General features: G+C 39.3%; 1 protein-coding gene, 1 non-coding gene and 1 pseudogene across 3 annotated transcripts; 1 reads left to right on the top strand and 2 right to left on the bottom strand.

Annotated features, from left to right (window-relative positions):
* The first annotated feature begins 3,339 nt into the window (after positions 1 to 3,339).
* On the top strand, positions 3,340 to 7,840 carry LOC101009354 (annotated as a pseudogene).
* Positions 7,841 to 13,519: 5,679 nt separating this feature from the next.
* FRRS1 (ferric chelate reductase 1) lies at positions 13,520 to 77,087 on the bottom strand. Of its 2 annotated transcripts, XM_017945064.3 has the most exons (17): positions 77,019 to 77,087; positions 57,846 to 57,950; positions 57,512 to 57,707; positions 56,275 to 56,411; positions 50,570 to 50,664; positions 49,178 to 49,325; positions 46,457 to 46,639; positions 38,320 to 38,418; positions 37,163 to 37,310; positions 26,318 to 26,431; positions 24,184 to 24,299; positions 22,289 to 22,375; positions 18,561 to 18,658; positions 18,247 to 18,305; positions 16,947 to 17,090; positions 15,346 to 15,407; positions 13,520 to 15,264 (listed from the first exon to the last, which is right to left on the bottom strand). In XM_017945064.3, exons 3-17 carry the CDS (start codon positions 57,705 to 57,707, stop codon positions 15,172 to 15,174), a joined length of 1,779 nt encoding a protein of 592 aa, XP_017800553.1. In that variant the 5' UTR covers positions 57,846 to 57,950; positions 77,019 to 77,087; the 3' UTR covers positions 13,520 to 15,171. The 2 variants fall into 2 exon arrangements, 1 of the variants encoding a protein (XP_017800553.1); XR_001892101.2 differs by lacking the exons at positions 13,520 to 15,264; positions 15,346 to 15,407 and adding an exon at positions 17,498 to 17,675 and having other exon boundaries at positions 16,977 to 17,090.
* An 18,711-nt stretch (positions 77,088 to 95,798) lies between these two features.
* LOC116271897 lies at positions 95,799 to 95,944 on the bottom strand. Its single transcript, XR_004180642.1, has one exon. It is a non-coding gene; the product is annotated as a U4 spliceosomal RNA (small nuclear RNA).
* Between the last annotated feature and the right edge of the window lie 42,231 nt (positions 95,945 to 138,175).

Here is a 138,175-nt window from a genome sequence, read left to right on the forward strand (position 1 = left end):
TGGGCCACACATAAAATACACTAATACTAACAATAGCTGATGATCTTAAAAAAAAAAAATGCACAATAACTCTTACACTGTTTTAATAAAGTTTATGAATATGTGTTGGGATGCATTCAAAGCCATCCTGGGCCACGTGCGGCCCACGGGCAGCAGGTTGGACAAGCTTGAGTTAGAATCTTAATATTAAAATTAGTAAGAATATTTATGGCATATTACTCCTAAGTATTCTTGCCAAGATATTCAATCCTAATTTGAAGCGGAGTACTCCCATAACAATAAATTCTTTCCTACCCTGCCTTATTATATGTCCCTCCTTCCAACCCCCTCAAGATCCACTCCTACACACCTTCCCCTGAATCATACCAGTATATATTACCCAGTTCTTCTTCCCATGAAAGTCTCTTTCCTCCCAGGACAGAAACTGAATTTCCCTGCCGGGACTATGTATGATCAGACTTCATCTTAATCATTGGTCTGAAGGTAATGAGACGTCAGAGAAGCAGATGATGCTGAGGAGGACAAGCATTAACCTACAGAGCCTCCCCTCCAGCTGAGTGGTTTTGCAAGGGGCAGCTCTTCTCTAGTGGGAGAGAGCTACTTCTGGTGGCCTGAAATGTTCTGGGAAACCTGGAGGTTCAAATTTTTGAAGTAAAGTACTTTCAACAAATACCCCTATTCCAGATCCACAGACTCCTTCCCTTTCACAGCTCTGAGTTTAGCATATGTGACCTCTCAAACCTGCACGTTCCTTTGTTGCCTTGCCAGCCTTAGGATTGAAGGAATAACCCTTAGGATTATTTTCACACAGTTTGCCTTCTGTCTACAACAGACATAGGTCTCTTTAAACATTGCCATGATGCCTGCCTGGCTTTCTGGAATGCCCCGAAATAGTTGGCTGGTCTGAGCCTAATTCTTTCTCTTCAGTTTCTAAGGCAATTATCAAAAAGCAGCCAACGTCACAGCACCTGTCAGTACATGACAATACTTTTGCCCCGTACTAGTCAAGTGCAGAGCTACTTTATAACCTACCTCTCCCCTTTTCACCTATACCTCATCTCAATCCAGTATAAGGGAGAGTCTAGTAACTATAATAGTACAGAGACAAGATACTGCCTTCTGTTCACCTTCTGCTATGTAACTACAGCCTTTCCCAGCAATCGAGACCTACTTAGCAGGTATTTTGTACCTGAGAACAAACTGTGGGTTATAACCCAACACAATTGCTGCTCAAATTGGTCCAGGTTTGACTATCAACAGCTCATTCAGTCGGCACCTGTGCCCCTTTGACGTATCCCTATAAGTGATTTTGCTTTGTTTTTTCCTTACTTTCTGGCATTACAAGATGACCCAGTCTCACCTTTTTAGTAACTATAATAATACAGACAGCCAAAGGTTGTTACCATTAACTTATCACACAGTCTTCATTGCCATCTGACCAGTGAGAGGACAGTCCAGTTCCAGAGTCCCATTCAGAGCATCTGCTGTGTAGAGCCACTCTTGGTTCCAACAAGAAGTACAGCCTGAAATTAGGACTTGGGTACAGTAGTTCGAGAAGTGATCCCAGGAGCAGGAAGAAAATCACAGAAAAGAATGGTAAAATATAATAGTATGTAATAAAAGTCAATGCTTTAGGCACCGGAGACTGAATTTTACCATAATGTCAAAGAGAGTGTACAGAAAGCAGTTAACATTGTCTGTCTGAAGGAAAAAACTAGGGCATTTATGCACCAGCTCAGGTCCCTCATTGAATGAGGGAGCATAAATTCCCCCCCACTTCTGGACCGCACTTTCATGAGAGTCACACAGGTTCCTGTAGTGCCCAGAGTGGAAGGAAGCACAGAACATGCCTCTCGAAGGATGGTAAGTCTGAACTTACTCGGAACTGTCCACTGCAGCTATGGTGCTGCAAAAATGGACCATGGGGAAATGACACAGGCACCAACAGTGTCTGCCACACTCGCTGTATAACCCTGGGCAACAAACAACTTACCTGAGCCTGTATCCTTATCTATAAAATGAGGTACATGTCACATGTCTAACACAGTCATCTGAGGACTCAATTTGTTCGTGAATTAAAAGACCCAGGTGTCCTGCCCATCATCAAGTCTGGCTGAGGGGTCACACATGAAGGTAGACACCATACACCTTCATCATTTCATATCTTGATGTTTTGTATATTTGGCGCTCATTTTAGGTCAGTGGGACATTTCAAGTTAAGTGGAATAGAAGTAACTGAAGGAAAAGTTTGGGGAAGGGTAAGTGAATAAAAGTTCAGGGTATTTTTTTTCCCAGAGACATTCAGTTGGTTCAGCTCTACTTGTTGAAACACTATTATTTTTCACACTGAATTACCTAGACACCTTTGCTAATGAGTTGGTCTTAGAAGTGAGAGTCTACATATGGATTCTCTGCTCTGTTCCATCCATCTGCATATCTCTCATGAAAATTGCACACTTTATTTATAGTGGCTAATATTGTAGTTTTATAATAAATATTGGAATCAAGTCGGGTTAGGTCCTCCAATCTTATCTTGTTTTTTTAATACACTTTAAAAATAGTTTTAGATTAACAGAAAAATTGAGAAGACAGCACAAATTTACCACATACTCTGTACTCAGATTTTCCTATTTTAATCTCTTACATTAGCATTGTACACCTGTTACAATTAATAAACCAGTAGTGATATACTATTATTAACTAAAGTCTCAAACTTTATTCAGATTCCCTTAGTCTTTAGCTAATGTCCTTTTTCTGTTCCAAAATCCCAAATAGAAAACTGTGGTATTTTAGTTGTCACGTCTCCTTTCACTCTGCTTGGCTGTGGCTCTTTTTCAGATTTTCCTTGTATTTGAATGACTTTGACAGTTCTGAAAATTACTGAGTAGGTATTTTGCACTGGGGTACAAACCATGGGTTATAATCCAACACAATTTGCTGCTCAAATTGGTCGAGCTTTGGCTGTTGAAAGCTCATTCAGTTGGCTCCTGTGCCCCTTTGACATATCCCTGTAAGTGATTTTGCTTTGTTTTTTCCTTACTTTCTGGCACTACAAGATGACCCAGTCTCATCCTATGTATTTCTTACCCCACTTCTAGAATCAGCAACTTATCCAAGAGTTTCTGTTGCTTTTATTGGAGAATGGTGTAGAAAACAAAATCTGGGCACTAGGCATGCTCATTGCTACTTTGTCTTTTTAAATATTGTCTTGACCATTTACGGTTCTTTGTCTTTCCATGTGAATTTTAGAATCAGTCTGTAAACCCCTTCAAATGAGGCTGCTAGGATTTTGATTGGAATTAAATTTATAGATCAATTTGGAGAGAATTTTCATTCTAATATTGTTTGCCAATCCATGACCCCAAGAAACCAAAGGGCAAGATATCTACTTATGCCTTCTTTGTGCAGATGTGCAGAGAAGAACCTAAGAAGAAAAACCCAGTGGTCCCTGTCAATTTTGCAGAATTTTCTAAGAAGTGCTCTGAGCAGTGGAAGACAATGTCTGGGAAAGAGAAGTCAAAATTTGATGAAATGGCAAAGGTGGATAAATTACACTATGATCGGGAAATGAAGGATTACATCCCAGCTAAAGGAGGCAAGAAGAAGGATCCTAATACCCACAAAAGGCCACCATCTGGATTCCTCCTGTTTGGTTCACAATTCTGCCCCAAGGTCAAATTCACAAAGCCTAGCATCTCTATTGGAGATGTGTCAAAAAAGTTGGATGAGATGTGGAATAACTTAAATGACAGTGTAAAACAGCTTTACCTCACTGTATTAGTCCAGTCTCATGCTGCTCTGAAGAAAAACCTGAGACTGGGTAATTTATAAAGGAAAGAGGTTTAATTGACTCACAGTTCCGCATTGCTGGGGAGGCCTCAGGAAGGCAGAAGGCAAGGAAAAACAAACACCTTCTTCACAGGGTGGCAGGATGGAGTGAGTGCCAACAGGGGAAATGTCGGACACCTATAAAACCATCAGATCTCGTGAGAACTCACTATCACAAGAACAGCGTGGGGAAAACCGCCCCCATGATTCAATTACCTCCACCTGGTCCCGCCCTTGACACGTGGGGATTATCGGGATTACAATTCCAGGTGAGATTTGGTTGGGGTCACAGAGCCAAACCATATCAATCAGGAAGGCAGCAAAGCTGAAGGAGAAGTGTGAGAAGGATGTTGCTGACTAGCAAAGTCTAGAAAGTTTGATGGTGCAAAGGGTCCTGCTAAAGTTACCGGAAAAAAGGTGGAAGAGGAAGATGAAGAAGACGAGGAGGAAGTAGAGGAGACGGATGAATTAAAAAAAAAAAAAACTATCTATTTTTAAAATGTGTTTCTATAATGACTTTGTATCCTACAACTCTGATAAGTTCAATTGATTTTAGCATTTTTTAAATATATTCCTTAGGATTTTCTACTTAATGATGAGGTTGTCGGCAAATAAAAACAACTTTATTTCTTCCCTAATCTTATGACTTTTATTTCATTTCATTGCTTTATTGCACTAAGGCTTTCAGTTCAATGTTACATATAAATGCAGAGAGCAGGCATTCTTTGCCTTGTTCTGATTTTTCAGAGGGGAAGTATTATCTTTCACCACTGAATACCATTTTGGCTGTAGGCTTTTCCTGGATGCTATTTATTACATTGAGGAAGTTTCCACTTCTAGTTTGCTAAGTTTTTACCATGAACGTGTTTTGAATTTTGTCATACGCTGTCTCTGCATTTGTTGAGATCATCAAATGGGTTTTCTCCTTTCATCTCTAATCTGGTGAATTTCATTGACAAATTTTTCAGATGTTATGCCAACAGTGCATTCTTTGCATAAATCTCATTTGGCCTTGATGTTTTACTCTTTGTGTAAGTTGCAGAATTTAATTTGCTAATATTTCATTAAGTGCTTTTTTTAATTACAGATTTTCAGTTTATGTTCACGGGGAATATAGTCTGTAGTTTCCTTTTCATGTGATGTTTTTGTCTGGTTTTGGTATCAGGGTAATACAAGCCTCATAAAATTAGTTGAGTAATGTTCCCTACTGCTCTATTTTCCAAAAAAGTTTGTGTACTCTCAATGTTAGTTCTTCCTCAAATGTTTGCTGGAATTCAGCAGTGAAGCCATTTGGACCTGGAGTTTTCTTTCTGGGAAGATTTTTTGTTTACAAATACAATTTTTTAATTTTTATTTTTAATTGTGGTAAAAATACATTGAGATAAAATTTGCCATCCTAACCATTTTTAAGTGTACAATTCAGTGGTGTTAAGAAAATTCACATTGTTATGCAACAGAGCCCTAGAACATTTTCCTCTTGCAGCAATGAAACTCTATACCCACTGAACATCATCTCCCCATTTCTCCTTTCCCAACCCTGGCAACCACCATTCTACTTTCTGTTTCTATGAGTTTGACTACTTTCAATACCTCATCTAAGTGGAACCATACAGTATTTTTCTTTTTGTGATGCCTTATTTCACTTAGTATCACGCTGTCCAGGTTCACTCTTGTCGTTGCATGTGACAGGATTTCGTTATTTTTTAAGGCTGAATAATATTCTATGGTATGTTTATACCACATTTTTTTCTTCCATACATGGGCATTTGAGTTGCTTCTGCCTCTTGGCTCTTGTGAATAATAATGATGTGCAAATATCTCATAGAGATCTCACTTTCAATACTTTTGGGTATATACCCAGAAGTGGAATTGCTGGATCATATGGTAATTCTATTTTTAATTTTTTTGAGGAACATCCATACTCTTTTCTGTAACCATCGTTCCCTTATATATTCCAACCAACAATGCACAAGGGTTGCAATGTCTCCACATCCTCACCCAACACTTGTTATTTTCTGGGTTTTTTTTATAATAGCCATTTTCATGGATATGAGGTGATATCTCATTGTGGTTTTGTTTGCATTTCTCAATTATTAACGGTATTAAACATCTTTTCATACACTTGTCGGCCATATGTATATCTTTGTTGGAGAAATATCTATTCAAGTCCTTTGCCCATTTTTAAATTTGGTTACTTGGTTTTTTTGTTGTTGAGTTGCAGGAATTCCTTATATATTCTGCATATTAACACCTTATCAGATATAAGATTTGCAATTATTTTCTCCTATTCTGTGGCAGAAATTTTCACTCTATTTCTTTTGATGTACAGGAGTTTCAAGATTTGATGTAGCCCCACTTGTCTATTTTTGCTTCGTTGCCTATGACTTTCATGGTCATATCCAAGAAATTTATGACTAAATCCAATGTCATGAGCTTTTTCCCCATGTTTTCTTCTAGGAGTACAGTTTTAGGTCTTCAGCTTAGGCCTGTCATCAATTTTGAATTAATTTTTGTATATAATGTAAGGTAAGGGGCTCACTTCATTGTTTTGTATATGGATATTCAGTTTTCCCAACAGCATTTGTTGAAGAGACTGTCCATTCCCCATTGAGTGATCCTGGCACCCTCATCAAAGATCATTTGACCATAGACAAGAGGGCTTATTTCAGGGCTGTCTGTTCCATTCACTGATCTATATGTCTGTTTTTATGCTAGTACCACACTATTTTGATTACTGTAGCTTTGTAATATGTATGTAATTCAAAAATCACAAAGGGTATAGTATAGAAAATTGTATTTTTTGATAAAAATGCAGATATTCCTCAGTAAAAATATATTCTCTTTCTGTGTTAATTCTTCCAGCATAGAAATCTTTAAATGACTATTATATAAGATAATTCATACCTTAGAGGTAAAGGTGGTATTTATTTATGCAAATTCCCTGCATCCTTCCCAACACTTTTTACCTTTTTTTATTACAGCCATTCTAGTGGGGATATAGTAGTATCTCAGTGTGGTTCTGATTTGCATATCTCTAATGAGATATGTTCAGCACCATTTCATGTGGAGCATCATTTCATGAATTTATTGTCCATTTGTAAATATTTAAGAAATGTCTGTTCAAATAATTTACCAATTTTTAGTTGGATTGTCTTCTGAGTTGTTAAAATTCTTTGTATATTTGATACTAGTCTCTTACATGATTTACAAATACGAATACATTCTCCCAGTCTGTGGGCCTGTCTTCACATTCTTCATGCTGTCATTTGAAGCACATAAGTATCTATTTATAGCACAGTCCAGTATATCAGTTTTTTTTCCTTTTATCCCTGTGCTTTTTGTACTATATCTAAGAAATCAATGCTTAACCCAAGGTCACAAAGGTTTAGTCCTGTGTTTTCCCCTAAGAGTTTTATAGTTTGGCCCTTACTTTGAGGCCAAAGATCAATTTTGCATGATTTTTTTTGTTTATAGTGTGAGGTGGGGGTGGAGGTCTAAATTTATCCTTTTGTATATGATATCCAGTGTCCAGGCACTATTTGTTGACAAAGCCAGTCTTTACCCCCTTTGAACTCCCTTGGCACCCTGCCAAAAATAAACTGATTACAAATCTAAAGTTTTGCTTCTGAGTTCATAACTCTATTTGATTAATTGATGTCTCTCCTTATGCCAATATCATGCTGTCTTGATTACTATAGCTTTGTAGGTTTTGACACTGGGAAGTGTTATGTTCTTCAACTTTGTCATGTTTCAAGATTGTTTTGCCTATTCTGGGTCTTTTGCATTTCCATAGGAAGTTTAGAGTCAGATCTCAATTTGTTGCAAAAAAGCCAGCTAGCATTTTGACAGTGATTGTGCTGAATCTGTAGAACAATGTGGGAAGTATTGCCATATTGATACTAGTATGTCTTCCTGATCCATGAACATGAGATATATTTCCATTTCATTCAATCTTTGGTTTCAACAATGTTTTGTAGTTTTCAGTGTACCACTTTTGTGTTTCTCTTTTTATTCATATTTTAATCTTTTATTTTACTGATTTGTATTTAATTGTATTTTCCTAATTTCACTTTCAGATTTTTCATTGCTAATGTTTGGAAATGCTGTTGATTTTCATATATTGATTTTGTATCCTGAAATCTTACTAAACTCATTTATCACTTCTAGTAGTTTAGTGAATTCCTTAGGATTTTCTATTTATGATTATGTTATCTGTAAAAAAAAAAAAAAAAAAAAAAAAAAAGGGACAGTTTTACTTCTTCCTTTCCAATCTGAATGCCTTTTGTTTCTGTTCCTTGCCTTATTACCCTTGCTAGAAACTCCAATACAACATTGATGCAAAGTGATGAGAACAGACATACACTTGTCCTGTTCCTGATCACAGGGGCAAAGTGTTCAGTCATTCACCATTAAGTGATATTCGTTGTAGGTTTTCCTTAGATGCTTTTTATCAGGATTCACATGTGTTCAAGGGTCAACCAGAGAGAGATGTGGGCAAACAGGATTGGGGATCCCCTCTCTAGAATTTTCCTTTTCAGGATCACCCACCGACTCCAGCAGCTTCAGTTGCCCCAGCCATCAGTCCTCTGATTTGCTATGCCAGAGAAACTGCAGTTTTTCCACTGGATCCTCTATCACCTAGCAGTCTACTGACTACAACTGCCCTGAAGCTAATATGTAGAAACAGAGCTCACGCCAAATAATTTTCCTCCTCTGCATGTGGACTCCTCGCCAGGAACCCTCCTAGAGTTGTTAAAATTCTTTCTATATTCGATACTAGTCTCTTATGTGATTTGCAAATACAAATATATTCTCCTAGTCTGTGGGCTGTCTTCATATTCTTGACACTGTCATTTGAAGCACATAAGTATTTATTTAAAGCATAGTCCAATATATCAGGTTTTTTTTCTTTAATCCCTGTGCGTTTTGTACTATATCTAAGAAATCAATGCTTAACCCAAGGTCACAGAGATTTAGTCCTGTGTTCACTCTCTGAGGCCCTCAGGCAGCTGCTTTCTGAAGTTTACACTGGTTTTCTGGAGAAGGGTTGATTTGGTAGGCTCTTACTCAGACATTACTTGCAGTGCAAGTCAGATATTTAGAATGTGTGATTTCAGGAAATTCTTATCCCAAGAGTTTGATTACTATACATCAATGTCTAATTGAAAAATCCAAAAGCGTGTTTAGGTCTTCAGAGAAAACCCAGAGCACAGTACAATTTCTTTTACATGTGAATAAGATATCATATGAAAAAGATATACTTCTTAGCATGTGCTCTAGGAACCTCCTCTCTCCTAAAACAGAGGTATATGACCAGGCATAATATACAATTACATTAACTTCTTTGACAACAAAATAATACATTAAACAGTTACCGAGTTTATGGCCAGCAAAACCCCCAGATTTTTTCTACCCAAAGGTATAATCCAAAAGCAGAAACAAGATAATCTTTTTACTGAGATGGAATTCACATAACATGAAACTATTTTAAAGTGGAGACTCAGTGGCATTTCTTATATTCCCAATGTTGTGCAACTACCACCTCTATCTAGTTCCAAGACATTTCATCCCCCCAAAAGAAAACTTTATACTCATTAAGCAGTTACTTTCTATTCCCTTCTTGCCCCACACCCAGCCCTTGGTAACCATCAATCTCTCTTCTCTCTATTGACTTACCTATTCTGGATATTTTATATAAATGTAATCATAAAATGTAAATTTTGTGTCTGACTTCTTTTACTTAGCATAACGTTTTGGAGGTTCACCCACATTATAGCATGTATCAGCACTCTGCTCCTTTTTATGGCTGAATAATGTTCCATTGTATTTGCACACCACAATTTATCTGTTCATCAATCAACGGACATGTGGGCTGTTTCCATCATTTAGTTACTGTGAATAGCACTGCTATGAACATTAGTTTTTTTCCACATTTTTTATTGTGGCAAAAAAATGCATAATAATGGTAAATTTTATTAAAGTACAGTTTAGTACATTATGTATATTCACAGTGTTGTCCAACCATCACTACTATCCATCTCTAAAACTTTTTATCCTCCCTAACAAACTTTGTGCCCATTAAACGCTAACCTCAGCCGGGCGCGGTGGTTCACACCTGTAATCCCAGTACTTTGGGAGGCCGAGGCAGGTGGATCACTCGAGGTCAGGAGTTCAAGACCAGCCTGGTCAACATGGTGAAACCCTGTCTCTACTAAAAATACAAAAATTAGCCGGGTGTGGTGGCGCATGCCTGTAATCCCAGCTACTCAGGAAGCAGAGGCAAGAGGATCGCTCAAACCCAGGAGGCAGAAGTTGCAGGGAGCAGAGCCCACAGTAAGTTTGTCAAACAGGTCAAAGTTGTCTGCAGCTCCACTTAGCCTAGAATCCAGTCATACCACTGCATTCCAGCCTGGGCGACAGAGTGAGACTCCGTCTCAAAAAAGAAAAAAAAGAAAACGCTAACCTCCCATTTCCTTTCTCCCACCAGCTCCTGGTACCCACCATTGTACTTTCTGTCTCTGTAAATCTGACTATTTTAGGTACCTCATATAAGTGGAATCATATTAATACAATAATCATCCTATGTCTGGTTTATTTCATTCAGCATAATGTTTTCAAGATGAGCAACAAGTATTTTTTATAAAAAGTACACATTTTAAATGCATGCAAAATTTATTAAGTTTAACACTGCAATCAAATGGCAAAGGCATCACCAAAAAAAATGTACGAAGCAAGCACCTTTTGCTAGCATCACTTCATTGGATCCTCACAGCTGTTCTGTGAGATGGGCTTTCCAGATGAAAGAATTGAGCCCGGAGAAGATAAGTGACTTACCCAAGGATATGCAGCTTGTAAACCAACAAGCAAACATGCATTTTCAGGTCTCCTAATTTCCAGTCCTTTTTAATTTACAGGATCAGCTGCCTCCCATCCCATGTATCAGGATGGTCAAAACAAAAAGATACCGATGTTGGACAGCAAGTAAGGGAAGGAGCTAGAACTTGATAAACTAGCTTTTATAAGTGATACGGGAGGGAAGTGCTGGGAAAGGCGTAGTCCCTTTAAATAATAGGAAAGGAGGGAAGGGAAGTCCCTGGCGAGGGCTCCACACCCAGGCCCACGTGCCCGTGGGCCTAGGTGAGTTCAGGCACCCCGCCTGCAGCGCCCAAATGTTGCATTTCCCAAGACTATTCTGGCTCACCATGCCCCCATCTTGTGCCTATAAAAACCCCCAAGATTCTAGCAGGCAGACACACAAGCAGCTGGACGTGGAGAGGAACACATCAACAGAAGAAGACACAAGCAGCTGGACAGCAAGAGGATGTGGATGGGAGCACGCCAGAGGAAGAACACATGACAGATGCTGGCATGCCAACAGGCCACGACTGGCGGAAGGAGGCACAGTTGTCGGAGTTAGGCCAGGGCAATCAGAGGAGAGCCCAGGCAGTCTAGCGGCCCAACTCCAGGGGAAAATCATCTCCCTTCTGGCTCCCCCATCTGCTGAGAGCTACTTCTACTCAGTAAAACCTTGCACTCATTCTCCAAGCCCAGGTGTGATCCGATTCTTCTGGTACACCAAGGCAAGAATCCAGGGATACAGAAAGCCCTCTGTCCTTGCAATATAAAGCAGGGGTCTAATTGAGCTAACACAAGCTGCCTATGGACAGTTAAACTAAAAGAGCACATGGTAACACATGCCCACTGGGGCTTCAGCTACAAACATTCACCCCTAGACATTGCTGTGGGGTCGGAGTCCCACAGCCTGCCCATCTGTATGCTCCCCTAGATTTGAGCAGTGGGGCACCGAAGAAGCGAGCCACGTCCCCATTCCACACCCTGCAAGAGGGACAAGGGAACATTTCTCATTTCACTGAGAAGGGCATTCCAGGCTGGTAACCCTCTGTGACCTGGGTGCAGAGATGAGCTTGGTGGCGGGTTGCACAAGGAACAGAAATGGCATTCCAGACTGGTGACCATCGATGACCTGGGTGCAGAGATGAGCTTGGTAGGGGCTGCACAAGTAAAAAAGAAGCAGGATGTGGATAGGAACTGTGAGTAGCCTAATCTGATTTTAAAAGGGCTTAGAAGAATCTTTCCTTTCATTCCAACCTATAATGGATTATCTTAAACCAGAACCTTTGTTCTTTTTTTCCTGCCTCATGCGAGTATACAGATAAATAGAATTTCAGCCAAACACTACATGTGCCCTGAGAACTTCCTAGTTGGCATCTGCTGCATTTGTCTTCTCCCGCTGCAGCCTGGACTGGGGCAGGATGTGGAAGGGATGAGGCATTGCTTAACACACATTAGAGACAAAATCCTTGACAAAAATAAAGTACTACTGTGAATTTGATTCATTTATTTGATAACCCATCCTATAGACTACCTATGCCCTTAAGATTGATTTCTGCAGACCAGAGAATTTTTTTATTGCCTCAGCTATTAATGCCAGCTCAACCATAATTTTCTAGAATTTCTTTCATTTCTTTCTGAAAAACATACATATCTTTATTTTATATTGCATCACTTCTTTTAGAAGAAAACATGATTTTGCTCATTGTTTTTGGCAACATTGCTAAAGATATAAAAGCATTTAATTGAACAATAATTCCTATCAAAAGAAATAATTTTTGAAAACCTGCCCAGAGTGTTTATTACAGAAACAAAAAGAAAAACTGAGAGGAGTGAAGATGAGGAATTTGCAATTTGTGGATACCAACCACCCATAAGCAGAAGAATCATAATTTGATTCTAATCAAAAGATTTGGTATATTTGGGGCCAGGTGCAATGGCTCATGCCTATAATCCCAACACTTTGGGAGTCTGAGGCAGGAGGATTGCTTGAGCCCAGGAGTTCGAGATCAGCCTGGGCAACAAAGGGAGATCCCTTCTCCAAAAAAAAGAAAAAAAAAGTGCAATTAGCTGGCTGTGGTGCACGGAGTTAGTGCCTGTGGTGCCAGCTACTCTGGAGGTGGTGGGAGGATCACTAAAGCCCAAGAGGTCAAGGCTGCAGTGGGCCAAGATCACACCACTGCACTCCAGCCTGGACAACAGAGTAAGACCCTGTCTCAAAAAAATAAAAAATAAAAATAAAAAAGATAAATGGCAAAGGCTTCTTTGGGCAACTCTGTATGTAAGTTGACAAAGATCAAAATAGTGCCAACATATGAAGCACTGAAAAAGAAAAAGTTAAAATATCTTAGCCTCAACACTGGAAATATAGCAAGCTCACATATTTGAAGACCAAACGCATCAAGGCTCATCTTTCCCTTAAAAGAATTTTCAGCTGGGCACAGTGGCTCGTGCCTATAATCCCAGCACTTTGGGAGGCTGAGGCAGGTGGATCACTTTAGACCAGGAGTTTGGGACCAGGCTGACCAACATGTGAAACCCCTGTCTCTACTAAAAATATAAAAATTAGCCGGGCATGGTGACACACACCTGTAGTCCCAGCCACTCAGGAGACTGAGACAATACTCGCTTGAACCCGGGAGGCAGAGGCTGAAGTGAGCCAAGATTGCACCACTGCACTCCAGCCTGAGCAACAGAGTGAGACTTTGTCTCAAAAAAAAAAAAAAAAAGAGAGAGAATTTTTCTTTGTCAGATGTAGAATATAACTTAAGGAAATTTATTAACATTTAAGCTCGTTAGTATAGAAAACTGGAGGAAAATAACTTTAGTACACATTTACTTTGCTATACTAAATTTTTTTAATAAAGACATTCAAAAGGAAAATTTAGGTTATAAATAGCATAGCACATATAGAATATGAACACAGAAAGTTCACATCTAAGCCCTAAGCCACTTATGATAAACACCTATACAAGGAACAAAAACTAAACTTCCACATTATTTTACCCAGTAAAAGATGTAGGCTATTAGCAGAAAGTTGGTTAAATTCAAAAAATAAAGATATAAAAAAATAAGAAATAATGAAAAAATTTTTGAAAAATAATAATAAAATAAAGATGTAGGCTACACAGCTGAGGCTATTATTCACACCATATAGAAATTAGGTTCTTGGGCCAAGCAGTAACTATAACATAATCAGAAAGAATACCTAAAGAAATAAAGTATGACTTCCTAAATTTTTTATTTTAAAAATGCCCAGTTTATTTATTTGCTTTGCCTAAGATAGCTGCATTCATCCATTACAGGGTCAGGGGACTATAAAAACAAGTATCAAACAATTGTTATAAATAATCACAGAAAACAAACTGGAAAATAAACAGTGGTTACTAATTTAACGTTTTAACCCATTACCCCAACCACCCAAAAAAAAAAGTAGACATTTTTAAAATAAAGATTAAGAAGAGTTGGTGGAATTTAAGGGAAATGCCATCCCATAATGTTACCTAAATACTGAAAAGGAATCAGAACAAGGAAACAGGAACAAAGCAGTACAGTACTTCGGTATTATAGCGCCACCCACTGGCTAGAAGTCCTCATAGCACATATGAGATGTAGCCATAAAACAGATGAATTCATGAAATAAGGAAGATAACACTGACCTATTCTGATTCAGTAGAGCATCAAAAATGTCTAACAAAACACACACACATTATATTATTTCTACAAGTAAACAGAATATCTATTAGATATGTTCACAAGGGTGAGTTTTATCCATTTTGAAATCCAAGTCTATAATCCCCAAATGCTACAAGGACTTAAATTCTATAGCCAAAACAATTAACACATAAAATGCTATTTCATCTCTGTACCTGAATACATAAATGGGGCCTTTAAGTAAAAGATGCATACTTGCATTTCTTTATTTAAATGCTGGTAAAACCTACAATGGCATCTGTCTCATTTCCACCTTTACTAGAGAAGTAAGGAAATACACTGAGCAAAGGATATGTCCAAAAAACTAAACTGAAAAAGTTTCTAAATAAAGTCCACAGACCATTCAGATAAACTAGCAAAAATAATTTTTCTTTAAAGTACCACAGCACCTTTGTAGTTCAAAATATATTTACCGTAATATATCTCTTTTTTACCCTAGTGACATCTGTTGTATTTTTCCAAATCACTATTTATTTCCTTAAATACCAACATTCTTAAAATCTTGGCAAGAAATATTTGAGAGTTACTTCTCCTGAAGTACAATCTTTCCTTTAAGACCCAGAATTACATATAGGGCATGACATTAATTTGTAGTCTATATGACCCTCTTGAATGTTGGTCTCTAAAGGCTGGACTTCAGAATTCCTCTACAGACATGACCTCAGTCTTCCAAGTGAGAATTCACAAATATGCTCCAGGCAGTCAGGACAGGCTTCAACTTTCTTTGGTTTGATGATAATTATCACTTGGCCTGCAAAAGCCAAGGTCTTTGCTTGCTCATAGATGGTTGATTGCAGATAAAAATACGATGAGAAAAGTAACATTCCCACAGACATAAATTGCCAACACTGCCTTTTTAAAAGCATGACCCTGAAAGAAAAATTGAGATATGAAAAAAAAAAAAAAGTATTACCGTTAAGGTTTGTGTCAATGAACAAGAAAAGGACTTACCTCTGTTTCCGCTGCAGTAAATGACTGAAGGATCTGAATTCTGTCATCGTCTAATATTTCAACTGTCAAGAATAATAACATAAGTTTATAAGGGCAGCGTTATGCAGGTAAATTAAATTTTTAAAAACACCTGATTTGTACTGTTCACCCCTATTTCCAGGGTAGAAATTCTCCCATTCCAAGCTACTAATTATTGCAAACTTCCTCAACAATTAAGCCTCTCACAAATGTGGACAATCTGGCAAGAGTACACATTTGTTAAGTAACTTAAAATATGCCTTAAAAGTCATAATGATCTAAGCTCTTTGGTTTTATTTTTGAATGACAAAATATTGTATATATTCATGGTGTATGACATGATGTTTTGATATATGCATACATTATAAAATAGCTAAATCCAACTAATTAACATATGATAACTATCCAAGTTTTAAGTATATATGTATTTTAAACAGTAAGCCATCGACCAGGCATGGTGGCTCACACCTGCAATCCCAGCACTTTGGAAGGAGGAGGCAGGTGGATCACTTGAGCCCAGGAGTTTGAGATCAGCCTGGGCAACAAAGTAAGACCCCGTCTCTAAAAAAATTTAAAAAGTTAGCCGGGCATGATGGCACATCCCTGTGATCCCAGCTAGATGGGAGTCTGAAACAGGCAGATGGCTTAAGCTCTGGAGTTCAAGGCTGCAGTGAGCTATGATCACACCACTGCACTCCAGCCTGAGTGACAGAGTGAGACTCTGTCTCAAAACAAACAAACAAACAAAAACAGTAAGCCATAATTCAGTGGTCATCAAAAGCCCCACATATATAAGCCTATCAAGGATCAAAAGTAGCAGGACTGATATGTACTACTCCACTCCTAAAGCCACCCCAGGCTCTCCCAAGTTTACAACATATATACTAGACGACAAATAATTTTTGCTTTTAGAAGGCCACCTTCACTTATTTTGGTGGATGAAAAGGATGAAAACCAAGCAGGACAGAAAGGATATTTAGTCTAGAATCCAGGGTAGTTTAAAATGACACCCATTCCCTACTAATTTCTCCACTCCTAATGGTGACTATAGGTACCCTGACCCTGCCTGGCACCAAAACAGACCTTGTCACTAAAGAGCAAAAGCAAAATCAGTCCTTCCTATCTAGCTGGCTTGCTCCTAGCTCTATAATTATGCACATGGCAACTTAAATGATAGCACCCAGTAAGTTTGTCAAATAGGTCAAAGTTGTCCGCCGCTCCATCCAGTGTTGACTTTGAGTCTCTTCTTCCTCCATCTCAGGGTTCCCTCAGCTCTAGGATTCAGAGTTCACAGTCCATACTGGCTCTAAGTCAGACCAGCAAAGTGAAAGTACTTACAAGGAAGACCGCCTCCCTAAAACCTAAAAACCTTTCCTTTATATCTTATTCACAACTTCTAATGGTAACAATTGTAAAAAAAACAAAGGCAGAAAATCTCCACCATTTCTACCACTGGCTGAGTGATCACAAATTTTTAGTGAGCTACCAATGTAATAGTTAGCCGTTACTATCAGGAAACTCATTCTTTTCCAATGGTTTATATAAAAGTGATTTGACATAACGTGGCTTTTTTAGCAGATTACCTTTGCGAGACAGCCGATAAGCGTGTACCTCCAGAACAATCTCAGTCCCTACATGCCAGGCTACAAATCCAATCATTGCATAGGTTTTCCGTGAATCAGGAAGATTCAGTCCTGGTAAATCCATTCCCAGGAACATCGCTGCCACTACATATAAAAGAAAAAAGTTATATTCAAATGTTGTCCCACCAAGAGAGACAATTGTGTGTTTGTGTATGTGCATTGTCAAGTAAAACATACTAAAAGAGTTTGAGATTAAAAAAAAGATTAATATTTAAGACAAAATAGTTAATTTAGGCTTTTAAAATTATAAGGCTAGATAGGGCAAGATGGGCAATTGATTATGAATTACCAGTTGTGGGGGGCAGTTTAGGGCATATTGCATAATAACACTGGAGTTTGGCCTTCTAGTGAACCCATCACCCAAGTGGTGAACATAGTACCCAAAGGGTTGTGTTTCAACTCTTTCCCCCACTCCTCCCTCTCCTCGTTTGGAGTCCCCAGAGTCTATTGTTTCTATCTTTACATCCGCGTGTACTCATTGTTCAGCTCACATTTATAAGTGAGAACGTGTGGTATGTGATTTTCGGTTTCTGCATTTATTCATGTAGGATAATCAATTCCAGCAGCATCCATGTTGCTACAAAAGACATGATTTCATTCTTTTTTATGGCTGCATAATGGACCAATTGTTAAAAGAGATGCACCCACATTTTCCAGATTGTTTTAAGTCTGCAATGAATGAAAGGAGAAAAGTATAGAAACCATGGTTGATTGGACTCCCCCTCCGACAAAGAATACCATAGATTATAGCAGTGTTAGGGTAGAAGGTACCTACTTAGGTGTTTATTATACAAGGTATCAAAATACACTGTATAATTATTCCTGACTTTTGAAAACCACCCTACCTGGAAGATACAAGCCCCGTGGAAAGGACCTGGAGATGGAAAGCTTGAACCCAGCAACCCACCTCAACCCAATTCACAAATGACCCTCAATTTGAGCTACTCAAATGTTTGGCCATCAGCATAGCTTATTCTGCTGGCAAAGGCAAATGCTAAAATAAGTCTTAAAATGAGAGTTTTAAAGTTATTTTAAAGACCTTAAACTTAAAACTGAAATAATGACTTAAATCATTACCTCTAGAAATTACTTTCTGGATTTCAACGTTTAAGGCTGATTTCTCCTCAACAACCAATTACTCCAATTACTAATGCATCTAAAAATCATTTAAGCCAAATTACAACTTGCAATATAAACAGCTACCAATTATATATTAATAAGTGGCATCACAATCTCTTACCTGCTATTATTCTAGCAGCTGTTCCCATACTCCAATGAGTCCAGTTAAACATTTGCCTTCTACCAAAATAAGAACCAGTCAGTGTTCTTAAAAGCAATGGAACTATAATTAATTCCCAATAGAATAAAAAGCATGTAATTTCCCTTTTTGTCTGGGAATTAGATATCTGAAATGCATTTTAAAGTATTTCAAAGTAACTATAATTTATCACTGAATTTTATAAAATGCAAAATGTTTCCATTTGAAAAGAGATTAGTTTGCCAACTAATGATATCTACATTAAGAGAGCATTTATATAGAAAGGCTCTAAGTACCTTGGGTCATGTAAAGGTGGCCTGAAGACTGCCAGAAGAGGCTGAAGAACTGCCAAAGTCATCACTATACAGCCGAGATATGGGTGGTAACCTGCACGCTAAACAAATTTACATCATTTCAATGGCCTCAATCTCTCTCATCAATTTAAATCCTCAAGTTAAAAATAATACACACAGATGCATTCTTAGTATTTTTCCATGGCTTTAAACATTCAATAATGATGATAATAATAACAGGCAACATTCACTGAGTATACACATTGTACCAGAAACATACTTTACACACACTAACTCTCACTACAATGTTTGACAACTGGTTATCAATATCCCAGTTTTACAAATGGGGAAACTGAGGCTCAGAGATATCAAGAACTATGTCCACGGTCACAGTATGTAAATGGTTGTGGTGGAATCCATGTAGAGAATGCTACCTCTCCCCATCAGGATGCTACAGGTTGGTACAAAAGTAGTTGCAGTTTTTTTCAAGTATTTTAATCCACAATTACTTTTGCACCAACCTAATAGATGGCCACCAACATCAGAACAGCCATCTGCAGCCCAGCTGGGACTAGTTAGTGTCCCCATGTCAAGCGCAATCACCCCAGCGTACGGTAATAATTGGTTTAGCCCTCTATGTTTCCCTGAACTGTGGGTTCTATATGACCCCCTGTAACCCTGGAGCTTAACAGAGTCTTAGTCACTCAATAAATGTTTGTTGATTCAGTGCATAACCTATATAGCCACTGTATTAAAAGCTTATCACCTCTGTCCAGAATGAAGATCTAACCCAAGAAAAAGTACTGACAGACTATCACAATAGTTTCTGCTGCATTCCTCCTTTAGTGATGTCACATGCCTGCTCAGAACAGCAGATAGTTGGATTCGACCACTTTGTGCAATGATTTTTCATTCAAACACTTAAGAGAAGGACTAAGAAGATATTCTAACCTGTGACACATTTGGATGGAGGGATACTACTGTCTGTTGTCAGTGATGCCCATGCTTGGTAGCACAGATTTGTATCGGTGACCTAGAAACGGGGACATAGTGGTTTCTAAGCCATCATAGGAAGTCCTTGTAAATAGGAACTAAAGGCTAACAAAAGAACAATATGAAAACATTCTCAAACCGTGGACTCAGTGATGAATGGGTAAAATTATAACCATGACTTTAGAGATACAAAGGGTCTCTAATAAAAAATAAAACAGCAGCAGTAACAAGATTCTTGCATGTGTTAGAATGTGCTAGGAATTATCCTAAGTACTTTGAGTTATTTTATCCTCAATCCTCACAGAAAGCCTATAAGATAGATACTATACCATCCCCCTTTTACAGATGAGTAAATTGAGGGTCATAGTTAAATAACTTGCCCAAGGTGTGCCCGCCAGGTAATAAGTCATGGTGGCAGGATTTGAATCCAAGGAATCCAGCTTTAGAATGGTGCTCTTAACCTTTGTTCTATCGTATTCATAAACTGCAAAGGCTATAAACTAGACAATTACAAAATAAGTGTTACCCTTGTCCCAAATGTCTGAATTAAAATAAAGTTCTCATGTCTCAACTCATATCACAAAATATTCATAACTTCCTTAAAAAGATAGGTTGACTGACACAAAAACTACCTAAAAAGCAGGAGGGAGATTTCCTAGTAATATCTGTGACCCAGGATTCGTCAATCTTATCCCCGTGGCACCAGCCCAAGCTCTGAAATATGAAATTTTGATATCAAATTCTCTTTGGCTATAAAAACTGGAAAAGCGTAATGAAAGCACAGGCTCTGAACTTAACGTATATCACTTATTCTCAATAAGACTTATTCATTCATTCACTAAATGTTTACTGAGTACCTGCTACATACTTAAATCTGTTCTGAACATACCAGTGGATATCCCAGCTCTGACAGAGCTGACATAGTAGTGTTGGAAGGGAGATCAGGAAAAAATATGACAAGTAAGTAAATTATATGAAATGGTATAACATAAAGAGTGCTATGGGAAAAAATAGAGCAAGGCAGGGCTCTCTGAGAGGCTTCCATTTGAGCAAAGACTTGAGGAAGGTGAGGGAGTAATGGGAGCATGTGCCAGGCTGAAAGAAGAATGATGGCAAAGACTATAAAGCAGGAGCATGCCTGGCATGTCTGCATACCAGCCAGGAGGCCGGTATGGAAGGAGATGGACTAGATGGAGAGGACGAGGAGGTCAGTTCAGAGAATAACTGGGAGCCAATCATGAAAGTCCCTGGAAGAACTTTGATTTTTACTCTGAATAAAATTGAGAGACATTAAAGAAATCAGTTTGGGGTACAAGAATGGCAAGGTCTGATTTACTTTTTTTTTTTTTTTTTTTGAGACAGAGTCTCACTCTGTCACCTAAGCTAGAGTGCAGTGGTGCGATCTCAGCTCACTGCAACCTCCGCCTCCCAGGTTCAAGTGGTTCTCCTGCCTCAGCCTTCTGAGTAGCTGGGATTACAGGTGTGCGCCACCACGCCTGGCTAATTTTTGTACTTTTAGTAGAGACGGGGTTTCACCATGTTGATCAGGCTGGTCTCAAACTCCTGACCTCAAGATCCGCCTGCCTCTGCCTCCCAAAGTGCTGGGATTACAGGCATGAGCCACCACACCTAGCCTGGTTTACATTTTTAAAAAAATAACTGTCTTCTTTGTAGAAAACAGATTGTGCATGGGCAAGGGTTGAAGTGGAGGGACCAGTTAAGTGGCTACTGCAATGGCCAAGCAAAAGATGATGGAGGCTCACACTCCTACAGTAGTATCTGATGACAGTGACAAGTGTTAGACTGTGGATATACTTTACATGTAGAGCCAATGGAACTTCCCAATGGATTTGACATGGGATGTGCAAGAGAGCACAGTTAATGATAATTCCAAGGCTTTGATCTAACAATGGAATTCCAGTAGCTACCATGGAGGTGGCAGTGGGTGGAGCAGCCCTGGGAGAAAAGATGGTCAGGAGTCCCATTTTGGACGTGTTAAGTCTGATGTCTTAGACATGCATGTCAAAGTCCTGCATGAAATGTGAGCTAGATGTGTGAGTCTCAAGCCACAGGAGAAGTCTGGACTGGAGATAAAGATTTGGGAATAAGCATCAGTTTCTTCATTTGTGACATGGGATTATTATTAATACCTACTAATCTGAAATTTAAAAGATTTTTAAATAAAAATATGTAGAGATGAGGCCTCACTATGTTGCCTAGGCTGGTCTCAAACTCCTGAGCTCAAGCAATCCTCCCACTTCAGCTCCCAAAGTGCTGGGATGACAGGTGTGAACCACCACACCCAGCCTGAGATTTAAATTAGATAACACATATAAAGCACTGAGAACCACTGGGTACAGAGTAGAAATCCAAATTATGTTAGCTTAGTGGTCATCATAGTACTAGTTAGAGAAAACCACCTCACATTGTTCATGTTCCTGAGACATCACACATTGAATTGTCATCCCTCTATAGTGAGAAAAATTAACTAAGGCTGTAGCATGTATATAACTCATGATGCAGCCTACAAATACATTTCATTACTGAAAAATCTGTACTGACATCCTCACCCTACCCCAACCTCTAACCATGTGAAAGAGCCATCCAATGATTCAAAAGGGAAAGAAAGAGGGATCGATGAAGAAATATCTTTTTACCCATCATTTGAGAATAAAACAGCAATCTGTTTTGACGTAAAATGGATTTATATAAAAACATCCTATTTAAGATATACTTACCCTACTCCAGCCTCCCCTGTATATAAATGGCAAAACAAAAGCAATGCAGGTGAGGGCAGTTGCGGTGAACATGAGCATTCGATGCACCTGCAAGGTAAAATGACAAATTGAGAAGACACTTATCCATGTAAGAGAAAGGTGGTGTTACAATGGGGAAAATAGGGAAAAGACCATGGGGTAAGATTCACTGAAGGCATGCATTCAACTGACATCTAATCACAGTTTGTAATCAGGTTAAAAAAAAATTAGTATACAATTAAACTTTAAAGAAAACCCTAAGTTGCCATTCTCATCATTCAAAAGTGTATGCCAAGACTTCACCTGCACAGAGCAGCAGGAATGGATATTTCACGCACAGAGCATATTTACTTGCCAAGTCCTTCATTTCCTTCCAAACATATTTATTAAGCTCCACCACTGAGCACAGTGCTATAACAGGTGCAATGAAATAGTAAGGAAACAAACAAACAAAAAATACTGTCTCCTGAGGAGCTTCAGTTATAATTGAGTCAATAAGAGAAAAATATGTGAACTATGTAATTCATGATACAAATTAGGAGAATAGTAAGTGTGAAAATAGCCACTGTTTATTGATTATGCCAGGATAACTGGTGCAGAACAAAACTATCTTGGGGAAAGTAGGAGGCACCCTGTGTATGAGTGTGTGTATGGATGGAGATGGATGGCTGGATGGATAGATGGATGGATGGATGGATGGATGGATGGATGGATGGATGGATGGAAGGAAGGAAGGATGGATGGATGGATGGAGATAGAGATAGAGATAAAACTATGACGTGTGTATATATACACATCATCAGCATCATAAATTTAAAGGCACTGGAGGATTCGAGTTGATAAAGAGAATACACAATCTTCGAGCTGGGAATATCCACATGAGCAGATAAGAGAGAGAGAGCACGAGAGCAAAGGCACTCAAGTGCAAGCAAGAAAGTAGTCACCTGGCAGCAAACCATAGGCAGAGAAGGAAAGTAGCAAGGTGAGCCATGTAGCAGTACTGAGAACAAATCAAACAGATTGGCCCTCCCAGGCAATAGTGAAAAATGAGGCTAGATAAGGTAAACCTTACAATCTACAAATGTATATGAATATGAAGTGTCAAGGATACCCTCTTACAAAGTCAAAACTGTTTCAACAAGTAGTACTTTTTTCTACAGGCATGTACATTCTTACCCAACATGAACTCATTGATTTTCCACTATATATGTAAATATCTATACTCCATGACCCATGAAACATAAGGTTTGGTTTGCTTTGTTTTGAAGGATATTCATTGGCTCTTACTATGTTCCTATTAGTAGACTGCCTCCCCATCTCACGGGAAGGAAGAGCATGAAAAAGAACGCGTTCAGTTTCTGTTCCCACCTATATAGGAGATAGATGATCCCAAGTGATGAGTTAGAGATAACCAACATTCAATGGCCCACAACCAGAGGAGTGACCCTTGCTTTGAAACACAGTAAGCTCCCACTATTTCTTTGTTCAGTTCCTCTGCATTCCTTGGCCTGACTTTACTCAGTGCAGTGTAGTGGGTGAATGCTCTTCCAACATATCCCTCTACAAACAGAGGTATAAGTAAAGGTCATTTGGGTCCCAAAGTCTATATTACAAAGGGACTCACATGGCCCTGACACATTCTCCAGTCCAGCCTGACTCTTCCTAAAACTGTCTGTATTCTTGTCTCTATCAAGCACCTTGTGTCCACTCTCAATTGATGAGGAAACCAAAGGGAAAAAGGAAGATCCCAGACCTACATCTGTAACCACAAAACACATACACATACACACATACACATACACACATACTTCATATGTTTTCGTGTTGCAGTGTTCAAATACTATGAAAATTGCGTTGAACTTTTTTCCCTCACCTACCTGAAACCAAGCTGCTTCACCAAGGAAGAAAGCTTTTGACCAAACTGGTTTGAAGAACCGGGCAACCAGTACACCTATGCTAACAGTAGTCATCCATGCCACAAACATTAAGGCACCTACAAGTGAGATAAATGTAATAGTAGACCATCACAAACTAATCAAGTTGTTGCTTAAATGATGAAGCCAAATGCTCAGAAAACATAAACAGCCAGCAAAATACATTCAGCTGACATAAGTACAACCTAAATGGTGCTATACATCATAGTTTTACTACCATTACTCTTTTGAACAGCAAACACTTCTATAGCTCCTATTATGTGCTAAGTATTCTAAATGCTTTACATATACTAATTTAGTTGATCTTTACAACAATCCTATGATGTAGTTATAACTATTAGTCCAGTTTTGCTGAATGGGGAAACAAAGCCATAGAGAATTAAGTAGCTCTTCCAAGGTTACAAAGTTGGGATGCAAACCCTATCTGATTTCAGCAACTGTGCTCTTAACCACTATACTAATAACTGCCTCTGCAGTTATTTCAAAAGCTTCTCACATCTCACTCCAAAAGGCAGTGAAAAACGAATAGGCATATTATTTCGGAATCCAATTACTACCAAACTGGAGCTACAACATGAGTAGAAGCAAATCAACAACAATAAAGTTACTTTCAAGCTTAACAGTGATGGCATTTATGGAAAACTTTACTGTAATGGATAACTCTGGAAAATATACAGGGAATAACCCAAATAAGGAAGGTTTCCCCCAAAACACTAAGAGTTTACAGTAGTTTAGTGTACACTACACTATTTCCATACTTTCAAATCCCATCTTTTTTAACAATAAGCCAGGCTAGTTTTCGAATGAAGTCAACTTTCATCTGTAGAACCAGAGTATATTAAAAGTCTTGGGTGTTTTGTTTTTTGTTTTTTGGGGGATGGAGTCTCACTCTGTTGCCCAGGCTGGAGTGCAGTGGTGCAAACTCAGCTCTCTGCAACCTCCACCTTCTAGGTTCAAGAAATTCTCCTACCTCAGCCTCCCAAGTAGCTGGGACTACAGGCGCGCACCACCATGCCTGGCTAATTTTTGCTGAGATTACAAAGTTTTTAGTAGAGACAGGGTTTTGCCATGTTGGCCAGGCTGGTCTCGAACTCCTGACCTCAAGTGATCCGCCCACCATACCCTCCCACAGTGCTGGGATTACAGGCATGAGCCACCGTGCATGGCCTAGAGCCTTGTTTTTAGGCTACTGTTCTTCCAACTTCATTCTATTCCTCATTTAGGTATTATATGTGATGCCTAAGTATAGCACTAAGTACTTTGCATGCTCTGAAATACTCGTACATTGATCAATGCAACAACAAACTTGTACCTCTGAAACCAAACTACTGTTATAATTAAACAATCAAAATCACAGGCCATTCTTTTATTAGCATTTATTTTAATAAATGGTAAAAATTTAGGTCTCATAAAAGTTAAATTAACCCAGTAACACTTGACCCTGGCTGCAGTTAGAAACAACTAGGATAGTTTTTCAAAATTATAGATGTCTTAAAAACTCCACTGGTAATTTTAGCGTGTAGCCAAGGTTAAATCCACTGAATTAGCCCTACTCTCCATTTTTAATGAAAATTAGCAAACATTAAGATAGATGATGCTCACCAACAGCTGTGTCAAAAAAAAAAAATAGACGCTGCTGCCTGCAAGTGTTACTGTTTAAACATAAAAGCTTTATAGGCCAGGCGTGGTGGGTCACGCCTGTAATCCCAGCATTTTGGGAGGCCGAGGTGGGCAGATCACGAGGTCAGGAGATCGAAACCATCCTGGCCAACATGGTGAAACCCCATCTCTACTAAAATTACACAAATTAGCTAGGCGTGGTGGAGCACGCCTGTAGTCCCAGCTACTCTGGAGGCTGAAGCAGGGCAATCTCTTGAACCTGAGAGGCAGAGGTTGCAGTGAGCCAAGATCACGCCACTGCACTCCAGCCTGGTGACAGAGGAAGACTCCATCTCAAAAAAAAAAAAAAAAAGCTTTATAAAAATTAGCTACATTATACCCACAACCATGCCTAATCCAGCCAGCACTGAGTCCGCAGGTAAGTTGATTCCACAAAGTAGTTACACATGTAACCTACCATGAACCTTCAGAAGGAGTACAGAATGGGATCCTCCTATGTTCTTTGGAGAGTCTGTCACATCATATTTTTCATAGGTAATCAAAGGCTGCTGAGAGTGCTTGTAAATTCGACCTGCAAATTAGAAACAAAATTAAACCTGACAAAGAATAATTACTGCCTCAGATAAAAAAAGGAATTGAGATATGGGCAGGGCATGGCAACAAAATTTCTTAAGGTAATAAAAAATAATTAAATATCAACAGAGATGTCATTCATATGCAAAAGCAACATAAAGATATATGCAAGGGCACACAGCCTTCTTGAAAAAAGTTAAAGAATATAGCCAACCTAGAGATGAATTAAAATGAGAACTAGGAACAGAGAATGTATAGTAAAAGAATTGGTGATATAAAGAGATAAGTTAAATAATAAATTAAAATAAACATTGTTAATATGGTCACAAACCATTGAAAAATGTTAAAAAAAATACTGAAAGAGAATACATATTTTTTAAAAATCTACAAGCCATTGACCACCACCTGCATATAAAATCCTAGAATAAACTAACTGAAATTGGGCTGGGGGAAAGAGGATGGTTGGAAGACAAAGAAAAGCATTTTATGATATATTATTTCACACATGGTCAATTCGAACTAACAAACCAAAATTCCAAATAGTAGTGACATAAGCAAATTGAGGATACATTATTTTAATATTACCATTTATTGTGTACAAAATTAAATCAGTGAATAGAATTTTTTTTTAATTTATTTATTATTATTATACTTTAAGTTGTAGGGTACATGTGCATAACGTGCAGGTTTGTTACATATGTATACTTGTGCCATGTTGGTGTGCTGCACCCATCAACTCGTCATTTACATCAGGTATAACTCCCAATGCAATCCCTCCCCCCCTCCCCCCTCCCCATGATAGGCCCCGGTGTGTGATGTTCCCCTTCCTGAGTCCAAGTGATCTCATTGTTCAGTTCCCACCTATGAGTGAGAACATGCGGTGTTTGGTTTTCTGTTCTTGTGATAGTTTGCTAAGAATGATGGTTTCCAGCTGCATCCATGTCCCTACAAAGGACACAAACTCATCCTTTTTGATGGCTGCATAGTATTCCATGGTGTATATGTGCCACATTTTCTTAATCCAGTCTGTCACTGATGGACATTTGGGTTGATTCCAAGTCTTTGCTATTGTGAATAGTGCTGCAATAAACATACGTGTGCATGTGTCTTTATAACAGCATAATTTATAATCCTTTGGGTATATACCCAGTAATGGGATGGCTGGGTCATATGGTACATCTAGTTCTAGATCCTTGAGGAATCGCCATACTGTTTTCCATAATGGTTGAACTAGTTTACAATCCCACCAACAGTGTAAAAGTGTTCCTATTTCTCCACATCCTCTCCAGCACCTGTTGTTTCCTGACTTTTTAATGATCGCCATTCTAACTGGTGTGAGATGGTATCTCATTGTGGTTTTGATTTGCATTTCTCTGATGGCCAGTGATGATGAGCATTTTTTCATATGTCTGTTGGCTGTATGAATGTCTTCTTTTGAGAAATGTCTGTTCATATCCCTTGCCCACTTTTTGATGGGGTTGTTTGTTTTTTTCTTGTAAATTTGTTTGAGTTCTTTGTAGGTTCTGGATATTAGCCCTTTGTCAGATGAGTAGATTGCAAAAATTTTCTCCCATTCTGTAGGTTGCCTGTTCACTCTGATGGTAGTTTCTTTTGCTGTGCAGAAGCTCTTTAGTTTAATGAGATCCCATTTGTCAATTTTGGCTTTTGCTGCCGTTGCTTTTCGTGTTTTAGACATGAAGTCTTTGCCCATGCCTATGTCCTGAATGGTACTACCTAGGTTTTCCTCTAGGATTTCTATGGTATTAGGTCTAACATTTAAGTCTCTAATCCATCTTGAATTAATTTTCGTATAAGGAGTAAGGAAAGGATCCAGTTTCAGCTTTCTACTTATGGCTAGCCAATTTTCCCAGCACCATTTATTAAATAGGGAATCCTTTCCCCATTTCTTGTTTCTCTCAGGTTTGTCAAAGATCAGATGGCTGTAGATGTGTGGTATTATTTCTGAGGACTCTGTTCTGTTCCATTGGTCTATATGTCTGTTTTGGTACCAGTACCATGCTGTTTTGGTTACTGTAGCCTTGTAGTATAGTTTGAAGTCAGGTAGCGTGATGCCTCCAGCTTTGTTCTTTTGACTTAGGATTGTCTTGGAGATGCGGGCTCTTTTTTGGTTCCATATGAACTTTAAAGCAGTTTTTTCCAATTCTGTGAAGAAACTCATTGGTAGCTTGATGGGGATGGCATTGAATCTATAAATTACCTTGGGCAGTATGGCCATTTTCACGATATTGATTCTTCCTATCCATGAGCATGGTATGTTCTTCCATTTGTTTGTGTCCTCTTTTATTTCACTGAGCAGTGGTTTGTAGTTCTCCTTGAAGAGGTCCTTTACATCCCTTGTAAGTTGGATTCCTAGGTATTTTATTCTCTTTGAAGCAATTGTGAATGGAAGTTCAAAATCAGTGAATAGAATTATTCCAAATGTGTGTGGATCTGTGTGTGTTCTTTCTAGGAATCTATCTTAGGAAAGATATACGTAAGGAAAGTTTACAGCAATGTTTTCCATGCTGGCAAAAAAAAAAAACAAAACACTAACTAAATAGCCATCATTAGGGGAATGAGTAAATAAATTTTGGAACATACATATTTTTAGAATACTGTGCTGCATCAAAAATAAGACATTTAATATAACAAATATAAATACATGAAACTTTGTCTAAAACAAATGATAAATATTAGACCACAAACTACATCTTAATAATTTCCAAAAGGAAATAAAAGGATACAGGTTATATTATCTGCCCAAAATGCAACAAAACTAAAAATTAACATTGAAAAGCTAGGGGGAAAATGGTCCACCTAGATATTTATAAAACTACTCTTTTTAATAACCTTTGGATTAAATAAGAAATTAAAACTAAAACCACATGTCTTCATCAAGATGTATAACAATAAAGACACTTCATAACAAAACATGTGTGATGCAATCAAGGTACTATTCAAAAAATGTTTTTATCATCTTAAAAGCATTTCCTAACACACACACACACAAATAATTTTATTCAAGGTGCATTTAAAGTAACAAAATATAACCTGGGAAACCAGAAAAAAAAGATCAATTAAAAACAAAGGTAGAACTTAAGCTAGTAACGCTAAAAATCAGAAAAGTCAATCCTCTAAAAGGGTAATTAAAATCCATTGAGTTTTTGGCAACTCTGATACACAATAAAAGGAAACATCATAATGTTAGAAATTTAAAGGATGGCTGGGTGTGGTGGCTCACACCTGTAATTCCAGCATTTTGGGAGGCCGAGGCGGGTGGATCATGAGGTCAGAAGTTCAAGACCAGCCTGGCCAAGATGGTGAAACTCCATCTCTGCTAAAACTGCAAAAATTATCCGGGTGCAGTGGCAGGCACCTCTAATCCCAGCTACTTAGGAGGCTGAGGCAGGAGAATCACTTGAACCTGGGAGGCAGAGGTTGCAGTGAGCGGAGATCCCACCACTGCACTCTAGCCTGGGAGACAGAGCAAGACTCCGTCTCAATTAAAAAAAAAAAAAAAAAAGGAAATTTAAAGGGTGACATAGCCGCCAATATGGAAAACAATTTTATATAAAAACACTGTATACAACTTTAAATCAGCCCCCAAAAATCTCAAAATCTAAACAAAATGGGTGAATTTGGGGGGAGAAATATAGAATTACAAAAACTGACCAAAGTAGTAGTAACCATGGAGAGTAATAACAATAAAAAAATTCTTTTTTTTTTTTTTGAGATGGAGTCTCACTCTGTTGCCCAGGCTGGAGTGCAGTGGCACGATCTTGGCTCACTGCAACCTCTGCTGCCCGGGTTCATGCCGTTCTCCTGCCTCAGCCTCCCGAGTAGCTGGGATTACAAGAGCCTGCCACTGCACACAGCTAATTTTTGTGATTTTAGTAGAGACGGGGTTTCACCATCTTGGCCAGATTGGTCTTGAGCTCCTGACCTCCTGATCCACCTGCCTCGGCCTCCCAAAGTGCTGGGATTACAGGTGTGAACCACCACACTCAGCCAAAAAATTCTTTTTAATTGGTCAAATATTTCCATCTAACATCCAGACTGTTATATGGGTGAGTTCTACCACACCAGTAAAATTTTTCCCTGATTTGTTTTTTTATTTTATTTATTTATTTATTTATTTATTTTTATTTTATTTTATTTTTGAGGCAGCGTCTCACTCTGTTGTCCAGGTTGGAGTGCGGTGGTGTAATCACAATTCATTGCAGCCTTGACCTCCCAGGCTCCAGAGATCTTCCCACCTCAACCTCCGAAGTAGCTGGGACCATAAACGCACACCACCACGCCCAGCTAATTTTTGTATTTTTTGTGGAGATGGGGTTTCATCACGTTGCCCAGGCTGGTCTCAAACTCCTGGGCTCAAGTGATCTGCCCAGCTCGGTCTCTCAAAGTGCTTGGATTACAGCATAAGCCACTGTGCCTCGCCTGTTAAAAATTATTTTTATTTAAACTCTTTTAGAGTTTACTCTGTAAGTCTAGTATAACCCTGAAATCAAAACTACGCATGTGTACATTCACACAAGCGCCCCACACATTCACGCAGTCACAACATAAACCAAAATCACTTACGAATATAGATGTAAAAAGCTTAAAGAAAACATTAGTAAATCAAATCAGTTATATACTAAGAGAATAATAAAACATGACCAAGTAAGGTTTATTCCAGGAATGTGAGGATCATTCACCATCCAGAAATCTATTAAAGTAACGATAAAATACCATCTCAATCACTGCCCAAAAGACATTTGATGAAATTCAGCACACAGTCATATGAATTCTTAGTAAAGTTAGAAACAAAAGAATATTTCCTCAACACTATAAAGGATATCCACAAGAAAAATACAACAAATAGACATTTAACACTGAATATCAGATGCATTTGCATCAAAATCAACAATAACCACAAAAATTCTTGCCACCTCATTGCTACCACTCTACATTATTCAGCAAGAACTAAACAATGCAATGAGACAAGAAAGAAAATGAGGGCTATTAATCTGTCATTATTTGCACAGAATATGACATTTATCCAGAAAAATCCAAAATAATCAACTGGAAAATTAGGAGGCTTAAATTTAAGATAAATATTCAATAATAAATAACTGTCCTATATGACAATATATTTACAAAACGTATGAAAAACAATCCCATTCATAATAATTTGCTTTAGAGAACTATAAAATACACAGGAACAAAGTAACCAAAAATATGTATATAAGCCCTATGAAGATACGTAGAAAACCATAAAATTTCATTGAAAGACACATATGCAGGTTCAGAATACATGGAATATCCCAGTGTGTTCCTGCATAGACAGGCTCACTATTACACAGAGTTATTCTCTAAATTGCTCTAAAATTGCATTACAATTTCAATCATAACCCCAACAGGGTTTTTAATAGAATTTGATAAATCAGCTTGAGCCAGAGAGTTGGGACAGCCTGGGCAACATAACGAGACCCCATCTCTATAAAAAATTAACTGAGAATGGTGGCACATGGCTGTAGTCCCAGCTACTAGGGAGGCAGAGGTGGGAGGATGGCTTGAGCCTGGGAGGTCAAGCTTCAGTGAGCCATGATTGCACCACTGCACTCCAGCCTGTGCAACAGAGTGAGATCCTGTCTCAAATAAAAGAAGAATTCGACAAATTAGTTCTATATCTAGAAGAACAGATACACATGAAGAAGCAAAAATTCTTGAAAAAGAAGGCCAGAAGGGGTATCATGTTCTATCAAAACTCACAAACCTATTATAAAGCAACAGCAATTCCAACTAATGCAGGAACAGACAAACGTATCAATAGAAGAACAGATACACTAGAAATAATTCAATTTATTGATAGACTTTTAATGTATGATAAAGAGGCTTTAAAGCAGTGAGAAAATGTGGACTATTCAAAAAATGGTGTTAGGACACCTGGTTACTCATCCAGTGAATACTATTTTACCATGGCTTGTTATAAGGCAGAAAATGAGAAAGAAGAGTTTTATATAATGAATGCCTAGAGAAGAGAATGTCAAGAAGAAAAAGACAATAACTGTCAGGAGCTACAAAAGTGTCAAAAAGAAAATGATCAAGAAAACTATCAAAAATGACAAGAAAGGCACTGGGGAAGCTAAAAATCCTGCATTCATTGAGTGGTAGTGATGAAAAAGAGACTCCAAGCCCAACAACCCTGAGAGACAAGTTGGAAGAAAATGTGTTTAAACTCTGAATCACTGTAGAGTCATGAACTAAGCATGAACTTAACCTTCATGAAAGCAGAAGTCCATTATGATTTCAGAATTCCATTGTGTGGCTCCATTATAATTTTGTAGTCTTGCTCAAAGGGAGTTCATGCTTAGTGCAAGAACCGGCAGTAATAGGTTACCTACAGTATTCCTAAATTCTTTAAATAACAGGTCATGTGATAGCTGTGTCTCTACTTCATTAATTATTAAAATTGGTAGATTTCCTCATTGTGAATTACTTAATTACCCAAGTGATTTCTATCTTTCAGTTTAAACACTCAGTATTTCACATGACTGCTTATCCCAAGACAGGATAATGTCAGCAACATGAAGAAAATAGCAGTTAGAAAAAGGTTTTAAATGGATAGACTGTTAGGAGACTTTATTGAAATTGGATACATTTTACATTTATATGGGTTACAGAGATTATATGATTGCTTTGAAAATTGGTTTAAACCTTACAAAGTCTTACTGCTTTTAAGCGGAATTCAATATATAAATGGTCCACATGCATAAAGCTAAGTAATAGAAGAGGCAATGATTTATGTGATAACTGTCATTTGTTCCCCGGTACAAAAAGATTGGAAAATTCATTTCCAGGGATAGCAATCTCCAGGTTTGTTTATTGGAGTGTTTTGTTTTGTGTGCTTTTCACTCTATCAGTAAAAAAAAAAAAAAAAAAATTAGCTTGTGCTCCTAATATATGTATATTTTTGTTAATAAACAGATTCATGTTTATTGCATTATATTGTATTAATATCTATTACACCTAATACATATTGTATCAATATCTATTATATCTAATACATATTGTATCAATATCTATTATATCTAATACATATTAAGATATTAATATGTATTAATATCTTATATACACCAGCAGTCCCCAACCTTTTTGCCACCAGGGACCAGTCCAAGAGAGACAATTTTTCCATGGAAGAGGGGGAGGGATGGTTTTGGGATGAAACTGTTCCACCTTAGATCAAAACGCACTAGATTCTTATAAGGAGCACACAACCTAGATCCCCAACATGCGCAGTTCACAATGGGGTTCGTGCTCCTATGAGAATCTACTGCCACTGCTGATCAGACAGGACAGTAATGCTCACTCGCTCACCGCTCACCTCCTGCTGTGCGGCCCAGTTCCTAACAGGTCACAGACCAGTACCAGTCCATGACCTGTCAGTTGGGGATCCCTGACGTACACTATAAAACATATTAAAATATTTAAAATTTTAATGACAAAAAGTAAATCTAAACAAAGTTCTAGTATTGTTCCCTGTATCCCCTGGCCTGCCTTGCAATGTGCATAGCTTACTTGGGAAAACCCCATCCTAGAGCAGTAAGTTATTAAACTACAGCATACATAAAACCACCTGGGATGCCTATTAAAATGCAGATTCCATGCACCAACAAAAGAGACTCAGTGGGTCTGAGATGGAGTTCAGGAATCTGCACTGCTAGCAGTCACTCCAGGCGGTTCTGAAGCACATTAAGCCCCACATTTGGAGAAACACCACAGAGAAGTCAAGGCAGAGATTCTCCCTCCCATGCCATCAGCACAGCAACATCAGTTGGCAAGGGAGGGGGAACAATTCTCTATTTTCACACGGATCATCCATTAACTAGGTGTTTCTGAGGGAGTGTTAGAACTATCATTTAAAAGAAAACATGTTCTGATTTCTATGTTGCTAACCTATGAAGAAACACGTGTGCTGTATACCTACACATATAAAATTTATTATACAACAGAATTCCTCCATTTAAATGAAATAGTTTTTCTCTAAAGTATATTTTAAGTATAAAACTTTAAAAAGTATAAACCACTAAATCGTCTAACAATTTAAGAAAACCATTTGCATCAATAATCATTTATGAAGCATCTATACATGTTGGGCGCTGATATGGTTTGGTTCTGCGCCCCCTCCCAAATCTCACTTTGAATTGTAATCTCCATGTGTTGGAGGAAGGGCCTGGTGGGAGGTGACTGAACCATGGGGGAACACTTTCCCCTTGCTGTTCTCGTGAAAGTGAACGAGTTCTCAGGAGATCTCATTGTTTAAAAGTGTGTGGCACTTCCACCTTCACACTCTCTCTCTCCTGTCACCATGTGAGATGTGGCTACTTCCCCCTTGCCTTCTGCCATGATTATAAGTTCCCTGAGGCCTCCCCAGCCATGCTTCCTGTACAGGCTGTGGAACTGTGAATCAATGAAATCTATTTTCTTCATAAGTTACCCAGTCTCAGGTAGTTCTTTACAGCAGTGTGAGAATGGACTAACACAGACACCAAAAGAAGCAGTCTGATATTAAAGAAAGGATACAACTTTTATAATTGGAAGCAACCTGGGTTTAATTTCTGACTCTGCTACTTGTTTGATTTTGAACAAGTTGCTTGGCCCTACTAGGTCCCAGTTTCCTTATCTCTAAAAAAAAAGCAACAAAATACCTACATACAAAGCCTCTGTGAGAAATAAAAGAGATACATGTAATATGCAACAAGTGATGGCTGCAATCATAACAATGCAATGACCTGCACTTTAGTAGTAGCTGTTTAAAACACAAATACTTGACCTTTTCCTTATTGAAAGTTAATTCCCTACATTTCCCATGTTCTTTTTATTTTTGAGACAGGGTCTCCCTCAGTTGCCCAGGCTGGAATACAGTGGTGCAATCATAGCTCACTGCAGCCTCTACCTCCTGGGCTCAGGCAATCCTTCCACTTCAACCTCCCAAGTAGCTGGGACCACAGGTGCACACTACCACACCCAGCTAATTTTTTTTTTTTTTTTTTTTTTGAATAAAGACCAGGTTTTGCCATGTTGCCCAGGCTGGTCTGGAACTCCTGGGCTCAAGCAATCCACCTGTCTTGATCTTTCAAAATGCTGGGATTATACGCATGCGCCACGGCACCCAGCCCATTTCCCATGTTCTAAAGTACTGAATACATAGGCTCTAAAGGCCAAATTCCAACTGCATCGTTTACTTGTCTGGGCAAATTACTTCACCTTTCTAAGTCCAAATTTCCTCCTCCAAATAATAATAGTACATTTCTAGCTTGTATTTTATGAAGATAAAAATGAAGAATCTATCTAAAATGCTTAGCCACTGACTCGCATTCAGTAAGCACTGAGTAATTTTTACTCATTATTATCAAGCCATATTAAGAAATTATTACTCACATTAAGAAATTTTTACTCATTATCAAGCCATATTAAGAAATTATTACTCATATTAAGAAATTTTTACTCATTATCAAGCCATATTAAGAAATTATTACTCATATTAAGAAATTTTTACTCATTATCAAGTCATATTAAGAAATTATTTTCAAGCCATATTTGGTGTTGCTGGTACAAACAAGAGTAAACAATTTGACTAAGGTAACTACATGTGTCGCCTATATCTAAATCTAAAAATGTTCCTTTAGCATTCTTCCTTCACCTAAAAAAATAAATAAAAACAAGCAACTTAATTAATTTAAATGTTCCTAAATTTTAACATTAAACAGATATTTTATCCTGCTTCAAAACTTTTTGAGAGTCTGCTTTACCAAGATTAAAAAGTCTTAAACACATGATAGAATTGTAGGCTTTTCACAATTTGCCTGTATCACATTTCCTGTTCTTCCTTTCCTTTACCCCATCCCTGTCTCTCTACTGTAGACATCTACCTTCTCACCATTTTCAAAGTGGGCTGTATTCTCAAAGTTCTGGCGCAGTGTTATCTCCTAAGAGATGAGTCATTAAATACGACATTGGCGTTTCCTGCAGTTCCTCAAAAACCATTAGCCAAGACCTCAAACAAAATCGAATTATTCCTATTAATGTGTGTTGCAATATCCACCAGGGTAGCCTTCTTGAGAATAAAGATTCAGACTCATAAAACTACATTAGGCTGTACTTGGCATCAGAGTCATGTAGAAAGATGTGAGACAGGAAACATACCACACCCAGGGCAGTGGGAGGCATTCTCCCCTCAATGGGAGGTCTCACAGCAGCTTACTCAGCTGTCCAGGAGCTATTCTCTCTTTCCCCTCCCCACCTCCCTAGAGAAAGCTCAGGTCTAAGGACATGAGATTCATATTGGGCAAGTTTCCCCACAGGAGCCAATATCTCTTGCAACAACCCCAAAGGTACCGTTTCTAGGTCCCCTGCAATGTTAATCTACTATCACTACATTCAGGGAAGCCCAAATAAATGGCTTCTTATTAGGTATTTATAGTTCTTCTGGTCACATGCATTTTACTAATCAGAAGCCATTTTGATCATGAGCAGTGTTGTCTTATAACACAGTGGCACTCTACCTCTAGTTTCCAGCAAAATTTTTCTTCCTTTATCCAGTTTCTGGCAAATTTTGACATTTATAGGAAAGTGTGTGCCTTAAAAATGGGCAATTACAATAGTTTTTCCAAAAATGGGGGAAAGAGAGGGAAGAAGAGAGAAAAAGAAAATACTTGAAAAGACAGCTTGACAATATACTTACCATCATTAGCTGCACCATCTGCTAGAAATATATAATAGCTTGTGTTTAGATCAAATCTATTCTTAACTCCAGGAAGGGTAATGTTTCTTCTGAAAGAACACTGCATAACACCATCCACCAACCTCCAAGCCATATCCTCAAGGGTATCCTATAAACACACACAATGGGTCTTCTCAGCACTTTCCAAAGATTTGCTAAAAATAAGATATGATCAAAATCCTGCCCTGTTCAGTTTCCTTTCTCTAGATCATATGTGCATGCTTTGTCTGCAGTGTCATTGTTTTTCCACTTCCGCTTTGAAGAGAACAAGAAACATTTTCTCCCAGTTTATTTGTCTTTATCCCATTTGGCAAAAAGAAAAAATATTATTTTTACTTTGAGCCAGAACCCCACAATTCCTCTACCTAGGTTAGAAATTTTAGCAGATGTACTAACTCCATCTGGCCACGAGTATACAATCAAAAACACTGAAAAAAACAGTTAACGAGTACTACCCTAGTGGCCAAAATGCAACATGTAACTGAGGAGAAGTTCAAACCAGCCATGGGAGTCAGCCCCATGGGAAAGCTGTGCACAGTTATGTCATTGAATGACAGCTACTGCTCAGTCAGAGCTCATTTGCTCTGTCATTAAGTGATAGCTACTGCTCTTTCAGAGCTCATTTGCTTGTCAACTGTCCTGCAAAAAGGACACTTTTGTACCAGAAATAGCCCACCTTCAATACACATGCCAACAAAGGGCACTTAAGACAACTGTCCAAGGCATCTCCAGCCTTCGCCAAATGTGCTCCTCTTTCTCACTAGTCAAGAAATTTTGTCACTAATGTCATCCTCTTCTTAGAAACCTGTCTGTAAGCTTTTGAAAGGAAGCTGATGCCCTGACCATCTTAATAAACCACAAAGTACTTTTTTGTGAGATAACAACCAAAAGGATGGAAGTGACACAAGCAAGAATTCATGTTTTCCTACAAGAGAAACTTCTGAAGTGTAGAAAAGTTTCTCAGAGATCATTACGAGAGGAGCCCTGCTGGCAGGCCCCCGCTCAGGCTAAGTGTAACTGTGGGGGTTGGAGGCGATCTAGTAGCACAGCCACACCAGTGATAGCCACACAGCCGGAAAGCGAGTCTCAGGTGGAGGTTCCAGAATTTTCACACCTACCCTGGAGTCCATTACAGGGTGACTTCGCCCCGTTAAATGGGAAGGCTGGATGTACACAGTCTGATCTTCATGAATACACAGATAAGCATCATCATCACCCTGAAAAACAATTGTGAATGAGAAAAAAAAAAAGTTCAAAGGAATTTCAGCATTTTATTTTCTTTTTTTAAAAAAGTACCTCAGGAAACCAAGTATTATTTGATGCTTTTAAAACATAATTTATTGAATCGTGAATGATGCTATGAATTCTAGAGAACTGGTTGTCTAATTTGCGAGTTGCAAATAATTTTGTTATAATACAAAAGGAATAGAATTTCAGTGTAAAATAATAGATTAAGATAGATATATAACATGTTTATATGTTCATAAACCCATCACTAATCGAACACCACTTTAATATTTTCATGTATATTCATCCAAACCTATTTGTATTATACCTATTTTTTCCTTCCCAAATGGGAAAATACAGAGTTTTGTTATCTTTTTTCAATTAACTTACCATAACCAATATTCCAGATATTTATTTATTTATAAACATCTATATCCTACACACTTTAATGACCAAATACACCGCATTGTACTGGATATTTTTTGGTAACTTCTAAGATGGAAGACACTGTAAAGAAATATTGCTACACAGTGTACATATTCAATAGATTTAATGCTATATAACTGAGGTAAAAATACCTGTACTCAAGGAGGAATTAGTCTACCTCTTACCTATCCTTTAGTCTCCAAGAATCCTTAACTCTGAAAGTTAGATCTTATTTTTTAAAGTGATAATCAAGCCAGGCATAGTGACTCACACCCATAATTCAAGCACTTTGGGAGGCCAAGGCAGGAGGATTTCTTGAAGCCAGGAGTTAGAGATCAGCCTGGGCAATATGGTGAGACTTCGTCCTAGAAAAAATTTTTTTAAAATCAGCCAAGCATGGTGATGCATGCCTGTGGTCCCAGCTACTCAGAAGGCTAAGGCAGGAGAATCACTTGAGCCCAGAAGGTCAAGTCTGCAGAGTGCCATGATCATGCCACTGCACACCAGCCTGGGCAACTGAGGGAGACCTTGTCTCCAAAAAATAGAAATAAAATAAAGTGATAATCAAAAAGCAGACTGTCAATTAATAGGGGAAAAAAGAATGAAAAAGAATACCAAAAAAAGAAGCAGACTGTAACTTCAAAGTACATTTAAACAATGGTACAAAGGAATAATCTTGATTTTAAGTTATTGTCCATGGTTTGGTCTTTCACTTGGTTTCTCCATAAACTATCTAACAAGGTTCTTTATGTGGGTTAGTCATCCAGCTCCTTATACAAGGTCCAAGACTACCCGGTTATAACAAATCTTGTTATAAATTCCAATATTAGATTCTAACATATTTCTATACTTTCAGATTCAACTTTATTTTTAAATGTTCCACTTTTGAAAACTCTCAAGGATATACTCTTAGCAAAGCAATTATGTACTGTTACACATATTACAGTAAAATCAGAATTAGCCCAATTCAAGATAAGAAATTTGGAGCAATCATGACTTAAACCAGGAGTCAACAAACTATGGCCTGCAAATCAAATTCAACCTAGAGCTTGTTTCTATACAGCTCATAGTTTAAGAATGACTTCTACATAATTAAGTGGTGAAAAGAAGAATATTTCATGACAAATGAAAATATATCAAACTGAAATTCAATGTCCATGTTTCATTGGAACACAGCCACATTTATTCATATACATATCATCTATGGCTGCTTTTATACTACAACAGAGTTTAGTAGCTACAACAGAGACCATATTGCCCACAAACTCTAAAATAGTTACTATCTGGTCCTTACAGAAAACGTTTTCTGAACCCTGATTTATTTTTTATTTTTTAAAAAAGTAGAGATGGATTCTTGCCCTGTTGCCCAGGCTGGTCTTGAAATCTTGGGCTTAAGCAATCCTCCTGCCTCAGCTGCCCAAAGTGATGAGATTACAGGTGTGAGCCACCATGCTAGGCCTGAACCCTGATTTAAACAATGCATGTTTTCTAGAATATCATGAATGAGACATAGAAATTCTTTTGTTACATAAAAAAAATTAATACAAATAATGATTGATTTGAGGCAAACTGAGGATAAGAAAGCAAATAAAATCAATACAAGTAGACCTCCCAAATAATGGAGAAGATGATGGGGATAGAGAGCAGGTAACTCACTATTCCAAATGAAGAGTAAGTGAAGGTGCTACTGCAATCTCAGGCTCCAGGCAGTTCTAGAAACCTCAAGTTTGAAAGCATAAAAGTACACCATATAAGAACTTCCACCAAATCCCTGGGTTTTACTGAAGCTCTCTCCCCAGTTTCCTCTCTCAAGTCAAGCATTTAGAGAGCATCCTATGAGAAAACATTATGCTGGACACTGTGGGAGAAACAAAGATGACTTTGTTATAAGAATATGGCTCTTACAACCTAAAGCTATGTTTTAATGAGGCAGACAGATAGAATAAGTGACACAAAAAGACAAATTATGTATGGCCAGAGAATTGAAAATGGCTTACCAGAAAAGAGAGTAATTAAGCAGACCTTAGAAGATAAAACATATTTATAGGAGGACAAGGTAAAGATGATATTAAAGGAAAGGTTTTCCCAGTTGAAGAACTTCTAGGACCAATGATATAGAAATACGAAAATTTTGGCTGGGCGCAGTGGCTCAAGCCTGTAATCCCAGCACTTTGGGAAGCCGAGGCGGGTGGATCACGAGGTCAGGAGATCGAGACTATCCTGGCTAACATGGTGAAACCCCGTCTCTACTAAAAATACAAAAAACTAGCCGGGCGTGGTGGCGGGCGCCTGTAGTCTCAGCTACTCAGGAGGCTGAGGCGGGAGAATGGCGTGAACCCGGGAGGCGGAGCTTGCAGTGAGCTGAGATCACGCCACTGCACTCCAGCCTGGGAGCACAGCGAGACTCCGTCTCAAAAAAAAAAAAAAAAAAAAAAAAAAAGAAATATGAAAATTTTAAAAACAGCTAGTTTTGCTAGCTAAAATACGTAAAGGATAAAAAGAAAGCTCTAAGGCTGAAAATTCCAGAAGTATTCCCAAAGTAGTGAGCACCATGCTTTAAGAAAAAGAATAGTTTTTCTATAATTACTGAAGTTTTGCCAAAGGTTTGGAGGGATATTTTTGAGACAATTTTTTTTCTTTTCCTTTTTTTCTTTTTTTTTTTTCTTTTTTGAGACAGGATCTTGCTCTGTCACCCAGGCTGGAATGCAGTGGTGCAAATACAGCTTACTGCAGCTTTGACCTCCTGGGATCAAGTGATCCTCCCACCTCAGCCTCCCAAGTATCTGGGACCACAGGTGCATGCCACCAAGCCCAGCTAATTTTTTATGAATTTTTTGTAGAGATGAGGGTCTCGCCATGTTGCCCAGGCTCATCTTGAATTCCTGGGCTCAAGCAATCCTTCCACCACAGTCTCCCAAAGTGCTGGGATTATAGGCATAAGCCATCACGCCCAGCCAAGACGATCTTAAATGTGGCTTGGGGAGAAAATTCCAATGGCTGTATGAAGGATGAAATGGAAGAAGAAATCATGGAAGCAAGGGGACTAATGACAGGTTACTGGAGCAGTCCAGGAAGCCGACAGTACAGCTATAAGCCAAATCAGAGATAGTGACAATGCAATAAAGAGAATGAAAGAGGTATGTCAAAGATAGAATCAGAAGTACCTGGGAGATCAGTAGCAATGAACATATTAGCACCCAAATCTTGATTTCTAGATACTATTCCTACTAAAAGGAAATAAAGTCCTTTTGAGAAATGATGAAATGCATGAAAGTATGAATGGAGAACATTTTGTTACACCAAAAACAAAGATACGCGCTCAAAAGTGGTAGAGACATCAAAAGGGCACAGAAGCCTGCTTGAAAGGGCTCCCATTGGCCACATTTGGGTCAATATGACCCTCTAAAAGAATGAATGGTGGTAACGAACTACAACACAATGGACAAAAGAAACCCATTAGTCCATAGTGTTACTATAAAAGGGAAGGGTAAGTGCAGAGAAAAAAAAACTCGTATTTTCATAAAAACGTCAGCTAAGAAGTAAGTTAGAAGATCAGCATTTTGCAACCACAAATGTAACAACTGATTCATACGAGAAACATCAATAAATGCAAAAACCTAGTTACAGGCTATTGGGGAACAGAATATTCATACAGACTCAAAGTATCATCCCACATATTACTTATTACAAAAAGAAAATAGACTTCATGGTACAGAAATCTGACAGACACCAGTGATCAAACATAGTATCATCAATAATAGAACAATTGGACATTACGAAACTTTCGAAATAATGCACTGATGTGGAAATAATATCCCTTATGTAGCATTTGTGCCAAAAAGTCTTAACACAAATCTATTATATAAATTGTAGAATATTCTACAAATAACTGGCCTGAATTTAATTTATAAAAAGGAAAAAGGATAAAATAACTGTTCTGAAGTAAAGGAGATCCAAGAGATATAACAACTAAATGCCCTGAGTAATAACTGATTGGATCCTGAATAAGAAATATTTTTTAAAAACAAAGGACTTTATTGGGACAACTGGGAAAACTGGAATACAGATTGTATGTTACATAAAAGTACTATATCATTATTAAATTTTCTTAATGTGATAAAAAATATTGCAGTAATTGTAGAATGCCCATGTTCTTAGGAGACACATGTTGAAAACCTTAGAGATGAAATGTCATGATTATCTATAATTTACTTTCAAATAATTCAAGACAAAAATATGTATTTATATACACCATATAAATCAACTGAGATAGACAGAAATAGAGAGACAAAGTGGCAAATCTAGGTGAAGGACTCATGGGTGTTCATTGTACTATCTTTTTAACTTTTATTGAGGTTTAAAACTTTTCAAAACAAAAAGTTGGAAATGGCAGGAGGAAGGATCTGAGAGATGGATGAAAGGAAGGAATCCAAGTCACAACCAACATTTCTCTGAATACCAGAGAAGATGCTGGCAGCAGTAAATGAGGTGTTGACAGCACCCAACAAGAAGCAAGCCATCGACAATGGTAGCTGCTTTCCTGACATTGCTGATCACCAAGAATGGGGAAGACAAGGAGACATCAGGAGGCATAATAAGAAGTTCAGTCTTTTAGATGCTGCTTTGTGCTGTCCAGGAACACACATCTGGATGAGACCAGCCTGCAGCTGGAAATCAAAGTCTGGAGTCCAAGGGAGTTCAGGATTGGGGACATCCTGGAATTGGGGCATGGAGAGATCATGTATGGAGTAAGATGATAAAGCACAGTGGAAGGAGAAGGAAGGAAGCTAATAATGTGCATACTTGATAGACTTTACATTATTTAACAAAATATCTCAAATAGGAAAGAGGCATGTACAGTACATCTTCAATTAAAGTCATAGGCAAGTTCTTGAAAACTGTGACTTTAAGCAAAACAACATACAACATGGCCAATATTTTTTTCCTCATCAATGTCATAACAAAACGATATTGAAGGAAATGATATTATTCAAGGGACTGCTGTATGTAGCCTCACTTAAAGTTAGAGGCTCCAAGAACCTATTGACGACATTAAGTAAGGACTTATTGTACTTGGAAATTCGGTTAAAATTCACACATTAGCAAGTCATTATTATCAGAAATAGGGTAAATTACACATTTTGATTTTAGTGATGAGGTCTATCATACCAAAATAATTGCTAACATTAATTTACAAGCCAAATTGAAAACGGGTATAATTTGGGTTATCGAATGAGTATTCGTGACATCAGATACCTTCAGTATTTAAATTTACATTATACACTCCAAAGGAATAGCAGGTCACAAAAATACCCGAAAGTTTCAAAAGTATAACCAAAAATAGAAATAACCACTTAAAAAATATATTTTGAGGATGATTCGTTTCCCCCAAGTTAGGCAAACAGGTGTACAGATTATTTTAATCATTAAACAGGATTGCTCTGTAAATCAACTGCACCTGCGTAATTAAGTCTTTTTTGTAAACATTTTTGATGAGTACTATACTGGAAACAGATAAGATTTCTAAGTAAGATAAATATATCTTGAATTAGAGATAAATGCTTTTGTGCCATCAATGCCTACAATTTAGAACAGAATAACTGACCTACCTGTGGGCTACTCATTACCATACTGAATGCAGTAATAGTCTTTCCCTCTTGCTTACAGGTTTTATGTAACCAGTAAAAGGAAATGTATCCACACACTATGGCATGTATTTTGGCTATAAAGTGACTGGAATAAGTTGGGTGTTTGTTTGGTTTTTTTTTTTTGTTTTTTTTTTTTAAGTGACTAGAGCATATATCTAAATGAGTGCTGTAACTCAGAGATGAACCTTAATTAAAATATACATTCATTCAACAGGTTAATCCTTTTTGGACTCATTTTCAGAATTTCCTTTCTAGCCAATTTTATCACATTCACATGACAGCAGCACTACCACCACCTATCATTATTGCTTTATAGTCACATTTTATTTTTAACTCAACCTCATTCACCTTATATACTAAATGTAGTTCATTTTTACCAACACTAAGAATATCCAAAAGAACATGCTACAGGTCTGATGGCAATCACAAAAGGAAGTGGGGAAAATGTTTTGAACAATCACCGCATCAGCTGAGCAAGTATAAAATTCCCTATACAAGCAACTTGGAAGGGGAAGGATTCATTATTTCTTATGTTATTTTTTTAAGTACATGATATCTTTTGTATCTCATAGACTTAAGGTATATCTTTTGTTGAATGAAAGAGGATGGCAAGTGCATTCCAGAGGTGTCTAGCGAAATACGTAGGTCATGCATACATACTGAAATGGTATCCTATTAAAGAAAGTTAGTTACATCCAGCGTCCTACAATACTTGCAAACGCTGCTCCAGGACCAATGTGATCAAGAGTATTTTCAGGATAAGCATTAGTTCTTCTATTACAGCCATGTCAGAGTTCCTTTTCCTTTTCTGAAATATGATTCCCTAAAGAGGTGGTGTTAAGTTTAAATCCTGGTAAGAAGAAAACCCTCAGGACAAGACCCCTTGCCTGTGTTAATAAGGGGCTTTCTCCATTTCTGGTCATCCCTATGCCCCAGGCCCACTCTGCTTGAACAGGACTTATATGTGTCCTGGCCACAATACTCTTCCTGCTTCCTAGGAAACCGAGGTGCTTACGCGGGCCTCTGCTCTTCCACACCACAGCACAAGGCTGCCACCTACAGAATCACTGAATCCATTTCAGCACTACCCAGGGTGAGTGAGAATCGGCTTAAAATAAATGCTGCCTTCTGCTGATTTGACAAAGGAGCCTACTGTAATACATGCTGCCTGGATATACAAGTTTAATTCTCTGTTTAGGAAATGCACTGATGACTACTAAAATAGGACACCAAGAGCAGGAACACATGCTTTAGTTCTGGCCACGTGAATAAATAATTCTGGTTTGAAAAGCATTACAAAAAACACGACATTTTGCGTAGAAAAACTTTTCTTAACTGTATTTCCTGCTTTATCGCAAAGAGATAGACATATAAAATAGCAAATACACTGGAAATAAAATGATCTTCCTAACTTTCCTTAGGACAGCCTGTTCTTGGAAGTAATTGTCAAACTGTTAAAATCACACAGTACTCAAAGCTGTTTAACTTAGAATCTGTTCTAAGTTAGTTTCTCCTTTCTTATTCCACCCTTATGTATGATCATTTGACCCTGGAACAAACAGCTTCAGTGATTCTCCTTTTGGTTTTTGGGGGGTTCTTTTGGATTTTTTTTTTTTTTTTTTTTTTTTTGAGATGGAGTCTCGCTCTGTCACCCAGGCTGGAGTGCACTGGCGCAATCTTGGCTCACTGCAACCTCTGTCTCCCAGGTTCAAGTGATTCTCCTGCCTCAGCCGCCCAAGCAGCTAGGATTACAGGCACCCGCCATGACGCCTGGCTAATTTTTGTATTTTTAGTAGAGATGGGGTTTCACCATCTCGGCCAGGCTGGTCTTAAACTCCTGACCTCGCAATCCACCCTCCTCGGCCTCCCAAAGTGCTCGGATTACAGGCATGAGCCACTGCGCCCAGCCGTGATTCTCCTTTTGTTACCACTTATGTAAGTGAGAGGTACCAACCATCCATTGGTCATGAGACAATGCAAAGGATAAATAGCCTTTACTGGGGCCACTCATTTCAACCATCACCGAGTGGTCATCTCTTGTGAAGGATAAGAAGACACAGGAAGCCTCCTTCTCTGGGTCACAGTTCAAAGGACTCCTAATACAGAACTTCTTGTTCCCACAATCTGAGGCACTGAACTAGAAAAATGACAGAGGAAAAAAAATCTTAATTATCAAACAAGCAGTTCATTGGCAATGACAGAATAACAACTACCTTCAAGTACGGGTAGCTCCCAAATTAACGAGAATACCTTTCCATAATAAGCATTCAAATGGAAACAAAAGACACATCCCAAATTAAAAATGATCGGAGCAGTAGTTAGGTTATGAACTTTTAAACTTAATTAATTTTAATTAAAATTTGGAAAACATACACTTGTTGGACTGTAATTGTTCAAGACTATTAAAGCTCCTGTAATACACAAAACATTTCACATTAAGTATGTTTTGGAGCAAAGTTTCTGATAAGTTTTGAGAAATTTTTGAGGTAATATTTCAGTCCCTAAGACTTAAATGACACTAACATTCCTGCCTAAAGGGTATCCTCTAATTCTCAGAGATGAAGTTTTAAACAAAACTTAGCAAGTTATTATATTTAGATTGTGGATTCTGCTTCTAGAATTCAGATTCAAATTTCATACTAAAATTATATAAGAAAAAAATGGTTGCCCCAATTTACTAGCATTCCAAATAACCGTAGTGATTTATTGTGGGAGAAATTAGCAACAATCAGATGACTTAATCCAGAGCTTCTTGATAAGGAAAATAAGACAAAGAGTCTTAGAAAAAAACAAACAGCTGTATAATCAGACTTTGTTCGAATGAGCTGTGACAGTAAATCTCAGAAGAGATCTAAACATTATATAACTAGAGTTCATGGAAATGTAAAGCCAGATCATACTAGGGTGAAGAGAACAAGCCACTGGGGACTAAGAAACTTGGACTTTGATCTCTGCTCTCCCCTTCCCTACATCATGTTTGCCAAAGGACTTGTTCTCTCAGGATCCCTGAACCTTCAACTACACAACAGGAAAACTGTAAGAAATAGACCCTAAGGTATCTTCCAGCTCTAAACATGCTATAATCCTTTAACTCTGAATGAACTTCCCTATAATTAGAGATTATAAACATGGCACAAAGACACAATAAATGTTCCAACAAGAGCTTTTTATTGAATATATGGAAAGATAACAATAATGTCAACCGATTCCTACTGGGAAGCCCAGCTCCGAACTGACTGTGTATTTCCCTAAAGCAGCTTTTAATTAAATAAAGCATTAAGCCTAAACTGAGAGCTAGTACAAATAACAGATCTAATTGCATGGTCAAACAAAAGTACAACAATCATAATAATGTAATTAAACATAGTGCTCATATGCTATAAGATGTTGAAGAGAAGAAAAATAAAATAAGGAGCAAAGTGCATTACTTTGTCTTCTCTATGCGAATAAAAAGGTACAAAAGGATAATAAAAAGAAGGAAAAAGTAAAGGAACTAATGTTTACCAAATATCTATTAAATGCAAGACACAGTTCTAGAAAACGTGCATTCATTATTTTGTTTAATTCTTACAGTGATATTAAGAGCTAAATATTATTACTTCTCTTTCTCTAGGTGAGGAAACTGAGACTGAAAATTAAGTAATTTGCCCAAAGACACACAAAAATTAGGCAAGTCAGTATTTAGACCCACGTTTGTTCTTTCAACTGAAACAACCTGCCTCAACATGTTTTTTTGTTTGTTTGTTTGTTTTTTGTTGTATCCACTTCTGAATTAAGAAGTCTAACTTATCAGAATTTCCTGCAGTAAAATCCTTCTTCCTAATGTTTCTAATATGCATAACACTTTCCAAGATATTTCTTGTCAATCATAAATCTTTTGAATTGGAGGGCCCAGATGAAATTATAACTGATGAATTTACAAGAGATTTTCTGTTGTTCAGCATATACAATTCCCTAGGACTCTTTGACTTTAATGAAATGAGATCTAAGAGTTATATCACCACTTTAAGAATCTCCTCCAAATCTTGTCTAAATTTAACTTAAGCTCTTTGTTTGATATCTGGCTGTGTTTAAAAGAAGAAAAAAAAGAAAGAAAGAAAGAAAAAAAAACTATTGCTTCATCAGAGTTATTTTCAAATGAAAACATATCCACCACCAGTAGAGACTACAGGTGAATGTCATGACCACACCTTGAACATGCAGGGTCTTGCTTTCCTTTCATTCTAACCTATAAGTCATAAGGTTGCAATGAAGGCTTCCTTCAGATTCCTATAGAGGACCCAAAAACATGCTACCACTATGCAGCACAGCTTCTTCTCTGCGCACTTCACCACACAAAGCACACAGAACCACAATTTCCAACCACAAATTTACCTCTTTGCTCACATAGAGAAAACTAAGTACAGTACTTTACTCCTATGTAATGTCTTATTTTGTTTACCTTCTCTTCTGTATTTTATAACATATGGATATTATATTTGGCTACATATTATTTAGATTGCATTTAATGAAGCTATAAAAATGTTACTTAAGCTGGGCACAGTGGCTCACACCTGTAATCCTAAACACTTTGTGACTCCAAGGTAGGAGAATCACTTGAGTTCAGGAGTTCGAGACCGGCCTGGGCAACATGGTGAAACCCCATCTCTACAGAGAAAATAAAATTGTTACTTACTGGTTTGGTTAAGTGGGAAGCTGGAGGTAATGTTGGCAAAGGTACTATTGTAGCTTTAGGTGTTGTGAAAGGAAATGCATTTGGTTGTGAAATTATAGGACCAGGAATCTTCACCCAGTAGATTTTGTACTTCTCAACAACTGTGACTCTGAAATGCAATACCAGTGAGATTAGAACCCTCATTGTGTCCTCTCACAATCAGATCAAAACATTAAAGGGAAAAAAAAGAGAGACTAAACTAGAAAAACATGACTTACTACCTACCAGGACTATTAATTTTGTCTGAGGCAAATCTCTAACCACTCTTTCCCACCCCATCACTTGATAAATTTGTATTGCTTTCTCTCCCTCTGTCCCTCTTTTCTTACTTGTCTGTTTTGGGGGCATATTCCAATAGCCGTGATGTCAGACCCAGGGACAAAACTGCACAGATTTCTATTTCCTGGCATATGAAGAACATATTACTACTCATTTCAGAGTGCAGTATTCAATTCTTCCAAAGGGCATGTGTAGCAAGCAACTACAGCAAGAAGCTGTAATAGAGGCTGCATCGGTAACCATCAGCTTTCACTGGGGTCACATCCCCTTTTTCACATTCCACCTAACATACCGGGGCAGAGTTGTGCTACTGTGTGTTGGGGACCTATGCACAAAGTGAAGAAAACAGATATGTCAGGATAGCAATCCTTCCCTTAAAATATATGTCCATATCACCACTCAGGAATCATCACAAGGCATTATAACATTCCATTTCCCCTTGTATGTAGGATAAGGAAGAAGTACTGTTTTAATTCTACTGAGTTTCATAATTCTGAGAGGCACGCAGTCTTATCTGAGAGTCTAATCTGCAAGTTGTAACACTGCAAAAGAGTCATCCAAATTTCAGGGCTTCCATTTGTATTCTCATGCTAATACAGGAGTAAGTCTAATAGTAGTGTTATATAACATAAAGACTCAAGTATTAATTGATAGCTCTTATTAGGATTAAGGCCTTGCAAGACTTCATTCACTCAACAAATGTCTATTAAGTGCCTATTTGGTGCCAGGTCCTGCGCTAGGTGCTAGGTATACACTGGTAAAAAGCAAAACAAACTCCTACATCAGGAAGGTGGTGTTATTACTATACCAAAGCTCTCCTACATGGGTGAGTGTCCAATAGGTACAGAAAATGATACATACTAATTATGGTTTCAGTTATACTAATAGTTACAGAGTTGTAAACTCTTTTTTTTTTTTTTTTTTTTTTTCTTAAGAGATGGGGTTTCACCACGTTGCCCAGGCCAGTCTCAAAGCCCTGGGCTCAAGTGATCCACTGCCTTGGCCTCCCAAAGTGCTGGGATTATAGGCAGAAGCCACCATGACTTGCCCAGAATTATAAACTCTTATACTCACAGAAACCGTGTGTGATTTGGAGCACTGCTTGGAGCATTCCAGTAGACTTTAACTTCTGTTTTTTTAGATGCACTTCTGTGACTCACAGCTGATCCCTGAAATAAAAGGGAAAAGAGCTACCATTCAGTCACTCAATAGCTCAGCATGGCTGGAACTTCTATCATTTTGCAAAGTAATTTATCGTTGCATGACATAAGCATTCTGGTGAGGACTATTTTATTTAGAAGGACTTGGCCGGGTGCGGTGGCTCACCCCTGTAATCCCAGCACTTTGGGAGGCTGAGGCGGGCGGATCACAAGGTCAGTAGATCGAGACCATCCTGGCTAACACGATGAAACCCCATCTCTACTAAAAATACAAAAAATTAGCCAAGCATGGTGGTGGGTGCTTGTAGTCCCAGCTACTCGGGAGGCTGAGGCAGGAGAATGGTGTGAACCCGGGAGGCAGAGCTTGCAGTGAGCAGAGATCGCACCACTGCACTCCAGCCTGGGTGACAGAGCGAGACTCCATCTCAAAAAAAAGAAAAAGAAGGATTCAGGCACTCCATAAATGAAATGTTGATTGGTTGACAATATATTAGCAGCTGGCTCTGTGAATAAATGAGAGTCAACAGAAATCTAAGACCTGAAGAGAGTTGTGAACACTGGGTACGTTAACACTAGATAGAGCTTGTTCACTGTTTCATGTACATTATAAATTTATATCTCTTCCATTAATAGACGCAAATAGAATACAGAAGATTCATTGAAAGAGAAAAACTTCCTGCCTTCAAATACGTAGCATGATATTTTAGTAATTCTTTCTCTTGAACAATCTTGTTTCCCGCTTTCATGCACCTGGCCAACTCCTACTCATTCTTTGAGGCCTCACTTGAAGATCACCTGCTCCAAGAAGCTCCCTCCCAGTTCCTTCCAGCCTGTGTGTGGCTCCCTCTGCTATGCTTCCCACTCACTGTGTATGCTTCTCACCAAAGTTATCACACAGTTCTACTTATATGTTCATAGATGTGCTTATATGTAAGGTAAGGAGTTCTTCAAGGAACAAGAGTAAGTCTTGTCCATCACCTATCCCTCCCATTCAGGACCATTTTTGGTATAATAAATAAATGAATGAATGAATGGAAAAAATTAGACTCCTGTCATACTCTAGATCTCTGCCTTCAATATTAAAACCCTTCAAAAATTAATATAATAGAGCCAATATTAATATAAAACATCACAAGCTATAAATTCTTCAAACTACTTTACCTTTTATAGAGTGCTGATGTGTAAAAACATATTGCAAGTAAAATTAAGGAAAAAGTCTGATCGTTGTGAATCTATTTAGATGTTTACAATACATGGTTAATGTCATTTATCTTGCAACCACCGCCTTATAGTGCAAAGACCCCCCAAAAAACTGACAGAGAACAATTTCAAGCTACAGTTGACCCTTGAACAACACAGGTTTGAACTGCATAGGTCCACTTACATGCAGATTTTTTTTTCAATAAATATATTAGAAAAATGTTTGGAGGTTTTCAACAATTTGAAAAAACTCAGACAAACCGCATAGGCTAGAAATATTGAAAAAATTAAAAAGTTAGGTATGCCTTGAATGCACAAAATATGTAGGTATTAGTCTATTTTATCATTTACTACCATAAAATATACACACACCTATTACAAAAAGTTAAAATTTATCAAAACATACATACACAAACAGACCGCACATGTGCCATTCATAGTCCAGAGACATACAAACAAATGTAAAACTGCAGTATTAAATCATAACTGCATAAAATTACGGTAGTTGGGACTACAAGCACATGCCACCTTGCCCAGCTAATTTTTGTATTTTTTTATAGAGATGGGGTTTCGTCATGTTTCCCAATCTGGTCTCAAACTCCTGAGCTCAAGCAATCCACCAGCCTCAGCCTCCCAAAGTGCTGGGATTAGAGGTATGAGCCACTGCACCCAGCTTTTATTGTGTTTTGTGCACTACTATAAACCTTGAATAACACCATGGGACCCATATGAAGTGCCACTAGTGATGCGGTAAGTGTTCCCAAGAAGCACAGAAAACTTGTGACATTACAAGAAAAAGTTGAATTGCTTGATATATACTGCAGATTAAGGTCTGCTGCTGCAGTTGCCTGCCATATCAAGATAAATGAATCCAGTATAAGAATCACTGTAAAAAAAAAAAAAAGAAAAGAAAATTCGTGAAGCTGTCACTGCAGCTATGCCAACAGATGCAAAAACCTCACACTTTTTGTGAAAGACCTTTTCATCTCATATCGGAAATGCAGCTTTTATGCAGGTGTAAGAATTGCTATAAGAAGGGGATACTTATAGACTAATATTATTCAAGAAAAAGCAAAGTCATTATATGACAACTTAAAGCAAAAGGAAGGTGAAGGGTCTAAAGCTGGAGAATTTAATGCCAGCAAAGCATAGTTTGATAATTTTAGAAAAAAAGTTTGGCTTTTAAAATGTCAAGATAACAAGAGAAGCAGCTTCTATTGACCAAGAGGCAGCAGGCAAGTTCCCAGGCATCATTAAGAAAACCATTGACGGCCGGGCGCGGTGGCTCAAGCCTGTAATCCCAGCACTTTGGGAGGCGAGGCGGGTGGGATCGCGAGGTCAGGGGAGTCCCGAGACCATCCTGGCGAATACGGTGAAACCCGTCTCTACTAAAAATACAAAAAGCAGGCCTGTAGTCCCAGCTGCGGGGAGGCTGAGGCAGGAGAATGGCGGGGAACCGGGGTGAACTTACAGGCAGGCTGAGGTCGGCCACTGCCTCCAGCCGAGGTGACAGAGCTCCGATCTCAAAAGCCATGTGATACCATCCCTGGCTAACGGTGGAAACCTAATGCCTCTACTAAAATACAGAAGGCCGGGCACAGTGGCTCATGCCTGTCTCTACTAAAAATACAGAAGGCCGGGCACAGTGGCTCATGCCTGTAATCCCAGCACTTTGGGAGACCGAGTGGGTGGATCACCTGAGGTCAGGAGTTCAAGACCAGCCTGATCAACATGGAGAAACCCTGTCTCTACTAAAAATACAAAATTAGCCAGGCGTGGTGGCATATGCCTGTAATCCGAGCTACTCAGGAGGCTGAGGCAGGAGAATTGCTTGAACCCAGTAAGCGGAGGTTGCGGTGAGCCAAGATCCCACCATTGCACTCCAGCCTGGGCAACAAGAGTGAAACTCCGTCCAAAAATAATAATAATAATACAAAAAATTAGCCAGGCGTGGTGGCGGGCACCTGTAGTCCCAGCTACTCGAGGCTGAGGCAGGAGAATGGTGTAAACCCGGGAGGTGGAGCTTGCAGTGAGCTGAGATCGTGCCACTGCACTCCAGCCTGGGTGACAGAGCAAGACTCCATCTCAAAAAACAAAAACGAAAAAAAAAGAAAGAAAGAAAAAAAGAAAGAAAATCATTGAGGAGAAAGTGTATCTGCTTGAACAGGTTTTTAATGCAGACAAAAGTGCCCTATTTTGGAAATAAATGCCACAAAGGGCACTTATTAGTAAAGAAGAGAAGCAAGCACCAGGATTTAAGGCAAGAAAGAGCAGGCTATCTTTACTGTTTTGTGCAAATGCAGTCAGTTTATGATCAGGACTGCTCTTACCTATAAAGCTGCTAGCTGCTAATCCCCGAGCCTTGAAGGGAAAAGATAAACATCAGGTGCCGGTGTTTTGGTTGTAACTATAAGAACTACTGGACAATGAGAAACCTGTCTGGATTGGCTCCATGGACGTTTTACCTCTGAAGACAAGAAGCACCTTGCCAGTAAAAAACTGTCTTTTAAAGGTTCTTTTGGCCGGGCATGGTGGGTCATGTATGTAATCCCAGTGCTTTGGGAGACTGAGGCGGGTGGATCACTTGAGGTCAGGAGTTCAAGACCAGCCTGGCCAACATGATGAAACCCCATTTCTACCAAAAATACAAAAATTAGCCATGCATGGTGGCGGGCGCCTATAATCCGAGCTACTCAGGAGGCTGAGGCAGGAGAATCACTTGAACCCAGAAGGCAAAGCCTGCAGTGAGCTGAGATCGTGCCACTGCACTCCAGCCTGGATGACAGAGCGAGACTCTGCCTCTAAATAAATCAATCAATAAATAAAGGTTCTATTGGTATTTGATATAGTTTGGATATTTGTCCCCACCCAACTCTCATGTTAAATTGCAATCCCCAACGTTGCAGGTGGGAACTGGTGAGAGATGTCTGGGTCAGGAGAGCAGATTCCTAATGGCTTGGTGCTGTTCCTCAGGATAGTGAGCAAGATCTGGTTGTTGTAAGATGTGGCACCTCCCCTCCACCTCCACCAACTCTCTCTCTTGCTCTTGCTTTCACCATGTGAAGTGCCTGCTCCTGCTTCAGCTTCTGCCGTGAGTAAAAGGCCATGAGGCCTCCCTAAGGCCTCCCCAGAAGCTGAGCAGATGCCAGTGCCATGCTTGTACAGCCTGCAGAACAGTGAGCCAATTAAGTCTCTTTCGTTATTAAATTACCTAGTCTTAGACACTTCTTTTGGCAACACAGGAACAACCTTATACAATATTAGACAATGCCTCTGCTACCCAGAACCCTATGAGCTCATCACCAAAGCCACTGAAGTGGCCTCCTTACCTCCAAATACAATGTCTCTAACTCAGTCTCTAGCTCAGGAAGTCTTAAGGACATTTAAGGCTCTTTACACACAGTACTCAATGGAAAGGATTGTCAACGCTATGGAAGAGAACGCTGATAGAGCATCATGAAAGTCGGGAAGGATTACACCATTGAAGACACTATCATCGTTACAGAAAAAGCCAAGAGAGCCATCAAGCCCAAAACAATAAATTCCTGCTGGAGAAACGCTGTATCTACATTTTGTGCATGACTTTAAAAGATTTACAGAGCCAATCAAGGAATCATAAAAGGGACTGTGGATATGGCAAAAAAGATAGGGGATGGAGGGTTTCAAGATATGAATCTTCGAGAAATTCAAGAGCTAATAGACACCACAACAGAAGAATTAACAGAAGACAACTTGATGGTGAGTGTTTCCAAACCAGTGCCAGATGACAATGAGGACTATGGAGAAGAAGCAGTTCCAGAAAACAAACTGACATTAGACAACCTGGCAGAAGGGTTCAAATTATTCAACACTGCTTTTGCCTTCTTCTACAACATGGACCCTCCTATAGCACTGAAACTAAAGCAAAGCAGGGAAGAATTGGTACCACATACAAACATTTTTAAGAAAATGAAAAAACAAGTCAGACAGAAATTACAATGTATTTCCATAAAGTTACACCAGTGTGGTGCCTCTCCTGCCTCCCCTTTCACCTCCTCCACCTACCCCAAGACAGCAAGACCAGCCCCTCCTCTTCCTTCTCCTCTTCAGCCCATTCAACATGAAGGCAATGAGAATAAAAACCTTTATGATGATCCACTTCCATTTAATGAATAGTAAATATATTTTCTCTTATTTTCTTAATAAGATTTTTCTCTTGTCTAGCTTACTTTATTGTAAGTATACAGCGTATAACACATATAAATACAAAATACGTGTTAACCAACTATTTGTTATCAGTAAGGCTTCTGGTCAACAATAGGCTATTTGTAGTTAAGTTTGTGGGGAGTCAAAAGTTATACACAGAATTCCAATTTCCCCAGGGGTGGGGTCAGCACCTGTAACCTCTACATTGTTCAAGGATCAACTCTAAACACAAACCTGTATATCTTCACAAGTCAAAAGTTGTGACACTTCACTGTCAATCAACGTGAAGGAGCCAACAGGAGGGCCATTCAGATTCTCAGCATTACGCGCTTCTAGGAGAAAGCCTTTAAATGGATGCCCTGACAAAGTAACTGAGAAAAAGACAAAAGGATTGCTTAAAAAGCTTAGCAATATCAAAAAGAAAATGTTTAGAGGTCGTACATTACAATTAGAATGAGGTGTATGTATGCAAAACTACTCCTGGAGAGAAAAGAGTCATCCTATAGGCAAAGAAGCTCTAAACTGTGTTCCATAAGATGTTCACTCCGTGAGCCATTCCGCAAAGAGAAAAGAAAAATAGGTGATGGTCCAGGGGCAGTCCATAAGGCTAAGTTAGTTTATACCTATTGGGTACTATGCTTATCACCTGAGTGATGAAATAATCTGTACACCAAACCCTCGTGACATGGAATTTACCAGTAAACAGACCTGCACAGGTACCCCTGAACCCAAAATAAAAGTTTAAAAAAAAATGTTTACTTGACCTCATTAGAGGAAAAAACATGAAGTGTTTTCTTTTGAATTCCAGTATTTAATACAGTGTCTGGCTCACAGTGACACTCAATAAATTCTTACTGAATTTTTAAAAAAAAGAAAAACACTAGATGAAAGTAAATACTTGTTTCTTTGCTGCAAATTTCTTAGGGTATTTAATATCCTACTGTACAGTGTGAACTCTAAGGTATATTATATATCACACAGAATATTCCAAACTTACTTTTTCTATAAACTCTCTGTATAACAGAGTACCTATCAACATTTTGCATTTCTAGAGTTGCAAAAAATAAAGTTTGCAAAATGCTGTTACAGATTTATCTTTAATAATCAGCCTACATTTTACCAGAGAAATTAGAGAATTATTCTTAAAATTATATGATGTTAAGAAGGACAAGGGTTTATATATTTTAAACAAGATAAAATAAACTTTATTTTTCTCTTCTCTTGAAGTAATAGCACAATTAATAAAAACAGTAAATAATGAAAAAAACTTATTTTAAAGCCTGTTCTGGATGGGGAATACACAGACTACTTAAGTAACATAGTCATCTGGAACCAAAAATAAGAAGTATGATAGTATCTTACAAAAGAAAACAGATTTAAATGAAATAGTCTAAATCAAATAATAATAAAGATTCAATAAACAGTAAAAGAGTGAAATCCAAAATGTAAACAGTTAATCCCAGCCCGGTACCTTCAATCTGATCTCCTGGTCTGAATGTCATCTGACTCACGGAAATGTCATGAACAGGAACAGACTGTGGACTATGACCATGTTCAGGAATCATTCCATGGCATGACTGTGTTACTTTTCCATTGGGATAATTAGCCACATAACTAATGTGCAACAGAAGTATGCAGGTACCAACAGTAAATCCAGAAACTGCCATCTCAAAAAGAAGATTAAAAGCCCATTATTGTCACATATAATTAAAGTAAAATATAAAAGCTTTTACACCACAGGACTATAATTCTAGATAACTACTTGCTTTCTGTGTTCAGCAAACCAAACCATATTCTCAACATACCTGATAAAAAGAAAGTGATATGTGAAGTTTCACCTGAATTTCAATCTCAGCTCTACAAATTACTGTGAGACTTTGGGCAAATCGTTTAATCTTCCACTTCCTTACCTGAAAAATAAGGAAACAAAGACCCTCTTTTCAATGTTTTTTGTTTTTTGTTTTTTAATTAAGACAGAGATCTCGCTCTGTTGCCCAAGCTGGAGTGCAGTGGTGCGATCTTGGCTCACTGCAACCTCCACCTCCCGGGTTCAAGTGATTCTCCTGCCTCAGCCTCCCCAGTAGCTGGGAATACAGGCATGCGCCACCACACCTGGCTAATTTTTGTATTTTAGTAGAGACCGAATTACACCAAGCTGGTCTTGAACTCCTAACCTTAGGTGATCCTCCCACCTTGGCCTCCGAAAGTTCTGGGATTACAGGAACGAGACACTGTGCCTGGCCCAATGTTGTTTAAATAAAAATGAAAACATAGCTCAAACTCTGACAAGGATGATAATAAATAATAGCTTTCATTATTATCAATTGGAAATAATAAACTAGTCAATAAAAGCAAAAGGTTTTACTCCACCTCATCCTAGAAAGCTTAAAGAACAAAGAAGAAATGTTTCTTCTGGATTTAAATATCATCACCCGAATAAATCTATGATAAGACTTTTCCCAACTTCCTATTAAACTGATCATAATGACTGGATGGATAATTTAATTTGCAATACTGAAAACTGAGGATAACAGAGAACCAATTGGTAGAGATAATATTTCTACTACCTGTAGCCCAGATACTTCTGAATTAAGAAACACAATTGTCAGCCCACACAATCTTCTTCCCTCCCACGCCTCCAATTTTCCTCTTACCATCTGGATAATAGAAAACCAGCTACTTTACCTCAGTCCCACCCTCTTGTAGCCCAGATCAGCCACTTTGCTTGATGCATGTATTCAAAACCTGCAAATCACAGGACTCAATAAGGCGGGAGGTGATGAGCAGTGACACGTTGCATGGCAGTAAATAAAGTTAACACCATGGACAGGTTAAAGATGGGAAATGCCTAAGAGGCAGTAAATTATTTATAGAAAATGAGTTTTCTATATCATATATCTGGTCATAGACAAAAATAATAGCAGCCTTAGAATCACTAGAAAAAATTATTGTTTTTTTAGTTATGTCAATCAGGAGCAAATATTTAACTGCAGCCTAACTTGCTGGGGTTTTATCAGAGTCTATATGACCTGCAGGAGGGGAAATACCCAATTCCTGCCCACATTAGCCATCCTGTTTCACCTAAGTGGGGGAAGAACCTTGAAGCGGTTGTGAGGTTCACACTTCAGGGGCATAAGCTCACTAAAAGACTGAGGTCTATTCATGGGGCTACAGAGAACAGTTCTCCTCCTCCCACTCCTTACCACCACATCATTAAAGGCCTATTTACAGCAGTTCCTTTTACCCACTGCATCATGTCCAGTTATTAAGAACAAATTACAAGGCATACTGAAAGTCAGAAAACACAATTTGAAGAAACAGGGCAAGCCTCAGAACCAGACTTAGATGTGATGGAGATGTTGGAATTATTAGACCAGGAATTTAAAACATTATGATTAAGATACTAAATGCTTTAATGGATAAAGTAGATGGTACATAAGAACAAATGCACAGAGATGGAAATTCTCAGAACCAAAAAGAAATGCTAGAGATCAAAAACACTTTAAAAGAAGTGAAGTATGGGCTTATGGGTAGACTGGACATATCTGAGATAAGAATCTCTTAGCTTGAAGATATCTTAATAGAAAAATACCAAACTGAAAAGAAAAAAAAAAAGACTGAAAAAAAGAGAACAGATCCAAGAACTGTGGAACTACAAAAGCTACAACACACATGGAATGGGAATTTCAGAAGGAGAAGAGGGAAGGAAACAGGAGAATTATTTGAAACAATAATGACTGAGAATTTCCCCCAAACTATTATCAGACACACAATACCAAGTGGGATAAAAAAAAATCCCACATCTAGGTATATATGATGGTTCATTTATATGTTAACTTGATTGGGCTGAGGGATGTTCTGATAGCTGATAAAATACTATTTCTGGAGTGTCTATGAGTGTATTTCTGAAAGAAGTTAGCATCTCAATCAGGAAACTGAGTAACAAAGATCACCTCACCAAAGTGGGTAGGTATCATCTAATCCTCTGAGGGCCTAAATGGAATAAAAAAGCAGAGGAGGAGGGAATTACTCTTTCTTCTTGATCTGAGATATCCCTCTTCTCTTGCCCTCAGACATCAAGGCTCCTGATCTTGGGGTCTTAAAACCATAGGACTTACACCAGCAATCCTTTCCCCAACCCAAGGCCCTCGGACCTGACCAGGAGGTACACTATGGGCTGACCTGGTTCTTAGGCCTTTGGGCTTACACTGAACTACCCCAGCAGCTTTCCTGGTTCTCCAGCTTGTAGACAACAGATTTTGAGACTCGTGGGCTTTCAGAATCATAAGTCAATTTCCATAATAAATATAAATAAAATCTTATTTTAATCTGTCACTTTGGAAAACCCTGATTAATATGGCATATCATTTTCAAACTACAGACATCTAAGTTTTTTTAAATCCTGCAAGAAGCCAGAGGAAAAAGATAGGAATAAAGATAAGAACTATATCTGACTTTTGCTCAGAAACCACACAAGCAAGAAGAGAGTAGGGTGAAATATTTAAAGTGTTGAGAGAAAAAAATGGGCACCATAGAATTCTATACCCCAAAAAATTATCTCTCAAAAGTGAAGAAGAAATATGAAGACCTTCTCAGACAAACAAAAATTGAGGGAATGTGTCGCCAGCAAGACCTATCTTGCAAGAAAAGTGAAAAGAAATTCTTAAGAGGAAAGGAAAACAATAAAGGTCAGAAATTCAGATCTACATAAAGAAAGAAGAGCATTGGAGAAGAAATAAGTGAAGGTAAAGTAAAAACGTTTTTCTTCCACTTAATCTAACATGAAAGTTTGTTTGAAATAATAATACTTATAATTCTCTGTATATGCTTATGTATGATTATTTTCATATGCTTCTATATCAGCAAAATAAATGACAAGATATAAGGGATGGTGAGATAGAGCCAGGACCTCTCTCTTAGGGACCTACCTCTCTCAGCCTTCATAGAATTAAAGAAAGGTAGGACCTTGCTCTGGACTAGACTTTGGCTTAAGGAAATGTGATTGGTTTGATCTTCTATCCAGACCACTAAAACTTTCCCCATATCAACAATAAGGCTGTTTTGCCTTCTTATCATTCATATGTTCACTGGAGCAACCATTTTCTTCAAGAACTTTCTGTTTGCATTTACAACTTGGCTGACTGGAACAAGAGGCCTAATTTTCAGCCAGTCTTGGCTTTTGGCATGTCTTCCTCACTAAGCTTAATCATTTCTAGCTTTTGATTGAAAGATATATGACGCTTCCTTTCACTTGAAAACTGACAGGTCATTACAGGGTTTTTTGTTTTTGTTTTTGTTTTGTTTTGTTTTGAGACGGAGTCTCGCTCTGTCGCCCAGGCTGGAGTGCAGTGGCTCCATTTCGGCTCACTGCAAGCTCCGCCTCCCGGGTTGACGCCATTCTCCAGCCTCAGCCTCCGGAGTAGCTGGGACTACAGGCGCCCGCCACCGCGCCCGGCTAATTTTTTTATATTTTTAGTAGAGACGTTGTTTCATCATGTTAGCCAGGATGGTCTCGATCTCCTGAACTCGTGATCACTCACCTCGGCCTCCCAAAGTGCTGGGATTACAGGCGTGAGCCACCCCACCCAGCCTATAGGGTTCTTAATTGGCCCAATTTCAATATTGTTGTGCCTCAGGGAATAGGGAGGCCTGAGGAGGAGAGAGATTGGAGAATAGCCAGTTGGAAGAGCAGTCAGAAGATACACAGTTATCAATTAAATTTGCCATCTTATACGGGTGCAGTTTGTGTCTCTACAAAACAATAGAAACATCAAAGATCACTGATCACAGATCACCATAACAGATAATGAAAAAGTTTATAAACTTACAAAAGTGTGGCCAAGCGTGGTGGCTCACACCTGTAATTCCAGCATTTTGGGAGGAGCGCTTGAGCCCAGTAGTTCAAGACCAGCCTGGGCAATATAATGAGACCCCCATCTCTATTTTTTAATTAAAAATAAAAATAACAAATAATAAATAACAAAATAGAAATTTACCAAAATGTGACATAGAGACACAAAGTGAGCATGTGCTGTTGGAAAAATGGTGCCGACAGACTTGCTCAATGAGGAGTTGCCACAAGCCTTCAATTTGTAGCCAGGCACAGGACAAGGGGGCTGGCCTCCAAACCCTGGGCTCAAGGGAACCTCACCCCTATTATCCCAACACTTTGAGAGGCTGGGAATGAAGGATCCCTTCAGTTCAGGAGTTCGAGACCAGCCTGGGCAACATGGTGAGACCTCATGTCTACAAAAAAAATTAAAAATTAGCTGACTGTGGTGGCACATACCTATGACCCCAGCTACTTAAGAGGCTGAGGCAGGAGGATCCTTTGAGCCCAAGAATTCAAGGTGGCAGTGAGCTATGATCACACCACTGCACTCCAGCCTAGGTAATAAAGCAAGACCTCTGTCTCAATTAAAAAAAAAAGGCCGGGCGTGGTGGCTCAAGCCTGTAATCCCAGCACTTTGGGAGGCCGAGACGGGTGGATCACGAGGTCAGGAGATCGAGACCATCCTGGCTAACACAGTGAAACCCCGTCTCTACTAAAAATACAAAAAACTAGCTGGGCGTGGTGGCGGCGCCTGTAGTCCCAGCTACTCGGGAGGCTGAGGCAGGAGAATGGCGTGAGCCCGGGAGGCGGAGCTTGCAGTGAGCCGAGATCGCGCCACTGCCCCCCAAGCTGGGGGGACGGGGTAAGCCCCCCCCCCAAAAAAAAAAAAAAAAAAAGGCAGGGTGTGGTGGCTCATGCCTGTAATCCCAGCACTTTGGAGGGAAGGGCAGGAAGATTGCTTGAGCCCAGGATTTCGAAACCAGCCTGGCTGGGCAACATAACAAGACCCTTTTTCTTTTTTTTAACAATTTTATAATTTTTTTTATAATTTAATTTAAAAAAAAAAAAAAAAAAAACCTTCAATTTGTAAAAAAACACAGTATCTGCAAAGCACAATAAAATGAAGTGCCATAAAGCAAGCTATCCCTGGTCGGGCACGGTGGCTTACACCTGTAATGCCAGCACTTTGGGAGGCCGAGGAGGGTGGATCACGAGGTCAAGAGATCGAGACCATTCTGGCTAACTGGTGAAACCCCGGGTCTACTAAAGAAATACAAAAAAATTAGCCGGGCTTTGCGGGTGGGCGCCTGTAGTCCCAGCTACTCAGGAGGCTGAGGCAAGAGAATGGCGTGAACCCGGAGGCAGAGCTTGCAGTGAGCCTAGATCACTCCACTGCACTCCAGCCTGGGTGACAGAGCAAGACTCTGGGAAAAAAAAAAAAAAAGAGTTGTCCCTCTATATCACTGATCACTTTAAATGTCAATTGTCTAAATGTAGCAATTAAAAGATCATCAAAGTGGATCAGGAAACAGAACCTATTACATGTTTTCTACAGGACACCCACTTTAAATATAAAGACACATATAGATTAAAAGTAAATGCATAAAGAAAGATATACTATGTTAACACTAATTTAAAGAAAGCAGGAGTAGCTACATTAATTTCAGACAGCAGACTTCAAACCAAGGAAAGTTATTAGAGATAAGGAGAGTTTTACCTTATAATAAAAGGGTCAATTCTCCAAGAAAACATAACAATCCTGAATGTGTATGCACCTAACAATAGAGAATCAAAATAAGTGAGGCAAAAACTAATAGAACTATATGGAGAAATAGATGAATCCACTATCAGAAATGGACAGATCCAGGCTGGGTACCATGGCTCACACCTATAATCCCAGCACTTTGCTAGGCCAAGGTGGGAAGATCACGTGAATGAGGCCAGGAGTTCGAGACCAGCCTCGGCAACATAATGAGACTGTCTGTAAAAACAAACAAACAAATAAATAAGTAAATAAATAGTTGGGTGCAGTGGACTACACAAGTAATCTCAGCTACTCAAGAGGCTTAGGAGGAAGGATGACTTGAACACAGGAGTTCAAGGTTGCAGTAATCTATGGTCACACCACACCACTGTACTCCTGCCTGAGCAACAGAGAGTGAGACCTTGTCTCAAAGACAGAGAGAGAGAGAGAAAGAAATGCACAGGTCCAGAAGGCAGAAAATCATTAAGGACATGGGTGAATTCAACAACATCAGTCAACTGGATATAATGGATATCTGTAGACTATTTCATCCAACAACAGAATACACATTCTTCTCAAGCTCACATGGAATGTTCACCAAGATAGACTACATTCTGGGCCAAAAGATACAACTCAATAAATTTAAGAGAATAAATTTGTGGGATGCAGCAAAAGCAGTGCTTAAGGGGAAATTTACAGCATTAAATGCATATATAGTTACATAAACAGATCCCTCACTAAGTCAAACTACAGGAATTCCTGTTAAACCCCAGATATTGTGCTGGGAGATACACACTTTAACCAGCCCTGCACCTAATGCCAGGAGCTGCTAAGTAAACAGCATAGGGTCCAACAGTACCATATACCCCACTATTTATCAAACATGAAAGCTGGGGAGAATTGTTTTCATTTAAGGAGGAATGAAAGAAACAAATGAACCAACCAAGAGCTTCTGAAAAATATCTACAACATAAAAGGAGCTTAAGATTTCTCCGTGGAGAAAAATAATAATAATAATAACAATAATGGTTGATTATTATAGGAAACAGAATATTTAAGGAAATAACTGCAACCAGGTACAGTAGTTCACACCTATAATCCCAGCACTTTGGGAGACAAAGGCAGGAGAATTGCTTGAAGCCAGGAGTTCGAGACCAGCCTGGGCAACAAGTGAGACCCCATCTCTCCAAAAATTTTTTTAAAAAAATTAGCCAGGCACAGTGGCATGCCTGTAGTCTCAGCTACTCAAGAGGCTGAGGTGGGAGGTGGGCTCCTTGAACCCAAGAGATCAAACCTGCAGTGAGCTATGATTGTGACACTGCACTCCAGCCTGGGGTTGGAGGGAGACAGAGAGAAAGGGAGGGAGGGACAGAGAGAGGGAGGAAAGGAAGAGAAGGAACATCACTATTTAATAGACTTCATCATTATTAAGAAGATTAAATGTAGTCATGTGCCACTTACCTAAAGAATGGTATAGTGAAAATAGTTACTTCAGTTTAACAAATATTTATTTGGCACTAACTTTCTGTCAGTGAAAATGGAAAAAAAAAAAACAAAAACAAACTTGATATCCAGTCTCTGCTATGCACTAAACAGTTGAACAGCATCAACCAAGTCACTAAATCTGTTTTATCAGTTGGAAACACACCAAGTGAACCAGAAGAAATTCAAGGCCACCTTCAATTCTACTATTGTATGATTTTAGAAAAGCAAAGTGGAAAAGTGTTTGGGTGAAGGAGAAAGGACAAGATGGAGGAAGGTGAACAAGAAGGCATAATCCATGTTGCTTCCGGGTTCTTCCTCACCAACTTTCCCGTGCGTGGGAAGATGCAGATCAACCGAGCATGCTCCAGGTGATGTCAATCCGAAGAGATCAAAACTTACCCAGCCACGCCTATGGAGACGCCCCTATCACGCCCTTATCCTGCCCACTGCCCTCCCCCTTCCAGTACCAATGCATAAAAGTCTGCCACTGGCAGGAGCCAGCGTGACTTCTTCGGCCCCCACATTTGTGGACCGGAGAACATCACCCGAGAGCGCCGGCGCGACTTCCCTGGCCCCCCACACCTGAGGACCAGAGAACCTCGTCCGAGAGTGTATGCATATTTGCAATAAAAGACTGCCACTTTCTTATGTACTTTGGCCTCATGTTTAATTACTTAGCTCTCCTAAATTAAGTTACATTAAATGAAATCAAAACAGTTAGTGCCAAATTAATTTAAATTAAAACAAAAAGCATATTGGGAATTATTTGAGCAAGAAGTATAAGACAAAAAAGGGAAGTGACTAAGACACCACCACCCATCATCGATTAGGAAAATATAACAAGGTCAGAGAGGAACCTGTATAATGGCAACTTCTTTGTCCTCTGTCAAATGCTGACTGTTCAAAGTAAAGTTCTATTTTCATTATAATAGCTAATTATGGTTTTCCAGTTAATGTTTTAAAGTACAACTATTTTTCAAACGGATACATTAATTCATTAGCCAACCTATACTAACAGATCACATAATTATGACAGAATAGGAGTTAGTCATGGAAACATTTAACTTAAAATTATGGATTGTCAACAATGAGCTATTACATTATGAAATCATCCTTTAAGCACAGAAAGGACTCCTACCAATTATGTATGATTTTCTTAAATTAATATTCACATTCTATTGTCTATACAAAATAGAAGATAAAACAAAAAAGATTTATTTTGTCCACCCAAGACAGAGACAGATTTATTATTTTAGAAGACTAGAAGAGCAGTTATCCTGATTCTCTAACTAAAATATTCCCAAACCTGATGAGATTTGTACAGTTTTCTTTCTTACCTGAAAGACAAGTGTTTAGTAAAAGGGTATGATGACTGCTTACACCATGTTCTACACATATCTCACATAAAGATAAAACCTCAAAGCAAGTATATTTTTTATTATGTAAATACAAAATTCTTATACTTAGATGAAAATGTAATTATTATTTGATTGTGGGCCACAGAAGCAAGTGATGTTAATCAAGAGAATATATTTATTACTAAGTAAAAATTCAGACAAAACTAGAATTCAATCAAAAATATTTAGATGTAAGAAAGTCATTGGAAAAAGTAGTATGTGTTAACAAAAGACTTTTTAAAATAAATTGGTCATTAAACGTCTTAGTATTGTGCAACTCTAAGAACATGTGAGAATAAGAAAAAAGGAGGAAAACAATATTTTAAAACCATGTCAGATGATTAAGCTAGCAAACAGTGAATCACGTCTAGTTATATTGCATTCGAGTTCTAGCTCTTGTTAGTCATTTATTTTAAATTAAAGCATCAAAGGAGTTCAAAAGTTGACATGCATACAAAAAAAACTGTGGGAACTCAGCCCAGTTACACCCACCCTACATTACCTAAGATATGAGTGAAGCAAGTACTGAGTCTTAATTAATGCATAGGTATGAAGCAGCAAGGAATTCTTAATTATGAAGAATGAGATGCAAAAAAGCAAAAACTTAGCCAAAATAATTCACTATAAAATATCTACATAATTTGGAAAAGGGTGTCTTTTTTTTTTTTTTTTTTTTGCAATATATAGTGGTTTTAACTTTTGTTTACTACATCCAAAGTAAGAAATATTTTTACATTATAGCCCAACAAACATTTCATGAAACATTATTTAGCTTTACTACATGTTGTAGATGTATATGTTTCCTATTTCTTCCTTTTTTGTTTTATGCTGGTTACACCCTACTGCATTATTTCACCAATGGATCTTAACCTGCAGTCTGATGAACATTACTTTATGGCATGCATAGACCATTAAGTTTCATCCTTGAATCAAATTCTAAATTAGGAGTATCAAGAATTTCAGTAAAAAAGAAAAGTTCTCAGAATCAAAGGAACAAACAGGCTAAGCAACAGGGAAAATTTTTGGAGATAGGAGCTGGATTTATCCAAAGGAAAATGCCTTATTCTCACTTCATTCCACTTGTGAGCCTGAACAAAAAGTATAAATATGGCTCATATATTAGCATTCTCACAGTAATCTTCTGTATGATAAAGGTTGTTGTTTAACTACACATAATATAAAAACGCAGCAGTCCTTAAGTCACTTGGAAGCTCCTTTCAGAATTTCCATTGGTTGCATTCTTGTTTCTTTCTTCCATCAAGTACATTTTACAACGTTTAAGGTAAACAGCCACTTCCAACTAAATATTGTTTTCATTTTATTTTATTATGAGAATTACAATGGCATTATTTTCTTTTATTTTGGCACAAGTGCAATACATTTTAATTAATTTATGTCTTAAACATGCTTTTATTTCTAGGCTTTTGGCCTGAAAACAGAACCGCCATTTATAATATTTGGAAACCAAAAAGTATCTATGACAGGTTTTAATCAACTTAGAAATTTATTTTGCCAGGCTAAGGACAATGCCTGGGGAAAAAAAAAAAAAAAAACACAGAATCACAGAAACAGTCTATTGTCTGTGCCTTTCTCCCAAGATGACTTTGAGGACTTCAACATCTAAAGGGGAAAAGTGGGCTGAAGGGAAAAGAGGAACTTGTCATTCACATGTTCCAAGACAAAATGAGCAGGTAGGAGAATAGTCAAGTATGTATTGGCTTATGCTCAGTAAGCTGGCACTTTACGTAAGATAAGGTGGCTACCTGTGGAGATATCTAACCTTTTATCTGTAGCTCTCTGCTTTGAAACAAAAGGAAAGGCGGTTGCTTGCATGACTCAGCTTTCAGCTTAATTTCTTCCTCTTGGCATAATGAACTGAGGTCAAGTTTTTGTTTTTCTTTCACATATTGCTTCTATTAGAAAATGAACTTGAAATTCCAAACTGAGTTAGAAACTAATCTGATGTTGCAGGAAGCCAGGGACCCCAAATGCAGGGACCAGCTGGGGCCATGGCAGAGGAACATAAATTGTGAAGATTTCATTTTAATATGGACATTTATCAGTTCCCAAATAATACTTTTACAATTTCTTACACCTGTCTTTAATCTCTTAATCCTGTTATCTTCATAAGCTGAGGATGTATGTCACCTCAGGACCACTGTGATAATTGTGTTAACTGTACAAATTGATTGTAAAACATGTGCATTTGAACAATATGAAATAAGTGCATCTTGAAAAAGAACAGAATAACAGTGATTTTTATGGAACAAGGGAAGACAACATAAGGTCTGACTGCCTGTGGAGTCAGGCAAAAAGAGCCAGATTTTTCTTCTTGCAGAGAGCCTATAAACGGAAGTGCAAGTAGGGAAAATATAGCTAAATTCTTATCCTAGCAAGGAATATTAATATTAATACCCTGGGAAAGGAATACATTCCTGGGGGGAGGTCTATAAACGGCCACTCTGGGAATGTCTGTTTTATGTGGTTGAGATAAGGACTGTGATACGCCCTGGTCTCCTGCAGTACCCTCAGGCTTACTAGGGTGGGGAAAAACTCCACCCTGGTAAATTTGTGGTCAGACCAGTTCTCTGCTCTTGAACCCTGTTTTCTGTTGTTTAAGATGTTTATCAAGACAATACGTGCACTGCTGAACATAGATCCTTATCAGCAGTTCTGCTTTTGCCTTTTGTCCTGTTCCCTCAGAAGCATGTGATCTTTGTTAGACCCTTATTAGTAGTTCTGCTTTTTGTCCTTTGAAGCATGTGATCTTTGTACCTACTCCCTGTTCTTACACCCCCTCCCATTTTGAAGCGCTTAATGAAAACTTGCTGGTTTTGACACTCAGGCGGGCATCACGGTCCTACAGATAGGTGATGTCACCCCCAGCAGCCCAGCTGTAAAATTCTTCTCTTTATACTGTCTCTCTTTATTTCTCAGCTGGCCGACACTTATGGAAAATAGAAAGAACCTATGTCGAAATATTGGGGGTGGGTTCCCCCAATAATCTGGGGACAGTGTAAATTTGTTAGCTCAGCATTTCATCTAGGATTTGGGGCAAACCTGGTGAGCTTAGCACTGTCACTAAAAACCTAGACTGAGGATAGAGGTGGAAATAGGTGTTTACCTGTTGAGTTGCAGAGTTAGGTAGGAAGACTTTTAGAAAAATAGGTAAAACCACAGAAGGATAAGGAGATTGACAGAGTCAGCAAGTTAAGACTAAGCACAAGATATATACAGACAGCAATAAAATTTTTGGGACAAAGGGAAAGAAAAGGATTGTAGTTTTATCATAGAGTTGAAGGAAAGGAGACATAGAAAAAGAGGAAAAGAAATGAACACTCTGTGATGACCTGGCAGTTAGAGACCACGTCTGATGGAATCCTTATAAGCAGCAGATTTCTCTTCATATTAGAGATGAGGAAACTGAGGTTAAGGAATATACCCTAAATCACGCATACTTAGGATTTGAACCAAAATCTAACTGCAATAGCCATGTTCTTTTCACTCTTCATCACTATTCCCTGTTTAGAGAGAAGGTGAAAAGTAAACAGGTCCAGCAAGGATCCATGTTTCACAGGGACAAACAATGTGAGTGGGGAGCTATTGGGACAAAGGTTGAAATCTAAGTTCACCTACCTAATTCAGAATGTTAAATCTGCTTTATAAGAGACTGAATAGCAATGTAGAGATTTATTTCACAGAACTAAAGCTCCAGAAAGAATCAATGTAAAAATCCATAGATGCCCGAAAGCATAAGTTGTGAATAAGTGGTAATTGCCACTATTTATAACATCACTATTAACTTTCCATCTCCTCAATATGTACTAATTTTTTCTGAACACTACTGGGCTTAGATAAACTGAGATTTTTGCATGTTTCTTGCATCTGTATTTGATTTGTTCAAACGTAAAATATTTCAGAAAATATGCTCCTTTTCTTTCTAGTAATTTAATTTTACCTACATAGAAAACTTCTACACCAAAAACTAAGTTGACTTTGATAGCTGAATCTCAAATTATAGGGAAATTGAAAAATAGGTCAAGTATTTCCACTTCCCCAGATAAAAATGTTTCAGACTCCATTTTCACAGAAGGAAGTGAAGAAAAAATGATTTTTTTAATTAACAATCAGCGTTATGACATTTTCAGAGAAGGTTCTAAAAGACAAAGGGCATAAAAGTGGCACATTCAATACCAGTTTAAGATCTGTCAGATCTGACAACTTAAGATGGTAGGAAAGACTTCTTTTCTTTTTTCTTTTTTTTTGGGGGGTGGGGGGACGGAGTCTCACTCTGTCATCCAGGCTGCAGTACCGTGGTGTGATCTCAGATCACTGCAACCTCCGCCTCCCAGGTTCAAGCAATTCTCCTGCCTCAGCCTCCCAAGTAGCTGGGATTAATTACAGGCACCTGCCACCATGCCCGGCTAACTTTTGTATTTTTAGTAGAGACGGGGTTTCACCATGTTGGCCAGGCTGGTCTTGAACTCCTGACCTCAGGTGATACACCTGCCTCGGCCTCCCAAAGTGCTGGGATTATAGGAATGAGCCACCATGCCTGGTCAGTAGGAAAGACTTCTGAAAAATATTTTAGAGTTTGAGTGAAAGTAAGACAAAGTAAGGGGAAAGGAAGAAAAAAACACTGGAAAAAAAAGTAATTTGAAACTCTACAATCTAATCCTAGTTTCTCTAATCACAGCACCATCAGCAAGTAATCTTTCAATTTTCTTTTTAATTTTGTTTTGGGGGAGTGGGGGAAGGGTCTCATCTCACTCTGGCACCTCGGATAGAGAGCAGTGGTGCGATCTCTCAGCTCACTACAACCTCCACGTATCAGACTCAAGTAACCCTCCCACCTCACCCTCCCGAGTAGCTGGGACCACAGGTGCATACCACCATGCCCAGCTAATTTTTAAATTTTTTTGTAGAGACAGGGTCTCACTATGTCACCCAGGCTGGTCTTGATCTCCTGAGCTTAAGCAATCGTCCCACTTGGCCTCCCAAAGTCTTAGGATTACAGACGTAAGCCACCTCACCTGACCAATTTTTCCATTTTCTTTATTAATTTTCTGGAAACATGATTGGAAACAAATATCTTATTACATGATATACAGGTTTCATTTGAATCACTCCATGTTGCCCTCACAATAATTCTTTCCTTAAAATAAAATTCAGTGCTAAGTGGAAAGGCCCCTTCTCTAAAGACCCAAAACTAAGAGATAAAACAATAGCAAATACTATTAACCTATAATTTAATAATGTTATTATTTATTAAGTGCCTGCTCTATTCCAGTCATTACAGTCCTGCTTTACATGTATGAATGCTAATCCTTGGAAGAAACATACAAGGGTTTTTGTTGTTGTTGTTTTTTACTGGTATGGAAACTGAAGCTCATAGAGCTTATAAAAATAAATAGTGCCTATGATCACACTGGGACAGAAATTTTAAAACTGCATTTCATTATAGTAATTCAGAGGTATGGAAGAAATAATAGTAGAAGAGCTAACAATTACTAAGGGCTTACAACATATTAGACATCATGTCAATAACTTAGTATGCATTCCTCACAACCACCTAGGGAGCTATGGGAGGTATTATTGTCCCCATATGTAAAATAGGAGTTACAGAAAATGAGAGGTGAAAAGTATGGCCTCCGGCCTACTTTGTGAGGTTTTGATCACCAAACTATCCATAGCTTCAAATCAGATCCTTAAGGCTGACATGGTAAGTAAATAAGGCATTATGGAGAAAGAGGGATTCTGAATAAGCATGATTTGAATTGGAGCAATGGGAGAATCAAAGGTAGAAAGAAAAAAGTGAGAATGGACTTTTGGGGGGACTGCTCTCTCCGCAGAAACTCCATAAGTGTCAGTTTTTCCTAATAAAGTTTATCACGTTTTTCCGCCACATTTTTTGGAGGCAGTAAGGAAGTCTAACTAGAACAGAAATCAAATGTCAGAAATAGGGCCGGGCGCGGTGGCTCAAGCCTGTAATCCCAGCACTTTGGGAGGCCGAGACGGGCGGATCACGAGGTCAGGAGATCGAGACCATCCTGGCGAACACGGTGAAACCCCGTCTCTATTAAGAAATACAAAAAACTAGCCGGGCGAGGTGGCGGGCGCCTGTAGTCCCAGCTACTCGGGAGGCTGAGGCCGGAGAATGGCGTGAACCCGGGAGGCGGAGCTTGCAGTGAGCTGAGATCCGGCCACTGCACTCCAGCCTGGGCGACAGAGCGAGACTCCGTCTCAAAAAAACAAAAAAACAAACAAACAAAAAAAATCAAATGTCAGAAATAGTCATTGTAAAAATATTTTAATGAAGTCTGGTTCCTCTTTTATGTCTCTTTCATGAAGATATCCTTCTCCAAGACTTTTTCACTTGGCTTTTTTTTTCTTTTTTTTTTTTTTCTCTTTTTTGCCCTATTTCTCTGTAGAATCATCACTTCCACAGCCTCAATTATAACCTCTAGGATAGTATTTCTTAAATCTTTCAATTGCTCCACCCCACAGCTCTACAATGCTGTGACACAGATTTCCAACTGGGTATGGACTTCTGTTTAGATGACGAAAAACTTAATTTGTCTGAAGTGAAATTCGTTTTTTCCTCCAGACTAGTTCTTGAACCTCACTTTCCTAATCTGATGGTGGTCTGTCAACACATTTCTCATCAGCAGGATTTCAAACCCTGAACTCTCAGGACTGGATTCCAAACACTCTTTTGGTCCCCAACTTGCACCCAAGCTCTGCAGATTCTACCTCCACCAATTCTGCACTCTACCTATCCCTCTTGCAACTCTCTTCTACTTTCCATTCTATTACATTTGTCTACTGTTTTCCTTTCTGCCACCACCTCCAAGCATGAAGACTTCCTTACCTTCACCCAGATTAATAAAACACTTTCAACTGGTCTCCCTGTTTCTGTATCTCCTTAACACAGGATTATTTTCCTAAGGTACAATTCTCATTATATCTCTCCTCTCCCCACAAAACACTCGGTGGCTTCCCAAGAATTATTAGATTAAGGAGCAAAGGCACTCGACACTTAATGTTTTATACTTTTCTGCACAACCCAAATTTCAAGGATTTTTTTCCCTATACTGTAATAACAATGTGCCGTCTGCTATTCCAGAAATAAGCTTCTCTTGTTTCTCCTGAAGTTTTGCCTTCTAAATGGGACCCCTATTTTTCCGCTAAATGGGACATTTATTTTTACATGGACAGGAATTTGGCCAAATTCCTGTCCATGTAAAAATAAAGGTTACACTGAAAAATAAGATACAAAAATCTCTGTACACTATGCCAAACTAGGTAGAATTGTGTATTCCCCATTATTTCACATAATACGCAAAAGAGTAATAATATCTGATATAAGCAAGGATGTGAAGAAACGAGCACTCTCATACACAGGGACAATGGTAAACTGTCACATTTTTAGATGTTAACAATATCTTAGTAAATTAAAAATGTTTATCCTCTGACCTGGAAATTTCATTTCTAGAAATGTATCTTACAGGCTGGGCGCCGTGGCTGCCACCTGTAATCCCAGCACTTTGGGAAGCCGAGGCGGGGGCGGATCACCTAAGGTTGGAAGTTCGAGACCAGCCTGACCAATGTGGAGAATCCCCATCTCTACTAAAAATACAAAAGTAGCCGGGCTTGGGGGTGCATACCTGTAATCCCAGCTACTCAAGAGGCTGAGGCAGGAGAATCGCTTGAACCCAGGAGGCGGAGGTTGAGGTGAGCCAAGATGGCACCATTGCACCCCAGCCTAGGCAACAAGAGTGAAACGCTGTCTCAAAAAAAAAAAAAAAAAAAGAGAAATGCATCTTACAGGAAAATCCATACAGTTATGCAAGGATAATTTCCAGTAGCAAAAATGTTGGATAATTTAAGTGGTTACAAAAATAAACTACACTATACCCAAATTATATAATACTTGCTAACCATTAACAAGAATGAAATAGAGTAAAAAGATAACAAATACATCAGCTAATAATTATTGAGTGCATTCTAGGAGGTAGGCATTGTTTTAAGTACTTTTCAAGTATGAACTCATTTCACAAAAATCCCAAGACATGAATCTGCATGTTCTTAAGAAGATACATGCTCGTGCTCCACTGAGGAATCAAAACAAGAAAACTGCAAAATGATATGGAATGTACCAAAATATACATAACTTAAAAGGAAAAGAAAAAAAAAACCTTTATACATGCTTCCAATTGTTCTCAACAGTGTTTACTGCTTAGGAAGGTATGTGTTTTCAGGATGGGAAGAGGAGTGGACTTCCTTTCTTTAATCCACTTTATAATGTGCATTTTTTAAAGGATGTAGTGTTTTATAATTTTAAATAACACTACAAAGTATGTATATGTAAAGACCGTACAGAAACTGATTTGAAGGTGGTTAGATTTTTTCTTTTTTCTATTTTCAAACATTCTATGTTATTTTTACTATTTTTATCTGTTTTGATAAAGAAGACCTTTACTCCTCTTTCAAGATCCATTTAAAATGCCATCAACTACTGTCCTATGATACAATGAAGTGTATGGACTTTGAAATATCACAGACCTAGGTTTGAATCTGTCCATTGATGTAATCCAGTAGGCACCACCATAGTGACCCTGGACAAATTATTTAACCTTACTGAGTCTTAGTTTTCTCACTTGTTAGAGACAATGCCACCAATATCAACGGCTTGCATGAGGATTAAATAAAATACTATCTCCAAAATATCTAGCACAATGACCACCATTAACAAAGTCTCCCATATAAAATTGTCTTCCTTTCTTGGAATCTTGCCTAATTCCACCAACCTAAAATAACCGTTCACCCCAAAAGCGTTAGTTTTTCCTAATAAATTTTATCATGTTTTTCTGCCACGTTGGGTGACTTGTCTTGTGGTAAACCTCTGGATATCAGTAAAGGTGTCCTACACATTGATCTCCATTCATTCTGACTAGCAGACAACCTTCAAAACAGTACTCACACAATGTGATTGTTACGTGAATTTTGAGAAAATCCGACATTAAAAAAGCAGACAGGTGTGAAACAGAGAGTACACTTCACCAAAAAAAATCAACATGCTGGCTAACTAAATGACGAATTAAAACTCACTTCTCCAACCTAACAAAACCATCTTTTAAAAGGTCTTTGTTTTCAATAAGCTGATAGATCAGATTTAGCCCCCCACTTCAGTTCTATCCCAGTATAATACTCAAATCTTACCACTTTTTTAAAAACACAGAAGTGGCTGGGCGCGGTGGCTCACGCCTGTAATCCCAGCACTTTGGCAGGCCGAGGCGGAAGGATGACTTGACCTTGGGAGTTCAAAACCAGACTGACCAACATGGAGAAACCCCCTCTCTACTAAAAATACAAAATTAGCCGGGTGTGGAGGCGCCTGCCTGTAATCCCAGCTACTCAGGAGGCTGAGGCAGGAGAATTGCTTGAACCAGGGAGGCAGAGGTTGCAGTGAGCCGAAATCCCGCCGTTACACTCCAGCCTGGGCAACAAGAGCAACACTCGTCTAAAAACTAAATAAATAAATAGGGCGGGCGCGGTGGCTCACGCCTGTAATCCCAGCACTTTGAGAGGCCGAGCCGGGCAGATCACGATATCAGGAGATTGAGACCATCCTGGCTAACACAGTGAAGCCCCGTCTCTACTAAAAATACAAAAAATTAGCCGGGCGTGGTGGTGGGCGCCTGTAATCCCAGCTACTCGGGAAACTGAGGCAGAAGAATGGCGTGAACCCGGGAGGCGGAGCTTGCAGTGAGCCGAGATCGCGCCACTGCACTCCAGCCTGGGCGACAGAGCGAGACTCCGTCTCAAAAATAAACAAATAAATAAATAAATAAATAAAATTAAAATGCAGAAGCAAATGAAAATATCTGAACTGAAAAGTTTAGCTATATTAAGAAATATTCCTAATAACACATTTACAATTTGAAAAATCCCCTTTCCCCTTTAGGGCAGCAAGACAAGCACACACAAATGTAAGTGCAGCCATAACTCCTTGCCACCCTGGAGTCTTTCTGAAATTTTAACGACGCTCCAGGGTTAGGGAGTTGGGGGGTAAGGGGACTAAAAGTTCTAGATTAAAAGACACTTTAAAAACCAAATAAGGCTCTAAGTAACCCTGATATAGGTAACCATGCCATTAGCTTTAAATATGAAACAGAGTTCCCATAGTTTTAAATTTAAAATTAAAAACAAAAAACTCCTACAAGAATAAAGTTGATGATTTTCAGGATCCCAAACACTTCTCTACTTATAACCACCCATTTCTTGGAATTAAAGCTTGTTAGTCAAAGTCACGGGACATAATAACCTAACTCCTTAGTGAACACTCATTAGCTCAATTCAAGTTCCAGACCATAGTTTGGGAATAGAGCACCCGTTCTGTCTGGCCGACTGCCCTGGTCAGCACAGGCGCTGGCTCTCCAGTCTGTAGCTAAGCTGGATTTGATTTTTAACGCTTTGCAAAGAGCTCTGAATTTAAGGAAAAAGACGTGACACTCACCTTGAGAAGCGAAGGCAGCCTAACCAACTTCCGGTTTTGTTACAACTTGTATCACATTTCAGCAGCTGGGTGGAGCCAGTTAAGCCGTAAGCCAAAAGGGAACCTTTCACAAACTAAGCTACAGAACTTGATTTGCAAGACCAGTGCTAGTTTTAGGGCTCCATTTCTGAGAATTTAGAATACTGTTTTACACAAAGGGACACTATTTGCCAACCAGTACTTATTTAGGCACAAAATATAATTTTTGTCTTTCATTGCAAAACTATACCTGTCCTATAATAGTGCTAAGCAAAAGCGAATTAACTTTTAAAAAGTGGGGAAAGATCAGATTGCATAGAACTGAAACCTTTCTGAAGTGTGAATGATATAATGCAAAAGAAATCTTTTATTTTGCAAACCCTGAAATTTAGGAGTTCTGTTTTGTTTCTTTTTAAGCCTTTAATCTGTTTCACAAGACTCTTGCAAAAAAAAATTTTAGGGCTAGGAAAAGACAATGGAATTGAATTTTTTTAAATCTTTTTTTTTTATTTTGTTTTTTGTTTTTCTGTTTTTTACTTTGTTTCTTCTCTTTAATGTAATTGAAAATATTAAACATTCTATTTTAGACCTTGAGTGACACTGTAATTGCCCAGTGGGTTCACTTTGCCCGCTGTCTAGACAGAGTTGATTTATCAAGATAGGGGAATTGTAATGGAGAAAGAGTAATTCACGCGGAGCTGGCTGTGCAGGAGACCGGAATCTTTTGTTTTGTTTGTTTGTTTGTCTTGTTTGAGATGGAGTCTCCGTCTGTCGCCCAGGCTGGAGTGCGGTGGCCTGATCTCAGTTCACTGCAGCCTCCCCCTCCCGGGTTCAAACGATTCCCCTACCTCAGCCTCCCGAGTAGCTGGAACTACAGTCACCCGTCACCACGCCCAGCTAATTTTTGTATTTCAGCAGAGACGGGGTTTCGCCATGTTGACCAGGCTAGTTTTGAACTCCTGACCTTAAGTGATCCGCCTGCCTCAGCCTCCCAAAGTGCTGAGATTACAGACATGAGTCATGGCACCCAGCCTGGAGTTTTATTATTACTCAACATAGTCTCCTCAGGATTGGGAGATCAGAATTTTTAAAGATAATTTAGCGGGTAGGGGCTTGGGAAGTGGGAGTGCTGATTGGTCAGGTCGGAGATGGAATCACTGGGGGTCGAAGTGAGGTTTTCTTGCTGTCTTCTGTTCCTGGGTGGGATGGCAGAACTGGGTGAGCCCGATTACCGGTCTGGGTGGTATCAGCTGATACACCGAGTCCAGGGTCTGCAAAATATCTCAAGCACTGATAGGTTTTCCAAAAGTGATATTATCCCCAGGAGCAATTAGGGGAGGTTTAGACTCTTGGAGCTAGAGGCTGCATGACCCCTAAACCATAATTTCTAATGTTGTAGCTAATTTGTTGGTCCTGCAAAAGCAGACTGGTCCCCAGGCAAGAAGGGGGTCTATTCAGGAAAGGGCTATTACCAATTTTGTTTCAGAGTCAAAACATGAACTGGATTCCATCCCAAAATTAGTTTGGCCTATGCCCAGAAATGAACAAGGACAGCTTAAAGATTAGAAGCAAGATGGAGTCAGTTAGGTCTGATCTCATTTATTGTCATAATTTCCTCAGTTATAAACTTTTTGCAAAGGCACTTTCAACATATGCAGACTGGAAAATAGATTATGACCCATGCCTTGACCTGTGAATGCTGGTTATCAATCAACACCAGTAAATTCTTGAAACCATTTTTAAAGAGAGAACACAGAAAGCAACACCATCACATTACTCTTTCTCTTCACAATTAACAAAAGCCCCTCTCTACAGGATTTTAAAGAGAGGCTTTAAATAAAGATGACCCAGAGTTGGTTTGCTATCCTAAAGGTGCTGGGAACATGAATAGTTTTAAACTAAGTCAGCTGATCTTCAGTTCTTCAAAGCCTTAAGTGGTGAAATAGCCTTCTGCAGATAACAGACCCTCTCCAGGAACTGTCCCCATTGCATGCCAAAAGTATGATATGTCTATAAAACAAGAACTCTTCGACTATACTGTCAGAATCCTACATCCTAAAGCACTCTTGTGGTACGACATAGTGGGAAGAACTGAATGGAGAGAGAGGCTACCTCTGTCTAAAACAACCCTTTCACCAAGTTCAGTGGCTCACACCTGTAATCCCAACACTTTGGGAGGCCGAGTGGGGTGGATCACAAGACTAGGAGTTCAAGACCAGCCTGGCCAAGATGATGAAAACCTGTCTGTACTAAAAATACAAAAATTCGCTGGATGTGGTGGCACATACCTGTAATCCCAGCTACTCAGGAGGCTGAGGCAGGAGAATTGCTTGAACCCAGGTGGCAGAGGCTGCAGTGAGCAGAGATCACACCACTGCACTCCAGCCTGGCCAATAGAGCAAGACTCCATCTCAATCAATCAATAGATAAATAAATAAAACACCACCCTTTGTAAGCCTATCATTTCTCTCCATGTCCCCAGCTATAATTCCACCTTATCATTCCCTTCCAGATCACCTCTACCAGACTCTTCATCAACTCGTCAGTTGTCACAAAGGAGACCAATTTTATTAAAATCAGTTTAGTGGAGCTTAGATCCTAGGAAGTTAAAGCTACCCTACTGGTTACCACTCTCACGCCTCTATATCAGCAGTTCTCAAACTTTTCTTATTTCAGGGTTCCTTCACAACTTTCAAAGATTATTATGTACATCAGAGATGTTTCTTTGTGTGGGTGATATCTATGAATATTTTTTGTATTAAAAATTAACAGAAAAAGTTAAATATTCATAAATTTGTTTTTAAGTGACAATAATAGTTACATGTTAACACAGTATCTTTTCTGTTGCCTATATGATTGTTTTTCAACAATAAAAAATTTAATGAAAATGTATAGCACTTGACTAGTCTAAAAAAAGAAAAGAAAAAGTATCATTGTTTAAACTGTTACAAATCTCTTTAATGTGTGGCTTAATAGAAGACAGTAGGATTCTCATATCTGCTTCTGCATTCAATCTTTTGTGACATAATGTAACACCTCAGGTAGCCACTGGAAAACTCCACTGTATATTCATGAGAAAATGAGAACGAAGAAGGCAAATAAAGTATAGCAAGAACAATAATTATCATTTATTGAACACCCATTTTAACCAAAGCACATATAGTATCCTATCTATTATGAACATCCTACAGCTGAGAATGTTAAGGACCTGCGTGGCTAAGTAAATTGCTGAAAATTAGACAGAGAAGTGGTAGACAGGATCCTAAGTCAGAACCACTGTCTCCACTGAGCGCCACTGCCAAGTCTGAATGAGGTCTGATGGACTAAACTTAGGAACTTCCCTTCCCTATTATACTCAGCATTTCAAACAAGTTTACATTCAAAGAGAACATCTCCAGTTGATTAGACACAGCCTCAACTCAATACATCCAAAACCCACCATCTAAAATAAAATCATTCTCACTTGGCCTTTAATTATGTTCATCTCACCCAAACAGCCAAATTCACCCCCCTCTTCTCCATCTCCACTGCCACTATTCTGTTTTCTGTCCTGGACTGTAGTCGCAACTGAACTACAGTCATTATCTACTAAGTGCTTCCAGTTTCTCATAAACCTAATTAGCTATCCCACATAATATGGGATAGCTAATCTTTCTTTTTTTTTTTTTTTTTTTTTTTTTTGAGACAGAGTCTCACCCTGTCACCCAGGCTAGAGTGCAATGGCACAATCTCAGCTCACTGCAACCTCCACTTCCTTGGCTCAAGCAATTCTCCTGCCTCAGCCTCCTGAGTAGCTGGGATTACAGGTGCGCACCACCACATCCAATAATTTTTGTATTTTTAGTACAGACTGGGTTTCACTGTGTTGGCCAGGCTGGTCTCAAACTCCTGACATCAGGTGATCTGCCCACATCAGCCTCCCAAAGTGCTGGGATTACAGGCATGAACCACTGTGGCCTGCCTGGGAGAGCTAATCTTTCTCAAGTATAACTCACATCTTGTAATTCCTATGCTCAAAAAAATCTTTATTTACCTACTTATTACTTATTACTGCATAAATGAATGTCCAGATTCCACAGACAGACACTGTGCCAAACCTCTATCGATTCCAGTGGGGATGGCAGCAGGTTCAAGAGGGTGACAAAGAGACCCAGAGCCAGAAAATGAGATATGGGGTTTTACTGGGGGCTTACACACAGGGGAGAATTCAGTGGCAGTAGGCTGGAAAGGATAACTCCATGGACCAGTGGCAGCAGGATGGACAGGACAGCGGCTACAGGCTGGACAGAAGAACCTCAACCAATTGCAAAAAGCATGCAGTTTATATGGCATTTTCACTTAGCACCTTCCCCTAACAACTTCCACCTGCCAATCTTCATTCAGCCCAAAACTTGGGGCCTCAATCCCCTGGACGGCCTGTGTTCCACAGGATGGACATGGGGCACAGATGTTCCTCATAGACAGGGAACAAATCTGCAGGTTTGCCACTCTCAGATTCCCTAGCTCGGAACTCTGAATGCACATTCAGGTGAGTCTGCGATACGGGGTCATTCTCAGGGTACGCTTAAGTTACTGCTATCAGGTTGCATTTACCAAATAACAGAGGGCCAAATGAAATAATTTCTGTAAAGCACAGTGCTTGGCACAAAAATAACTATTTGATAAATAGAAGTCAATAGCAAAAAAGTTTTCATGGTGGCTTTTTAAATGAAATGTCCCTTCTTTGCAGTGCTATAAATAATACATTGTTCCAAAATTATTCATGGACTTCTGACCAAACTCTGGTCAGTAAATCCATGTTTTACTTTCTGACAACATAAAGCCATTCTCAACATTCAATTAGTGGTAGTAACATTCATCTTCATATTTTTCTTACCCACCAGTTCAAGGTCACCTTACATTATGCTTCTCTAAACACTACCCAATCCTTACTCAAAGTAATGTGACCTCCCTATAATAACAGATCCTGAAGAATATCCACCCCTTCATCCTCACCCCTAGCTACAGCTGTCTGTGTCTTCCAGAAAGAGCTAACCTTATTACTGAAACCCAGTTTTGAATAATCTAGATAGAATTAAACTCTTCAAAATATTTTGTCCACCTAAAAAAAAAAAAGACACTAGAGAAAATTGTCTCTAACTGTGTTGGGTTTACTCAAAAACAGAAATAAGGATTATATTCTGGAATGTATGAAATGGCAAGCCATCAGTGCCTTTGGCTTGGGAAGGGTAAGGGAAGCTATTATTAGCAAAAACGATTTACATAAACTGCTTAGAAACAGTTCATTGTTTCCAGAGGCAGAGTTATTGTCATTTCTTTGGTAGAGATGACATTACTGGGCAAGTGTTCTTCCAAGATCATCTTATCTGAATTCCTGCAGGCCTAAAGAATGCCTAACGATAAACTATCAAAGCAGGCGATGTATGAAGGACAGAAAGTGTTTTTAGAAAGTTCTTGGAAACAGTTCTTATCTCAGACATGTAAGCATGAACCTCCTTTTTGGGGGGCAGGCTTTCTGGTCCTATTTTGTCTAAGTATGACAAAAGTGATTTCACCCTGGTATCTGCAACTTTCACAATTTTCACCATTTTTAAAAAAATTATAAAGTCGGCTGGGCGCGGTGGCTCAAGCCTGTAATCCCAGCACTTTGGGAGGCCAAGACGGGCGGATCACAAGGTCAGGAGATCGAGACCATCCTGGCTAACATGGTGAAACCCTGTCTCTACTAAAAATACAAAAAACTAGCCGGGTGAGGTGGCGGGCGCCTGTAGTCCCAGCTACTCGGGAGGCTGAGGCAGGAGAATGGCGTAAACCCGGGAGGCAAAGCTTGCAGTGAGTTGAGATCCGGCCAGTGCACTCCAGCCTGGGCGACAGAGCGAGACTCCGTCTCAAAAAAAAAAAAAAAAAAAAAAAATTATAAAGTCAGTTGGAAATTATCTGAAGTCATAAAAGTCTACTCCAATGCAAATACATAGAAGATAGCTCTTTGGTGGGATAGGATGTGGCCTTCCATTTATTATTTTCAAGTGAGATATTTCTGGCCAGGTATGGTGGTTCATGCCTGTAATCCCAGCACTTTGGGAGGCGGAGGCAAGCAGGTCACTTGAGGTCAAGAGTTCAAGACAAGCCTGGCCAACGTGGTGAAATCCCGTCTCTACTAAAAATACAAAAATTAGCTGGGCATGGTGGGGGTTGCCTGTAATCCCAGCTAATTAGAAGGCTGAGGCAGGAGAATTGCTTGAACCCAGGAGGTGGAGGTTGCAGTGAGCAGAGATTGAGCCACGCACTCCAGCCTGGGCGACAGAGGGAGACTTTAACTCAAAAAGAGAGAGAGAGAGAAAGAGAGAGAGAGAGAGAGAGAGATGTCTTTGTTCTAAGAGACTGTCCTTTGCATTACTGTCCTTTGCATTACAGAATATATAAGCATCCCTAATCCTAGCTATGAAATCCCAAAAGCCCTCTTCTTCCCCATAGTGATAATAAAAAAATAAAAGGGCAACAACACATTTCCAAAGTTGTGACCAGAAGCAAGAATAATGCCTCATTCCACTCTGTAAGGCTTTGATTAGATAGATGACTCTGGGTCCTAATGGAACAAAGCATTTTGCTTTCGAAGAAAATAAATGCCAAGATAGAAAATAACTAGAACACTATCTCTTCCTAGTGAAGAATAGTGCAGCTTCTTCAAGTTGACACAAAAATTCAAAAGAAGCTTGACTTAAAATAAGTCTAAAAAGGCAGAGGTATGTAGTGAAAAGAGCATTAGATCATTCTGGAGAACTCACTTATCGTCTCTATTTTTGTTACCAGAACAGTAAAGATGAGGAGTTACAACCAGAACTGTGTATTCTAAGTTCCCATCCAAATTCTGAATGCAGGTTTCCCATGGACAAGAAGAGACAGAAAATAAGTCAGACTTTCTGGGCGGGTGTGGTGACCCGTACCTGTAGTCCCAGCTGTTCCAAGGGGCTGAGGCGGAGGAATCACTTGAGCCCAGGAGATTGCACCACTGCACTCCAACCTGGGTGACACAGCAAGATTCTGTCTTAAAAAGAAAAAAAAAAAAAAAGATTGAGAAAGATTGAGAGGCACTACATTCAATATATATTTTGTCAAGCACCTACTATATGGCAGATCCTGTGCTAGGCCCTACTTGTATAAAGTGGTTCCACATCTACACTAATATAGTGTGATTTCCTAGGTGGGTAATATATGAATAGATGATTGAGAGACTGATAATTACCTAATAGATAAATAACCTGATAAATACACAGTTCTCTTTGCTTCCCAGATATCTGACCTGAGCATACTCTTTGTCCAATATCCAAGAGTGTATGTTTTATGAAGGTGAGTTCATTTTGTACTTGCATAAGCACACATACTCTCACAGCTTCAACTATCATGTTGATATTAATAAACACCCAATATATAATTACAACACTTACCTTTTATATATTAGTAAATGCAAGTACTGTTTTCCTAATGGCTTTCAAGGCAGTTGAACATCTCTCCATTCAAAAACTGAATTCACTATATTTTCTCTTCTCTCAACATGTGCGGTAGATTGAATGATGGCCCCCAGAAAGATATCCACATCTAAATCTCTGGAACCTATGAATGTTACCTAATAGCAAAAAAGGACTTTGCAGATATTCTTAAATTAGGACCTTGAGATTAAAAAATTATTCTGGATTATCCAGGTGGGCCCTAAATGCAATCACAAGTGCCCTTAAGAAAGAAAGGCAGAGGGAGATTACACATGGTTGCAGTTTATGATAATCATCATTAAGAATAGGCGGCCAGGTGCGGTGCCTCATGCCTGTAATCCCAGCACTTTGGGAGGCCCAGGAGGGTGGATCACCTTAGGTTGGGAGTTTGAGACCAACCTGACCAACATGGAAAAACCCTACCTCTACTAAAAATACAAAATTAGCCTGGTCTGGTGGTGGGTGCCTGTAATCCCAGCTACTCCGGAGGCTGAGGCAGGAGAATCACTTGAAGCCTGGAGGCGGAGGTTGCAGTGAGCCTAGATCGCGCCATTGCACTCCAGCCTGGATAACAAGAGCAAGATTCTGTCTCAAAAAAAAAAAAAAAAAAAACTGGAAGAGGCAAGAAAAAATTCTGAAAATTCTGCCCTAGAGTCTCTGGAGGAGTATGTTTTCACTGACACGTTAACTGTGGCCCAGTGATACTGTCTGTGAACTTCTGGCCTCCAGAAGTGTGAGAATTTAGTTTCTGTTGTATTAGCCACCAAGTTTATACCAATTTGTTACAGCAGCCTCAGGAAACTAGTAACTTCTCTTTCTAATTTCTCCTTGTTTATCAATCAGTGGTACCCATTCTTTTCAACACTCAAACTAAAACTAGAAATAATTTTCCATTTTTTATCCTTTTCATAGCTTATAGCTCTTGAGTTTTTCAGCCAGGAGCCACAGCCCATTTATCAGTGGATTGTAAAATCTTTAATGAGTATACCCAAAAGAATTGAAAGCACAGTCTCAAAGAAAGATTTGTACACCCATGTTCATAGCAGCATTATTCACAATAGCTAAAACATGAAGGCAACCCAAGCGTCTAATAGAAAAATAAGTAAAATATAGTAAATATATACAATGAAACATTAGCCTTAAAAAAGAAATTCTGACATATGCTACATGAATGAGCCTTAAAGATAGTCACAGAAAGACAAATACTGTATGACTCCACTTACATAATGTTGTTAGAGGAGTCGAAATCATAAAGTAGAACAGTGGTTTCCTGAGGCTGGGGGGACAGAGAAATAGGGAATTGTTGTTTAACAGATAGTTTCAGTTTTACAAGATGAAAAGTGTTCTGGAAATGGATGGTGGTGATGATTACACAATATCATGAATGTGCTGAATATCACTGAATTATACACTTAAAAAATGGTTAGGATGGTAAATGTTATGTTACGTGGATTTTACCACAATTTTAAAAAGTCTTTAGTGAATCACCACCAAAAACATTTTAGTAAAATAGAAAAGAAAATGTCAGAGTGTGTTATATATGATAAGGGTAAATAAACTTTTTCTAATTGTATCTGTGAGTAGATATGTCCTGATTTATGAAATAAACTGGGTGACAGCCCAAAATCTTGAAACAAACTGCTTTTAATATCTCATCAAGTCAATTATCAATCCATTTCTTCTTTCTCAATACTCACACGCAAGTGTTTTCCCCACTTATTGATTTTAAGCAGGGCGATGTGGTGCTATGGAATCAGATGACCCAGGATTTGAAGATAAACTCCATCCCTAACTTTGTGACCTGGGGGTCTCTGAATCTGTTTCGTCAGAGTAAAATGAATATCATGTTACTCTCCTCATAATGCTGCTGTGAGGATTAATTGAGATAATAAATGTAAAGTGCTTAGTTCAATGCCTGCAGATAAAAATTGAGAAAAGATATGCACTATAATTATCTATGCTCTAAATCTTTAGACTATAGCGGTAACTTTCTAACTAATCTAACTTCATCTCTCATCACTCCCATCAATCGTGTCCACAATGGCCCAACCTCAGTTTAACCTTCCTAAAAGATTGCTTTTATCAATAATGTACTGTGATTTATCACGGTTTGTACAGTGATATCTGTACTCTGTCTGGCATTCAAAGCACTCCACAGTCACACTTTGAGCATTCTTACTGCATTTCCAGCTGGTACAGCTAACTCAGTCTATTAAACACTCATTCTCATCTTTTCCCCTTTGCTCATGCTGTTCCCTTATCTCCTTTCTTTTCTTTTTTTCAACTATCCAGACATTGTTGAGAATCTCCTTTCTTTCCACCTATTTAATACCAAACATTCTTCAAGGTTTAGCAAAAAGTCACAATTTATCTATGGAATTTTCTGGCAATTTAAACTAATATTAGTTCTGCCATCTAAAAAATGACTTCATGCTTTCTGAAATCAAATTAACTCAGGCTGAAATCCCAGCTCTGCTGAATAATAGCTGGTTGACTTCAGGCAAGTTTCTTAACCCCCTAATTTTACTTTATTCACTTGTATAAAAAAGACGATACATAAGTGGGGTTGTTGTGATTATCTCATGACAGAATATTTCATCACACTAGCACTGGAGTGACCTCAAAGACTTGCTCATAACACAATCTTTAATGTCTTAAACACAATCTTTAATGTCTTATATCAAAGTGAGAAAATACACATTACATGAGTTGCCATTCCCACACTCGAGCAGCCATCATTGATTACTTGCAATACTCTTTACTACTGACCCTAGACATGGTGTCAGAACTCTTCTCAATCCATTATACCAAACAGTCAATAACAATGGATGAAAATTCAGCCACTCTAAGCAATCACTGGGGCAGCCATGCTGTCATTACTTTCAACTTCCCTTTTTAGAAACTGGAAAAATAGATGCTAAATAGAAGGCCTTACCTTAATTTAAGTGGCAGAAACATAGAAAGTTCCTTCTTTTGTTTTTTACCTCTCTTCAAATTCTATTTGAATGTCAGTTCATTTTAAAGCCAGATTTATTGACTATAATGAAAGGATGGCAGACATGTTTTATCCTCTTTAATTATCTAATTTTCTTTTGTGGCATTTTAATTAAGTACAAGACAATATTAATGCTTTGTGATTATGTGCCACAGAGATGGTAACACTGGTCAAAGTAAAAATATTAAAAGGTTGACTCAACTCTGCCAAATAATAAAATCTCTGTCAATTACCTAGAGACATAACATAAAATCAAAAGTTGTGATAATGATCAGTGGCTTTTACTATTTCCCATCAGTTAGTGTCATACTACATTCAAATTTCTATCATTTCTCTTATTTAATCTATGAATCTATAAAGCAAATAAGAAATAAAAGTCAAGGAAAAGAGTAAAATAGCTCTTAGATCTATTCAGTAATAACCTAATTTTTTTATTTACCAAATTTTAACAATAAAAAGGTACCATTTACTATAGAATTTTTGCTTTGGCAGCTCTTGAGCTATGTGACCTATTAAAAATGTCATTTATTTACAGCATGGCTCAGGTGCCAATCTGTTAAGTGACAACCGTTAATATATACAAAAGTAAAGTAGTCTCAGTACTGAAAGAAACTGTACTCTCCACAGCAGATTGAGAATAGATTTAATGACTGAGTAAAAAGTCAGTTTATTTTATTTTTATTCTATTTTGTTTTATTTTATTTATTTATTTATTTTTATTTTTATTTACTTATTTATTTTTGAGATGGAGTTTTGCTCTCGTTGCACAGGCTGGAATGCAATGGCGTGATCTCAGCTCACTGCAACATCCGCCTTCTGGGTTCAAACAATTCTCCTGCCTCAGCCTCCCAAGTCACTGGGATTACAGGCACCTGCTACCATGCCCAGCTAATTTTTGCTATTTTTAGTAGAGACAGGGTTCGCCATGTTGGCCAGGCTGGTCTCAAACTCCTGACCTCAGGTGACCACCTGCCTCCGCCTCCCAAAGTGCTGGGATTACAGGCATGAGCCACTGTGCCCAGCCAAAAGTCAGTTTACTATGCACAAAATATTATATAGTCAGGGTAACGTTTATCATGAAAGCTGGTCGCTTATCTAACCATTTTTTTCAAGAATCCTTTTTCTCCACTGGGTAAACTTTCAAAGTTGTAGGATTTAAACTTTAACAAATATAAAGCATAAAGATAAATAAGACAAGGTCCACCTTTCAGGAGCTCCTAGTTTAGCAGGACAGACAGAAATCTAATTAAATCATCAGTGTAAATGGTGTGCCACTTGCTGTGGAAGATTGTATAAGAACGTATGGAAGCTGAGAAAGCAATTCCCAGATGCTTGCATGAGTCTGCACAGAGAAGAAAACACAAGATGGGTGTCTCCTAGCAGACTAGCAGGACAAGGGCATCCTAGACAGGAAAAACGAGACAAGAAACACCAGTTATTTCACAGAGGTATAAACAGCATCATGCATTTTGGGAATGGGAAATAATCCTAGAACATGAGTGAATCACAGGGAACATGAGTCCTACCCTTCAGCACACCAGAGGAAGCAGAAGTTTGCCTTACCCTATAGTGTCCCAAAGTTGAATGTAGGAGTAAAAGTCTTTAAAATTTCCATGAAAACTGACAGCAGATACCAAACATGGTATCCTGACAAGGCAACAATATCAAAACAAAAAGAGCAAATCTAAGTTTGGTCATTAATCAAAGCAACCATTGGGAAGACATGGAAATAAGTCGCCAAAATAAGGAACCCTGAGAACCAAGAATAGCTGGAGTAAGCAATAATGGAACAGGATAGAAACGGGGGTCCAGATGCATTCTGGGATGGCACACAGAAGTCTTCAGTGACTTTTTATGCAACAGTGGGCTGGCCATAGACCAGTCAAAACCTCCTAATAAGATAAAATGGAATGAACAATAAATTAAAAAATTTTAAAATTAGAAAATAATGTTTTGAAGATAAAATGAACACTACCCATTCCACAAAATTCCCAGATTCTCCTAAAATGTTCAGTGCAATTTTTTTTGTCTTCTCCCTTCTTTTTTTTTTTTTTAAGACAGGGTCTCACTCTGTCACCCAGGCTGGAGTGCAGTGGTGTGATCGCAGTTCACTGCAACCTCCGTTTCCCAGACTCAAGCCATCCTCCTGCCTCAGTTTCCTAAGTAGCTGGGATTACAGACGTGTGCCACCACACCCAGCTAATTTCTATATTTTTAGTAGAGATGGGCTTTTGCCATGTTGGCCAGGCTGGTCTCAAACTTCTGGGCTCAAGTGATCCAACCACTCAGCCTCCTAAAGTGCTGGGATTACAGGTGTGAGCCACCAAGCCCAGCCTTTAAATTATTTTTTAATTAGATGGGTACTATATCTAGACATTTTTATTGTAAAAATTGAAACAGAGTAAATTTTAAATGTAATTTGATACCACCCAATCCCAAATTATTTCCAAAAAAAACAATTATTGTTATCAGTGTGCTACCTCCTAAGCATTTGTGTTTTATGTACTTGCAAAAACATACAGCTTTGGTTTTGTAACATCAGTAGCATCATTCTCTGCATGTTACTCTTCATTTTTTTTCACGTAATGATATATTGTCAAAGAATAACTCAGAGACCTTTAATTATTTTGCATGCTTTTTATTTCTTACATGAGGAAGATAGACATTAGACTGTCAAGGGACAAAGGCAAAAAACAGGACTTATAAGAAAAATGGGAAAGCAAATAAACCTGTAGGCAGTCTGGGAATAGTGCACCCTTTTCTCCATTTTTGGTGTAAGCTCTTTCACCAGCAATTAGCTAAAAGACCACTCTGGACAGTCTGCCATTGAACAAGCTGGCTAGGGTCAATGGAGAAAATAATTTCAGTAGTTTATGGATTCTCCTGAAAACCTTGAGAGCCCTTGAGGAACTTACAGGAGCAGTTGTTTCTCTGTGAGGTCTGCTGTGTCTGTCCGTTGTCTCCCCACCCCTACCTACTCTCCAAGAACTACTTCTGCACCATTTCCTGCATCCCAATTTCTTCATCTCCCCTAATACTCAGCACCACCAAGGTCAGGAACCTTAGGTTCTCTTTGATTCCTCCTTTGAGGCTGCCCATTACGGACTATATATTTGTGATCTGCCAAAATTCATATGTTGAAAACCTAACTCCCAGTGGGATGGTATTATGAGGTAGAGGTTTTGGGAGGTAATTAGGTTTAGATAAGGTCTCGAGGGTAGAGCCCCCAAGATGGGATTAGTGCCCTTACAAGAAGAGAAAGAGACGAGAGCTGTTCTATCCTGACCATGTGATGATATGAGAAGGTGGCTGTCCACAAGCCAGGAAGCACTTCCTCATTAGACACTGAATCTGGCAGCACCTTGATCTTGGACTTCCCAGACTCCAGGACTGTGACCAATAAATGTTTCTTATTTAAGCCATTTAGCCTATGGTATTATTACAGCAGCCTAAACTGATGGAGACAGCCCCATTAGCTAAAATATCTTCACACCTATTCTCCTAAATATTTCTCTAATCTTTCCTCTCCTAGTTAGGTTTTCATCATTATTTGCCTAAAGAATTATAACAGTGTCCTAATTAGTTTTCCTGCTTCTCAATTTTTTCCCCTTCAAATCCATCCTCTGTCCAGCTGTCAGATCTACTTACCCAGAAATTGAAATAAGACTATACCCACTCATCAGCTTAAAATCTTTAATAGGTCCCAGGGGCCTAATGAACATTATGCATTAAAACCTTGTTAAAATGGCAAAGCCTTCCAAGAACTGGGTCTCCAATCTCATCTTTCCATAGTCCCTGCCTCACATTTTATGCTCCAGTAACACTCAACTGCTTATAATCCATTGTGCTATTTTTTAAGCCAATGCCTCTCCTAATGCCATCCCCTTCGCCTGGAATTCAGACTCTCATCCATCCTTCTCTGGCAATGAAAGAGCCCAAATCAACTGTTAAAATAGTCACTCACATGTAGTAAGCTCTTTCCGGGAATTGGTATGGTTGTACAGGGTTTTCTGATCACTCACTCCTTCTTTTCCTTTAATTCTTTTTTCCTGATAGAAATCTTTCTCCAAAAAAAGGCAAAAAAAAAAAAAAAAAAAAAAAAAAAATTCTGTAAGAGCCTATAAATATTGAAACTATTGGAATAATCTAAAAACTCTCAGCCCATGTCTAGGAGAATTTGAAGGACTCAGTGTCATAGACAGTGTTCCCAAACTTGATCTTACAGAGCACCACCAGGATGGATTCAGTATCCAGGGTGCATGCATGAAGATGACACTGAAGTAGGCAGTAGAGAGAGGTAGGAAAAAATGAGGAAGACAGACTAGAAACGACTGAGAACTCCAAAATGCCCATTTGATGCTAGCTCTGCATGGCCTGGGAGGCAACCTGAGAGGAAATAAATAATGTTTTCCACCATTCTCTGGGCTACACGAGTGTGCCTCAACACTGGCTAGTATTAAGATTGTTTTCTTAACAATGACAGCTGCAACCCTTCCAGACATCACAGGGCATTCAGAGGATTACATGCCTATTGTCACATAGATTCAATGCATCAAAGTGCTCACTTGCCACTGCAGCAGCAAAGCCAACTATATTCTTGTGTCCTTAACCTGCAATTTTACACTTAGCACCTCCTTGTATAACCAAAATATGTGTGGATCATTTGCACCCACCTCCTGCCCTTTACTTCCTAACTTCTGCCTTTGAGATGCTATAGGATTTTGTTCTACCACTTTTCACATAAAAAAAAAAAAAAACCTAGTTAGCCAGGCTTTCGGGTTCATGCTTTCCATGTCTCTTCAACTATTCATTCCTCATTTATTCCATCTCCCTTGCACTTTTGGCACTGCGAATGAACTTCTCTTTCCCTTTTGTCAATTCCTTTGTCATCCTCCAAAAGGTCATAAAATAAAAATATTCTGAGGTTGGAGGTCATCAAACTCATTGGAAAACATGGAAAAACATGGCCCAGTGGAGGAAAGTATGGAGAAGTTTTGTTTTGCTTTAAGAGACAGGGTCTCACTCTGTCACCTAGGCTGGAGTGTGTAGCATGATCATAGCTCACTGCAGCCTCAAACTCCTGAGCTCAAGGGATCCTCCCACTTCAACCTCCTGAGTAGCTGGGACTACAGGCATGTGCCACTGTTACCAGATGGAAGGTCTTGCCTGTGAGTTGTCCAGGTTCTTGGCATGTTGAACAAAGAATTGAATAAAGTGCACACAGCAACAAAAGAAGCAACGAAGATGAACAAAATAACAAAACAATGGAGTAACAATGGCACAGATTTATCGAAGAAGCAACAGTACAATTCACAGAGCGGGAGCAGGCTCAAGCAAGCAGCTCAAGAACCTCCCCCCCGCCCCCGATTGCAATGGTCCCCAGGGTTTTTGTAAAGCTAAAAGAATTTCATAACACCCCTAGGTGCTCTTTAGAAGCCTCCCATTGGTTACACCCCATGAAGGACTGGCCTGAGACCAACCAGAGGCTGAAGTGGAGACTTGGCCTGCAGTCAATTAGAAGCTGAAGTGGAAACTTCTGTCTTGTTATCACAGGAGTGCTGATGTGGCCTGTATGCTGCCTAATTTTGCCTAGAACTGTCTGCACCTGCTGTCCCTTTGCTTATGCCTTAACCCTTAGTTGCCCTAATTCCATATTCTGCCTCATTACCATGCCCAGCTGATTTATTTTTATTTTTTTAGAGCTAGGGTCTTGCTATGTTGCCCAGGCTGGTCTTGAACTCCTGGCCTCAAGTAATTCTCCTGTCTCAGCCTCCCACAGAACTGGGATTACAGGCATTGAGTCACCGCACCCAGCCAAGAAGATTTTATGAACCCCATAGCTTAGTCCATCTACCTAACTACCTCAACACACACACATGCTCCACCTTCTCTCAGCAAATTAGATGAAATTAATGTTAGGCAGGAGTCCACTCCTTCAACTATCTACCTCCACCCCTGCAAGGTATTTATATCTACATCTAGTTTGTAAGAAAAAGATGTCCCTACTGCAGTTTCAGACCAACTTTTGCATCTATTTTCTTGCTATGATGACATAGTTGTTCCATCTACCTCTTCTATCTATCCTTGGGGAACCCAAGCACCAATCAAACTAAACTGCTTTCAATTCCCCAAATGTGCAAGCTCTATCATGCGTTGGTATCTTTGTTCACACTGCTCCCCTTCCTTCAATGACACCCTCCTAACCCCCACATTGAATGCTGCTCAACCCATGAGTCAGGGTCCAATTCAAAAATCATCTTCTCTATAAAGTCTTCCATGAAACTTCCAGTAGGATCAGCCATTCCTCCCTTGTTTCCCACTACACCCTGTGCACTCTCCATCCTGTCATCTATGACTTTTTCCTGCACTTATTGTTTTACATGTCTCCTCCCATTATTCTTTATATTTTTTAATTTAAAAAAATAATAGAGACAGGGTCTCATTAATGTTGCCCAGGCTGGTCTCAAACTCCTGACTCAAGTGATTCTCCCATCTTGGCCTCCCAAGACAACAGTAGTGCTCATACTACAGATGTGAGCCACCATGACTAGCCCCATTATTTTTTTAAATGTAGAACATTTTTATATTGCCTTTATTTGCTTTTGTATTGATAGCAGTGTCTAGCACATAGCAGGCATTTAAATGCTGGTTGCATGAATGAATGATAAAACAAAAGAATATCCTTTACCAAAACAATACATATATGATTTTTAAAAAGAGATAGAAGAATAGCACTTGACTTGTATGAACCTCACATTTTCCACAACCACCCCTCCAGTTCCCAAGTTTGGGAGCATAATAAGCAGTACTTGAGGCAGGGTCCTGTGGCTCATGCCTGTAATCTCAGCACTTTGGGAGACCAAAGAGGGGAACTGCTTGAGGCCAGAGGTTTGAGATCAGCCTGAACAACATAGCAAGACCCCTGACCCTGTCTCTACAAAAAAAAAAAAAAGCAAATTAGCCAGCATGGTGGTGCATATCTGTAGTCCTAACACGGTAGAGGGATCACTTGAGCCCAAAAGTTTGAGGTTGCAGTGAGCTACGATCGCCACTGTACTCCAGCCTGGTTGACAGAGCAAGATCCTGTCTTGAAAAAAGCACTTGAGGGATAAAAAGAAGTAGAAATAAAAGCAAGTGATATTGTGGGAATTAGACAAGCCAGTCATACAAATGACATGAATGGCATGTCCCTAATAAAAGTAACAAAAGCAGCATAAGACTGTGACACTGCACCTGGCCACATCCGCACATATGACTTGTGTAAGGTAGGGACGAAATGCTTCCTTAGGAGACTAAGAATTCAGACTTGCTAGTTTACTTTGCCTTGTTTTACCTTGGTAAAAAATCAAGATCTAATGATCTGATTTTTCTATTTCTTGGCAAATCTAGTTTGGCTTTTTTTTTTTTTTTTTTTTTTTTTAAGACAGGGTCTCACTCTGTTTCCAGGCTGGAGTGCAGTGGTGCAATCACAGCTCACTTGCAGCCTCGACCTCCTAGGCTTAAGCCATCCTTCCACCTCAGCCACCCAAGTAGCTGGGACTTAGGCACGCAGCACCATGCCCAGCTAATTTATTATTATTATTATTTGTAGAGACGAGGTCTTGCTATGTTGCCCAGACTGGTCCTGAACTCCTGGGCTCAAGCAATCCACCTGCCTCAGCCTCCCAAAGTGCTAGGATTACAGGTGTGAGCCACTGCATTCAGCCTAAATCTAGTTTGGCTTCTAGCATACTAAAAATCAGAGTTTTGTTTTTTTTTTCATATTCCAATCCTAGCCTGGTTTTGTTTCTCCTTCTTTCACCAGTCACCTGACACTCTCACTCCAGTCTCTTCCCTGTCATCAGCCAACAACAGGGCTGAGTACTGATCACACCAGTTATCTAGGTGCTTAGGAAAGCTGTTTGGTAACCAAACACTTTCAGCTGCCTTCTCCAGGTCTAAACAGCTAACAGACTGTTTTTTTGCTGTCCCTGAAGGGCCAAGTTTGCTCTTCTCTGCCCTATAATGAGGTATTTTAAGATGCTGGCAATAATTCTCTAAAACAGAGCATTGGATAAATTCTTGAATTGAATTACTGATAACTTTACCCCACTGAGGTCAAGGAAAGCAACAACCAGCACTATTTCTCTTAACGCTGATCAGCATGAGAAGCTGGTGAATGCAGAGATAGAAAACTTGAGAAAAATAGAACATGTTTTTCTCAAGACCATGTTATGTTAAAGTTTCTAGCCAAGGAAGAGGCCACATTTCTTTTTTTGTTTGTTTGTTCAGTCTCCATATAGACTGTCAAATTCAAAAATTGCCGATGCCGACTACATTTTTAGTTTTCATGGAGGGGTACTGGGAAAAGTTTTCAATTAGCAATAATCACACCTTTGATAAACTTCATTGGCTACGATACTATGATACTGCCCCTGCACAAAACTACAGATCACATTTCTTTTTCTTTTCTTTTCTTTTTTTAAAAAAACAAATATGCTATTTTATTCTAAGGGGATATTTCTGTGGTTTCTGCCAGGGGAAAACCCAAAAGTGGTTGCAAACCACAAAAGAATAGAAAGAATGATTTGGATATTTCTCTTTTTGTTTTCTTGATGTTTTCTCCTCACCTGAGGGGGGAAAAAAAAAGTAATTTTACGAAATTTTAGAAGATACTTTTTTTTTTTTGAGACAGGGTTTTGCTCTGTCACCCAGGCTAGCATGCAGGGGCACAATCAGAGCTCACTGCAGCCTCCACCTCCCAGGCTCAAGAAATCCTCCCACCTCAGCCTCCCAAGTAGCTGGACCACAGGCACACACCACCATCCCCAACTAATTTTTAAATTTTTTATTGAGACAGGTTATCACTATTTTACCCAGGCTGGTCTTGAACTCCCATACTCAAGCAGTCCTCCTGCCTCAGCCCCCTAAAGTGCTGGGATTACAGGCCTGAGCCACTGTGTCCAGCCAGTTTTAGTAAAATTCAAAAAGCAAATAATAGGCGCACAGATCAAAAGTTACATTTATGTGGAATAACCAATAATCAATATCTTCTCTTATGAATAAATTTAGTGTTCTGGGCTACTCTATGGACTAACAGGCAAATAAAATCCTGATGCAGTCATTGATCAGTGTATTGGTTGTTCTCAGCTAAAAGATACTGACTTTTTTTTCTTTCTGGTATTTTATAACAATTTATCTACTATGCTAACAATATTTGTTTTTTCATACAACTACAGAAAGGGAAAATGTTAGTGTTTAGACAAACCATAAAATTCATATAGTGGGAACTATTTCACATGATGTTTCTGAATAGTTTATTGGCAGACTTATCAGACAATCCAATTATTTGTTCTTCATATCAAACAAGGTATGGAATAAGTTTTCCAGTCAGAAATAACAAACAGATGGAATTACATAGAATTGGGGCAAATTTACTTTTTTCATTCAGTTCATGGTAACAAAAATGAGATTTGTTACAGGCAGAGACAGAACCACCAAGTACACAATGTCAAAAGTACTTTTTCATTTTTATTTTACTTAAGTGCCTTTCATCTGCCAAAAAAAAAAAAAAAAAAAAAAAAACCCTGCCACCCCCACCTAAAAATTCAGACATCTTGAAAAGTCTCTTAAAATTAAAATGTCTAAGAGGTTTTTTGATATCTCTAAATTTTGTCATAGAGTCAAATTAACCTCAGCTAAAGCAGTTTCATGATTGGCCAACATCATAAAAGCTTTCATTCAAAATTTTGTGGGGGCTGGGCACAGTGTAATCCCAGCACTTTGGGAGGCCAAGGCAGGAGGATCACCTAAGGTTAGGTGTTCGAGACGAGCCTGGCCAACATGGCGAAACCCCGTCTCTACTAAAAACACAAAAATTAGCTGGGCATGGTGAACGCCTGTAATCTCAACTACTTGGGAGGCTGAGGCAGGAGAATCGCTTGAACCCAGGAGGCAGAAGTTGCAGTAAGCCGAGATCGCACCACTGCACTCCAGACTGGGCCACAGAGCGAGACTCCATCTCAAAAAAAAAAAGAAAAAGAAAAAGAAAAGAAAATTGCAGGGAAGAAACTGAAAATAGAGATGAGAGAAATGGACTGATATGCCACACACGTCTATGACTTGCAATAGAGACCACGTTTCTTAATTATATTTTTATTCTACTTTTGAAGGGCCTATTTAAAAAGGTTTGGCCCAATGGTTGTCAAAGTGTAGTCCACCAACCAGTAACATCAATATTTCTAGGGAACTTGTTAGACATGTCGTTTTTGAGGCTCACCTCCGTCTTCCTGACTCAGGAACTCTGGGGTGGGACCTAGTAATCCTTTTAAGGAGCCCATCAGGGATTCTGGGGATTCTGGGGTAAGTAAAGTCTGGAGAAAAGATTGATATGCGTCCATGCACAAAGACTCTCAGGCAGCAGCTTCCAGGTTCACAAGAACCACCTGGTGCTTTTGTTTTCGGTTTTGTTCTCCAACAAGCCTTTTGTACTCCTAATCCTGTGCTTGTTTAAGTGCAGGTTCCTGGGCTTCTCCCCAAGAGAATCTGATCCAGTAGGTCTGGAGTGGGTCCAGAAATCTCATTTTAAGACACTAGCTGGGTAATTCTGATGCAGGTGGTCCACAGATGACTCTGAGAAGCCATACTTATTGGTCAGCTCTTAGTCCATAATATAGTTTGGGACTAACTATATATATTATAATATTAATAGAATTTGACACAATTGACCACACCTGCCTCCTGGAAGCACCTTCTGCTCACTATTCTCTCTAGGTATTATGCCTGCCTTACAGAACACTTAATCTCAGTTTCCATTACTGAATTTACCTGTTCTTCCCAACCTGTAAATACTAGTGTGTCCTAAGGCACACTCTTCATACCTATTCTCTTTTCCATCCATGCTCACTTCCTTTTTTTTTTTTTTTTTTTTTGAGACAGAGTTGGCTCTGTCACTCAGGCTGGAGTGAAATGGTGCAATCTTGGCTCACTGTAGCCTCTGCCTCCCTGGCTCAAGTCATCCTCCCACCACCTCAGCCTCCCAAGTAGCTGGGACTACAGGTGTGCACCACCACGCCCAGCTAATGTTTGTATTTTTTATGGAGATAGAGTTTGGCTATGTTGCCCAGGTTGGTCTCCAACTCCTAGGCTCAAGTGATCCACCCAGCTCAGTATCCCAAAGTGCTGGGATTACAGGCGTGAGCCACCGTGCCTGGCCCATGCTCACTACCTAAGTGCCAATGACACAAACGTATTTAATATATCTCAAGAAATATGTACCAAACAGATACCTATACTTGGATATTTTAATGACATCTAAAATTTAATATGTCCAACACTGAATTCTTGCTTTCCACCTTTCACAGCTGTTCTACCCCTCTCTCTCAATAATTTTCCCATCCCCACAGATACCACCACCAGTTTCTTCTAGTTTCTCAGGCTAAAACCCTAGAAATCATTCTTTTTTTATTCCACTTTTATATTCTCACTCCAAATTCAACCCTTTAGCAAATTTTTTTAGCTCTCTCTCTCCCTTTAAAATTTGTCCTAAATCAGACCAGGTCCAGCGGCTCACGCCTGTAATCCCAGTATTTGGGGAGGCCAAGGCCAGTGGACTGCTTGAGTCCAGGACTTTGAGACCAACCTGGGCGATATGGTGAAACTTCATCTCTACAAAAAAAAAAACAACAAAAAGTTGCCAGACATGGTGGCACCTACCTGTAGTCCCAGCTACTCTGGAGCCTGAAGTGGGAGGATTGCTTAAGCCCAGGAGGTGGAGGTTGCAACGAGCTGAGCTTGCGCCACTGTACTCCAGCCTGCGCAACAGAGACCCCATCTCAAAAACAAAAACAAAAACAAAAATATGTCCTAAATCTATTTCTAACCTTTTTCACCACTGCCACTCTATTCCAAGCCACTAGTATTTCCTCCCTAGACAACTGTGATAGCCCTCTAATTGGTCTCCCTGATCTTCTCTTGCATGATAGGTTACGTGCCCCTTCTAAATTTACAGCATGTCATTGCTCTGTTCAACACCCTCTACTAGCTTCCCAGCTCACTTGAATATAATCCAAAGTTCTTATCATGACCTATGCATGATCCAGCTCCTGCCCCATTCCCAAACTCAGCACTACCATGCTCTGCCTTACTCTGTTCTCCAACCTTTCTACCCTCCTTGCTCTTCCTCTATCAAGACAAACACATTTCCACGACAGGGTCTTTGCACTAGATGCTTCTTCTTCCTAGAATCTACCGTTGCCACCCTCACCCCTACACCAGATATTTGTACCCTCCTCATTCTGTTTCTACTCAAGTATGATACCCAGGAGACCCTCCTGACTACTTGGATCGGCAAGGGTTCAACTAGAGAAATAGAACCAGTAGGAGATACATATTAAAAAGTTGATTGCAAGGAATTGGCTTACATGATTGTGGGGGCTAGCTGGGCGAGTCTGAAATCCAAAGGCTAGGCTGTCAAGAAGTGTAGGCTGAAACTCTTACGTGCAGGCTGAAGCTGCTGTCCGGAGCTGGAATTTCCTCTTCTTCAGGGAAGCCTCAGCTTTGCTCTTAACTGATTGACTCAGGCCCACACAGATTACCTAGGATGATCTCCCTTTCTTGATGCCACCTGATTATGGTCTTTGATTATCTCTACAAAATATCTTCATAGCAACACCTAGATCTGTGTCTGATTGAATAACTGAGGACTGCAGCCCGGAGAAGTTGACAGATAAAACTGACCGTCACAGTATTATATTTAAAATAGAGTTCCTTATATCTCTCTACTCCTCTACCTTGCTTTATTTTCTTCACAGAATTTATCACTTCCTGACATCATTTTTATATGTTTATTTCTTTATTTATGTATTAGCTACATCACCTACTATAATGTAAGGTTCACCAGGAAAATAATTGTGTCTTTTGATTGATTTAACTAATATTTATTAGAATAATCTACTTTTGGACATACACACACACATATCTTGGGTCACTTTTCCAATTTTTAATTTTTAAAAGTAATTTTGGTTTTTCCAATCTAGTTTTCCTGTTAGATTTTGATATCAGACTTATAGAGATATAATTCTATGTTGAGTAAAATGTGCCCTTTTAAATGTACAGCTCTATGAATTCTGAAAGCACATGCAGTCCGTAACCACCATGACCAAGACATAGAGCATTTCCACCTCCCTAAACATTTCCTTCATGCCCCTTTGTAGTCAACTCTTGCTTCACCTCGTCTGTAGAAACCACTTGTATTAGTTTGCTAGGACTGCCATAACCAAATACCACAGACTGAGTGGTTTACCTAACATAAATGTATCACTTCACAATTCTGGAGTCTAGAAGTCCAAAATGAAGGTCTTGGCAGGGTTAGTTCCTGGTTCCATACTCTGAGGAGTATGAGGGAAGGATCTTCTTTTCCCGGCCTCTCCCCTTGCCTTGTAGATGGTTGTCTCTTTGCACCATCTTCCCTCTATGCATATCTCTGTCCAAATTTCCCTCTTTTATAAGGATATCAATCATGATGAATTACGGCCCACCCTAGTGAACTCATTTTAACCTGATTAGCTCTGTAAAGGCCCTATACCCAAATAAAGTCACATTCTGAGGTACCATATGTTAAGTTAGGACTTCAACACATGAATTTTGGAGCAACACAATTTAATCCATAACACCACTGATCTGTTTTTCTCCATGTAGATTTATCTTTTCCAGACTATCCTACGAATGGAATCATTTATGTGGCCTTTTGCATCTATCTTCTTTCACTTCACATAATGCCTAAGAGATTCATCCAAGATGCCTGTGTCAGAAGTTCATTCCTTGTTATTGCTGAGTAATATTCCATTGGAGGTATTCCAGTTTGTTTATCCATTCACCAGCTGAAGGCCATTTGGGTTGTTTCCAGTTTAGAGCAGTTATGAATAAAGCCACTATAAACATTCACATACTGGTTTTGTGTGCACATATGTTTTCTTTTTTTTTCTTTTTTTTTTTTTTTTTTTTGAGACAGAGTCTCGCTCTGTCACCCAGGCTGGAGTGCAGTGGCCCAATCTCGGCTCACTGCAAGCTCTGCCTCCCGAGTTCACGCCATTCTCCTGCCTCAGCCTCCCGTGTAGCTGGGACTACAGGTGCCCGCCACCGCACCCGGCTAATTTTTGTTTTGTATTTTTGGTAGAGATGGGGTTTCACCATGTCAGCCAGGATGGTCTCGATCTCCTGACCTTGTGATCCGCCCGTCTCGGCCTCCCAAAGTGCTGGGATTACAGGCTTGAGCCACCGCCCCCGGCCTGTTTTCATTCTTTTTAAGTAAATACCTAGGAATGTGATTATAAGTTTTGTTTAAAATTTTAAGAAACTACCAAGTTATTTTCCAAAGTGCATCACTGCTCATTCCAACCAATGTGTGAGGACTTAAATAGTTATGAAAATTATACTTTATGACATCATTCAATAATTTAAGGATATTACTTCAGTACTGCAGAAACAATGGAAGGCAGTAGGTATGGTTTTAAAAAATAGCTTATCTCTTTAACAAAGAGCTTATCTGCCTATGCTACCTCATCCCAAGAAAAGCTCTTGGTAAATACATTATTCTAAGAGAAACAGAGAGACTCTTCTAACTGAAGCAAGTTGTTTTTTAAGAAACATATTTAATCTTAAAATTTTTTATCAAAATCAAATCTGTACATAGTTTATTTTAAAATCAAATAATAAAGAAGGATGTGTAATAAAAATTAATTGTTCTGTGTTCCTCTGTCCTCTACCACCAGTCCCTGAACCTGGAGGCAAATCTTTTACATACGTCTGTTTTAGTTCTTCTGGTGGCTACTTCCATTTCTCTTAATAATATACCCTTCCTACTATCTTTTTATATAATACCTTCCTTCAGGTTTTTTTTTTTTAATTTCCTGCTACTTTCCCCTGCTCATCTCCACTCTTTTTATGTTCATGTCACTATGTTTAGTTTCAGTATTGGCTACTTTTTAAACTTAATATAATACTCACTCTTTCTTTCCTTCCTTCTTTCCTTCCTTCCTTCCTTCTTTCTTCTTTCTTCTTCCTTCCTCCTTCCTTCCTCCTCCCTCCCTCCCTCCCTCTCTCTCTCTCTCTTTCTCTCTTTCTCTTTTTCTCTCCTTCTCTCTTTCTTTCTTTCTTGAAACAGAGTCCTACTCTGTTTCCCAGGCTGAAGTGAGTGACGCCATCACAGCTCACTGTAGCCTTCACCTCCCGGGCTCCCACCTATGCCTCCCAAGTAGCTGGGACTACAGGTGTGCACCACCACACTCAGTTATTTTTTGTATTTTTAGTAGAATTGGGGTTCGCCATGTTGCCCAGGTTGGTTTCGAACTCCCACGCTCAAGCAATCTGCCTGCCTCAGCCTCCCAGAGAGCTAGGATTACAGGCATGAGCCACCACGCCGGGCTCCAAACTTCTTTTCATTAATAATTATCTCATATATATATATTATCCTTTGAATTTTTCCTACACAAGATTAGGATAATAGGGCTGGTCCAAGTGCAGTGGTGTTTACAACTAAGTAATCACAGATTTCTTTGTCCCTTCTCCACTCCCACTGGTTCACTTGGCTAGCCTTTAAAAAATAATAAAAATTAAAAATAAAGTTTAAAATAAATAAATAAAAAGAAGATTAGGATAATAGGACCTCCAACATTCTATTTACATTCCCTTCTTATCTTCTGTCAATAACTCCCATATGGGCCAGGTGGATAACATTCATATTCTATTCTGTAACCATAACTATATCATCCATGTTTTGCCTATAAATTGATTTCAAAGTTGAAACTATCAACAGGATTTATATTATGATTATTGACTATTTTAATACTGTTCAATGAAGACTGGTAAGAAGATTAGTAAAGGCTTGCCTGTTAAGGAATGTTTAAAGTACAAAACTAAGGAAGATATCTGCCTAAGAGAGGCAGGTGGCAATTAAAAGATGGCAGTGGAAAATAGAACTTTTCAATACCTGTTTTCTTCTCTCTTGAAGAAAATGATTTTGAAAGTGAAGAGACTAAAACAGACTTGATCAGGGGAGAATAAAGGAACAAGAAAGAGGGTGAGGAGCAACCTCTGTATACCCAGTCCCAGTTATTTCTAGCCACTGATGTCCTTCACCTGAAGCCTTGGTCTTCCTCAGTTTATAAAGCAGCTCTCAACAGAGAACGTGTCATACGATAGATTCAAACAGAGGTGCCCTAAAAAGACTGTCAAAAATATGTCCTTAAAGGTAGAGATCAAGGCCTTCAAATGATGTACAGAACAAATGGTCTGGTTCATTAAAATTACTTGGATTTAAACTCATTTCATTTTTTTCATGTTTATTTGTTTATTGACTGTCTCCCTTATACACTATGCAACATGCCTCTATTTAAATGTGAGCTTCAAAAGAGCAGAGGCATTGTTAGTCTTGTTTTCACTGTGCCCAGAATAGTGAACCACTAAGAGAAGTGTTTCATTCACTTTCTCTGGCTCATTTCTGTTGGCATACAAACTGCTGTTTATCTCCACAAAATTTTCCTTGATTCTATTTCCTGTACCTGCAACTGCCCCATCACCACCACTTTTTTTTTCCTCTTTGTTGTGGCAAAATAAAAGAATTGCTTATATTCCTGGCCAGGCGCAGTAGCTCATGCCTGTAATCCCAGCACTTTGGGAGGCTGAGGCAGGCGGATCACTTGACGTCAGGAGTTTGAGACCAGCCTGGCCAACATGGTGAAACCCCTGAAACCCCATCTCTACTAAAAATGTAAACATTAGCTGGGCGTGGTGGCGCATGCCTGTAGTCCCAGCTACTCCGGAGGCTGAGGCAACAGAATTGCTTGAACCCAGGAGACAAGTTGCAGCGAGCAGAGATCGTGCCATTGCACTCCAGCCTGGGTGACAGAGCGAGACTCTGTCTCAAATTAAAGAAAAAAAAAAAAAAGAATTGCTTATATTCTTTGTATTAATCTGCTCTAGCTGCTATAACAAAATACCATAGACTGGGTGGCTAAAACGACAGGAATTTTTTCTCACAATACTGAAGGCTGAGAAGTCCAAGATGAAGGTGTTGATTTGGTTTCTCGTGAGGATTCTCTCTCCTGGCTTGTAGATGGCTACCTTCTTGCTGTGTCTTCATATGGCCTTTCCTCAGTGTGTACCCTAGGAGATATCTTTCTCTTTTTCTATTCTTATAAGGCCACTAATCCCATCATGAGAACCCACACTTATGACCAAATCTAACTCTAATTGCCTCCCAAAGTCCCCATTTCCAAATAACATCACAGAGGAGGTTAGGGCTTCAACATATGAACCTGGGTGAGACACTAATATTCAGCCCATGACATTCCACGTCTGGCCTCCAGAAATGCATGTCCTTATTGTATGCAAAATAAGCCATCTTGATAGCCCCAAAGTCTTTATTATTATTATTATTATACTTTAAGTTCTGGGTTACATGTGCAGAACGTGCAGTTTTGTTACACAGGTATACATGTGCCATGGTGGTTTGCCACACCCATCACTACGTCACATACATTAAGTATTTCTCCTAATGTTATCCCTCCCCTAGCCCTCCAACCCCCACAGGCCCTGGTGTGTGATGTTCCCCTCCCTGTGTCCATGTGTTCTTGTTGTTCATCTCCCACTTATGAGTGAGAACATGCAGTGTTTGGTTTTCTGATCTTCCAATAGTTTGCTGAGAATGATGGTTTCCAGCTTCATCCACATCCCTGCAAAGGACAGGAACTCATCCTTTTTATGGCTGTATATTATTCCATGGTGTATATGTGCCACATTTTCTTAATCCAGTCTATCATTGATGGACATTTGGGTTGGTTCCAAGTCTTTGCTTTTGTGAATAGTGCTGCAATAAACATGTGTGCATGTGTCTTTATTGCAGAATGATTTATAATCCTTTGGGTGTATGCCCAGTAATGGGATGGCTGGGTCAAATGGTATTTCTAGCTCTAGATCCTTGAGGAATCACCACACTGTCTTCCACAATGGTTGAACTAATTTATACTCCTACCAACAGTGTAAAAGCGTTCCTATGTCTCCACAACCTCTCCAGCATCTGTTGTTTCCTGACTTTTTAATGATCGCCATTCTAACTGGCATGAGATGGTATCTCATTGTGGTTTTGATTTGCATTTCTCTAATGACCAGTGATGACAAGCGTTTTTTCATATGTCTGTTGGCTGCATAAATGTCTTCTTTTGATAAGTGTCTATTCATATCCTTTGCCCATTTTTTGATGCAGTTGTTTGCTTTTTTCTTGCAAATTTGTTTATGTTCTTTGTAGATTCTGAATATTAGCCCTTTGTCAGATGGATAGATTGCAAAAATTTTCTCCCATTCTGTAGGTGGCCTGTTCACTCTGATGATAGTTTCTTTTGCTGCACAGAAGCTCTTTAGTTTAATTAGATCCCATTTGTCAATTTTGGCTTTTGTTGCCATTGCTTTTGGTATTATAGACATGAAGTCTTTGCCCATGCCTATGTCCTAAATGCTACTGCCCAGGTTTTCTTCTAGGATTTTTATGGTCCTAGGTCTTATGTTTAAGTCTTTGATCCATCTAGAGTTGATTTTTGTATAAGGCATAAGGAAGGGGTCCAGTTTCAGTTTTCTGCATTTAACTAGCCAGTTTTCCCAACACCATTTATTAAATAGGGAATCTTTTCCCCATTACTTGTGTGTGTCAGGTCTGTCAAAGATCAGATGGTTGTAGATGTGTGGTGTTATTTCTGAGGCCTCTGTTCTGTTCCATTGGTCTATACATCTGTCTTGGTACCAGTACCATGCTGTTTCGGTTACTGCAGCCTTGTAGTAAAGTGTGAAGTCTGGTAGCATGATGCCTCCACCTTTGTTCTTCTTGCCCAGGACTGCCTTGGCTATGTGGGCTCTTTTCGGATTCCATATGAACTTTAAATTAGTTTTTTCCAATTCTGTGAAGAAAGTCAGTGGTAGCTTGATGGCGATATAAATTACTTTGGGCAGTAAGGCCATTTTCATTATATTGATTCTTCCTATCCATGAGCATGGAATGTTTTTCCCTTTGTTTGTGTCCTCTCTTATTTCGTTGAGCAGTGGTTTGTAGTTCTCCTTGAAGAGGTCCTTCACATCCCTTGTAAGTTGTTTTCCTAGGTATTTTATTGCCTTTGCAGCAGTTGTGAATGGAAGTTCACTCACAATTTGGCTTGTTATTGGTGTATAGGAATGCTTGTGATTTTTGCACATTGATTTTGTATCCTGAGAATTTGCTGAAGTTGCTTATCAGCTTAAGGAGATTTGGGGCTGAGACAATGGGGTTTTCTAAACATACAATCATGTCATCTGCAAACAGAGACAACTGGACTTCCTCTCTTCCTATTTGAATACACTTTATTTCTTTCTTTTGCCTGATTGCTCTGGCCAGAACTTTCAATACTATGTTGAATAGAAGTGGTGAGAAGAAGGGGCATCCTTGTCTTGTGCCAGTTTTCAAAGGGAATGCTTCCAGTTTTTGCCCATTCAGTATGATATTGGCTGTGGGTTTGTCATAAATAGCTCTAATTATTTTGAGATACGTTCCACCGATACCTACTTTATTGAGAGTTTTTAGCATGAAAGGCTGCTAAATTTTGTTTAAGGCCTTTTCTGCATCTATTGAGATAATCATCATGTTTTTTGTCATTGGTTCTGTTTATGTGATGGATTACGTTTATTGATTTGTGTATGTTGAACCAGCCTTGCATCCCAGGGATGAAGCCAACTTGATCATGGTGGATAAGCTTTTTGATGTGCTGCTGAATTCAGTTTGCCAGTATTTTATTGAGAATTTTTGCATCGATGTTCTTCAGGGATGTTGGCCTGAAATTCTCTTTTTTTTGGTTGTGTCTCTGCCAGGCTTTAGTGTCAGGATGATGCTGGCCTCATAAAATGAGTTAGGGAGGATTCCCTCTTTTTCTATTGATCAGAATAGTTTCAGAAGGAATGGTACCAGCTCCTCTTTGTACCTCTGGTAGAATTTGGCGGTGAATCCATCTGGTCCTGGACTTTTTTTGGTTGGTAGGCTATCAATTATTGCCTTAATTTCAGGACCTGTTATTGGTCTATTCAGAGATTCAGCTTCTTCCTTGTTTAGTCTTGGGAGGGTGTTTGTGTCCAGGAATGTATCCATTTCTTGTAGATTTTCTAGTTTATTTGTGTAGAGGTGTTTATAGTATTCTCTGATGGTAGTTTGTATTTCTGTGGGATCAGTGGTGATATCCCCTTTATCATTTTTTATTGTGTCTATTTGATTCTTCTCTCTTTCCTTCTTTATTAGTCTTGCTAGTGGTCTAATTATTTTGTTGATCTTTTCGAAAAACCAGCCCCTGGATTCATTGATTTTTTGAAGGTTTTTTTGTGTCTCCATCTCCTTCAGTCCTGCTCTGATCTTAGTTAGTTCTTATCTTCTGCTAGCTTTTGAATTTCTTTGCTCTTGTTTCTCTAGTTCTTTTCATTGTGATGTTAGGGTGTTGATTTCAGATCTCTCTTACTTTCTCTTGTGGGCATTTAGTGCTATAAATTTTCCTCTATACACTGCTTTAACTGTGTCCCAGAGATTCGTACCAGAATATTTGCCTCATTGGTTTCAAAGAACATCTTTATTTCTGCCTTCATTTCGTTATTTACCCAGTGGTCATTCAGGAGCAGGTTGTTCAGTTTCCATGTAGTTGTGCGGTTTTTAGTGAGATTCTTAATCCTGAGTTCTAATTTGATTGCACTGTGGTCTGAGCAACTGTTATGATTTCCGTTGTTTTACATTTGCTGAGGAGTGTTTTACTTCCAACTATGTGGTCAATTTTAGAATAAGTGTGATGTAGTGCTGAGAATAATGTATATTCTGTTGATTTGGAGTGGAGAGTTCTGTAGATGTCTATTAGATCTGCTTGGTCCAGAGCTGAGTTCAAGTTCTGGATATCCTTGTTAATTTTCTGTCTCATTGATCTGTCTAATATCGACAGTGGGGTGTTAAAGTCTCTCATTATTATTGTATAGGAGTCTAAGTCTCTTTGTAGGTCTCTAAGAACTTGCTTTGTGAATCTGGATGCTCCTGTATTGGGCGCATATATATTTAGGATAGTTAGCTCTTCTTGTTGAATTGATCCCTTTACCATTATGTAATGGCCTTCTTTGTCTCTTTTCATCTTTGTTGGTTTAAAGTGTGTTTTATCAGAGACCAGGATTGCAACCCATGCTTCTATTTATTTTTTTTATTATTATTATTTTTTGCTTTCCATTTGCTTGGTAGATCTTCCTCCATCCCTTTATTTTAAGCCTATGTGTGTCTTTGCACATGAGATGGGTCTCCTGAATACAGCACACTGGTGAGTCTTGACTGTTTATCCAACTTGCCAGTCTGTGTCTTTTAATTGGGGCACTTAGCCCATTTACATTTAAGATTAATATTGTTATGTGTGAATTTGATCCTGTCATTATGGTGCTAGCTGGTTATTTTGCCCGTTAAATTGATGCAGTTTCTTCATAGCGTCAATGGTCTTTACAATTTTTGCAGTGGCTGGTACTGGTTGTTCCTTTCCATGTTTAGTGCTTCCTTCAGGAGCTCTTGTAAGGCAGGCCTGGTGGTAACAAAATCTCTCAGCATTTGCTTGTCTGTAAAGGATTTTATTTCTCCTTCAATTATGAAGCTTAGTTTGGCTGGATATGAAATTCTGGGTTGAAAATTCTTTTCTTTAAGAATGTTGAATATTGGCCCCCACTCTCTTCTGGCTTGTAGGGTTTCTGCAGAGAGATCCATCCACTGTAAGTCTGATGGTCTTCCCTTTGTGGGTAATCCAACCTTTCTCTCTGGCTGCCCTTAACATTTTTTCCTTCATTTCAACCTGGTGAATCTGACAATTACATGTCTTGGGGTTGCCGTTCTCAAGGAGTATCTTCGTGGTGTTCTCCGTATTACCTGAATTTGAATGTTGGCCTGCCTTGGTAGGCTGGGGAAGTTCTCCTAGATAATACCCTGAAGAGTGTTTTCTAACTTGGTTCCATTCTCCCTGTCACTTTCAGGTACACCTGAAACAAACATAGATTTGGTATCAAAGATAGATTTTGTCGTTCACTTAGTCCCATATTTCTTGGAGGCTTTGTTCATTTCTTTTCACTTTTTTCTCTAATCTTGTCTTCTCCCTTTAATTTCATTAATTTGATGTTCAATCACTGATATCCTTTCTTCCACTTGATTGAATCGGCCATTGAAGCTTGTATATGCTTCACAAAGTTCTCATACTGTGATTTTCAGCTCCATCAGGTCATTTAAGCTCTTTTCCACATTGGTAATTCTAGTTAGCCATTCATCTAACCTTTTTTCACGGTTTTTAGCTTCCTTGTGATGAGTTACAACATGCTCCTTTAGCTCAGAGAAGTTTGTTATTGCCAACCTTCTGAAGCCTACTTCTGTCAACTCATCAAACTCATTCTCCATCCAGTTTTTTTCCCTTCCTGGTGAGAAATTGTGTTCATTTGGAGAAGAGGTGTTTTAGTTTTTGGAATTTTCAGCCTTTCTCCTCTGGTTTCTCCCCATCTTTGTGGTCTTATCTACCTTTGGTCTTTGATGTTGGTGACCTACCAATGGGGTTTTGGTGTGGATATCCTTTTTCTTGATGTTGATGCTATTCCTTTCTGTTTGTTAGTTTTCCTTCTAACAGACAGGCCCCTTAGTTGCAAGTCCACTTCAGACCCTGTTTGCCTGGGTATCACCAGTGAAGGCTGCAGAACAGAAAATATTGCTGCTTGATCCTTCCTCTGAAAGCTTCATCCCAGAGGGGCACCTGCCTGTTTGAGGTGTCTATTGGCCCCTACTGGGAGGTGTCTCCCAGTCAGGCTACACGGGGGTCAGGGACCCACTTAAGAAGGCAGTCTGTCTATTATCGGAGTTCGAACACCATGCTGGGAGAACCTCTGCTCTCTTCAGAGCTGTCAGGCAGGGACATTTAAGTATGGAGAAGCTGTCTGCTGCCTTTTGTTCAGATATGCCCTGCCCCCAGAGGTGGAATTTAGAGAGGCAGTAGGGCTTGCTGAGCTGTGGTGGGCTCTGCCCATTTTGAGCTTCTTTGCCACTTTATTTACACTGTGAACATAGAACCGCCTACTCAAGTCTCAGCAATGGCGGACGCCCCCCTACCCACCAAGCTCCCACTTCACAGGTTCATCTCAGACAGCTGCGCTAGCAGCCAGCAAGGGTCCCTGGCTGTGGGATACGCCAAGCCAGGCACAGGAGGGGATCTCCTGTTCTGCTAGTTGCGAAGACCATGGGAAAAGTTCCGTATTTGGGCAGATGTGTATCGCTCCTCCAGGTACAGTCACCCATGGTTTCCCTTGGCTAAGAAAGGGAAATCCCCCAACCTCTTGCGCTTCCCGGGTGAGGCGATGCCCTGCCCTGCTTCAGCTTACCCTCCTTCGGCTGCACCCACTGTCTAACCAGTACCAATGAGATGAACCAGGTACCTCAGTTGGAAATGCAGAAATCACCCATCTTCTGCATCGATCTTGCTAGGAGCTGTAGACCAGAGCTGTTGCTATTCAGCCATCTTGGAAGCAACCAGCACCCCTAAAGTCCTAATGCATTCCAGTTTCAACTCTAAAGTCTAACATTTAAAGTCTCATCTTTTTTCTTAATAAGGTTTTCTTTAACTTTTGCTTTAAGTTCAGAGGTACATGTGCAGGTTTGTTATTAAAATCTCTCTAAAAATCATCTAAATTGGATATGGCTGAGACTTGAGATGTAATTCATTATCAGGCAAAATTTTTCTCCAGATATGAACCTTTGAAACCAAATAAGCTATCTACTTCCAAAATACAATAGTGGGACAGACACAGGATAAGCATTCCCATTCCAAAAGAAGAAGTAGGGAAGAAGGAAAGGTAGTTGGTTTCAAGCCAGTTCAAAACCTAACAAGGTGAATTCCATCAGATATTAAGCCCTGAGAATAATCCTTTTCGATGCTCTGCCTTCTAGGCCTGGTGATGTGTGGGTGAGAGAGTCATCCTTTTAAGGCTGTACATGGTGGTCTTGGCCCCACAGCTCTGCAGAGAGTTCCTGGCTCCCAGAGGCCATCTGGCCTTTTAAAACTGAGATGGTGACCATGATAATCTCTGAATTGCCTTTGGGGTAATTTTTCTCTGTCTTTGAACAGTACACTTTCATACCCAGATAGCTCTATCGTCTTGTCTTAACAAATCCAAGAAGTCAAATATCCTTTCTTCATTTTGTGTAACCTCCATCCCCTCAGTTCAAGCTGACCATGCTTCTGCTCCTATAATCTCATAAACTCTTTATTGAGTGAAAGTCCAGCCACACCCTTGATGTTCCTTTCAGAATATTTTTTGTAATATCTATAGGCTGAATTTTCCAAATATTTAAGATCTAGTTTCTTGTTGCTTAACAATCCTTTCTTCAGTTCATCTCTGTCCTCTCATATGTTACTATAAACAGTCAGGAGGAACTAAGATACTCCTTTAACACTTTGCTTAGAAATATTCTCAGCGAAATATCCAGTTTCATTGCTTACCAATTCTACTTTCCGAAAAAACACTAGAACACAAACACAATTCAGTAAGGTTCTTTCCCTCTTTATAACAATGATTGCCTCTCCTTCAGGTTCCTACATGATCTTCGTCACCATTTGAGACTTCACAAGAATCACTCTTAATATCTATATTTATAGTATGCACCTTAAAACTCTTCCAGCCTCCACCCATTACCCAGTTCCAAAGCGACTTCCACGGGTTTAAGCATCTGTTACAGTAGCACCTCACTTCTCAGTACCAAAATCTGTATTAGTCTGGGTTATCCATAGAAACAGAACTGCTAAGAGATATAAATAGATAGATATAAAGAGGCTTATAACAAATTGGGCCAGGTGCAGTGGCTCACAGCTGTAATCCCAGCACTTTGAGAGGTAGAGGTGGGTGGATCACTTGAGGTCAAGAGTTCAAGACCAGCCTGGTCAACATGGTGAAACCCCATCTCTACTAAAAATACAAAAATCAGCTGTGACATTCATCTCTGGTCCCAGCTACTCAGGAAGCTGAGGCAGGAGAATCACTTGAACCTGGGGGGCAGAGGTTGCAGTGAGTTAAGATTGTGCCACTGCACTACAGCCTAGGCAACAGAGGAAGACTCAAAAAAAAAGAAATTAGGTCATGTGATTATGAAGACAGATATCCCAAGATCTATAGTCAGGACAAAGGAGAGCCAATGGTATGAGTACCAGTCTAAGTATCAGTCCACAGTCTGACATCCCAGCTTGAAGATCATCAGGCAGGGAGAGAATCCTGCCTTACTCAGCTCTGTGTTCCATTCAGGCCTTCAGTGGATTTGCATGAGACCCACCCACATTGGGGAAGACAATCTGCTTTATTCAGTCTACCAATTCAAATGTTAATCTTGGCCAGGTGCGGTGGCTCCTGCCTGTCATCCCAGCACTTTGGGATTGAGGTGTGTAGAGGCCAGGAGTTCAAGACCAGCCTGGGCAACATGGCAAAACCTTGTCTCTACTAAAAAATACAAAAAAAAAAAAAAAAATTAGCTGGGCGTCATGGCACATGCCTGGAGTCCCAGCTACTAGGGAGGATGAGGTGGGAGGATCACCTGAGCCCTGGAAGTCGAGGCTGTAGTGAGCTGAGATCATGTGCCACTGCAGTCTGGCCTGAACAATGAAAGCGAGACCCTTTTGCCCAAAATAATAATAATAATAATAATAATAATAATAATAATAATAATAATAAAATAAAATAAACTGTGACTCCTATGGTCCAGTCAAGTTGACACATAAAATTAACAATCACATCCCCTGACTCCAATTCTCTTCCCATACTCAGTTAAATCCACCCACATACATGTCTGTCCTCACTACTTCATGGAAACTACTTTAGTTGAAGGAGTCTTGCACTTTGATCTAGAACTTTGATCTAACAATGCCCTCTGCTTCGTTAAATTAAAATTGCTTATCTTACTTGACAAATTAGGAGGATTTGACACCATCGATGATCTCCTCTTGACATATTTCATTTGACTCTCAGGACCCCACACTTTTAGTGTGAACCTGAAATCATGCTGGTTCATCTTTCTCATCCTTTGCTGGCTCCTCAATTTTTCCATGACTTCTTAATATTAGGATAGCTTTAGTTCTTGAACATTTCTTCTTGTTACACTTTTTCCATCGAAAATTATATTTACTCTCTTGACTGTAAGCAAATCTGTATATCCACAACTCTTAAAGATATCTTTAGCCCCAAATTCTCTGCTCAGCTCTCTACTCCTTTATGCTATTACCTCTAATAGATCTCTCAACCTCAGAATGTCCAAAATTGACCTCTTAATTGCCCCTACCTCCAAATCGGCTCCACTCACAGCCTTTTCCAACTCAGGTTACAACTTAATTTCATCTTACTTGATTTCTTGGTGGCACTGGATACTATTACTCACTCCAGGTTTTCTGACACTTACTTTCTCAGCTTTGGTATATCCACTTTCTCCTAGCTTTCTCCCAATGGCTCTGACATCCTGTACTCAGGCTCCCACATGGACTTCTTCTTATACTCTGAAATTTTAGGCTTTAAACATTAATGTTTCTCAGACTTCCACTCTCAATTCTATTTCTCCAACCACCCATTCTCCAAGCTAGAAACCTGACATTATTCATGGTCTTCTCTTTTCATTTAGCCTCCATGTTTTATTGATCAATTCTGATCAAAAATTCCTCCATAATTATTCACATTCTTTCATGATTTTCTATTCCCACTACCACTATCTTAATTTAGGTTCTCATTGCTTCTTACCTCCTGACTTATCTCCCTGCCTCTAATCTTAACCCTCTCTGATCCATCCACAACACAACAATGGCTATATCCTTCTAAAATACAAATCATCATATAAAATATTTGCCTGTTTAAAATAGAAATCATATTTTAAATCTTCTGTTTTCATGATCAAGTCCAAGCTCTATATAACATATCACTCAAAACCTGTGGAATATGAACCCTGCTTACCTCTCTGGCATCATCTGCCACTTGCACACACACACATTCTTTGCTCCCACCACTCAAAATTGTTTGCAGTGCCCCATGATGTTTCAGGCAGCTTCATGTCTCCAGATTGTCCCACCTAATGTTTCCTCTGAGTTCTCCGTCATCTTTCATCTAGCCAATTATTCCTTCCTGTCCTTCAAAACACAGCTCCATTACCGTCTCCTCAGTTGATGAGTTAGGCTTATCTGCTTTCCACTTGAGACTGTAAGATCATTATGGGCCAGATCTATGTCTTACTAGACCTTATGACTCCTCCACTTAGCCAACAAAAAGCAGTTGTATGGCTAATTGATTAATTAATAACCTGTCCACATCTTTGAATCTCCAACCTTAAACCCAACTACTGCTCCACATAAATTAGCACATCCTGGGTCTTCGGATAGGTCAGTCTTTGCCCCTCCTTCCACCCCCAGTTTTGCCTTTTCCATGTCTGTCTTAGTGCTCTAAGGATTTACCTGAGTCCCATCTTTCTATGAGGCTAATAAAAGATGCAGGAATATATCGGGAGTTCAGTCTTTCCAGTGACTAGGATCTAAATCTAGGTTTAATATCCAAAGTGCCCTGGGCATATGTGTTTCCATAAGTAATCTGGCTGTGCTAGCCTCTGTCCCTGTTTTGTTGACCCCGTTTGTGCACCTGGGCTTTAGCCTGGGCCTCCCTTCCTACTATTCTGCAGAAACTTTAGAGACATACCATGATAACTTTTGTAGCCTGTTCTAAGCTTTTTCTCTGGGATATGAGATCTTCTTTCTCACACCTCAGTCAGTGGCTGGAGTACTCATGACCAAAAGGATTTTTTGAAACCACAATGACACCTCATCTGAATTCAAATATTGCCTCTGGTCTAAGTCTTCCAGGCCTTATTGAACAATGGAGTTTTCTCTGGGCTGAGATGCCAAACCAGAGGTGGGGGAGAGGTGGAGAATAAAGACTGAAGTATCAGAAGATGGCAGCATGGGCAAGTTCATGCTGAGGAATAGTCTGGTTTAGGGTCAAATACTGCAGCATACTATACTTCGGACAGCAAGTTACCCATCAAGAGCTATTTCTATAGATTGATTCTGCACAGAACTACACAGAACTACTGTATTAGTTTGTTCTCACACTGCTATGAAGAAATACGTGAGACTGAGTAATTTATAAAGGAAAGTTTCATGAGAAAAACAAATGGTAATTACTAGGAGCAGCTTGGTCCATAAATAACTGATCACTCTAGGTTAACCTCTTTTATATTAACCTCCTTATTCAAACTAGTTTCTCAGAAGCATGCCATTGACATAGTACAATTGGCCATCCAATTCCATTTATTGACTTTTATGTCTTTTTAAAACTCCTGGTTTTATTCTGGGATCAAGTTGAATGTCTGTGATGAGGAGAGTAAATCCCCGTCTCCACCCCTGCCTTTTGGCACCACTATGATGCTCTTACACAAGTGTTCCATTCAAATGAAACATTTTTTTAAATTAAGAAAGCAGATTACATATGCAGGCCCCACAAAACTTTCTTTGTATGAGGAGTTGAGATAGCTCCTGAAAGAGAACTTATTTTAAAGAAATCAGGCACAACCTGATTCAGTAACAGAGCCTTGTTGGGAGAGGAGGGAAAATTCTGAACACAGAATGGTGTTTGACAATTGCATTTATTTATAAAAACAGTCCATAAGGACTTATATTGCAGTCCTAGGAAGAGGGGAATGATGTAAGTAAAACCAAAGAACTGTGTATTAATTATTGCTGTGTAACAAATTACCACACATTTAATGGCTGAAAACAGTATACATTTACAGATGCTCCTCAACTTACAATGGGGTTACATCTCAATAAGCCCACCATAAGTTGAAAATATCGTAAGTCAAAAAATGCATTAAATATATCTAACTTACCAAACAGCATAGCTTAGCCTAGCCTACCTTAAACATGCTTGGAACACTTACATTAGCCCACTATCAGGCCAAATCATCTGGAAACACAGTACACTGTAGAGTACCAGTTGTTTACCCTTCTGATTGTGTGGCTGACTGGGAGCTGTGGCTTGCTGCCACTGCCCAGCATGGAGAGAGAATATCATACTGTATATCAATAGCTTGTGAAAATATCAAAATTCGAAATACAGTTTCTACTGAATATTTATGTCCTTTGTCCCATCATGAAGTCGCAAAATCATTAAGTTGAACCACAGTAAGTCAAGGACTGTCTGTATAAGCTCACAGAATCCAGGTATAACTCAACTGGGTCCTCTCCTTCAAGAGAGATTGCAACTGTCTCATGAAGCTGCAATCAAGGTGCTGGCCAGGGCTGTAATCTCCTCTGAAAGCTCAACTGAAGAGGATGATCTGCTTCCAAGTACATATGGTTGTTAGCAATATACGATTCCCTATGTTCTGTTGGACTGAGAGCCTCAATTTCTTGCAGCTGACAGCCAGCAGCCACACTCAGTCTCTTTTCACTGAGTCTCCCTAGCATGGCTGCTCACTTCATGCATGCAAACCCAGAAGGTGATCAAGAGAGTCTGCTAGCATGTAAATTAGTGCAACCACTATGGAGAACAGTTTGGTGGTTCCTCAAAAAACTAAAAATTGAGTTACCATATGATCCAGCAATCTCATTGCTGGGTATACCCCAAAGAAAGGAAGTCAGTATATTGAAGAGATATCTGCACCCCAATGTTTGTTGCAGCACTGTTTACAATAGCAAAGATTTGGACAACCTAAATGTCCACCAACAGAAGAATGGATAAAGAATATGTTATACATATACACAATGGAGTACTATTCAGCCATAAAAAATAATGAGATCCCATCACTTACCACAACATAGATGGAAATGGAGATCATTTTACTAAGTGAAATAAGTCAGGCACACAAAGACAAACATTGAATGTTCTCGCTTATTTGTGGGATATAAAAATAAAAACAGTTGAACTTATGGACATAGAAAGTAAAAGGACAGTTACCAGAGGTTGGAAAGGATAGTGCAGGGGACAGGGAGAAGGTTGGCATGGCTAATGGGTACAAGAAAATAGAATGAATAAGACCTATTTGATAGCAGAACAGAGTGACTACAGTTAATAATAACTTAATTGCACATTTTAAAATAACTCAAAGAGTGTAAATGGATTGTTTGTTACTCAAAGAATAAATGCTTGAGGGGATGGATACCCTATTCTCCATGACGTGGTTATATCACATTGCATGCCTGTAATCAAAACATCTCATGCACCCCATAAATATATACACCTACTATACCTACAAAAATTTAAAAAAAAAAAAAAAGAAACTAAAAAAGAGAGTCTGTTAGCAATACAGAAGTTACAATACTGTCTAGTGTAATCACGGTGTGACATCCCATCACCTCAGCCATATTCTATTGGTTAAAAGCTAGTCACAGGTCTCATCCACACTCCGGTGAGGGGATTACATAAGGCATGAATATCAAGGACAGAGACTCATGGAGCCCATTTTAGAATCTTTCTGCCTCAAACTGGTTCATAAAAGCTCTGAGTATCAGCAGCATGCTTTAGTAGAGCATAACATAAGAGAAGAAGAAAGTATTTAGTAGTGGAATCTTGTTGTGAATGTAAGAGCACAGAGAACCTAGAGGGACTTGGGAACAATCTGAGGCTGAAGGATACTAAAACAAACTAGAATTCCTTGTATTTTTGCTTCGGACCAGCCTTAAAAGGGAAACACAAGGTTAAAGTCAATAAATGTACGTAACCACATGGTGGCAGTAGAGGCAAAGAAATTGTAAGTGTTACGTGAAACTGAGGGCATGGAAGAGCAAGTTTATCTCCCTATATGGCAACCTGCGTTTTCCTTTCTGTCTGGCTGCTGGAAGAAAAGGGGGAGGTAACTAGAATCTTTCCACACACTTATCCCTGAAGCACTATCCATAAAGTATTACCACGGAAGAGTGAGGACATAGAGAGATCACTGTATCCCTCCCCCAATTCCTAGAAGAGTAGTAAGGGTCTTAAGGCGGGAGAATGAGACCTCCTGAAATACTTATGAAGACTTCCCTTATCAAGTACTTACAGCCAAATGTTTCAGAGTGGCATTAATTAAAACAATGTCATACTTGGTCTGCTGTGAAGTCAGTCTAGTTCAGAGTTGATACCACTGGGGACATCCCAGGGGGAAAGAAGTGTCAAATAAAAGAAGGAATATTATTTCTACAAATGAGAGACATGAAGGATAAAGGCTTAACACCATATAGGCATGCCTCATATATATATACACAACACATACACACATAGTGCATATATTCACACGTACCCTGTACAGAATTTCATAATTAGCATTACCCAGTCAGAGTCACTAGATCTGGCATTAATAAAAGAGGAGGTAATTCAACAGAATTGAGTGCTCCAAAGAAGTTTTATTTATTTTTTTTTTTTTTGAGACGGAGTCTTGCTCTGTCGCCCAGGCTGGAGTGCAGTGGCCGGATCTCAGCTCACTACAAACTCCGCCTCCCGGGTTCCCGCCATTCTCCTGCCTCAGCCTCCCGAGTAGCTGGGACTACAGGCGCCGCCACCTCGCCCGGCTAGTTTTTTGTATTTTTTAGTAGAGACGGGGTTTCACTGTGTTAGCCAGGATGGTCTTGATCTCCTGACCTCGTGATCCGCCCGTCTCGGCCTCCCAAAGTGCTGGGATTACAGGCTTGAGCCACCGCGCCCGGCCCAAGAAGTTTTATTATGAGAGGTTTTATTTTCTGAGTTTATGTATAAACTGAGAAATCTTAATAAGACTTTTTCTGATTGTCTTATGTCTTCTTAATTAGTCCATATCCAAAGGGGTTAATACCTGGCACTGTTCAAATTTGTTTAATCCTGAGATATTCTACAAAGGCAGTTTGGTTTTACAAAAGTGAAAGTTCCTTACATGTTTAGGTTTTCTTTTTTACATAGACAGGGTCTCACTATGTTGCCCAGGTTGGTCTCAAACTCCTGGACTCAAGCTATCCTCCCACCTCAACCTCCCAAAGTGCTGGGATTACAGGCACCGACCCACTGTGTCCAGCTAGGTTCTTTTTCTGGGTAATATAACATTCTCTTTTGCTAATAGATAGGCCAAAGAGTTTGAAAGTGCCTCATCAAATCTAAAACGGTTGTGGTTGTTTTATATAAATGACGATGGTCCAGTAGTTGGCTAGTTTCGGAGGGTTGGCAAATTTCTTTCTTTCTTTTTTTCTGAGATAGGGTCTCACTCTGTCACACATGATGGAGTGCGGTGGCATGAACACAGCTCACTGTAGCCTCTATCTCCCAAGCTCAAGTGATTCTCCCACCTCAGGCCCACAGGTAGCTGGGACCAAAGGTGCAATCCTCCCACCTCAGCCCCTCCAAGTAGCTGGGACTACAGGCATGCGCCACCAAGCCCAGCTAATTTTTGTATTTTTGTAGAGACCATGTTCCACCATGTTGCCCAGGCTGGTCTCCAACTCCTGAGCTCAGGCAATCTGCCCAACTCAGCTCCCCAAAGTGCTGGGATTACAGGTGTGAGCCACCGTTTCTGCCCAAAGGTTGGTAAATTTTTAACATTATCTTTTGCCAACTATATACCCATACAAATCACAATAATATGTAATCACCTGAGGAGTTAATTTGAGCAAAGATCTGAATCAATTGAAAAGGTGAGCTATGTAGAAATATGGGGAAAAGATTATTCTAGAATGAGAAAACAGCAAGAGCATGTTTGTTACATTCAAGGAATAGCAACATGGCCAACCTGCTTGGAGTGCAATGAGAATGGGATCATTTGCTAGACTCCACAGAGAAAATTTTTAAAATAAGAAATAAAAATTTAAAAAAGAAAAGGAAAGAGTGGTGGGTGATGAGGTCAGAGGGAGAAGTAGAACCAGATTGTGTAGAGCCTTGCAAGTCACACCAAGGGCTCTGGATTTTACTCTACGTGTGATGAAAACCGGTGGAGTTTTCTGAGCACAATTCATGGTTTTAAGAGGTAACAATAAAAGACACATTCTTTTTTTTTTTAGGTTTGAAAAAGGAAAGTTTATTAGAAAGGAAGAACACTGCAAAAGGATACAGGGGGGTGCCTCAGCAAGAGAACCAAGTATGCCCCTGACATATTCTAAATCTTACACAAAATGTATGTGATATCTATGATTCGTACTTATTTGAAGAACTGGACAAGCGAAGAGGTCTGAATTACAATACATTTGTAGGAAGAACTGACAGAACTGGATGAATTCAATGTGAAAATGGGAGATGGAAAAATCAATAATTATTTCAAGGTTTAGAATTGCTATGGTCTGAATATTTGCGTGCCCTCACCGCCTGCCAATTCACGTATTGAAACTTAATTCAACTCCCAATGTGATAGTATTAGGAGGTGAGGCTTTTAGGGGGTGATTAGGTCCTTCAGGATAAGAGATTAATCCCATTTGTGCCACTTGCCAAATGGAATTAGTGTCCTTGTAAAACAGGCAGCCTTGCCCTTTCTACCGTGTGAGGACACAGGAAGGAGGTGCCATTTATGAACTAGGAAATGTGCCCTCATCAGACACAAAATCTGCTGGCGCCTTAATCTGAGACTTCCCAGCCTGCAGAATTGTAAGAAATAAATTTCTGTTGTTTATAAGCCACCCAGTTTTTGGTATTTTGTTCTAGCAGCCCAAATGGACTAAGATAAGGGAGATGGGGAGGGAGTGGAGCATGTTAGGGAGCATATCAAGATATGGTTTCAGACAAGTCAAACTTAAGATGCCCAGGGAGTTAAGAGTCATGTCAGACCTAGAATCAGCAGAACTTGGTGACTAGCTAGATTGGAGTTAGCAAGGAGAAGAAAAGTCTCTTGAGCTTGCTATGTTTGTCTCTTAGATGAACCATTCCTAATACCTTCAGGTTTCGTCCAGGCACATAACCAATACAACCAGGACTGAAAGTCTCCAGACTATGACAAACTCAGAATATTTTCCCACAATAATTGTAATATGTTGAGTAAATGCACCTGGTGCATTTTTAGCTATAACTTCTTATTTAACTAAATAAAAAATAGTCATTGGAGAGGACATTGTTCGCCTTTCAGTTGATAGTCACCATGTCCTTTGCATTATATAGCTAAAAAACAAAACTATTCAAATCACTGCCATCCTAGTTACTTCAGAATTGTTGTGGGCTCTGAGTGGATATTGGGTGTAATAAGTATTGAGCAATAACTACTGAGTAATAACAATGAGCAATTATTTCAAGCCTGTCACTCATCATAGTGAGAGGATGACCAAAAGGAAAAATGGTTTCTGCTAGATGACCTTACAATCCAGTTCAGAGATCAAGAATAACAGGAAGCAATTAGAAAACAAAGCTGGACATTTGTGGCATTCACTACAAGTTAAAGTACATAGAGGGGAAAGGATAGCATGAGATGGAGAAGTTAATAATGGCTTCATGAAGGAAGTATTCCTTGAATTTGACATTGCACGTGGATAGACAAAGGGATAAGTAGTTTATTTTAGACAAAAGCGTGCAAAAACATTAATTTGGAAGGTACTGGAGTTGTGAGGAGATGGTTCTGACTAGAAAAAAAGAGTTATGTTTTTGAGGACACAGAGCAGTACAAAAGTCTTTTTGCATAAGTACAAAAGTATAGGCAGTCCCCAACTGGCAAACAGCTCACAATTATAAATGTACTCCCAGCTTCTTTAATATCATGCATACTTACAAATATCTCATGCTCAGCCAGGCATGGTGGCTCACGCCTGTAATCCCAGCACTTTGGGAGGCTGAGGCGGGCGGATCACGAGGTCAGGAGATCGAGACCATCCTGGCTAACACGGTGAAACCCTGTCTCTACTAAAAATACAAAAAATTAGCCCAGCATGGTGGCGGGCACCTGTAGTCCCAGCTACCGAGAGGCTGAGGCAGGAGAATGGCATGAACCCGGGAGGCAGAGCTTGCAGTGAGCCGAGATCATGCTACAGCACTCCAGCCTGGGCGACAGAGTGAGATTCCATCTCAAAACAAAAAACAAAACAAAAAAATCTCATGCTCAAGCTGATGACCTTGTTTTTTACCTCACAGAGAAACTCGAAGGAATCCAAAGAGAAAAACCACCTTATCCCCCAAACTACCGGCATTTGCACCTACCAGCATTTGCACCCTGGCATTCTGCCTTCTCTCCTATCCTCAGCATAAACTGTAGGTGTCCTATCTAAGGCTAATCCCTCTACTCCAGAATTGAGTGCTCCAAAGAAGTTTTATTATGAGAGGTTTTATTTTCTGAGTTTATGTTGAAGGAACACCAAGTTCCTTCAACCTCACCTATTCAAGGGCATTGTCCCAGCAACTCCCCCTCCGTGGATTTCTTGTATTTGCCCCTCCAGATCCATTTTCTACCCTGCTGTATGCCTGAATCGACATGCTCCCCTGGTCTCTGGCTTCCAAACTGTTTTGGTCAACGAGAAGGACTGGGGATCCCAGGAAAGGGCTGGGGATGTGTGGGAAGAAGTGAAGTGAAGTTGGAGCATTTATTTTTCCAGCTCCCTCCCTGTGGGCTGGCTGAGGTCATCCACCAAATGGTACAAGCAGGCCCCTCCATACAGCGCTCCCATTCCAGGTTCTGGAATCCTTTCCCTTCCCCTCGTCCCTTCATGCTGAAAGGTGGTGTTGATGCCAAACTGTAACTAACCCCAGGGCACTGCGCTAATCATTTCCTTACACTACGACCACAGTTTTATATAATAAATAGTCCTTCTTAAAACTCTCCTCAAAACTTTCCTCAATGGCTAGGCGCGACGGCTCACATCTGTAATCCTAGCATTTTGGAAGGCCAAGCCGGGTGGATAGCTTGAGCTCAGGAGTTCGAGACCAGCCTAGGCAACATAGTGAAACTCTGTCTCTACTAAAAAATACAAAAATTAGCTGGGCGTGGTGGTGTGTGCCTGTAATCCCAGCCACTCAGTAGGCTGAGGTGGGAGAATCACCTGAGCCTGGGAAGTTGAAGTTGCAGTGAGCCAAGATCTGTGCACCCAGCCTGGGTGACAGAGCTAAACCCTGTCTAAAAAAAACAAAAATAAAAATAAAAATAAAAACTCTCCTTAAATACCCAATTTGCAGGCACCATCTGCTTCTCGCCAGGACCTAGACTCATATATTCTCCTTTCCTCTCCCACATCATAGATTTTCCCATTCTACTGATGTCACTCCCATCAGTAAATAGATGTGCTGTTATTTCTCCCATATTAAAAACAAAGATGGTCCTAACCCCATTCTCCTGCTTCAGGTGCCACATCATTTCTCTGCTCTAACTTACAGCAAATCTCCTTGTAAGAGTTGTCTTACTAGTAGACTTAGTAGAAACCTGTCAGATTCTTCCTCACCTGTCCGGCTTTTGGTTCTTCTTCTCCAAACTTGCTCCATCTGTAATTTTCCTCATCTCGTTTAATGGCAATCCCACATATCCAATTTCTGGGGCTAAAAATTTGGAGTCATGCTTGACTCCTCTGTCTTTCTCACTTTCAATCCATTAAGAAGTCCCGTTGGCTCTACCTTTGAAATATAACCAGAATTTGACCCCTTTTCACTACCTCTGCCATTACCATCCCAGTCAAATGCACCATGATCTCATCTGGATTCTTGCAACAGGCCCCAACTAGTCTGCCTGATTATGTATTTTCCTCCTATGGACTTCTGTCAACGAAGTAGCCACAATGACAGTGTTAAAATGCAAATCAGATCAGGTCACTTCTCTGTTCAAAAGGCCCTAGTGGTGCCCTCTTTCACTCCTAGTAAAAGCCAAAGTCTTTCCAATTGTCTACAAAACTCTACACAATCAGACCCTTGTTTCATCTCTTACTTCTCTCTTATTCTTCTCCAGCCACAGTGGCTGCTCAAACACATTTGTTATGCTCTTGCCTCAGTACTTTGTACCGGCCCAATTCCATTTCCTGGTGCACTCTTCCCTGAGATCTTTCAAAAGCCTATGAGAGAGGTGATTTTATTATACCCGTTTTATAGAGGAAGAAATGGAGGCCTACAAGGGTTAAATAGCTTTTATCTGAACCCTGGTGGTATGATCTATAGATCACTTTTTCACAAGCCCTGCCTATGCAAATTAATGTCTTGTGAGGAGACAAAAGCAACTCAGAAGACATAGAAATATTGCAGGAAACAGAAAGAAATTTTTTTTTTAAATCAAAGACATAGGAGAAAATATTCACTAAAAAAAAGAATAGGTTAATATGAATGTGGAATAAACAAGGACTTTTTTTTATTTTTAAGACAGAGTCTCGCTCTGTCACCAGGCTGGAGTACAGTGGTACGATCTCGGCTCATTGCAACCTCTGCCTCCCGGGTTCAAGTGATTCTCCCTTCTCAGCCTCCCAAGTAGCTGGGACTACAGGCACATGCCACCACGCCCAGATAATTTATTTTATTTTTAGTAGAGATGGGTTTTCACCATGTTGGCCAGGATGATCTCCATCTCTTGACCTCATGATTTGCCCCTCTCGGCCTCCCAAAGTGCTGGGGATTACAGGCATGAGCCACCACACCCAGCCAGCAAGGACTTTTAAAAATTCTTGAAATTAAAAATATGAGTCAAAAGAAAGATTTAAGTAAAAACTATGAAAGATAAAGTTGAAAGAAAGAAAAATACCTTCAAATGAACAGAACAAAAAGACAAGCAGATGGAATATATGGAAAAAGCAGTAAGAGACTTAGAGGACTTAAATGGAGAATCAAATATTTGATTAGTAGGAGCTGGGTGAGAGAAAGAGAAAATGTAGATGAAGCATATTCTCAAAATAATAACACAAGAAAACTTCTCAATACCAAAATATATTAACCTCCAGATTAACAAGAAAATTTCTCAATACCAAAGTGTATTAATCTCCAGATTAAAATTGGCCCACCAAGTTCCCACTACAGTGAATGGTCTCCCGGTAGAAATAGAACAGAATAGATTTCTTAGATAGAATATATTTCTTAGAACAGTCTTACCAGCAACCTGTCATTGAGAACCAACTCAAATAAAGGCAGTCTTCTTTTGGCCTGTTAGAGGTTGAGGACCACAGCACCTCCTCCAGATTGGGTATATCATCAGTTGGTTCAGTGGCCACCAGAAAAGTTCTGAGCTCCTCCTCTTCACCTGTCTTCCATGCATCTTCCAGAGAAGCCTCAAGAACTGGGTCCTCCCCAATTGAATACATTAAGAGATTGCTCTTTCTTCCTTTAGATATACTATGCCACAGTCACCTCGAGCCCCACAGTCCTGGGCTAACCAAGAGAGACTCTCTCAGAAATCTCTAGACTAAGAAATAGGCAGAGTCTCTATATTCTTATTTGCCCAAACTCCAGGGGACACAAGCCAAGCTCTTCCTAAAATTTCGTTACCATACTTCCAGCTCCAAGGCAGATCTACTGGTTCTGCACCTCAGCAAGAATTCATCCGAGAAATAGGATGCCCCCTCCCAATTTTTGCAGGCTTACCAATATTAACTCTTAGAACAAGCACACTGTTATCTGTATGTGTATGTGCACACGCACGCATGCATGCACACGCATACTTTACATTAGAGCAACTCTGCCTCCCAATACTGCTTTCACTCCCCACTAATTTTGTCTCTGAAGAATCCCACCCCTCCACTCTCCTTAAGCCCCCAATCCCTAAAGGAAGAAAAGGACAAGCCGTTATCATATCCAGCTGGAGAGGACCCAGTTCTTGAGGCTCCCAAGGAAGGAACATGGAACACGATAAAGAGTAGGAGTCCAGAAGTTCGCCTTGGCCACTGACCAACTGATGGGGCTGAGTTGGTGGCTCTCTTAAGAGTGTGGAGAACTAAGTGCCTCTGGGCCTCACATCTGTACTTTAGTTGTTATTCTGGGACAACAGGAAAACTCTCACTTAGCAACCACCGTGTTACACCTCGGATCCTATTACACTGAGTTTAACCCAGGAGACCAGCCAGGTGAAGGCCCTCATGATGGCTGTGGGGCAGCCTAGAGAGTGATCTGTCCTGAGTGGAGCAGAGGAAAGAGAGTTCTAGGAGAGACGTCTCCGGGAACAAAATGGTGGCAGGGGAGGGACTGGAATTATTTAAAGATAAGTTTGCCAAATATGATGCAGTGTATTTGGGAAACATGTGTTTAAAACTAACTCTACAGACTTTTCAGAAATAAATTTGCCATAAGTTGGATATGATCTAGGAGGAGGTAAGTAAAGAGAGGTCAAATATACAAGTGGAATGCATGCCTTTCACTCCCCCTTCAGAGTGGTCTTAGCATTACCTAGATAAGTGAGTGCCCTACCATCACTTGGTTTTATCATTACTAGCATTATTCCTTTTGCTGTACTGTGCTCCCAGAATAAGAGGAAATAGAAGATAACCTTGGAGTGGTTTTTGGTGGTGTGGTGGGGTGAAGGGGGATTGTTTGTTTTGTTGTTTTTTGCTCTGCAAAATAATACAAATACATTTAACACAGAATGATGCATAACTAAGAATTCATTCTCATTTTAGCAAAGTCAGCAACCCCTCTTAGTACATCTGTGGGAAGGAAAATTTTACTCAAGGGAACTTGAGACCTTTTTCAAAGAAAGAAATCAGTACCCTACTCCCTTTTCTCTGAGATTTGGAGTTAGGGAGCTTGGGTTGTGTGTATTTAGGCTGGTTACAGTGAAAGTCAATGAGTTTTCTGAAATAAAGTTATTGCAACAGCATAAAGAGGGGACCAATGCTCCGTGCCGAGCCCCAGAACTGAGCCAAGGGAGAGAAACTATGATTTCTGGAATCCATGAGGCAGTGTATGGTGGAATCTACCCTAATCCAGCCCACCTGAGGGTAAATATGCACTCAGGAGAAGTCACTGCATGCTATTTCAAAGATTTGATTACTGAAGTCTAATCTGTAGGACCTAGGCTTACTACAACAGAAAGTCCATAAGTAATAAATTCCAGAATCCAAACTGAACCTGCTCTCCTGGATAGATTTGAATAGATTCAAATCCTGGAAAACTGGTTGGGGGAAGAAATAAAAAGAGCCATGAGTCTCGAGTTATGGTCAGTTTGGATAGACCCTTTTTCACTAAGAGTAACACCAAGAAAACATGATTGCTTATCCTTAAAAATCACCTACTGTAGGTGCTCCAGCCTCCTTGACAGGGGATTTCACCCCAGTTATGCAGGGAAGACACTCCAAACTGAGGACGAGGAGTCTCTAGTGTAGACACTTCAACAAGATAACATCAAGGCAGTCTAGATCAATCACAACATCACTCTTACTTGCTCCTAAGTACTGGTAATAAGTACACAGGATTCCTGGAAAAACAAAAGAAGGGCATTGAGGGAAATAGATCAGAACTGCTGCCAGTGTAGGCTCGTAGATTCCAGTGGTCTGTGTCCCGTAGCACTAAAGGGAACTATTTCCACTTCAAACTATAAAAGCGTTCACCTCAAGTATTTTGTTTTGTATATTAGGGTTTGAAAAGAGAGTTTCACCACTAAAAATAACTCAGCCAACATAGTGTTCTTCCACACCCTCAGGCAGCCTCCATCATTTGATACAGCTGTCTGTTCAAGTCTGCCAACAGGACAGTTAAAAATAGATGGTCAGTCTCCTTTAAGGGTGTTGCATAATTGATTTATATAGTTTTCCATATTCATTTTGCTAGATTAGTTGTCTCTAAACATTTTTGCTTGTGCTCCATTAACAGACATTGGAAAAATTCATGTATCCTTCATAAATGTTCAAAGTTGACCACTTAATATTTTTAATATGTTTAGATAATTGAAAGGTTTATTTGTCCATGGGGTAATATTACCTTATGGCTAAAATCAGTCAGGATTTAGCTATTCCTGTTTTTCATTTATATCTATAGCACTAAAAAACCTTGTTCTAATACGTAAGTAAATGAGATTAGAAATTTTGTTAGCAATGTCAATCAATTCTTTAAACCTTTCAAGTTAAATGACAAATAACATATAGTGATCAATTGTCAAAGATTATTTTTAATGATCTTTAGATGACCATCTATTCAGGTCAACTTAAATTTTGATAAAAGCAATGAATTAGAAACCATCTGACTTATAAATGTGTTTATTACTCTGTCATTTGAATCATTCATTTTCAGAGTTTCTAGGAAGTATATGTGAAAGATTATATCAGCATTTACCAAATGACTATTAATTTGTTTGTCTTTCACCTTGTTATAGCACTAAAATCAGATGAAACGGGTATAAGTACAATCTCTTGAATTATAAATCGTGTATTTTCGGTCAGGCACAGTGACTTACACCTGTAATCCCAGCACTTTAGGAGGCCAAGGCGAGAGGATCGCTTAAGCTCGGGAGTTCAAGACCAGCCTGGGTGACATGGTGAAACCCTGTCTCTACCAAAAATACAAAAATTAGCTGGCCATGGTGGTGCACACCCATAGTCCTAGCTACTCAGGAGGCTGAGGTGGGAGGATGGTTTGAGCCCAGGGGGTAGAGGTTGCAGTGAGCCAAGATCATACCACTGCACTCCAGCCTGAGCAACAGAGTCAGATCCTATCTCAAAATAAATAAATAAATAAAAATTAAAATTTTTTAAAAAAAGAAATTGTACGTTTTCATATTTTTCCTATTGGATGTGAACAAAGACTATACATATTTTGCATCTGATAATTAATATTAGTATCTGGGAGTGGGGAATTAATCTTAATTTAATACAACTGGTTTTCTAAAGTTTAGGGCACTATATCATAGGTTATATTTTTTGATATTTTGTTCCACATCTCATATATATTAGTGTAGATCCTGTTTTTAAGAGCATGATATCATGAAAAGCAATGATAAGAGAAACAGGCCAGACTCAGTGGCTCACACACCTGTAATCCGAGCACTTTGGGAGGACAAGGCAGGCGTATTGCTTGAGCCCAGGAGTTCAAGACCAGCCTAGGCAATATAGTAAGACCCCTATCTCTATAAAAAAAATAGAAAGAAATTATCCAAGCTTGGTGGCACGCACCTGTAGCCCCAGCTACTTACATGGCTAAGGCGGGAAGATGGCTGGGGCCCAGAAAGTTGAGGCTGCAGTGAGCCATGATTACGCCATTGCATTCCAGCCTGAGCAACAGAGTGAGACTGTGTCCAAAAAAAAAGAAAGAAAGAAAAGAAGGAAAGAAAGAAAGAAAAGAAAAGAAAAGAAATGAAATGAAAAGAAAAGAAAAGAAAAACAGACAAAGAGAAAGAGCAACAGAGAAAAGGTATCAGGCCCAGGGATGGATTTTAGTTTTTTCAGCCTGAAGCCTATATAATTTGAGGTGCAGACCTCTTACAGAAAAATAATACAACATTATGAATAAAAAAATTAGGTATGTTTTCTCAGGAGAAAACAGTGGGATAAAAGAAAAAAATTAAGTATGAAAGTAAATATTTAATAGGAGAACAAAATCTCAACAAATTATAGAATTTTAAAAGATAAATTCTACAAACATCATATAACTCAGAAAAATTATATAACAATGATGTTCATTAATACATCTATGACACTTCTTTTATAATTTTTGACTGGACACTTTTAATCACCACTTCAAATGGTAATGACTTTCTACATCATTTTCTCTGAGGAAAATAGAAAGCTAATCGAGACTTTTCTTCTGCATAGGTGATGTATTTTCATTTTATTATTGATAGTTTAGACAAGCTTCTGTTTCATCATTATTGGTAACTAGTGGTTAAGCCACATCTGTCATTTCCTCCCAGTTTCTAGTCAGGAAGTGCTTTTTGCCAGAGCAACTCTCAGAGACTCCAGCCCATTGATTGACAAGGCTACTGTTATGGTACCTGGGCCAGTCCTTCCAAGTCCTTCCTGTCCCCCATTCTCATTCACCTAAGTGAGTGTTGCTCTGATATGACTCTCTTAAGTGTAACTCATGGTTTGGTAATAGTGGGAGTATGACAGGTGAGGTAGTCAAGCAAAAACTGTCATCACTCCAACTAGTGAATTCAGTTATCTCCCAAAGTATGAAATTACCCCATTTCTAATATTATGTTTCATCCTTAACAGACATTCACATCAGTCATGGAAAGACAATGGCCTAGAAGGGTATATGTGCTATGATTAAAAGAGGCTTCTTCAACACCACTATTTTAATTTTTCTTCTGAAGTTTTTTAATACTAAAGGGGAATGCATCATAGAAAATTTCAAATGGTGGCCGGGTGCGGTGGCTCACTCCTGTAATCTCAACACTTCAGGAGGCCAAGGTGAGAGGGTCATTTGAGGTCAGGAGTTTGAGACCAGCCTGACCAACATGGTGAAGCCCTGTCCCTATTAAAAATACAAAAATTAGCCAGGCATGGTGGTGCATGCCTGTAGTCTCAGCTACCGGGAAGCTGAGGCAGGAGAATCACTTGAAACCGGGAGGCAGAGGTTGCAGTGAGTCGAGATCACGCCACCACACTCCAGCTTGGGCGACAGAGCAAGACTCTGTCTCAAAAAAAAAGAAAGAAAATTTTGAATGAATAAGAGGTATCCCTTTCTTTTGATAAGAGAATGGTAACAGTGAAAAAGAATTTGGGCAAGGGGAAAGGAGAAACAACATTAATGTGTGTTCTCTAGTTCTCTTGTTCTCTGAGCCAATAATACTTTTCTCTGTACTGAGCCTACGTCAATACAGCTACTTGTGTTATTCAAATCTTCTATATCTTTCATACATTTCCTCTGTTTAACCTACCTTGAATTATTCCACTGTGACTGTGGATTTGTCCATTTCTCTCTACAGTTCTATTTATATAATTTTTGGTTTGTAAATATTGAGGATATTTTACTATGTAATCAAGTTTAGAACTGTTACATATTTCTGGGGAATTGAATCTTATCATAGTACTTGTCTCATTACATTGTAATTATTAGTTTATTTGTATGTTTCACCCATTAGAGTGCCGGCTTATTAAGGAAGGACTGATGTTTGACTCACTGGTGAATACCTTGGTACCACTAGTACAGATCAGGTTCTCATCAACTCCTGACTATTAATATAGCCCCCTAACCAGACCAGTACTAAGCTGCCAATTTCACACACTTAAAGGCCCTGTCAGATTAAATCTTCCTAGAAAGTAATTCTGATCATAGCACTCTTTTTAAAAATAGTAGGTTCCTGTTGTTCACAGAATAAAACACAAACTCCACAGCTTTTCATTCATCTTCCTCAAAGACTTGAAATCACCCTATTTTTCACTCACTTTCTTCTCACATCTAGGAGGTCAATCAAACTGAAATCCCCACTACTCCCACACAGATCCTGCATTCCTTCTGCTGTCCCCACATAATATCCAAATCCTAGTATAATTTTCCATCCCACTCTGCACATCCAAACCCTTCAGAGCCAGTCTTAAAAGTCTCCTCCTTTGAAAGCTTTTAGCATTTTCACCCAAATTGAAATATTCTCTCCTTCTTTCGAATAGTGTTATGGGCTGAACGTGTCCTCTCCAAAAATGCTATGTTGACTGTATTCAGAGACAGGGCCTGTGAGGAAGTGATAAATGTTAAATGAGGTCATAAGGATGGGGATCTAATCAGACAGGTCTGGTGTCCTTATAAGAAAATAAAGAAACACCAGACTTCTCTCTCTCTGTCATGTGATGACACAGTGAGAAAGCAGCCATCTACAAGCCAGGAAGTCAGCACTTGCTAGGAATCAAATTGACTGGCAGCCTGATCTTGGACTTCCCAGCCTCCAGAACCATGAGAAATAATTTTTTGTTGTTTAAGCCACAAAGTCTGTAGTATTTTGTTATGGCAGCCTGAGTTGACTAATACAAATAGAAATATAGTACTGTTTTGTCAATATTTCTTCAGGGCTTTAGATCTGGCAAGCTATTTGTCAAATTATTAATGTCAAAAAATTCTTGCAGCCAGGTGCGTTGGATCACGCCTATAATCCCAACACTTTTGGAGGCAGAAGCAGGTGGATCATTTGAGCTCAGGAGTTTGAGATCAGCTTGGGAAAATGGTGAAACTCCATCTCTATCAAAAATACAAAAATTAGCTAAGCATGGTGGTGTGTGCCTGTGGTGCCAGATACTCAGGGTGGCTGAGGTGGAAAGATTGCTGGAGCCCCAGAAGTCAAGGCTGCAGTGAGCCAGGATCATGCCACTGCACTCCAGCCTGGGTGACAGGCCAAGACCCTCTCTCATAAATAAAGAAATATATACAAAAATAATTCTTAATAATTCAAAGAATGTAGTAACCTCAGTGCCAGAAAAATATTCTTATGTGCATATTTGCAGAGTCAGGTTTTCTTGTCAGATTAATATTTATTTGGTATCATGTCATCATAAAATTGAGTTCTTGAGAGTTTACAAGATCTTTTGTAACATATTGTTTTATTTACTTATTTTCCCCTGTTAAGCATATACTCATATATTTTCAAAGCTAAAATGATTCATTGTTATATAATCCTGAACTTCCAAGATGAAGATGTTTGTTTTTATTGTGTTATGAAAAAATTGTGTCTACTTTTTATGTATTTAATACAGGAATTTAAATTTGAATATATTCTTCCAATTTGTAATAGTTTAACTCAAAGACTCTGACTTCACTCATTCTCTTTTAATCAACTCAACCAACATAAAATATTGTTTGAATTCTCCTAGAATTAGGAAATCTATTTCCTAGCATAATCTGTACAAATAAAAATAGTGACTATATCTACATTCAGAATGTCTGTCCTGGAAAGAAATGAAATATAAGAAAAAAAAAATAGTGACTATAGCAAGGTTGTACAACTAAAAATAGTATAGTAGAATCATTTTTTAACTTATTTTCAAAGGGCAGAAGAAGAGAATACCAGCATTTAAATGTCAGTTTGGAGTGGATAAACCTACAAATGAAATTTTTGTAAGAGAGAGAGAGAACAATCCAAAAGGTAAGAAGAAAATTAAGAGAATGTTGTCATTGGAGGTAAGAGAAAATGTTTCAAGAAAGAAGAGGTTGTGGGGCCGGATGCAGTGGCTCATGCCTGTAATTCCAACACTTTGGGAGGCCGAAGCGGATGGGTCACGAGGTCAAGAGATCGAGATCATCCTGGCCAACATGGTGAAACCCCGTGTCTACTAAAAATACAAAAATTAACCAGGTGTGGTGGCGGGTGCCTGTAGTCCCAGCTACTTGGGAGGCCGAGGCAGGAGGATCACTTGAATCCAGGAGGTGGAGGTTGCAGTGAGCTAAGATTGTGCCCCTAAACTCCAGCCTAGGCAACATAGAGACTTTGTTGAAAGAAAGCAAGAAAGCAAGAAAGAGAAGGAAGGAAGGAGATTGACAATGTCAGATGCCAATGAGATATTAAGATGAGAAATGGGATTTAACAATGTGAAAGTCATTACTAACCTTAGCAGAAGTTGTTACAAAAGACTGAGCAATGGTTCTCAACCAGGGGTGATTTTGCCCTGCAGGGGTCATTTGGCAATGCCTGAAGACATTATTGGTTGTCACTACTGGGGAGAGAGGACTGCTACTGGCATGGAGTGGATAAAGTCCAGGGGTACCCTCCTTCTCTGACATAATAAGGGAGAGAGACAGCTTAGGCCACACAAAGGACCTGTCACAGGTCCTTTGATTCTCCCACCGTTCCCATGAAGCAGAATGCAGGGGCCAGGATCATCTGATGGAGACTCAGTCTAGTATTCCAGGGAAGGGGCGCCACCCCACTGCTGCTCTCCTTTCTCACAGAGCAAGTATTTATCAGAAGAGATCATCAGACAACTTGAATGCTCGGCAGTCTGGGTTGGCAGTTAGCTAGTTGGAGGAGGCGACTGAAAGCTAGCTGTCTAGCACCCAAGAACAGTGGGGACCATGGGAAGTTGTGGCTCCTGCAAGAGGGTGAAATAATGTCATCAGTTTTCTAGGAAGTTGAGTTTAAGCATGGCTTCTTCAACCACTCGAAGATAATTCCTGGTTCTAGGTAGTCCATTGGTTCAGGTAACCAAGAGTGAGCTATGGGAGGCACTTTCAGACAATGCCACTCCATGTTATGAAATTCTGTATATCATTCAATAAACGACATTTAGAATAGCTTGTTGTACATATATTTCAGCAAACTTCTCTCATTTTATTTCTTCATCACCCTGTGTGGTTTTTAGAGAAAATTAAGAAACAAAGGATGTGGCTTCAAATTGAAGAGGATTCTTATGAAACAAACCATAATGTTGTTGACACTTACCAACTAAAATGGTTTAAGCTTAACTTACAGAGAATATTTCTAAATGTGACTTCTGATACATAAGCAAAAATAGCATATATAAATACCTACATTCCAAAATGGTGACATGTTCCATGAGGGATTTTTTTTCCTTTTATAACAAAGATGGTGGGGGTGGGGGGGAATAGAAAACAAAGCTAAAAAAACAGAAAGGAGAAAATGCCCAAAAGAGATTTTTTTCCCTTAATTGGCTTGGAGTGGTAGAATAAAATAACAGAAGACCTATGGCTAAGACAGAAAATATAGCTACTGCTGGAAGAGATGAAATTTCTAAAGTCCTAAAATTTCTATTATGTTGTGAAAAGTCAAACAAAACAAAAAGTTGGACTTGACAGAAAGCTACCAAGTAGTCTTTGTCTGTGGCATTTTTTATTTAAAAGGTACTCTGAAGCTGCCTAAAAATATGCAATATTGAAATTAATGGGCAACTTGCCTTTTCTGATAGAATTCAACAATAAACAGAACTTCAATATAACAATGTTCTTAAGGGAGATGCCATGGGGGGAAAAATAGTCGTCAGGTTGATGATAGAGCAAATGTGTCCCTTGAAAGCTAAAGGTAATACTTTGCCTCCAAAAAATAAAAATCATCTAGGAGAAAGAGGTAAATGATACAGGGAATGCAAAAGAAAAGAAGCCCTCCTTCTCTGACATAATAAGGGAGAGAGAGAGCTTAGGCCACACAAAGTTATAGTTTTAGAATGTTGAAAGTATTCAAGTGAATTGGCTATCTAATGGTCTACAGATCTGAGACAAGTAGGAAGTAAAGAATCCCAAAAATGGAAGCACTTGAGGCACAATGGCATGACAAGTGCTTCTCAAACTTGAGTGTACTTACAAATCATCCAGAGATCTTGTTACAACGCACACTCTGATTCAGCAGGTCTCACACTAGGCCTGAGATTCTGCATTTCTAACAAGTTCCCAGATGACACCAATACTGCTGGTCCTTGGGTCACACTTTGAATAGCAAAGTATTGATGACTCCTCACTTAACATAGCATCCACGGAACCCAAATAGCAAATCTCCACATATTTGTTCAGTCATAGAAACGTGCAGACCTACATAAGATTAGAATATTGGTGGCATGGGAAAACAGAGCTTGCTACCTTTACCTATGAGTCATTGAATTAATTTTTGCTCATGCCAATCAAACCTACTAACATAACACTGTCATGAGAATACCTGTGCTATTTTTCAGATAGTCCTAGAAGCACTGATAAAGCAGTATATGTTCACCTGGCAACATGCCATGAAAATATACGTGGCTTGCCGGGCGCGGTGGCTCACGCCTGTAATCCCAGCACTTTGGGAGGCCGAGGTGGGCGGATCACAAGGTCAGCAGATCGAGACCATGGTGAAACCCCGTCTCTACTAAAAATAGAAAAAATTAGCCGGGCGCAGTGGCGGGCGCCTGTAGTCCCAGCTACTCGGGAGGCTGAGGCAGGAGAATGGCGTGAACCCGGGAGGCGGAGCTTGCAGTGAGCCGAGATTGCGCCACTGCACTCCAGCCTGGGCGACAGAGCAAGACTCCGTCTCAAAAAAAAAAAAAAAAAAAAAGAAAATATACGTGGCGATTATTATAAAATGCAGTAGCTCATATTTTACACAGGTAACATGTGGAAACTTCACAGTTATAAATCTGTGGACTTACTTGAGCAGAACATCTCATTTAAGTCTCAGGTAAAGCACATGCCTTGTAAGTTAAACCATGTGCTCAAGTGCCAATAGAGCAGTTTCTTGCTCCCTGCTCACTTGTACTCTGTCCAGCAGGGAGAATTAAAGATATGTGATCAGCAGATGAAGGTCTGCCAATGAGAACCATGTCTAGGATATGTTTTAAAATCTACAATTGGTCTGTTTTCCCTGTGTTTCACATCGGGATAATATTCCCCAGCCTATTAAATAGCAGCAGTCTCCTTCCTAAACCCCAAACCCAATTTCCTCTGTTTCTCCAGCTACTCCAGGCCTGATTTGTGTTTCAATTTTGCAACTAAGGTTAGAGCCTGGTGGAGAATCCTAGATAATACAATAGAGAATCCTAGGCAATATGACTTCTGAGACCCTGATATTATGTCTGGTCCTTGTAGCCCCTTCCCAACCTCCTCACTGTAGGATCTCTTTGTATCTATGACCTTGGTCTAACTCCAACCCCAAGAACAAATATGCTGCCATTCAACTAAAAGTAGGGCTGTTTAAGGCTACTACTATGTCTCACCCAATGAGACTGAATCCTGCCTACTTACGTCAGCGTGGATGCAATCCATGCCATCTCTGAAATGGTGCTGTTTTATTCTACAAAAAATCAGTCATATTGCCTAACCTGTCCCCTTCATCTTTATGTAATTCCATAATACCCTGTACATATGAAAATTATAAATTGGTTCCCACAATATTCATACAACAAAAACATCCCATTACTTTCCTAAATATTTCTCAGAATTGCTGAAATATTCCATTTTTGGATCCAAGCTCATGGTACCTGAAATGAAGAGATGGACACAAGATACCTGGGGGGCTAGAACTAAACATTATTGCTTTGAGAGTGGTGATGAAAATCCCTGTGGCTGAGCCTCCAGTTAATGGACAGAACAGCTGTAAAGAGCATCCCTAAGCTTGCCAGAAGCACTGCCTGATCCACATGTAGGACAAGCGCATAACAGGAGTATTATGTTGCAGAAAGTACAACGCCATCCCATCCTAGCCAGAGAAATTAGACAAGAGAAGGAAATAAAGGGCAACAAAACCTGTAAGGAGGAAGTCAAACTGTCACAGTTATATGATCATATACACACAAAACCCTAAGGACTCATTCAAAAAGCTCCTAAGCTGGGCATAGTGGCTCATGCCTATAATATCATCACTTTAGGAAGCCAAGGCAGGTGGATTGCTTGAGCTCAGGAATTTGAGACCAGCTTGGGCAACATGGTGAAACCCCATCTCTACCAAAAATACAAAAAAATTAGCTGGGCATGGTGGTGCATGCCTGTAGTTCCAGTTACTCAGGAGACTGAGGTGGGAGAATTGCTTGAGCCCAGGGGGCGGAGGTTGCAGTGAGCCAAGATCACACCACTGCACTCCAGCCTGGGCAATAGAGCAAAACTCCATCTCAAAAATAAATAAATAAATAAATAAATAACTTAAAAAAAAAAATCTCCTAGATCTCATAAATGGATTCAGTAAAGTTTCAGTATACAAAAATCAATGTTCACAAATCAGTAGCACTGCTATATGCCAACAACGACCAAGCTGAGAATCAAATCAAGAACTCAATCCCTTTTATAACAGTTGCAAAATACAATACAATACAATACAATACAATACAATACAATACAATACAATACAATACAATACTTAGGAATATACCTAATCAAGGAGGTGAAAGATCTCTACGAGGAAAACTATAAAACACTAC

The sequence above is a fragment of the Papio anubis genome, chromosome 1 (assembly GCF_008728515.1).
Source record: "Papio anubis isolate 15944 chromosome 1, Panubis1.0, whole genome shotgun sequence".
In the NCBI taxonomy this organism is placed as follows: Eukaryota; Metazoa; Chordata; class Mammalia; order Primates; family Cercopithecidae; genus Papio; species Papio anubis.

What these genes read in the sequence shown, in the direction of transcription:
- FRRS1 (XM_017945064.3), bottom strand. Translation starts at nt 57,707, where the DNA reads ATGGCAGTTTCTGGATTTACTGTTGGTACCTGCATACTTCTGTTGCAC. An exon ending in TTATCGGCTGTCTCGCAAAG is followed by an intron (nt 15,408 to 16,946) that starts GTAATCTGCTAA and finishes TATTCTTGACAG; the next exon opens with TTGAAATATTAGACGATGAC. An exon ending in TTACTGCAGCGGAAACAGAG is followed by an intron (nt 15,265 to 15,345) that starts GTAAGTCCTTTT and finishes TTTTTCTTTCAG; the next exon opens with GGTCATGCTTTTAAAAAGGC.